Source organism: Rousettus aegyptiacus, unplaced genomic scaffold (genome assembly GCF_014176215.1).
Source record: "Rousettus aegyptiacus isolate mRouAeg1 unplaced genomic scaffold, mRouAeg1.p scaffold_m13_p_17, whole genome shotgun sequence".
Taxonomy (NCBI): domain Eukaryota; kingdom Metazoa; phylum Chordata; class Mammalia; order Chiroptera; family Pteropodidae; genus Rousettus; species Rousettus aegyptiacus.
In genome coordinates, this window is record NW_023416292.1 from 26,342,173 (window position 1) to 26,446,731 (window position 104,559).

The following is a 104,559-nucleotide window of genomic DNA, read 5'->3' on the forward strand; positions in this document are numbered from 1 at the left end:
GAGATCTTCCTCCCCGACAACTGACACCCACTTTTCACATTTTAAATCCCTCTATACAATCTATTTCTTCAGTTACCCGGTTGACAACAGTCTCAAGGTCTGGGGTTTACAGGTTGAAAGGTGCGTTCTCTGTCAGCCTGGGACCTGAGGCGGACGGGACGAGGACCCTGGTTTCCGGGAAGCAGAGGGAGCGAAGGGAAGTCCTGAGTGCGAGGATCTTGGGGTCCGGCCCCCATGTGCTCTTTCCTGCTGGACGTCGCCCTGGTCTGCGGGGTCAGGGGAAGTGGGACCCGATTCCGGCCTCAGGAAACAGGGAGGAGACGCTGTCACCTGAGGAAAGGTGAGTTTTCGGTCCTCTGACACTGCGGGTTGAAGGGCGCGTGAACACTTCCCGTGGCCGGACGTTCATCACGGTGCAGAGAACAACTGCTTGTGAGCCATTTAGTCCCTCGTGTGAGAGAAGATTCTGGAACCTGGGCTGCCCTTGGAGCGATTGCCGTGGTCATACCATAGAGAAGGGGGAGACGCTGAGATGTCTCCAAGACAAGAGTCAGAAACTCGGCTCTGCCACCTAGTTTTATCCAACACACGCACACACACACACACACACACACACACACACACACACACAATGTGCCCACACGTGAGCCTGTGCCGCGTCCCCTGATCGTCACGCAGGGGTTGGAAAATGCATCTGGAAAACGGGAAGAGACGTGCCATCTGAGGCAGGACACGGGGTAGGCGTCCCAGGCCCCTCCCGCCGCGGCCGGCCAGCCCACGGGCCGGACACGGCGCCGTCCCTGTGGCGCAGGCTGGGTAGTCTACTTTCCAAACTGAGCCCGAGTTTGTCATTTAAAACGACAGATCACTTTCTATTACTTAGAAGGAGCTGTCGAGGTACCAGGCCTTCCAAAGGCCTCATCTGGGGCTCTGTCCCACTGAGTAAAATTTTAAGGACAACGGCATGTAATGAGAAAGTTATATTTTATGTCATCCTACAAGCGAGGCTGTTCATGTGCGGGCTGCAGACAGATTACCGCACATCTGTGTCCTCGACGGGACACTCAGGCGAGTAGAGAAGGCTTCACAGAAGGATGGCGAGCCTTCGAGGAGGGACAGAATTGTCACGTGTCCGGGTGATGGAGAAGGAGTTGACGCCAAGCCAGGGAGAGGAGAGAGCGAGGGCCGCCGCTGGTCGGAGCAGGGGTGACCACGGTCGCGGCCGTGACGGCGCCTGCGAGTAAGAGTGGAGGACACCGCGCTGGACCCTGAGCGCGGGACGGTCAGCTCTTACCGCTTCCAGACAGCAGGACCACGAGAAGCAGCGTCTCCGTGAGAGCAGGGAAGCGTGAGCCACCGGCGTGGCGGGGACACGGGCGTCCCGGGGCGGGGTGAGCGGCGACCCCGAGACACTGAGAACCGGGGCGCAGCTTCTAGATGCGGTGCTGAGGACCATGTGCGCCGCTCCGCAGGGAGCCGCTGGCTCCGGGGCGGGGGGGAGGGGGGTCAAGGCCACGAGCGCGGCGTGTCTGAGCAGAAGGTGTGCAGGGCTCGCGGGAGCAGAAGCGAAGGAAAAGGGGGGCCGTGCCGGGAGGTCAGCGCGAGAGGGACCGCACACCCGACGGCGAGCCGGCGGGAATCGTGGTTCACGCTGCTTTTCCTCTTTCTTATTTGTCCCATTATTGATTCATTGTGTGTGTGTGTGTGTGTGTGGCGGGGGGGGGGGGGCGGGTGTCTGGCCGGGTAGGTCAGCAGCAGCAGGTGGACACCCAGAGGGAGCGGGACAGGGCAACCTCGTTAGGACCCAGAAGGTGACCAGAAGCCCCAGAATTTATTTTTACAAAACTCATTTGGAGACGTGGTCGCAGCAACGCTGGACCCGGATGACACAGGAGGAAACAGACCTGGGAACATTTGTCTCTGCCACGCGCTCACCCCACCCACCCCGACCGAGGCCACAGGGCCCCTCTGTCCCCGAGGCTGCAAGGCCGCCCCCTGCAGAGGACGGGGGAGAGGCTGACACGGCGGCCCAGGGGAAAAACGGTCCTTCCAGAACGAGATGCGGCAGATTGCTTTTTTATTGTTTCACATCCATCAGATAGCACCTTGGGAGAGGACAGGGCAGAGGCTGTGACAGGAGCCACGGAGACGGGGTCTGAGACCAGTGGCTGGGGCGCAGGAGACGGGGGAGTTCCTGGGGTGCGGGGAAGACGTCAGAGTCCCCTCTGGGCCCCTAGACTCCCAGGTTGGCTGGCAGAAGAGACGATGGTGGCCGTTTGCTGCCCAGGTCAGCTCCTCCTGGCCCAGGGTCCATGTCAGCAGCAGCCGCCAGACGACTGGCCGCTGCCCCCGCCGCAGCAGCTGGAGCCCCCGCCGCAGCAGCCGGAGCCCCCCGAGGGCTGGCTGCAGCACTCGGAGCTCTGGTGGCGGCGGCGGTGGAACCGGCGGGGCCTGTGGTGGCTCAGGCAGCAGCCGCCACCGCCACCCCCAGAGCTGCAGCAGCCGCCACCCCCGGAGCTGCAGCAGCCGCCACCTCCGGAGCTGAGGCCACAGCAGCCCCCAGAGCCAAGGCCACAGCAGCCTCCAGAGGTGACATTACAGCACGAAGAGACTGGAGGGCACTTTGGGGGGCACTTCGGGGGACACTTCGGGGGGCACTTCGGAGGGCACTTGGGGGCGCACTGGGGGACGCACTTTGGAGGGGGCTGGCACTGCTGCTGGTTCTGCTGGCAGGACATCTCGGCGGGAGGGTGAGCAGGCGGGCGTCAGGAGCTGCGGAGAGTCAGACGCACAGTCAGCCGCAGGCACAGGCCGCCCCGCCCTCCCGGTCTCTCCAGTGCCCATGCGTATGACAATTCCCCAACCACCTCTGATCTGCACCTCATTTCGAAAACTGCTGTCCCCGAGTCGAGCCTTGTAAAGGCTGCAGTGGCAACTGATCAGCCTCCTCCCTGAGACCGCCCTGGGGCGTCTGTGCGGCCAGTGGCCTCCCCACCCCACCCTGGGAGTCCCGGGCAGCCGCACGCACACCTGCTGCCCCCCCAGGGCGCAGGAGCCCTCGTCACGTCTGTCACTCCACAGCCTTCCCGCCTGCTCCCCGCTCCATCCTCTGGGCCTGTCTCTCTCTGATAACATGGACCCCAGCCGCTGAGGGCTGAGGTCCCACTGCCTGCACTCCTGCCCCGTCTGGGTCTGGGCGTCCCTCTGCGGGAGGAAGGCCCTGCCCCGGTCCCAGGGGACACTTACCAGGTGCACGAGCAGCACAGGGTCTGTCACCACCTCGGGAGGGAGTGGATGGAGGTGCCCTGGCCCCGGGGCCCTTTTATCCTGGCCGTGGGCTCTGCCCAGCAGGTGAGACAGGCCCTGGGCATGAGAGGACCGCCCCCTGCCGCCCACCTGGGTCCTGTGACAGGCGATGACTGGCAGCTCCTCCCGCCTCCCTCTAGGGGCCGGTGGCAGCTGCCCCTGGACTGGGAATAGAGCTGCTTAGAAATGGGGGTGGGGCGGGAAATTCCCACCAAGATTCTGCCTGGTCCCCCCTGGGGCGAGCCTGCCTCGAGGGCGCCTACCTCTCCTCTCGGAAGCCCCCCTCAGCACTCCCTTTCTTGCCTCCCTGCTGGTAATTCAGTGACCACACACAATGTGTCATTTTCACACCGTTCCTTGTTTTTATTGCTGTTCCCGCGGCCCTGGCCCAGCGCGCACTGCACCGCGAGCGCGTGCGCGTCTGCGAAACGGCATCGTTCTAGAGGTTCTCGTCTGTGCTTTATTCTCTCCTTTACCTGTTCTTCTCGTGAGTGACTCAGGATCTACGTAGCTAAAGCTCGTCCGGCTTTACGCCTGCGGGGTGTGCATCCCGCCAGTGCGGCCACGTTTCGCTTTGCTCGCCCGTGTCCTTTCGGGTGAGCGCGCTGAGGATGCTGGCGCTTCGCGCTGCATCCGGCGCTTGCGCATATGTAGGCGAGTCTCTAGGTCCAAAGCTCATGCGTGGAGCTGTTGGATTTTAGATTAGACCCGATTTTCCGCGTTGGCGCTGCCCCTTTCTGTTTCCGCCAGCCCGTGGTATATAATGATCTCACTCTCTCCCTCACCTTGTCGCTAAGCTAAACCATTGCCATTTGATGCGTGTGAATCGCCGTCGTTTTCATCTGTGGTCGTGGACATCTTCACGTACGCTTGTTGGTCATTTGGATTTTGCCTTCCATGAATCGTCTGTTCTTACTTAAAAACGACTTTTCTGTTTGTCTCTTTTTGTTGAGGTCTGTAAGTGTTCTTTGCAGATCCTGGTTACTAGCTCACTACTAGTCAATGAGTCGTGTATGTCTTTTCTCCATAATTATTTTCTTGTTTGCTTTTCGAGGGTGTCATCTGATGGAAAGGCATTTTATTTTTAATAGAGCCTCAATTTTGCAACGTTATGCTGTTCTCCCTGTACATGATTTTAAGAAATTTTGAACATTCATTCATAAGCTCAGCAACCTCTTCTCTGTTTTTGTTAAGTTGTAAGAATGTGTTTTCTTTTAAAAATTAAGTCATTATCAACCTAGAAAGGAATTTTTGTCCATTTTAATTTCCTGTAATAATTATTTTTATGCATGTAATTTTCTGTGTCAAATCTTTTTTTTTTTTTAGGTCATCTTAGGAGTTCAATTGCTGTATTAAAGAGTATGCAAATTTTAAATTTTAACTATTATGCATTACAATAATTATTTGTTGAAAAATGAATCAATAAATTTCCATTAAAATGCTTATGCCAATTTATATTTCCCGTATTAAAAGACCTATTTCTGATCACCTTTATCAAAATTGAGTTTTATTATTCATTTTAAGCCTTTTTTAGTTCAATATAAAGGAATAAATCTGATAGACCTCATCCCTGGAAAGTTATCCTCATTTTTTATCTGTAATTCTTTGGTTATTTATATATGCACAAACATGAAACGGTACATTTCTAATATTATTGGTCATTTGTATTCCCTTCTAAGCTATTCATTCGTGTGCTTTGCCCATTAGTTTGTAGATATGTTTGTTTGTTTTCTGTAAAGTTGTAAGGACTTACCGTTTATTATGAATTTTATTCTATTTCTGACTTGTGTATTTCATTTTTCCTCAGGCCATTATTTTTTCTCCATCTTTTTTATGATGCTTTCTACTAGGAAGAGTATTTTCTATGTGACAAAATTTGTCGATATTTTTTGCCATGCTTAAAATATTTCATCCAACTATTCATAAAGAAAGAATTAGGTACATATCCTCATAATTTTGGAGTATTAACTTATTGTTGCTACTATAAATAGAGACTTGTAGGGCTGGCTCCGGGACACAGAGTAAAATCCACTGAATCTGAATTAATTCTCACCGGGTCTCAGCATTTTCCTCTCCTGGGTCCTGAGATTCTGAGATTCTGATGACATAATTAATATCCTCGGAAAATCAGTCCTTTGCTACCGCATATTGTTTCTATTAAAAATGGTACCCAGGGGTGGCCACTGAGCTCCAATGCCCGTCCTCAGACTGTTGCATCATGCCATACTGTTATCACCTGAACTCATGTCAGATTAATGATGGCAGAGGCATGTGCTGGAATAGCTCCCAAGTCTGATCATCTTTGGAATGGGTGAGCTGGGCTCCTGAATCAGAACTTCCTATGTGAGCCAGGGAATCAATACCTGACTCCACTCTCATGAGACACGCTCTGAAACAGCACGAGCCGTACCCGGGCAGCTCAGGGGCAGATTTCTGCAGGGTGATAAGGCTAGCGCATTGCAATGTCAATATCTCAGAGTGAGAATTCTGATGATAGTGGCTTAAGTCAGAATCAAAGTAAAGCTAAGGCTAATGTTAATGAATAGATTTTTAGATGGATTACCCATTGAATGCACAGCCCTCTCTTTGGAGCGGCTGATGGATATAGATATACAAGACCCAAGCTAGGGTTTCAGCAAGAGTTTAGGATAAGTGTATATGAAAGCGAAGACTCGTAAAGGAGTCGTATCACAAGTTGTATTTCAACAGCACTGATTTAGAGGTGTGTCAATCATAGGATAAAGCATGGAAGTTTGACAGGAGGGAGCAACTTCAAAGTAGTAGAAACTGACCATTTAAGCTCAAGAAGAATTCTAAAGGGAGGTAGCAAGGCCCAGACTGGAGATGCAACACGGAGTCGTGCTACACCAGTCCCAAACGTCACCCAGTAGAGGCTGAAGCTCATCGAGTCCCAGTGGGGGCCCCAGGATCCTCCTTCGTGATCTGGGGCAGTTACTCCCGGGGTGCGGAAGGGAGCCTCATGAGGACCAGGATGAAGGAGAGGAAAGGCAGGTGAGAGGCAGGCAATCTAAGGGTTACCAGATGCCCAGAGGACCAGTAAGATGTGCGTGCATGTGTATGCGTGTATGTGTGCGTGCGTGTGCGTGTGTGTGCGTGTGCTTGGTCTCTCCCATAGTCTCTGCAATATCTCTAAGTGGAAGTACACACAAGTGCGCACACCTCGACCACCTTCTGGGAGGGTTCCTTCTGCGTAAAGTGACCCACGTACTGTGAAACCGGCATTAGTCCAGGTCCGGGGAGCTCCATGGCTCTCCCCATCCACCGTTTGGTTCTCTGTATCTATAAGTTTGTTTCGGTTTTGCTTTAGATTCCACATATAAATGAAGTTATATGGTATTTGTCTTTTTCTGTCTGACTTAATTTCACTCAGCATAATACCCTCCACACCCATCCATGTTATTGCAGATGGCCAGATTTCATTCTTTTTTATGGATAAGTAATATTCTATTGTATATAGAATATATACAATATTCTTCTTCTTTATCCAGTTGTCTTTTGATGGACACTTAAAATGCTCTTATATCTTGTCTGTTGTAAATAATGATGCAGTAAACATAGGGGTTCATATACCTTTTCGATTAGTGTTTTCAATTTATTTGGATAAATACCCCAAAGTGGAATTGCTGGGTCATATAGTTCTTAGTCCAGAAGTAGATGCCCTGGGCCCCTAGAGGGAGGCAGGAGGAGCTGCCCTCGAGGCAGGCTCGCCCCAGGGGGGACCAGGCAGAATCTTGGTGGGAATTTCCCGCCCCACCCCCATTTCTAAGCAGCTCTATTCCCAGTCCAGGGGCAGCTGCCACCGGCCCCTAGAGGGAGGCGGGAGGAGCTGCCAGTCATCGCCCGTCACAGGACCCAGGTGGGCGGCAGGGGGCGGTCCTCTCATGCCCGGGGCCTGTCTCACCTGCTGGGCAGAGCCCACGGCCAGGATAAAAGGGCCCCGGGGCCAAGGCACCTCCATCCACTCCCTCCCAAGGTGGTGACAGACCCTGTGCTGCTCGTGCACCTGGTAAGTGTCCCCTGGGACCGGGGCAGGGCCTTCCTCCCGCAGAGGGACGCCCAGACCCAGACGGGGCAGGAGTGCAGGCAGTGGGACCTCAGCCCTCAGCGGCTGGGGTCCATGTTATGGAGAGAGACAGGCCCAGAGGATGGAGCGGGGAGCAGGCGGGAAGGCTGTGGAGTGACAGGCGTGACGAGGGCTCCTGCGCCCTGGGGGGAGCAGCAGGTGCCCGGGACTCCCAGGGTGGGGCGGGGAGGCCACTGGCCGCACAGACGCCCCAGGGCGGTCTCAGGGAGGAGGCTGATCAGTTGCCACTGCAGCCTTTACAAGGCTCGACTCGGGGACAGCAGTTCTCGAAATGAGGTGCAGATCAGAGGTGGTTGGGGAATTGTCATACACATGGGCACTGGAGAGACCGGGAGGGCGGGGCGGCCTGTGCCTGCGGCTGACTGTGCGTCTGACTCTCCGCAGCTCCTGACGCCCGCCTGCTCACCCTCCCGCCGAGATGTCCTGCCAGCAGAACCAGCAGCAGTGCCAGCCCCCTCCAAAGTGCGTCCCCCAGTGCGCCCCCAAGTGCCCCCCGAAGTGCCCCCCGAAGTGTCCCCCGAAGTGCCCCCCAAAGTGCCCTCCAGTCTCTTCGTGCTGTAATGTCACCTCTGGAGGCTGCTGTGGCCTTGGCTCTGGGGGCTGCTGTGGCCTCAGCTCCGGGGGTGGCGGCTGCTGCAGCTCCGGGGGTGGCGGCTGCTGCAGCTCTGGGGGTGGTGGTGGCGGCTGCTGCCTGAGCCACCACAGGCCCCGCCGGTTCCACCGCCGCCGCCACCAGAGCTCTGAGTGCTGCAGCCAGCCCTCGGGGGGCTCCGGCTGCTGCGGCGGGGGCTCCAGCTGCTGCGGCGGGGGCAGCGGCCAGTCGTCTGGCGGCTGCTGCTGACGTGGACCCCGGCCAGGAGGAGCTGACCTGGGCGGCAGACGGCCCACTCCTTTCCCCCACCACGCTCTGCTGCCCCGTGTGTCCTGTCCTGCTGCTTTGAGGCCTGGGTGTGCCTTCCAGATCTGGTCCTGAGCCTCCCTGGGCCCTGGTGACCAGGAGCCCAAACTCGCTCCGAAGCCCATTCCCTGACCGCATTTCCCGGCTGCCCAGACGTGTAGCCGCCCCTGGGCGGCCACGGGCACAGACCTGGGGCCCACGCCCGCCGCATGAGAACCAATAAAACGAAGATTCTGCCTTTACGCTCTCTCGTCTGATGCTCATTGCTGCGTAGTCTTCCTCCCGCTGCGCCCTCGAGCCCCGGTTCCCCTGAGGTCCCGGTCCCCGCACACCTGGTTCAGATTTGCCACCTGTGCCATTAACGAGTGTCCTTTATAGCAGAGCGTGTTTCACTGATTCCGAATCCCAGCCGGGAGCCAGGGGCGCACTCCGCGGCCACGTTCGTTAGTCTCCTCCCGCCTGTGACAGTCCTGTGGGCTTTTTGTCTCTCTTGACCTTAAAACTCTTTCTAAGAGTCCGTGTCCGTAGAATATCCTGCATTCGGGTGTGTCTGACGTTTCTTCTTGACTGGATTCGGTGCTGCGTTTGTGCAGGGAGCCCCCAGAAGCCATGCCATGTCCCTGTCGGAACTGATGTCAAGCTTTGCACGGTGTCTAGTTGTCCTATTACTGGCGATGTCACTTTGGCACTTGGCTTAGGTGAAATCTGCATAGTTACTATTTTTCCTTTTAACTAATAACTTAAGGCAGTGACTTTGCTAGTATTTAGATACTTATATCTTATCAATTATTTACCCAAAACTTTTTTTGGCATCTGTTGATTCTCATATGAAACAATTATAATAAATATGTCATTGCCGGTATCATTAAGTATAATTTTAGTTTTACATATCATTTCCTATTGGACTCACATCTAATTTTCTGCAATGAACATTGTTATGCATTTATTTCTCCTATGCCATATCTTTATTTTTTTTAGGCTAAATTCCTTGAAAAATTATCGTGTACAAGAATATCTTCATTTAAAATTTAAATTGATTACACACCAGTAAGTGCCAAAATGTCACCCAGAATAATTTTGCCAATTTATATTGCCGCCCCAAATATGAATACGTGTTACCATAAATTCTCACATCCTGAGCTTTGTTGTTAGCCATTACAATCATCGTTATTTTGAAATAAATAAACATATCCAAAAACTACATCTCACAAAGAGGATGATTCTTCTTTGATTTGTTTGACATTTTTAAAAATATTGATAACGTTGAGTATTCTTATTTGCCTTTGTGTGTGTGTGTGTGTAAATACGTGTGCGAGAGAAAATGGGCTACCTCTGTCTTTTGTCCATTAGATTTTTTTGTATTCTTCTTTACTTTTTAATTCGTAAGACATATTTTTATACTAGGGACATTCACTCCTTACCTGGCACGTGTGTTACCTGTGTGTTCCCCAGCTGATTATTTCTGTTTTTGCCTTATATGGGGTAAAGTTTACCATATGAAATTAAATTTCAGCATAATTTATCAAACTTTTACTCTCTATATTATAGAATTTGTGCCATTTTAAAAATTGCGCCAAGTTAAAATTCCCTACTTAATAATTAGGCAACAATATTTCCTATTTCTTTTAGAGTATAGTTTCATATTTTATAATTATAAGAAAGATCTACGGAGAGAAGGAAGACACCTTAAAATTTGTGAAAGTGCTTGGACATAGCCCAGAAGGAAGGGCCGTGGGAGGACATAGAGGAGAATTGATTCAGTCTGAATTATTTTCCATGAGATCTCAGCAGTGCCCAACCCCCCCCCCCCACAGACACACCAGTTTCCTGAGAAGACTAGAGAAAAACGAGCTAGAGATAGTCACCTTAGATGAATAGGTGACCTCAGAAAGCTTTTCCTAGTCAAAAGTGTTTCTTCGATGGTCCCAAAGTCATTGATAACCAATATCCAAGGCCAAAGGGTCAGGTCCAAGTGTTGTGGTTATAACCACACTGCTGATTCATTACCTAAGTCCAAGCAGATTGATAGTCCGGGTTCTGCCCGGCCTCGAGGCAGAGGTGTGGACCATGCGACCTCCTCACCCCATCATTCGAGGAATTGGGAGCTGGGCTCCTGTGCCATCCAAGGTGTGAGGATCCTGGCCACGCCCCATAATTAAGCCCATCCGAACGACCAGTAGATGGCTTCCCCAGGTGAGATGGTGGCAGTTCTCTGCGGCGGGTGTGGCCACCACACTTCACTGTGCCTGTCTCCGTGGGTCATAAAGGACAGCCATTTGTAAACTGTAAAGTCGGTGCTAATGCAGTGACGAGATTTTAATTGTTTGTTCACTTATTTATTTGTTTGTTTAACATGGTTGGAGTGATGTTAATTGACAAAAATCAAATAAGTTTCGAGTGTATCAACGGAGTGTTACTCAGTCATAAGAAAAGATGAAATATCACCATTCGCGACAACGTGGATGGATCTTGAGACAATCGTGCTAAGTGAAAGAAGTCAGACAGAAAAAGTTGAAAACCACATGCAATCACTCGTATGCAGGATATAAAACTGAAAGGATCCTTAAAAATCTATTAACCACCCATACGCGCCTAACACTGTCTTAGTTGCTGATGGGGAATAAGAATAAAGCGCAAATTGTGCCGTCACGAGGTCTGTTAACATCTCATCTGTAAGACATGTCACATAAAGAATCATAGAGCAAGCAGGACTTAAACTGAACTGTCTCCAGCAGTATCCTGGGAAAACGTGTAAAGAGTAAGGCTGGGAGAGACGCGTTTACAGCTAATAAGCCAGTTCTTCTTGGGAAGCGAAATAGACATCGAAGTAGCTTTACAGAGTTGCACATTTGCACATTTGTCGTTGTACCAATATTTTGCAGAGGCTTGGTTGCCAGTCAACATGCCGACCTTGATCCTGGAAGCACCGTGGAACCCGACTGGGGCTCCCTAAATGCCAACAGGTATGTAAAGGCTCCGTGAGCCTTAGGTCTAAGTAATCATCGCTACCTTAAATGTCAAGGGTTCTGCAGTGGGAGATGATGACCAGAGAATTCTTTTGGATGCCAGCGAAGACTAGAACCAAGGAGGAAACACACAGATGGAAGGTAGTGGGGCTTTAGGGAAGCCATGCGGGTCGCGATGTCGGATGCCGAGCGTAATAGAAAATGTTGGATTCTATATAGACATCTATCTAAGTCCATATACCATATATATATTATGTGTGTGTGTGTATTAATCAGTTAAACAATCTAAGAGACCCCCAATCGCATGCCCACAGATGTTGCTTCTCCTTATCAATTATGACCTGTGTATACATATTATTGTGTCATGTCTACCTCATCTCGGGACCCGATGACCTGTGTATACATATTATTGTGTCGTGTCTACCTCATCTCGGGACCCGGGGAATTATTTTGGACACTGATGGAGGGAGGACTTTCTTCTCATAAGTACTCCTAGGTCTAATTCGCCTTCATCTAATTAATTGCGTGTGATGTCGTTTTTCCAGCACCATTTGTTGAAAAGACTATCTTTCTTCCACTGTATTACTTTTGCTCCTTTGTCAAGATCAGTTGGCTATACTCGTGGGGTGTATTTCTGTCCCACAGGCCTATTATCTATTATTTGCCAATAGCAAACTGTCTTCATTACGTAGATTTACAATAAATCTTAAAGTTGGTAGTGACCATCCTGTAATTTTGTTTTTCACCTTCAACATTGTGTTGGTTGTTCTGGGTCCTTGCCTCTCCATATAAATTTTAGAATCTGTTTTTTTTTTTTATATCCACAAACTAACTTGCTGTGATTTTGATTAGGATCGCACTGAACATATAGATCGAGTTGGGCAGACCCGACGTCTCGACGATCCTGTGAACATGTGTTATCTCTTCATTTTCTTAGTTACAACTTAATTTCATTTATCAGAGTTTCGTAGCTTTCCTCATGAATACCTTCTACATATTTTGTTAGATATGTACGTAGGTATTTCATTTTGGTAGGTGCTATTTTAAATGGTATCGTCCTTTTAATTTTAAATCCCGCTTGCTTGCTGCGGGCGTACAGAAAGGTGATTGGCTCTCGCGTATTAACCTCGTATCCTGCACTTTGCTCTGTAACTCCTTATTAGTACCAGTTGGGTTTTTTGTCAAGTCAGATTTTCTACACAGATGACCGTGTCGCCAGCGAATGGCAGTTTATTTCTTCTTGCCCCATCTGTATGCCTTTCGTTCACTTTTCTTGTCTTAGCGTAGTAGCTAGAACTTCCGGTACCACGTCGAAAGCAAGCAGTGACAGAGGACATCCTTGCCTCGCACCTGATCTTAGGACGGCTTTGAGCTTCTCACCCGGTTAATTTTGTATCCTTCCATTTTTTAATGGTGATTTCTACTACTTAGAATTTATTTTTTTCCCACATGTAACACATACATTACATGAGTCCACACATTCCTTTATATATTATAGATTTTTGTGTTATTCTGAAAAATGTCTCCTGGTACAATTAACTAGCAAGCACATTTTTAGGGTGTTGATTGCATTAGTAGTTTTAGGACTGCATGTATTTCACAAAACTCATTGAATTGTAGGTTGAATATTAGTGAATTTTATGGTGCATAAATTTCACAGCAATAAAATTGATTTTAAAATTTAAAAAATAAGGACGTATTCATGTAATGTAAGGGTGTGTGTGTGTGTGTGTGTGTGTGTGTGCGCGCGCGCGTGTGTGTGTGTGTGCGCGCGCGCGCAGGCGCACGTCTGTTTAAACCGAAGGAGGAGTCAAGAGGAGACTGAAGAGGAGAAGGGTGGGAACGGGGAACACAGGTGAGGGGGGACGGCGGTGGGAAAGGACCCTCCTGTCTCCTGGCCACGCCCGGGGGCGGGGTCAGACGGCTGGAGGGAGCCTGGAGGTGAAGCAGCGATGTGCACAATCGATTCTGCTTCAGGACCGTGGTTAAGAGAGAAAACAAAGACTTAGAGGGAAACGAAGACTTACAAAAACACAAATTTATCTCTCCTGACCCTCGGCTCTGCCCTCTCTCCACTGAGGCCTCTGCAGCCGCCAGCAGAGGAGAGGAGGGAACGGAAGAGTGGTCGCAGGCGGGAAACGAAGTCGATCTATTCCAAGTTAGTGAGCAGATTTCGTATTTATTGTTTCAATTCAAGCAGCAGGGCGCAGCAGGTGCCCGTGGCAGCCACAGATGGAGGGAAGAGGGTCGGTGACCGAATTTTAGAGAGAGGTTTCAGGCTTCCGGACACCAGGGTAGAGGGGTCTTCTGGGGCGCGCTCCAGTTCTGCTGGGACCCCTCTGCTGTTCAGGGAGCTCCAGGGGACGAGGAGGGCGGGGTCCATGTCAGCAGCAGCCGCCAGAGGACTGGCCGCTGCCCCCGCCGCAGCAGCCAGAGCCCCCGCCGCAGCAGCCGGAGCCCCCCGAGGGCTGGCTGCAGCACTCAGAGCTCTGGTGGCGGCGGCGGTGGAACCGGCGGGGCCTGTGGTGGCTCAGGCAGCAGCCGCCACCGCCACCCCCAGAGCTGCAGCAGCCACCACCCCCAGAGCTGAGGCCACAGCAGCCCCCAGAGCCGAGGTCACAGCAGCCCCCAGAGCTGACATTGCAGCAGGAAGAGACTGGAGGGCACTTTGGGGGGCACTTCGGGGGACACTTCGGGGGGCACTTGGGGGCGCACTGGGGGACGCACTTTGGAGGGGGCTGGCACTGCTGCTGGTTCTGCTGGCAGGACATCTCGGCGGGAGGGTGAGCAGGCGGGCGTCAGGAGCTGCGGAGAGTCAGACACACAGTCAGCCCCACACACAGGCCGCCCCCCCTCTCCTGCTCTCCTTGCACCCCTTACACTCTCCAGTGGCTCCCCACTTCGATAGACTCCCCGTACCCCTGCTTCGCCTGTCTGGGCTTCAGCACAGCCTTGTGAGTCAGACGAGAACCTTCTTCTATTGTGCAAAAGGCAGCTAAGAGCAAAGGACGCTGCAAAACACGTCCAAGAGTCCAGGGTCTCGTGAGTGGAGATGGAACTGATCCCAGCCATGCCCTCCGAACCGGCACTGTGCCATCGACAGGCCGTTTTAAGGGGATGTAATTTCTTCCAGGGAAGGTGCAGTCATCATTCTCTCTTGTAACTTCCGCGATGACTTTACTCTGGGAGGCCAGCCAAGGACCTTGGAGAGCGCCCCTCAGCATGCTCCCGTGATCGTGGGGAGGGACGTGAAGAAGCTCTCGGGGACTGCAGACCTGAGACCTTAACCCCAGCCCCCTGACCTCCGTCGGGAGCTCAGGTCTCCTCCCACCTCCTCCACCTGCTCGAGCTGATGGGACACCCTGTCATCCTCAGGCTTGGCATGTCCCAATCAACATGGGAGGGTCATAGAACATTCCCAGAGCCCTGGTATGGGGTTCGATGAGCCCGAAGGAGTGCGAGGTCCCTGTCGATGGTCTCTGCTCCCACCCCGGGAGGAAGGGGCAGGGCTGTGGTCTCTCCTGACACCTGTCCAAGGGGAGCACGGTGCCCTGTGCTCCCGCGCCCCCATCCTGAGAAGTCCACTCCACTGTGGATCAGCTCATTTTCTCCAGTGCCCAAGGCTCAGCCATCTGGCTCTTCTCCCTACGTCCCCACCTGCTGCCAGACGCCTCCCCGCACCCTCCCCCAGCCTTCCTGAGCCCTCCTCTGGCCAAGTGGCCTCCCTCTGACCAAAGAACACCCCCCTCCCCCAGATGCACACACGACCACCTGCCTGCACTCCTGCCCCGTCTGGGTCTGGGCGTCCCTCTGCGGGAGGAAGGCCCTGCCCCGGTCCCAGGGGACACTTACCAGGTGCACGAGCAGCACAGGGTCTGTCACCACCTCGGGAGGGAGTGGATGGAGGTGCCCTGGCCCCGGGGCCCTTTTATCCTGGCCTGGGCTCTGCCCAGCAGGTGAGACAGGCCCCGGGCATGAGAGGACCGCCCCCTGCCTCCCACCTGGGTCCTGTGACAGGCCATGACTGGCCGCTCCTCCCGCCTCTCTCTAGGGGCCCAGGGCTTCCTAGGAATGAGGAGTGGGAGGTTGGGGAACTCACCTGCCCCTCCCGCCTCCTCTCCGCAGGAAGTCCCTGCCCCAAGGCCTTTTGGCTCCTGGTTTTGGGCCTTGGGCCCAAACCCCTTTCTTCCCTTCCTCTGGCTGATGTAAACTCAGCGGCCTTGGCAGCCTGTTCTGGGCTATAACTGAGAAATGTGTTCACATTTCTCCACTACTTTCAAGGCACCCAGCCAGGCTAGCAGAGGCCAGCAAAGCTCGCCCACTCTGTCCAGCCTGCAGGCCAAGAAGGCTGCTTCATGCTTCAACATTTGCTAGGGAAAATCAGACAGACCCAGAAAACAGTGCTGAGCCTGCCACCTGGGAGCTGTGTGTCTTCGTGAAAGTTCCCTAACTCGACTCAGTTTTAGTTTGGTTGGTTTGCTTGTTTTCTCTAGTATAAAGTATGAATAGCGGTAAGACTATCTCACAGGAATTTGTGCCAGGCAGTAAGAAGAAACCAAGACTGAGCCCGATGGACGACCCGCAACGTGGGAGACCCTCGAATAATGAGACGCCTATAGTGATTCAAAAAGGAAAAATAGATATCATTTTGAAGTCATAGTTTCTTTCAAAGGAAAATAAATCTGTATTTTTTCCCAAATTATTTACTTAAAAAAATCAGGGGGGCTCTTTTGTTCTGTTAAACATCTCTATGCATTTGACCATGAAAGTGCCACCAGGAAAGGGGTTTGGGGGGCGGGGTGGTAGGGAGCTGCCTGCGCTGTCGTCGGCTAAGCCAGGGGCCATGTGGCAGCAGAGTCTACACACGGGTCCCAGACACGTGACCGGTGGGGGGAGGCGGGGCTGGCGGCGGAGCGATCCCTCCGGCTCCCTACACCAGGCACGAAGTCGCGTCCCAAGCTTTTCAGTGCCGTTTCCTCTGCTCGACCAGTTTGTCCGCCCCCGTATTTTCAGGGGATGAAGGTCACGTCCAGGTGTCCCCGTCTGGTTCAGGCTGGTGCACAACGCCATGGTGACGGTTTCCCATAGCGAACTAATTAATTAATAAGGAGAAGGCACATTGAAGCCCGAAGAAGCCTATGAAAAAAGAGCCCCTCCTTGTCCATGGTAGAAATGTTGGGGGCGGGTGGAGAGTCTAAATCCTCCAGAATCTGGAAATCATCGATGATGTAAAAAGTCATTGGAGGAAGAATGAAGCCAGTTAACGTGTAGGTGCAAGAGACAAATATGCGTTTGTGCGTGTGTTTTTGGGTGTAATGAAGAGAGACTAAATGCGTGCGTGTTTACATAAACGTTACATACACTTTATAGTGTGTGTGTGTGTGTGTGTGTGTGTGTGTGTGTGTGTGTGTAGGTGCTTTGGTGGCTGATTTGTGCTCTCACCATCCTGGTTTTTCCCTCTATCTCTTCTTCATTTGGATTCTTCTAGAAATAATTGCCTATGTCTATTTAATAGGGCGACCGTACATCCCAGTTTGCCACGGACAGTTTTGGATTAGGCTTTTTATCCCAACACAAATAGATGATCATGAACATTTTTTTTCGACTGTGTTCCAGTTTGGATAATTCATACAGCCTCACTACCGTTAAGTGAAATCTTCCCAAGGGCCTTCACCGAACCAGGATAAAACCCAGACTCCTCGCCCTGGCATTCAAATGTCTACGCAGTATGACACTCTTCCGTTTCTGCAGGGTTTTCTTCTCCTAAATCCTTCCCTTAAGCCCGACTGGCCCGTTCGCTCTGCCTTGATCGGCTCCGCTCCTCGCCTGTTTCCTTCGAGTGACCGATCTCTGGTATGAGATCGAATGCTGCTCGAGGGCAGAGTCCGAGTGCGATGTGTTCGCATCCCTCGTCAGCATCTCGAACGCAGACACGCACGTGGTCACATCGCCAGCATTTCAGCGCGCCTGAGAGTTGGCGAGTGGCTTCTTCCGTGTGAGTTAGGCGTTTGGATGAGTCTGACGTGAGGACATGCGCGGTGCTAAGCGTTGGCTGTATCATCCTTCCGGGATCTCCTCTGTATCACTCATGTTGGTCCAAGGGCTTAGGTACGGGAGGAGAGGTCAGGATATTGATGCTCTGGCTCACTCAGGTAGAACTACTCAGAAACCCAGCTTGCGGATTCCTGGGATGACCGGGCTGAGAGGCCACTGGGTCACGCATCTGCCTCCAGGCAGGGCGGCACCTGACCATCAACGATCTGACTTCAGGGTAGGTGATGCGTTAGCAATGAGGTTGCAATATCTTCCGGACTGCTTTCTAAGCCTTGGTAGTAGATGGCAATGGCAATTGATAATGTCTCGATAGAAAAAATGTTTCATGACAAGGGGTTGGTCGTCTGAGGTTACTTGTCAAGAGCTTCTGTCCTCCCCCACCCTCAAGAGAAAAAGCTGCTGTGTTTCGTGGGAAGTCATTAAAACGGTGCGAATCTCACTGTCCCCTACACCCTGCAGCCCCTTCCAGAGACGGAGCCTTGGCAAAAGAAATATCATAATACAAAAAAAAAAATTATATCGCATTACAAATTTTTTCAAAAACACACTTGAAAATTATTAGGAAAAACTTTTATGATTCCTAATACATCGAGAAAGAAATTATTTTGAGTGAAAAAAATAAAAGGAAGTATAAAAGAAAGAAATGATACATGCGTATATTAAAAGTTAAATATTTATATTAGCAAATAGCACTGTAAATAAGACAGGAAGAAAAGCGATCAGTTGGGGGAAATTATAACATTTACTGGGAATACAGAAAAACAGCTCTCACACGTCAGTAGGAAGCACTCACGCATACTAATAAAAAGGACGAGCAAAGGACGTGAGCAGGGAACCCACATCCCGGAAAAGAAATACAGTGGCCAGAAAAAAAAAAATTGAAAATACGTTCAATTTTACTATTCATCAAAGAATGAAAAATCAAAAAGAAATGTGCTGTCTTCTCATGGTGCGGTGTTTATTCACTTTATACATCAGAGTAGATGGGCACAGACTGAGCGCTTCACAAAAACTCAGTGTGGAGGGTGTACGTGGATCCGGGCACTCATGCTGCATCGGTTTGAAAATAAATTTGCATGATTATTACATATGGTAATGCGATGATTCATTCATTCAATGCATACTTTATGATGTGTAAATGAATCGAAATGTAACACGAGCATTTTCCAGCATTCGAAGATCTAGGAATTTAGCCTAAGGAGGAAAGGGAAAGACAAGAAGAGAATATACGGGTAAGAACATTCCCTGTGGTTAATTACGACAATAAGGATACAGCAAGTTTTCAGACCCGAGATCGATAGTCTCATACTTTGAAAATAACAGTTGGAAGATAAAAGAAATTTAAAGATGCTTTTTTTTTAAAAAAAAAAGCACAATATATATTATGTAATAACGCATATTTTTAAATGAACAAGACGTTTATATGTATAAAGCGTTAAAACTTTATTGAAAGATACCAAAGAAGATCTATATAACTAGAGAGCTACGCCACATTGATGGTGTATGGGAAGAGATGGTAAATATCAGTAAGACGGAAATCCCAGCTGCCCCCTGCCCCCACCTCAGCGTCCTCTACACTTAATACCACGCCCGTCCAAACTCCAACGTCGCATCTTACGTTACTTCGTTTTCTCTTGGCTCGGTGGAACGTGACAAGCTCATACGAAGAGTTGCATGGCGAAACACACGCTTGGGGTAGCATGACAGATGATATAGCTGGAGTAATGAGAGATAGTGGACGACTGCACAGGGCTCCAGACCCTGGGCAATGGAGCAGAATCGCGGGCCTAGTTTTAGATGTGTGCAAATACCCAAACAGGAAATGATGACTGTTTCGTGATGGCCAGATCATTACCTATATGGTGGAAATAACATTTACATAAATATATAAAAATATAAGTTTCTGTAAACTAGAAAGAAAATATAGGAAAATGCTTTTCATAAATAGCGATGAAGATTTCTTAAACGAAGCACCAAAACCACAAATTATAAAGCAAAAATTTCACAAATCGGGCTATATTCATTAATAAGAAACTGCTTAAGTAAATAGCAGTGTAGTCATAAGGTAGAGTACGATACAGAGATCAAAAATGAACCAAGCTACGCTGATCCACACGAATATCTCACAGATGATCCTGTGATAGGAAAAGGAATTTGCTTAAGAGTGCAAGTATGTAGTGTTTAAGTTGAAAATACGTAAACAGTTTTAAGGAGACTTACAATGTCATAGACATTTAAAGAGATACATAGGAATACTTAACCTCGATGTCAGGATATTCATTAGCTCTGGAGTAGAGGAAAAAGATATTTTCTATGTCCTAGTCTGGGTCATAGGCAAGAAATTATTCACTTGACTAACACTTATACTCTTTAAATATCAATTTTTCAAAAGAAATTAAAAATATGTAATTTAAAATTATTTAAATTTTAAATGTTTTAAAATTAAATGATTTAAATTAATAACCTAAAACGTCTCGATTAAATCATTTAATGTCAAATTAATTTGATTTAAGCTGTAATTTAAAATTTTGATTAAAAATTGTAATATAAGAATTTTATACATGAAGATATCATGTATTTTATTACATGAAACTTATGAAGTAGTGATCATTGAAAATCTGCCAATACAATCAAGTCCGTGAGGGCAGGGATCTTTTTTCTATTTGTCCACTGATATATCTTAACTGCCTAAACAAATGCCTGCTTTAAGTTAAGAATTCATAAATACTTATTGAATATTTTACATGTGGTTCATTGACTTTTTATTTTGCTTTGTGTATTTGGAGGTGCAGAAAATTTTATTTTGATGGAATCTGTAGCCAGTGTCTTGAAAAATACACCTTACTTCTTTCAGCTTCAACCTTGGACTTTTGGAAAATCAGATTAAAAATGGACCTGCCTCTTAGAACGTTTAAGGGTTAAGTCACAGGATGTGTACGGTGTGCTCACACAGCACCTGAGACCTCGGGGTCATTGACTCTTATGCCGCCCAGTCATCAGAATACAGATCAAGGACAGACAGAGGATGAGGCTGAGCCCAAATCCACGGGACCCCCAACCCGCGAGGCTCTGGTTTTTAATAATTCCAGCATTTCTCCCACTTGCAAGGTGGTTAAGCCGCTGAAGTTTCTACCTTCGTGAACATTTATCTGCCTTCTTGGCCTTTTCAGTCCTCCGATACCAAGCTAGAGATTCTTTAGATAAAGTTCCCGTTATAGGAGGTACCATGATTTCTGTTTCCTGACCTGGGCTCACAGGGGGACCGGCATCAGCTCTAATGACGACCAGAAATGGAATCATCCTCATGAGGACTCTGGGAGTCTCGAGAGCAAGCAATGCTGGTCATGGGCCCCGTGACAGGGACAGAGCCGAGACCGGCCATGCTCAACTTCCCGGCGCATTCACACTGAGAGAGAGAACATTCTAGAAGCAGATGTGGCTTGGATTGCTTTATTGTTTCGCTCCGGGTGGGGAATAAGAATTACTCTCTGCGGTTCCAGCGGCAGGCTGCAGAGTTGGGTCAGAGGTCAGAAGATGACTTTTTAAGAGAGGACACAGATTTCTGCATTACAGGTCAGAAGAATCTTCTAGAACAGAATTTGGAGTCTTCACTAAAATGTCTCAGCAACACAGGCAGGCCCGAGGAGGACGGATGCATCCCTTTAGCGCTTCTAATGCTGCTCCTCCTGGCCCAGGGTCCACGTCAGCAGCAGCCGCCAGAGGACTGGCTGCTGCCCCCGCCGCAGCAGCTGGAGCCCCCGCCGCAGCAGCCGGAGCCCCCCGAGGGCTGGCTGCAGCACTCAGAGCTCTGGTGGCGGCGGCGGTGGAACCGGCGAGGCCTGTGGTGGCTCAGGCAGCAGCCACCACCGCCACCCCCGGAGCTGCAGCAGCCGCCACCCCCGGAGCTGAGGCCACAGCAGCCCCCAGAGCCGAGGTCACAGCAGCCCCCAGAGCTGACATTGCAGCAGGAAGAGACTGGAGGGCACTTTGGGGGACACTTTGGGGGGCACTTGGGGACGCACTGGGGGACACACTTTGGGGCGCACTTGGGCGGGGGCTGGCACTGCTGCTGGTTCTGCTGGCAGGACATCTCGGCGGGAGGGTGAGCAGGCGGGCGTCAGGAGCTGCGGAGAGTCAGACACACAGTCAGCCCCACGCAGAGGCCGCCCCGCCCTCCCGGGCCCCACCCGGCTTCGTTTCCAGCCCTTAGTTTGAAGTCGTGAGATCAGACACGGGACGGGCATCTCCGGTGTTCCCATCGCTCTGACCAGCTTCCCAGGTGCTTTATGTCTCAGTTCCCTTTCAAACCTCACTCGGAAGGTCATAGAGCAACATCACCTCCAAACACATAAGGCAGTCGATGACCGTTTACGTCCCCAGTGTCAGAGGACAGGCCAGGCAATAAATCGGCCGCAGGTCAGCGGTCATTCTAGCCTATCACCAAGAACTTTGAAAATGTCCAGTGTAGGACCGTTGTAGAGCCGCATGCCTCTTGAAGGAAAAAGCAAACCCATTCTCTCTTGGAAGGATTTCCGATATGCTTTGGTTTTGCAGAATGCAGAGCACTGTGACTGCACAGTGCCTTGGGCTCAATTTATCCCAACCAATTCAATTTATAAAAGAAGAAACTCAAACCCAAAGAGGTGCATTCGCTCAGGGCTGTTCACTAGCATATGCAGGTTCCATGCCCAGCCTGCCCCACACCCTGCCCTTCACGGCCCTGCCCCCCGGGCGTGCCACAGGGCTCCTGCACTCCAGCGAGCCCCCGCTCCCCGCTCGGATCTTGCTGGGGTTCAGGCAGATCCCCAGACGTCTGTGGTTCTCTCTTCTGTCAAGGCCCCTGGTCCTCAGCACACTGTTTCTGCAGCTGGGTATGGCCGTGTTTAAGCCACTCCAGCATAACCTAGTGGTCAGTGTGCTTATTCCCTGAAACCAGAGAAACACACCCAGCAACTGGAAGCAAGTTGGTTTCCCTAAAACTCTAACACCAGCCACACAAATTGCTCCGGTTACTTGCAGCCTCTCTCACCCACCGCCCCCGAGTCCGCCTCCTTCAGAGCTCCTGGGCCCTCGTCCTTGCTGACCACAACTCCAGCCCCCCCAGGTGTCTGCCTCGCCTGCCTGCCTGCCCGGGTCTGGGCGTCCCTCTGCGGGAGGAAGGCCCTGCCCCGGTCCCAGGGGACACTTACCAGGTGCACGAGCAGCACAGGGTCTGTCACCACCTTGGGAGGGAGTGGATGGAGGTGCCCTGGCCCCGGGGCCCTTTTATCCTGGCCTGGGCTCTGCCCAGCAGGTGAGACAGGCCCCGGGCATGAGAGGACCGCCCCCTGCCGCCCACCTGGGTCCTGTGACGGGCGATGACTGGCAGCTCCTCCCGCCTCCCTCTAGGGGCCGGGGCAGCTGCTCCCGGACTAGAACAGGACCTGCCTAACACAGGGACGCGGTAGGGGCAGCAGATCTCACTGTTCCCTGAGTCCTCTGTTGCTTTATTTTCCATGAAAGACAGTGAACTTGAACTTGAAGAAATCATTCGAACTGAGGAGGAGAGGGGGTAACTATAGAATAAAATAAAGAGATGATTGATTATCATCTGCTGAGTAACAGCCAACAGTCTAACGTACATGTATTTGGAGTCCCGGAAGGAGAGGAACGGAGGAGGAAATATATTTTAAAATGTTGTTTAAAATTTTTCCCAATTTCATGAAAACCATCAACCCATAAGACCAAATAAATAAATAAACAAACAAGACCAAAAAAAAAAAAAATACAGTAATTGGTATAACATGTCCAGAGCGAAGGTCCAAGTGAGAGAGAAGAATTCTGACGAAGGCTATCCAGGCAAGGTTTGTCAAAGAGGTCTCCAGGGCACGGGCTGTCAAAGGTGGGGACGCTTGGCCCCGTGGGGACGGCGGGTGGAGGGCGGAGGCGGTGTGGGAATGTGACCGGTGCGGGGTCCGCAGGCGGTCTTTCCTGAGTGGTGAGCGGCCCCACCTTGTGAGACGGAGTGCTGGGGAGAGTGAGGCCCAGGATAGGGCCGGAAAGGAGACTGGGTCCATATTGTGGGGAGACCATCGCCGGGGCCGGTCGCTCGGGTTTTATTGCGTGTCCACTTGTCTGTTTGTCGCTTCAGCGGGGTCGGGATAGTCACATTAGTGTGGGAGCCTAACACGGAAGGAAACTATGGGAAACCCCGGGACAGAGGCCGAGGGCCGCAGGGCATGAGATGGGAAAACGCCATGACCGCTAACACCCCGAATGTCACTACAGACTCACAGCCCATTATTCACAGCCTCCAAATCCAGTGACCTCCGAACACTGAGATGCTTGGTGACAATACTCATTTGGTGACAGAGTGATCTGACCTGAACTGACAGCGAGGTCTCTCTGCTTTACTACGGATATTCACTTGTTCTGTTGTGGAAATATCGACAGCCTCCCCAAGGGGCTGCGGGGACCCTGGACTGCCCAGACCCCTCGCCGTGACATCCTTGGCGTTGGGGTGGGACGTGGCCGACTCGTGGGTGTACCTGCAGCATCGCGAATGAATTCCATGCGCTCTACCCTCCCTTAAAAGCAAAGCGAACTTCCCCAGGCGCCGAGGGTTTCCGATACGGGACGATGGTCTCTGGGACGCGTATATCCTCGGGTCCCTCGAGGAACACAGAGCGCTAACGCTTCTAAGGAGCATCGACTCCCCGCTGACAATTCCTGCCGTGGCTGAGAGCACCTCGCTGCCCCAGCTTCTCCCTAAATCTCCGCGGGGAGCAGGGTTCCCCCCGTGTTTAACCGACGGCTGGAGGTCTCCCCACCTCGATCACGCCATCCGCCTTAACTCCTAACGTGTTCTCATGAGGTGCGTTTTCTTTACTCCTCAATCGTCTTATCATGTCCGGTGGGGGCCCCGGCAGAGCAGCGGGGCGGGCGTGATTATTGAAGACCCAGTCGGGGCCGAAGATAGTTTAGTCTGAGATCCCACAATGGCGCCTCGAGGACCTCGCATTGAAGTCACGAGGCCAGCAGCTGGTGCAGGAAAGACCCCCCGACCCTGCTCTGTCTCCTCGGGGCCGGGGTGCCCTGCCCCCTGGAACTCGCCCCCTTCCTGCCGAGTTAGCTCGGAGCCTGAGAGTCTCTGAAACCACATTTCGCTGCCCCTCCCCGGCCTTCTACCTCGCTCCAGTGCCCGCCACGGGCGCCCAGACCTGCGCAGATGGCTTTCTAGTGAGCACTAACTTTCTTTGTCCCGTCCATGCCTCACGGATGCGTTGCCGCTTCATCCAAAAAGGAGGAGCAGAGTCCCACCCCGGAGCCTCGTGCGAGGACCCGAGCATCATGTCGTGATCCTCCAACATGTCAACTTGGTTTTTCTCCCGTTAATCTAGGCTTGGGTCAGTGTCTTAGCCGCAGAACTAGAGAAGGGGACCGGGGAGCATCGCCCCCTCCCCAACACCCTCTTACCTGTAAACCGTGTTAACCGACCATCTATGCAATTTCCTTTCTTTCTGTTAAAATGTTTTTGTGATTTTTCAAGACAATAGAAATTCCCCGGTGCAGTATTTTCAGCTTGCCAATGGCATTCCTATGCTCGGCATTAGAAAGGAAGCATTCTGAGCCTTTGGCTAAATTATTATAGTAAAGAAAGTCACAGCTAACCCACTCACAATGCCATGAGAGGCAAGAATAATCTGCCCTTCTGTGATCAGCACACAATCCCCTGGCGGGGCGGGGAATACACTCCCTTAGATCCTTAGAGCTGGAATTCCTTGTCCGTGTGGACCCCTTTCCACCCTAGAGCCTTGCTCATGGATGAGTCTGTCGTGCTGGGAGGGACCTGAGCACAAGGCTTGACTTTCGTCCCCCTAACTCAGTGGCTCTCAGTAAGGGAGCGTGGGTGGATTTGGCACACTCCCAGTATGACCCTACCACCCCGGGGGGAACACAGAACAATCTGGAACCGTGTTTTAGTTGTCACCACTGAGGGGGAGGGGTCGTGTTTGACACCATCGCCTGGCAGGGGCTGCCGCTTAAATTAACACCCTCCGCTGCCCAGGACGACGCTTCTAGGACCAAGACTTCCCCAGCCCAGAGTGTCGCTCGTATTGAGGGCGGGAAGCTTTGCCACAGGAGGGTGAAGCCCGTGCTCGCTGGAGACAGCCCCCGGGTTGCTGACCGATCCGAACAGCCTTCTGAGGAATGCCCGTGACATGCCATGGAAACAGCCACCTCCCTAAACAGTTGCTCAATCCAGCCTTCGCATCTGGGCAGGGTCAAGTCGGAAGGCTCTGCCATGGTGACTAAGGGTCCGGTCCCAACCGAGGAGGTATTTCTGATGGGCCGAGCGCCTCCCCGCCCTGGCGCCTCCCCTCCCCCGGCCGACCCGAGGAGCCACGGCGGTGGCTAACCGCCTGGGCGGCACCCGCACCGGTGGCCGCCCTCGGCAGCTGCTCACCTCACCGCCCTTGAACCGCGTTCGCCCTGGCCCTGAGCTTCCCGTCCTCCAACACTCTTTTTGAGCCATCTGCCTAAGCCACGTCCCCCACCAAGCGCCCCGTCCGGCTCCTGTCTGCCCTTCCCGTCTCCTCTCTCCCCGGGCGCCCTCCCTCCTCCGAGCCTCGCTCACTGGCCCCAGCTGCCCACGCTTACCCCCACTCCCCTCCCCTGGGGCATGGACTTGACCTGTGTCTCCTGTCAAGCTCCCTCATTAAATGGGCAAAACCCCAGGGCCAGCAGTCACCTTTCCTCTGCTTCTCCCCTTACGTGTGAAGATCTCACTGCCACGAGCAAGTAGATTTGTAGTGTTTTATAGCATGCAAAGTGTTTTTAAATAACTTACCTGATTTAATCCTCAGCGGGACCCAGATGGTGTCTACAATTGACACTCGAAAGCATGGGGGTCAGAGGCACAGACGACACCCACCCCCGCGCAGTCAAAAATCTGGGTACAGCTTTTGACACCCTCAAACTTAACTACTAGTAGCCAAAGTCTTAACTACTGTTGACTGAAGTCTTTTCGATAAATGTTTTTTGTGTTACACGTTTTGTATACTGTATTCTTACGATAAAGTCAGCTAGAGAAAGGAAAATGGTATTAAGAAAACCGTAAGGAATAGACAACAAATTTAGAATATTCACTGAAAAGAAAAATCCACATATAAGTGGACCCGCACAGTTCAAACTCATGTTATTCAAGAGTCGGCATTTTGTTTGTTTGTTTGTGTTTTTTAGCCGTGTTTTATAGATAAAGGAACAGTGTTGGGGAAATTGCCTAGGCTGAGATCTCTCTTTCAGTCAGTGGGGGACCCGAGGTCAATCTCACGCCTCAGGCACCTCTGCCCCAGGCCTCCCTTTTCCCTCTGGTTCAAAATCCCCACCTGCCGCCCCCTCCCCCCACCGCACACCGAGCTGGATCCCCCCCTCTCTGGCCCCGGGGGCACCCGCCCAGACCCCTAGACCGTCCCGTGGCTGTGTTTGGGCTTACTTCCAAAGCACTTTGCGTATTTAAGTACGTTATCATTTTTAGAAGCACATCCATTGTGTATTATGGGTCTTCCTCTCCCAGAGCGTCAGCTCCTCAGAACGGGGGTCCATCTTCATCATGGATACATGGCGTGACGGGTGGCTTTGGCACACCTCGGGTTATTCCTGGACTTCTAGAGATTTCTAGTTTACTCGTCCAGATCAGGAAGCTTCATTTTTGGAGCTTCATCACGCATCACCTGACTTCCTGACTAGGTTCAGGCCAAGGCGTGTGGCTCCTCGGGGGTGTCTAACCACCCCGGAAGTCAGGGGCGCGCTCGTCTTGTCGGAAGTCTCGGTCACTGCTTGGCTCTTGTCCTGTATGTCAACAAAGTGTCTACATGCGCAGTGCCTACCTTCTGGTGACTGCTGCCTACCCGCCTGGCACCTACCTGGCACCTAACTAGCACCTACCTAGTACGTTATAGACAGCCGACCTACTCCCTTATGCGTGACGGTTCTCTTTTCCGGCTCATCCAGGACTACCCTGGTCTGTAGGGTGAACCGTGGCATGTTGACCTGCTCCCTATTAACGTTTGGGTAACGCCTGGACAAGGGAGCGATATCCCAAACCAGGCCTCCCGCCTCCTGGAAAAACACCTGTACCGTACGCCAGACCAGCCCTGTCCCTCAGTCACATGCCAGAGCCCGTGGGGCTGTGGGGCTGGGTTTAACCGAGAGGAAGGAGGAGCCTCCTGGGCCTTGAGGTGCCTGCAGACTGAGGAGAAGAAAATTCGACTCCGCACGCGGGTAGTTACATCAAACCTCCCACAAAAACAGTCAGCTGCATCTTGCCACCACGTCCTGCCGTGCTGTGGCCCTGGTGACAAGTAGAGACCGTGACCAAGCTCATGAGGCTGGGACTTCAGCATAGCAATGGTTTCTACCTCCAGCTGATCAGAATGAGGTTAGAGAGGAGGTTCCAGATCTCTCTCTCTCTCTCTCTCTCTCTCTCTCTCTCTCTCTCTCTCTCGGAAGTCACATTAAAGAGGTCTGGGCTGGACCCTGGGGTCCCGTGTCTTTAACTGGGCACCTAGGTAATTTCGCCCGAGCTTCATGCCTGCGACAAAAAGGAATCATGAATGGCCTTTGTGTTTTTTATCTGAAGTTTTGAGTCCTCAGCCCTGGTCCTGGGTCCCTTTAATTGTAATTGAAATGGCTGAATTGACGTAGAAGGAGAAGCCAGAGAACCGGAAGCCGGTCATAGGCGGAAGGGTGGAAGGCGGGTGAGGAAGGGGTGGCTGGGAAGGGTCCCCCGCAGCCAGTGTTGAGGGACTCCGGGGGGTCCCAAGCTGTGTTCCTGAGGTCATGGTCCTCGCTACCCAGCGCACTGTAACCCCTGAGCTGTCAAAGCACGCAGACGGAACACACGGGCACGGGACATGTGCGAAGCCTCGGACGACGGGCGGACACTCACGGCCCTGGCTGCCCCTCTCCTCCGAGCTGCTGCCGCCGGACGAGGTCGCACCGCGGGCCTGCCGGGAGGGGCAAGGCCGGCTCGCCCAGAGGCCCCGTACTCTCCCCGTCACGCCCCTCCCCTAGTTCTCCCGAGGGCCAGGGCCGATCCCGGATCCCCGGACAGGGCCGGCGCGGATCCACACGCTGAGCGGCCTGTGCGGTGACCCGCTCCCCGCCCCTAGGGCCGGGGCGGCTTCCTGGGTGCCAATGGCCGGGTCGCTGCTGCTGTGTTTCTTCCCACCTGGAGGGGGCGGCCTGCTCCCCACTCGCACTCCAGACGAGGGGGTCCTTGTCCAGGGGCGTGTTTGAGGGAAAAGAGGAGGGATCTAAGGAGGATCCCTTATCTGGGGTGTGCGTGCGTGCGCATGCGTGAGTGTGCATGCGTGTGTGTGTGTGTGTGTGTGTGTGCGTGTGTGCACATTTATTTATTTATGGAGTTGACCCTTGAAGAACATGGCTTTAAACTTTAAATTCACTTAAACTTGGATTTTTTTCAATAAATACTGTAAATATATTGTTTTTTGATTTTTTAATAATATTTTTCTCTAGCTGACTTCATCGTAAGAATACAGGATATAATACAAAAAAACATACAAAGTATGTGTCAATTGACTGCTTATGTTATCAGGAAGGCAGTAGGCTACTGGTTTTGGGGAAGTCCGAAGTCGTATGCAGATTTTGACAGCATGGGGCTCAGTACCCCTAACCTCCATGTGGGGTTCAGCACCCCCGACCTCCAGCCTGCTAGGCTGCCGGCTCTCTGAAAGCAAGCAAGGGCTCTGTCTGTCCCTTTTAGGGGGCCTTCCCAGCAAGTGAGCAGGGGTCACCTGTCGATAATGAATGAATGAGTGGATTTCGCATCAAGAGCCTCGGTTTTCCTTGGCACGTCGCAGGGTCTGTCGCGGGGCACACTGCTGTGGCGGCCGAGACCCGGGCGGCACAGGAGAGAAAAGTTCAGAGCCGGGCCCTGGGCGGCTGGTGCGGCTGGCGCCGCTAGCTCTGGTGCTGGAGTTGTGGGGCCCTCCGGGGCCTCAGACCGAACCCCCAGGGCCCAGCCCAGAGCCGCCCCTGCTGTCCTCCGAAGAGGCGCCCCTTCAGCCCCCAGAGACCATGGGGAGGGGCTCTCCTCAGGGACACGCGGTCCCCAGCCAGCACCCCCGTCACCTCCGAGCCCCACCTTCGTGCTGCTGAGACCACTCGTGCCTAACAGGGTCTGGGAGCAACCGGGGTGCAGAGTCAGAACTCAGTTATCCCCTTTTCTATTTTGTCAAGAAGAAGGAGGACAGGCACACGAATAGTTTATTCTGAAAGCAAGACCAGCACATCCCGGGCAGAGTAGCTCGCCGCCTGCTGGGGCTCCCTCCTCCGCACCCCCACCCCGCAGAGGCTGCAGGGCTGTGACCGCCGCCCCAGAGCTGGGCGCCCTGCCCGGCCCAGCCCAAGCCCCCAGACCTTGACCTCGCGTCCCTGCTCCCTCATCCTTGCGCCCTTTAAGCTTTTCTCAGCAGGCACAGAGGACGTGCGGGGAGACCGTACACCCGCCGGGCAGCCCGCCGCGGCCCAGCCTGGCGCAGGATCGGCCCGGGGTACAGCAAACCCAGGAAGAAAATGGCGAATGAGAAAAGCAAAAGCCCGTCCCCGAGAGTCAGGAAGGAGTCACAAACAGGCAGTAGGCAGGACTCAAGCTCTGAGTGTGGTCCGTCTTTATTGTCACATGGCTTCCTCTTGTCCTTGGTGGGGACAGATTGTGGCCGAAGCCGCGAAGGCACAGGTCTTGTGGGGCAGCTGCCCGCCCCAGGAGAAGCACGGAACCTGAGGGATATTCTGACTCCACTCAAATGGGAGTTTACAACCTAGTCGGTCAGGTAAGACAGACACACCTGAAAGCAAAATAATTCAAGAGACGTTGCTAGGCAGTTGCAGATGGGTGGTGTGGACGATGCGTGAGGTCGAGGACCTCAGTGCAGGCTTCTGGGGGTAGGAGTGAGCAGAAGAGGCTCTGAGGGGGAGGTCTGGGAGGACGGGTTGGGGTTCAGAAGCCGGGAGTAGCAGCCAAGTGGTCCAGGAGCAGCGCGGGGATGGGGGGTGCCGGACGAACAGAGGCTTGGGGGCAGGGGCATCTGAGGTATGTCCCGGGGAACACCCGACATGCCCTGGTGGCCAGACTGGTCTGGCTAGAACTGGGGGTGTGGGCAGGGGAGGAGTCGGGAGCGAGGCTGGAGCGGTGTCTGAGACCCAGGCGTGGGTCCTGTGATGACCTGCGAAGGAGTGTGGGCATCATCTCCGCGACAGGGGGCCTCGGAGTGTCTCCGGAGAGACGCACACAAGAACCCAGAAAGCATGGCTGCTGGGAAAGGGGGAGCAACAGTCTCAGGGCGGGACGCAGGGGTGTTTCAGCCTCGCTTCCTTTAAAAGTAGGCGCCCTTAGCTCCGGCCCCGGCCCCGCCTTTCACTCCGACACCGGCGCCTGCGCAGTCCGCATAGCCGCCCAGACCCCGCGGCTCTGGGAACACGTCCGCGAGTCTATAGCTGGCGCCACTCTCTCCACACAGGTTATAACCGACTGCGCCACAGCCGGGGGCCTCGCCGTCCAGGTGGTACGGGCGGGACTCTTGGCAGCCGAGGTCCCCTACGTACTGCGCCGGCCCGGGGCCCGGGCTAGGGCAGCGCCGGGGCGGCGCGCGCGGCTCGGGGCTGGGGCAGGGCGCGGGCAGCGCGATGGGCTCGGGCGGCGGGCAGGGCTCCGGGTACGCGCGGGGCTCCGGGCGCTCGCGGGGCACCGGGCGAGGGCGCGGGGCCTGGCTGGGTTCGGGACACAGACAGGGTTCCGAGAGCTGCCGAAGCGGAGGGTACGGGCGGGGCTCGGGACTGGCGCACCGGTCTGGGCGCGCACGCGCACGAGGCGCAGGGAGCGGGCATCGCGGCGGCGACAGCTCGCGACAGCGCTCAAACGGCGGGCGCAGGCGGACGCTGGGGAGCGGCCGCGGCTCCGCGCTGGGTCTCAGCTCCGGGCAGGAGGCGCCCCAGGAGGGCCTCGGGGCGCAGCGTCGGATGGGCGGGATCTGCACGGGGCACCTCTGTGGCGGCACCTGCCTGGGGCAGCAGGGCGAGGAGATCTCTATCCGGCGCCGGGGGCCGCAGCGCTGAGCGCTTGGGGCGGGACCCCGAGAGTAGTCGCTGCTGTGGATGGGCTCGGAGCGGCGGGGCGGGGTGCAGTAGCCGTAGGAGCCGGCGTCGCACCTCGCAGGCAGGTCACCATAGCAGAGCCCGCGCCGTGGCGGGGAGCAGCTGCGGTAGAGCGGCTGTCTCCCGCGCCGTGGAGGGGAGCAGCTGCGGTAGAGCGGCTGCCCCCCGCGCCCTGGCGGGGAGCAGCTGCGGTAGAGAGGCTGCGGGGGGCTGGCGGGCAGCCAGCGGCCCGCGCTGTGCGCGCGGCGCGGCGCCTGGCTCTGCGGCGCGCACGTGCGGAAGGAAGGCCGCGCCTGGCGCTGGGGCGCGCAGCTGCCGTAGGCGCCCTGGTACTGGTACTGGGTGGAGAATCTCCCCTGAGTCTGGAACGCCGGGGGACACGCCATGTAAGTCCGGACGGGCTGGGCAGCTGGCTGGGGCGCGTAGGTCTGGACTGGGTATTGCAGGTAGCACGTTTCTGTGTAGCAAACTGGAGCACGGTCTACGTAGTAGGTCTGAACAGGGCCCGGGGCTTCGTACTGCACGTAACACACCTCAGGCTGGCACGTCACCTGCGCGGTCTGGGCCTGGCACGGAGCCTGGCACGTCACCTGCGCGGTCTGGGCCTGGCACGGAGCCTGGCTCTTCACCTCCGTGGTCTTAGGCTGGCACGGAGCCTGGCTCTTCACCTCCGTGGTCTTAGGCTGGCACGGGGCCTGGCACTTCACCTCGGAAACTTGAACTGGGCATGGCGCAGGGCACTCCACGACTTGCATCTCACAAGGGGCTTGCACCACCACCTGGCTGTTGGCATAGGGAGCCGGGGCGAGGCGGAAGGCGGGGCCCTTCACACAGCACTGGGGGAGGGGCAGGCAGCACTGAATGGGCTGCTGGTCGCACATGGTTCCGGTTCCGATGCAGACAGACGGGGGAGCAGGGCCTGAGGGTAGAGAGACAGAGTTAGGACTGGGGAGTGCGGGGGTCAGGACCAAGGCCAACACACCCCGCTTCTTCCCTGCCCTTTCCTCCACCAGCTTGGTCTTCACCCCAGAATCCTTGCCGAGTCAGCTGCACTTACTACGATTAGTCACCACCGCCCCAGAGACCTGCCTTGGATCTGCCAAACGACTTGGCAGGTGCCAATCTGAGGTCTCTTCGAAGGCTCTGCCAGGGTTGTAGGTGTCCAGGCTCTCTCCCTGGTGGGCGTCCAGCACAGGACGGAGCTGACAAGGGGATTCTCATCACTTCCTGGGAGCCCACGTGGTGGGAGGGAGTTCTACAGAAGGTGGGGTCACCTCTGCTCCCCAGGCTGTAGCCCAAAGTGGGGTCTCCGCAGCCATGGGAGCTTGGGCTTCCTCACACACACTACCCGGCAGCACACACGCGTGCAAACATGTCAAAACGCACACGCGGAACCAGCACTCAAAGCGTCCACGGGAGAGTAGCGGACCCGGTCAGCCCCTGGGCAGCTCGAACCCCGCGCGAAATGGTCGCTTCCCTGTGGTCAGTCTTCTTAGGTGAATTCGTTTAAACGCGGCATATGCAAAACATGCACACGCAAAACACCAGCCTCGGGGAGGCTCAGGAGCAGCCCGGCAGCGTGCCCAGGCGGGTGCCGTCCTTAGTCACCTGCCGGCTTCAGGAAGGGTTTCCCTCCAGCCCCTGGGAGAGGCACCGCAGAGCCACCTCGGAGGGGACAACCCGCCAGGCGCCAGGTTCTTAATTACGAGACCGACACTCAGACACACTGGAAGCCTACACACAGGATGCATGCACACTATCCGACACTGTCCCGGCCAGGGAGAAACAGAAGGCAGCCCCCGACCCCCCGTGGGCCCTCCCCAAGTCCACTCGTTCATGTCTAGGATGCCCGGTGACCAGCACGGCAGGGTGGCTGATCTGACAATCAGCTCATCCATCAAAACGCTTCTCAATAAAGCTCCCGAAATACCTTAAAGGGTCAATTTTTCCGCTCTCCATTTATGGAAAACATCTAAATTCGTGTGCCCTTGGGGACTGTAAGCCCCCTACACCCAGCTCTGTTCGCACGGCATAAATTACGTCTGCGTCTGTTCCAGGGGGACAGGCCCTGGTGAGCGATCGTGGCCGCCGAGGCGGAGGCCGGGGTCACCGAAGGCAGGTTCCCTGAGCCCAGTGCTCACTCCTTCCCGAACAGTCTGCCAGACTTCTCGCTCCAGGGCCCCAGCTTTCCGGCTTCTGTTCCCGGCTTCGTCCCCATAATGCCTTACCTGCGTCGTCTCCACCCCAGCCCCAGCCCCCGGGCCCTGGACGCACCTTCCTTGAGGTGAGCGGTCATTCAGGCTGAGGCATCGGGCCGGACAGCTGTCCTTATATGAAGGGCCCTGGGCCTGCCTTCGACCGTGAGACAACCAGTTGGCATCTGCCTGGCACATCACCCAGGTCGGCATTCCAGCAGCCGGTCCCCTCCCTGTGCGCCTGTCCTTGCAGTCACCTGCCGAGCGTGGGAGTGTCTGGCCTCAGCGCCCAAGCTTCTGGGCTATGAGGAGCAGATTCCTGTTCTCCTTTCGCACCCTGCCAGTTTCTTCTGCACGCTTAGAAGATCTGGGCTTGACGAGGGGCCACGAAGGTATCTCTTGTCCTGAAAGAGGATTCCAGGCCCTCACCTTCCTCCTCGGCCCCGATTCTCACCAGGCAGACACATGGGGAGGAAAGGGTCCCTAACTGGAAGCAACTGAAATCACCCCCAAAGACCCCAGAAAACTGGGGTGAGGGGCAGAAAGAGAAGGGTGGAGCGGAGCCGAGCCTCGCACCTCAGGTTGGCCACTTACAGCTCTGCGACCTTTATAACCGACCTCAGCATCGATTTACTCATCCGCAAAGTGGAGGTGATTACATCTTTGCGGAGTTACTGCGAGGATTAAGGTAACTATTTTACACAAAAGCACCCAGTCGAGAATGACGTTCAGAACGCCCGACATCCACTGGGAGTAGCGGCTGCCCGAGCCCCGGGCACGGCGGGAGCGGTGGCCGCGGGCTGCGCCCCTGGCCTGTGACGGGCACCCCGAGGGCTTCGGAGCAGGTGCACGGCTCACACCCCGGACACCGCGGGGCACAGGTCATAAACCGGCATCCCGTGAGCCTGACAGTCACGATGGGACACCTTCTTATCTTCTGCCCACCTCGTTTTTGCCCACTCAGTTTTGTAAGGAATCATTAATATTTAGAAATGGAGAGATTTTTCTTAAGATTATAGATATCTGGTTGTCCTCTAAGAGCCAAAGATCTGGCACGGGTGAGTCTGCCTGACCTTGACCCGCCTCGCGCCTGCCCCTAGCAGAGAGGGCTTACATCTTTATGCTCTATGGTTCTCGAGCATCCGTGACTGTATCCACCATGCGATGTGTCAGTAAGCTTCCTTTTCCTGTCTTACTCGTGTTCTTCTTTTTCTTTGGTGAAATGAAATAATCCTCCCCTCTCGATAGATCCGTTCCCTTGTTTATGTCACCGTCCAGCCCCTGGGGGCATTTGAGATCCTGACTGAGCTAGCGAACAGAGACTTTAGATTTAGACAGATCTGGGTCAAATCTGAGCTCTGGTACTTGCCAGTGGAGTGACAGTGACTTAACCTCCGTGAGCCTCAGATTTCTCACCTATAAAACAGAAACAAGGAACAGAAGGAGGAAGAAGAAGTGGAAGGGAAGGAGGAAGAAAAAGGAGAAAACAAAGAAAGAAAAATCAGAAGAGTCAGGATTATTGCGGGAATCAAGTAAAATAACTAATCTGAAGTTGTTAGCATTTAATTAACCGCTTAACACTCTGGGTTTTCATTTCCTCCTAGGAAGATGGGAGTGAAAATGCTGTGTTTTATTATGAAGATAAAAATCAGATAATAGCTATAGAAGTGCTTTAACTCCTGGGGTGCGCATGCCAATCATAGCTGTGAAATGCCTCCCGTCGGGGAGTCTCCGTCGGGACCACCCTGAGTCCAGAGTCTGAGCTCTGGACCCCATCGCTCATTCCCATTAGTACTGAGATTGTCTAAGGGCAGGGAAAAAAATACATATATATTTTTTGTTTCTTCGGTAGGGTTTAAACTCTTACGAAGGGCATTCCTTGTTTGGATGTGTCTTCAAACGAAACGGTTGCTGTAAATAAGGTTCAGTGTGGCCTTCTCATCTCTGAGCTTGTACGTGTTTTTCGGCTTTTTTGACTTTTGGCTTAACCAACTCGATGTGGACAAAACTCACTCGCTACCTCCCTTTCCAAATCGCCCTCCCAAGGTTTTATGTCGGAGACTGGCTCGTCCAAAGCATCTTTAAATCTAGAAACCTGGGAGTCGCCCTCGATCCCCCCGCCGCCTTCTTCCAACGCAGAATCCCACGCGCCGAGCATCCGGCTTCATAATCGCTCTGCGACGCACCCCCTCCCGTCACGCGCTCGCCCCCCGTGTGGGTCTCAAGCCTTCACGATCCGCTCTACGTGCTGGTGCAATAGTCTCCTCCCTGTTTTCTCTGCCTCTCGTCTTTTTCTCTTCGATGTAACGTCCACAATGGCCACAAGAGTGCCCTTCGACACACACACACACCCTCGCACACATGCGCACACACGCACACACACACGCACACTGGCCGCACACAGCGCCGGATGGAGCCACGCGGGGAGCTCTCCGTTCTCCACGCACGCCTCGACGTTCGCGGTGGCACACCCGCGCGTGGGGCATCCCTTCCTCCCCTCTCCACGTGTGGAACTGTTGCTCACTCTCTGAGACGATGCCGAGGTCACTCCTTTCGTCATGCTCCCCGACTTCCCCGGGCCGTGACTCGCTCGATGCTCTGGCAGCACGACAGACACACCCGTCGCCGGAGCGGCCACGTGTCCTCTGGTTATTTACATTCCTGTCCTCCTCGGGTCCTCGGGGAAGAGAAGTGGCGGCGATCAGCCCTCGTGTCTCAGAAACGGGCACCGTGCCCGAGCCCGTTTTCACTTCGCCTCGTTGGTTACAGAGTTTCATTTTCACACAGGCACACAGTCTGGCGTCTGCCTGTACTACACTGCATTTCATGAATTGGTTTGTTTCATTAATTACTGAAATATAATAGATAGATGTATGCTAACATAAAGGCTGTATTAAATGTCCCAATAAGTAGCAAAGAAATACAGGGTTATAGATAGATGATAGATAGATGATAGATAATTGATGATAGATAGATAGATGATAGATGATTGATGATAAATAGATGATAGATAGGTAGATAGATAGATAATAGATGATTGATAGGGATGGATAGATAGATGATAGCTATAGATAGATGACAGATAGATATAAATGATAAGTAGATGATAGATAGATGTTAGATAGATAGATAGATAGATAGATAAATAGATGAAAGAAAGAAAGAAAGAAAGAAAGAAAGAAAGAAAGAAAGAAAGTCCTAAAGACAGAGATTATCTCCAGAGAGAGGTCATTAATTTTAGGGACAGTTATGGAGACTATTTGCATAGATGGGGCTATGAGAAATAACCATGTAGGGTGATATATAAATGGCTAGAAATGTAATTATATAAATCTCGGAGTAAGCGATAAGAATATAGTGATTCACAAAAGCGATATAAAGATACCAAAAGAGATCTGACACACGCAGCAACGTAAGTGAACCCTGAAAACCTCATGACAAAGGAAAGGAGCCCGTCACAGAGGACCCCATGAGCACGAGTCTGTCTCCAGGGGGTGCCCAGACTTAGCAAATCCGTAGAGACAGAACATGGGACTCGGGGCGTGAGATCTGGCTGCTGGCGGACACAGGATTTTGTCCCAGGGTGCCGAGAATATTCTAAAATTAGATTTTTCACGGCTCTGTGAATACACTAAAAACATTGAGTCGTAACACTTTAAATGGATAAAGTGTATGGTATGTGAACTCAGCAAAGATGACACACATGTATTTGCATGTATATTTTATATATTTGCATACACACACACACACACACGCACGCACATGCACGTAAGGACAGATCCCTAAATCTCAGTAAAACCTAAATCACATTTACGAAGCAGGGAATCACGGCTCACTGAGACCCCAGCCCCCAGCCACACATGACGCCTCATACTATATCCCTGGGGCTCAGCGTCTGCTTCAACCTCGGTCAGGCACCTGCCCCCAGAATCCTGGGCATATGAGTGACCCAGAAGACCATGCTCGCCGGAAGCCGACCTGTAATGCAGGTTGTCTTCCTCTTGGGGATGACTTCGTTTATGTCCCCTACTAATAGTCATCCTCTCAAATGCTCTACGCTAAGTGGAGAAGATCTTAGTCCATGAAATGGAGTTTATTACATCTTACTCACTCCACAAATATTTACAGATCACCGGTCAGATTCCTAGAAGTGGATTCGGGATCGTCATCATCCGTTCACTCAGCAGATGCTCTCGGAGCACCTGCGCACAGCCTCCCCCTCAGGAGGCTTGCAGTCAAACAAGGAAAAACACACAGATGGACAGACCTGAGATGCAGGTGATGCGGATTTAAAAGGCGTCCTCGTGGAGCAGGTGCCTACGAAGGAGGCACTGGCTTCCAAAGATTTACCTTCTCACCCCTGAGAAAAGGGCACACGCAAAACCTGTGGGGGAACGGGACCGTGAGCCTCCAGACGTGACACTCGGTGGTCCGTCGCACAAAAAAAAAGCAAGTGTCCAGGGCACAGTTGCCAGATTTAGCATAAGAATACGGGATGCCCAGCTGAATTTCAATTTCGGGTAGACTGCAGGTGCATTTCAGCACACGCATATCCCATGGGGACGGAGTAATTAAGAAAGGGACTCAGGACTAACCCAGGGGGAGGGAATGGCGGCGATGCCTCGCGATGCCGACTTGCTCACCCTCTGGCGCCTGCCTCGGTCCTTCGGCTACCGGGTGTTCACCGTGTATAAAGCTACGTCTCGGGAATACGAGGGTAAGATAAACAAACAAGCAGACGTCATCGCCTCTGCTCTCGAGAGCCTTCGGTTAACTGGAGAAGACAGACATGCATCCAAGGGCCACACAGATAAATAGCCCGTGACACCCTGATTCCCGTTTGGCAGGAGACCAACAAGGGCGGCCCCGGGCTGGGACCCCCCAGCCGGGGTGCTGGCCCGGCCGGGGAGACCGGGAGAGGCGTCCCCGAGTAAGGTGGGCGTGGGCTGAGACGGAAAGGACAAGCAGGAGCAAAGGAGTGTGAAGAGCGGGCGGGGAGGCGGGGGCAGCGTGCGGGGAGGGACGGCGCGGGACGGGCGGGGGGAGGCTGCGTCCCGGCGGCCCGCGGAGCCGGAGGAAGCGCGCCTGGTCTGCGTCCGCAGGTCACTGGCCAGCGCGTTGAGCAGAGGCGCGACAGGCTCCGACTCTGGGTGCCCTGCGAGGGACAGTGTAGGGGCAGCCGGAGCGGAGCGTGGACACGGCGCGGACGCCGTCCTAACCCGGGGAATGGACCGGGGACGCCACACGAGCGCGCGCCCCGCCAGGCCCAGTCGCCGCTGCGTCTCATTCAACCTCGAGAAGCAGGAGGCGAGCGCCCCGGGGGCGTGGCCGGGTCGTGGGGGGCAGAGGGCCTGGGCCAAGCCTGTGGCTCCTCCTCCGGCCCCTGCCGCTGGGCAGAGTGAGCACCCTACCGAGAGTCACACACAAACCGCGAACGGGATCAGCCTCGCAAAGTTGTTCCAAAGGCTAAAAACAATGGCGTGTGAAGAGTCAGTCCACCGACAGGTCCTCCGCGGAGACAATTATCATTATTATCATTATGCTATTATGACTATTACTTAACATTACAGCTGTTCCGATTACAACACGATGCTCACCTAATGGAAAAGTAATCATTTTGGGGACAGGTTGCAATGAGTCAGATTACTAGGAGTATATTAGTCTGATCATGTGACTTTATTTTTTTTTTATTTTTAAATTAAATTTATAAGGGCGACGTTGGTTAATAAAAATTGTTTAAGTTTCAAGTGTATAATTTAGTAATATTTCATGTATATGGCATTGTGTGTTCACCACCCAAAGTCGAACCTCCTTCTGACATTTATATTTGGCCCCTTCACCCTTGTGTGACCCTCCGGGCGGCCTCTTCGCCCCTCTGTATCCTCAGGCATCGGTGCTATTGGTTGTGTTTTTCTCTCTCACTCATCAAAAATGTCGTAAAGATAAAATGTCGTAAAGATAAAATGTGGCCACTAGTGGGAGCATTCCTTCAATGAACACAAATCGTAGTAAGATCGGCGTTTCCAGCCCCAGCCCCCGGCCTGACGGGAGGGGAGGAGGTCCAGGGGCCAGGCTGGGGGCACGACGTCAGCCCTGGCTCCGGCTCTCCGTGCTGGGGGCTGACTTTCTTAGCCTTAATCTCGAGGATGTCAGGTGGACAGGACAGGCCTGAGGACAGGTGGTTCCTAAAGAACGAATCAGAGGATGACAATACCGAGGACCAAGACTCCTAGTGCTGGGGGGGGGGGGGGTGCAGGGGGCAGGAGCCCCCACTGCCCGTGTAGGAGGCAGGAGCTGTCACCGCCGGGGCCGGGGCCGAGCAGCCCAGCACTGAGCTGTCTTTTCCCGGGCCTGGTTTCTTCCCAGGGGGGAGGCACGGCTGTGCATGCATAGCGGCCACCTTCACGGCCTGGGAGAGGTGACCGTCCTCACACTCGCAGCCCGGGGGTGCCCGGATATCCCTGCACGGGGCCACAAGGGATCCTAACAGACTTTTCGTTTCAAGGTTGAGCGCTCGTGAGTTAGAGTAGCTGTACTATTGAGCTGTTGCATTTTGTAGGTAGCTACTTATAGAGAAGAGAAATCAAATAAGACGTAGGTGGATTCCTTTAAGTCAACCTTATTTAAACATCTACTAATTAGCAAGCACAGGATTCAACTGTTGTGAATAAGGAATTATCGCTGACTTTAATGAGCTCACATTGTGGTTGGGGCATCCTTGTTAGAAAACAGAGAAATCCTGTTAGGGGTTTGACAGGGTTTACCAGTCACACATGGAAGGGCACTGCCTAACGCCAACCGGACTGGTTCCTTAGTAACAGTAACCCTGACGACGGGCGAGTGGATAGAGCTGCCCCAGGAGAGGGCACGCCAAGAAATAGAGATGCAGGGCGAGAGAGAGAGAGAGAAAGAGAGAGAGAGAGAGAGAGAGAGAACTGGGCGCAGAACCTTGGGGGAGCTCCAACTTGTAATGGGCAGGCCAAGGGGATGTAAAAATGCGGGAGTCTAAGAAAGAAAGGTAAGATACCTAGCCTGGGAAATCAGGAGAAAACTATGGCAATCTGGAAAAAATGAGAACTGTAATTTTAAAGAACAGAATGCCACGCTGTCAGGAGGCGGAGATGGCACCCATCAGATCTGGCGGGTTTAAGACCGTTGGCGACTTGGAAACGATCATTTTAATAGCGAGGGCTGAAATGACTTGTCATAACTTCGGGATTAGTGCAGGAAATCATAGATCGCTATTTCCAGAAGCGTAAGAAAGAGATAAGGAATGAAGTGGGAAAAAAAAAAAAACGGAACGAAGAAACCACTGTTCTAATACACAGCAGCAGTTGAAATCAGGTCACGATGCCGAATGAGCTAGGAGACGGGCCCGGAGATGTTTCGGAGGATTCGTTCGAAAGAACAGTTTTGAAATCAGAAACTTAAGTCGGCATCTCCAAAGGCAAGCCGTGCCTGCTTAAGCAAGTTGTATTTTCTAAGCTGCAGTTTTATTGTCTGCAAAAGAGTCAGCACAGTGCCGCTCGCCCACGAGCCAAACACCAGGTGCCGCCTACTAAGCGCTGCGCACAGTGCCCCGGCCGCGGCCGGCGCTCACAGAGTGGCGGTCACTGTGCCCACTCTTCTGATCAATATCACTGTTCCACGTGCTTCGGTATCATAATAGGCTTTCTTCTGCCTGGCGTGACTTTCTCGTCCCAGAGGAGACCTGATAAGACAGAAGTTTTGCTGTCCTATTTTCATTGTTGGACTCATCTGGGGCCATGGGTGGAGACTTCTGAAGATAAAGATGGAAGGAGAGTGGGAGTTAGATGTGTCTCATTCCACACGGTTTATTAAATCCATCCTATGTGCAGAGTATCGCGCTAGGTGATAGGGAGGATTCGGCAAGATCCTCCAAGACGTTCTTAGAAAAACGGATCGTGCAGAAGGCCCCGCAGGCAAGCGCTCCGCTAACTCCAGCACGGGGCAGACGAGACCCGCGCAGGCAAGGCCGCGGTCTGCGAGACGCAGGTGCGACTGTCCTGTCCCAAGGTGGAGTGTGAGGAATGCAAATGAACGGGGCGGAGACAGGAAAGGTGGGTGCAGATACTGCGGTGATAGCGACAGGGTGTGAGAGGGAGACAGAGAGACGTGCGGAGTGAGAGGTGTCTGGGAGTGAAAGACTTCTCTGGAATCAGATAACGATGGGGAAGGCGTGCGATACGGCTGGTGACGGGGAGGAGGCCTACGGCCCTCTGCGCTGAACACGAGGCCGAAGGACCACGCATCACTCTCTCACGGAGCGGACCATCCTGAGTGTCACGGGAGTTCAGGGAAGGACGTTTAGCGGACGCGTCGATACAGATGTGACACAGACGCACGCGGCGGCATTCGATTTAGCCACAGAGGGAATGAAATCTGGTCATTCGCCACAACGTGGATTATGCCGAGCCGAATAAGTCAGACAGAAAAACAAAAATCGCTTAAATGGAGATCTTTTTAAAAGAAAGGAAAGGAAAAACCAGCCTAAATACAGAGAATGTGCTGGTGGTCACCGGAGGTGGGGAGGGGGGCAGGGCGGTTGGGATGACCGAAGGGGGTCAAAGGGCACTGACTTCCAGTTATGAAATCAGCGAGCCGCGGGGCCGGGATGCACGGCGGGCTGGCCGCCGCGGAGGACGCCGCGCTGCGCTCCGGGCGCAGATCTTAAAATCTCTCATCGCAGAAACAAGATTTTTTGCTGACTCTGCATGGTGACAACGTTCTCTGGCCTCATTGTGGTGACCGTGTTGCGATTCCCACGTAGGATCATCGTGGTGTGTACCCGAAACTAACATGGTGTTGTACGTCACTTATACCACGATTCAACAACAAGAAAGAAAGGAAACGGTCTTTTTAGGCAGTGTTCGCCGGACTACCCGAAGATAAAGTTTTGCTCGTCATCTGACTCCGAAGCGTGTGCTTTCTCCACTCCGTCAGGTGGAGGCGTGGGAACGAGGGCGGGGGCTTGCGGTGTAGACTTTTTCTGAGACACTGCATGCCACAAAGGGACTGGTGTTTGGATTGTTGGAGTTGGGAGGCTCCCCGCTGCCCGCCTTTCGTAGGGAATTTTGCTGAATTATAGTTGATTTAAATCATGGGAAAACGAGGAGCCGATGCCCGGGACGCAGGAGACACGCGATGGTCTTTCCTGCGTCTGCGATAAACCTCGACAAAAATATTTTCATGGCCACATCACAAGATGGCGCTCTCAAACATCCAGTGGCCCAGGAACAGCCCACGTTTGTGAACCGGCATGATCATTTGAAGGACTCGAGCGAGCTTGGAAGTATGCGGGTCCTCTCTCCCGTCTCTGCTGAGACAGCAGCGGGCCTCGGGCCGGCCGTGGGGCTCGGCGGCGGGAAGGGCAGCGCCGCCGCCAACAGGGGTGCTCCGCGGGCAGCGCGCCACGGCCCGCGTGTTCGACGCAGCGTTTCTGTGAGCGCGCGTCACACCGTTCCACAGTGGTACACGTGCGCACGCGCGCACACACACGTGCATGCAATTAGGAATATCGATTATAAATTTCCAGGCAAATAAATAAATTTAAAAAAAAGAAAAAAAGGAACTAGAGAGATTCGCCGAGTAAGGAAGCCGTTTTTGCCCTAAGAGTAAAATCCACTGATCGACTCTTCCTTTTGGTGACTTCGTTTGGGGAGGAAGGCAGAGCTCGGAGCCCGGGCCCCCACGGGGTCGGCTGGGCCCGCCCAGGGTAGGGCTGGACAGGAGCTGGGTCTGGGGTCGGGGCAGCGTACGCAGGGAGCTCAGCAGTGAGGCGGGCTCCGCGCGCTCCCGGGAGCACTTGGCTGGACACGTGTCTCCCGGAGACGTCCACGGTGACGCGCGCCTTCTCCGTGCTCCCCAGGCCGTCCCGCCGGATTCCTACGATCCGGGAAATTCCCGCGGGATGACTGCGTCAAGAATGACGTTTCATGCCTTCGGTGACCAGACCGTATCGAGTCGCAGGCTCCGGGGACATCCAATCGAACGAGACCTCGTTCCTGGCTCCTCCAGAGGGCCCGGTCGGGCAGGTCGGGGTGGACGAGCGCCCCAGCACAACGCCCCTGCGAGTCGGGCGCGAGGGCCGGCCGCGAGGACCTCCGAGGACGGCGGCCGCCGGCGATGCGCCTCGCGTCCCTGGCGCTGCGCGCACTGTCCCTCGCCTGGCGCCGGGGGCCCCGCCCACTCCAGCACCCACCCGTCTCACACGCCGCCTTGCTAATCAAGCCATCGGCAGCCATCGGCTGGGTGGAGATGCTTACACCAATGACATGAATGACATCTGATTGTGACATTTTGCCTAGCCGACTTCTGCCCGGGGACCTGGCCCATTTTCTCTTCTCGTCAAGCACCGAGTCTGGGAGGACGGCCTGGGCGCCCCACTGCTTAGCCCGCTGGGGGGCCGTGACGAGCCATCCGTCCAATCACTACCCCCCTCCCATTTTCTTGGAAAGATACTTCCCTGAACTTTGAGGGAGAGCCCAAGACTTCTAAGTACAGGCTGTCGGTGACGGGAAAGGTCTTCAGAGACGGTTTTATAGTCAGTCTTCCTCTTATCGAGGACGAACGAGACTGAGGCCCAGTGAGGCTCTCTTCACTCTTACCCGCTGAGCTGACGTTCAGATTTACTGATAAAACCCCTCCGAACGGGAAAGTGGCTTAACGTATTGTGGACCTACTGTGTGCCGGGTACTATTTTAGGCAGTTTCATGAGACATGATCCCTCTGAGTGGAACGGTCGCATAACTTATCTGAGGTCATAGGGCCAGGACATGGACCTGTCTGCCTCGGCGACCTCAATCTTCCCCCGACCCCGCCACATGCACAATGCCCAGCACGTAGTAGGTCCTCAGTAAATAAAGGGCAGTTCCCTCTGTCCTTTCCTGCAGGTGTCAAGAACAGATACGAGTCATTTATCTTATGGATATTTAATAATATTAGCTATATATTCACATGAGACATATGTATAAGATATAAAAAATTTTGATGTATATGACTGTAAGTTTATTTACTAATTTGGGGAAATATTATGAAGCCTTTCTCTATGCATTAAGCTTACTTTGTCAGTATTTTTTGCATAGGCGTTTTCCTGAAAAAGGAAACGCCATCGAAAAACACCCCACGCTGAGACCTGGGCTTCAGGTTCTACTCAGTAGTTTTTCCTATTCTGGAAAAATCGTGCAGAAGCAGACTTGCACGAGATCCCAGAAGAGCAGACGCTCAGCCTCTCCAGGGGGCCTGTCTCCGTCCCCTAGGGGCTGGGTTACACGTCCCCAACTCGCTGTGCTCGCTACATCATCGGCGGTACATTCTTTATAAACATCGTTGAGGGACCAGGAGTCAGGAAATCTGGATTCTTTTATATGCGAAATGGCTTATTAATTTTTTAAGTTATAGAAAACGTTTATGGCTGTGAAAACCAGACCCAGAGACGGGAGTTTCGGATGTCGGGGCTCAGAGAGAAGCAGGCACGTGAATCTGCCACGCGGCTGTGTTAACTTAGCGCCCGTATGCTCCGAATTCCTTTCTGCAGAGAAAAACAGACTTTAACAGCGCATGTCACACGGTTTCCCCGGCCTGGCTTGGAATCGCGAAGGCGAGACAGAGCCGGCGAAGGAGGCCGAGAGCAGGGGGCTGCGCCTGCGCGGCCGGCCTGAGCCGGGTGCAGAGGGCAGAGGGCCGGCGGGGGAGGGGGGCGAGGAAGCCCCCCTGCCCGGACGTCAGCGCTGGCTTCTGAGCAGCTCCGGGATGGGGGAGCATTGAAGAGGAGGGAAAACGGGCCTTTTGGAAGAACGTTCTGGGTTGCGGGCTATGGACGGGACTCCCCACAGGATGTTTTGATGCATTAGTGCTGCGCTGGACTTCGGGACACCACTTTGCAGGGACTCGGCCACTTAAGGACTTTTTATTTTTTTAAAACTTCGTGTGGTTTGTGTATAAGCAGCTCTTAGACAGAGACCTGGGCGAATAGGGTCTAACTCGGAGTGACTGCCCCTGGAAATCGGACGTCGAGAGGTGACTCCCAATGTTTATCCATCCGCTTCTGCACTATCGACGTTTTCGTGTAGCTCGTGCTACTTATCTAATATTTAAAAAATAAATACAGAAAGTCGCATGCTCGTGTTCAGTGCCGAACGGGGAGCACCTGCCTCCCTGAGCCACAGGTGTTGCCTGATGGGACAAAAGGAAGTCGCGGCCCTGGGCAAGGCTGTTCCTGGTTCTGGGTGGGGGTCCAGGGACTGAGCGGCCGGGTTATGGGGGTGGACGGAGGGGCGGGGTCTGAGTTATGGGGCCGCAGGTGGCTGAGACGTTGGTTTGAAGGTGGCACTGCGGAGGAGGGACTCCCTGAGCGAGCGGGGAGAGGGGGGGAGTGGGGGTGGGGGCGGCGGCTCGGCCACAAGCACGAGATTCCGGCTCTGTTCGCCCGTTTGCTCACCGTGCATTTGCCAGACGCCTGTCTCCTGTGCTCATGCCCCGGCCTCGCGGTGGTCCCTCTATGTTTTTCATGCGCATGTTTACAGTTTCTAGTTATAAAAAAATCCACCCCGATCGTCCGGAGCCAGCCGAGCAACGGGGAAGGAAGCGGCGGCGGGCCTGGGGGCCTGAGGCTCGCCCCACGAGGCTCGCCTTGCTCTCGGGCACCTCATGCTCGCTTCCAGGGCCGACGTGGGCATCGTCTGCCCGTTTCCGGGGGGTCCTAGCCCCTTCCCTAAGGCCTCTACGCTATGGCCTCAGGAGGGCGAGCCTGTCAGAGCAGGAAGTGTAACCCATAAAGCCACCACGGGTTCAAGCCCCGCACACAGCAGCGGGGACCCTTCTGAGCGGATCTGACTGCACACTCCCCTCGACACGCAGGGAGATGGACCCCGAGTTCACACGCGGAGAGCATGCTGCTGTGAGGACTTGGTCAGGGGCGGCCCTCCGCCCAGACCCATCAGAGGGCAGGAGAGGCGTCCTCCGGCCTCAACCTCCAGCCTCACGTCCTGCCACCGCGCACGGGGATGTCTATCCACAGCGTTCTAGAACGCTCGGGGACGTCCGGCCGGTGCCGCGCCAGCCCGGTCTGCGTGGTCGTGTCCACACAGGCCCTTCCTCCAGCAGAGAAGCAAGAGGGAGAGAGGAAGGCAGAAGAGTTTCTGATGCACAAGCGTAAACACGGACCGAACACACACACAGGAAGTCATTGAATTGCATCCAAAGCTTTATTCTTGCCGAAGTCTGGGGGTTGCGCTAACTCTGGCAGGCTGCCTTAATGAAGAAGCGGCGGGGTTGGGGGGGGGGTGTGCGGGGCAGGGAGCAGTGAAGCCTGACGATCGGTGATCGGTTCGTCAGTCGGCATCACTGGGAGCCTCGGGGTGGGGGGCGCGAAGGCGGGGCTGGTCAAGCCCCCGAGCCACGTGGAGCAGGCGAGCGTCCGGGAGCAGAGCTGTTCGTCCGCGTTTAACAGCAGCAGTCGTCCTCATGATGACAGCAGCATGCGGGACCTCGGGACCTCATGGGAATAATTCCCAAACAGCCGCACCTAGAGCAGCAGCCGGAGCCGCAGCAGCCGGAGCTGCAGCAGCCGGAGCCGCAGCACCCTGAGCTGCAGCAGCCCGAATCCTCACAGCACCCAGATGACCCCAAGGTGCAGCTCTGGGGCCGCTGGACCCAGCGTCTCAGGGGACTCACCCCGAAGGTCCGGGGAGCCAGGCAGCAGTAGCTGGTGGACACAGGAGCAGAGCATGGGTTAGGGCCACCGACCTGGGCCGCTGAGCCACCAGCTGGCGCCTGCCCATAGTAGGTCTGGCAGGGAGAAGGGCACTGGACGTAGCACGTCTGGGTCTGGCAGGGAGGGGGGCACTTCACAAAGGTCTGGCAGGGAACGGCACACTGCACGTAGGTCTGAGTCGGGCACGGAGCTGGGCACTTCACCAGGGTCTGAGTGGGGCACGGAGCTGGGCACTTCACGTAGGTCTGAGTTACGCACGGAGCTGGGCACTTCACCAGGGTCTGAGTCGGGCACGGAGCTGGGCACTTCACCAGGGTCTGAGTCGGGCACGGAGCTGGGCACTTCACCAGGGTCTGAGTCGGGCATGGAGCTGGGCACTTCACCAGGGTCTGAGTCGGGCATGGAGCTGGGCACTTCACCAGGGTCTGAGTCGGGCATGGAGCTGGGCACTTCACCAGCGTCGGGCAGGGAGCAGCACACTGCACGTAGGTCTGAGTCGGGCACGGAGCCGGGCACTTCACGTAGGTCTGAGTTACGCACGGAGCGGGGCACTTCACAGACGTAACTTCGGCCCCCAGTCCCGAGCCTTTCACACAGGATGGAGGGAACTGTACCTGCTTCTGCTGCTCACACATCTTTCTGTGGCTTTGCAAAATCTGAAAAGAAAGGTGTCGTGAGAACGAGGACGGTTTCCAGGGGCGCCCGCGACACGCCCCATGGGTGGCATGGTCTGTAAGCAGGAGCCTTCCGAGAAGGTGCCAGGCGCCCGGAAGCTGTCGCCTGGCATCGGGACGGACTAAGCCACGGATGCTGGGCCCGGCTCTCGTGCCCTCCTTTACCTGGCTCTGTGGCCTTGGACAAGTCACTGCTCACCTCTGAGCCCCGGTTCCATGGTACAAAGTGAAGCTGGCGCCTGCGACTCCACTCAGCTCTGCGAGCCTCCTCTCTCCCCGCCCACTTCGATGTCTACACTGCAAGCCTCCTCTCTCCCTGCCCACTTCGATGTCTACACTGCGAGTTGTCCTTGGGAGGTCGTTGCTTCCCAGCTCATCTCGTCCAATTCGTTTGAGAGTGACTCTCCCTCCTCCTGCCCGGCCAGGGGTACCCAGGGAAGGCATGTTCACGTCAGCACACCGCAGCCCGCGGGAGCCTCAAGTCAAGCCCAACAGAGCCCAACATGGCCCCCATGGAGTGAGTTTCCACCCTTTGCTCTTTGGATCAGCTAAATGATCACTTTACCTCGTTAACGGACCCAAGAGAGGACTGCACACCTGCTCTCATAGAGAGAAGACGGCGGCCTCGTCTTCTGAAAAGCCCCTCTCCCCCAGCCCTGAGAGCTCAGCTCGCCCTTCTCCCTCTCCTCCAAAGCTCCGGGCTCAGGCTTCCTGCCAGCCACGGCCACTGGCCTCCCTCGGCGGCTGCTCCGGGTGTCTCGTCTTGACCACCTCCGTGGTTCTCCACGCCAGCTTCTCCGGGGCTCCCTTTCACACTACGTCGTCACCCCAGGAAGACAGACTTACCCGCTTTGCTGACGGGAGCAAGGCTGGAAGGAACCAGTGATCTGAGGAACCGGAGCTTGGGGACACCTTTTATAGGGCAATGGGGCACCAGTGAGGCAATTTAATGGCATCTGAATGAAGCCGCGGAGATCACGAGGGCGGGCTGGCCTCGCGTTGGCGGGATTCCTCCCCGGTGTGCCTGGCTCCTCGGTCACAGGCTGGGCAGGTCTGGGCTTGACGCTGAATTTTTCCAAACGTGAGAGAAACGATTTCTGCCACCTTCTTCATGAAACAAGTCAGGCTTCTTTTACTAGAAGCTGGGAGAGATGCCCATGAGATATGTCCCTGTGAAGCTGTTTCTAGGTCACTGGCGTCTTCAAGGACCTGGCCACGGTGTGGTGAGCATCTCAGTGTTTCACACGCTGTGCCCAGCGTAGACGAAGGCTTCCATGATGGCTCCTTCTGGTTGGGGTTGCCGGACACAGAAAGTTTGGCTCAGTGGTCTCTGCCTCAATATGGCGGCTGGGCCCTCAGGAAATGGTGTGTTCCGTGGGCTGGCAGGTTATGCTAAGCCCACTTAGAAACTGGACGAGTGTTTGATGATTCCGGACCCCAGGCTCTATACCCAGACTATTTAGTCTCAACTACTCATGCTTTATGACCTCTCACCCTTACCAACGTGCCCTATGACCTCCCACCCTCACCTTCTCATGCCCTGTGACCTCCCACCCTGACCTCGGATCTCACTGACACGTCTAGATCCCCAAGAACCCAGCACAGGAGAAATCCAGCCACATGGACACGGTGTGATAACAATAATAGTGGGATCTGACATTCAATCGAACACTTTCGACGTGCCAGACAGTTCATGAGGCACATACGCTCACAGATGGCCATGTCGCTGAGGCCCCAAAAGGTCAAGGAACATACCCACTGTCACAAAGCAAATAAGTCGGGAAGCTGGAAGCCCAATGCAGGGGGTCCGATGGCCACGGGAGCCCTGCTTTTACGGAAGAGGAAACTAAGAGCCAAGGGCCCAGCTAGCTCGCCGAGGCCACCCCACCGGTAGGCAGGGGATGCCGTCTGGGCCCGGGCTTGTCTAGTTTCAGAGGCCAGGCTCTTCCCGCCGAGCCGCGCTGGGCTGCCCGACTGGAAGGTCGTCTCCATTCCGAACCTAGCTCTGGCCCCGAGCAGCCACTCCCTCGGACCAGCCAGTCCAGGCCCCGCCGTGGCCCCTGCAGCCTCTCTGGTATAAGGGGCTCCTGCATTTGTCCATATGGACCCCACATTCCCCAAATTAAAAACACACACACACACACACACACAACACAAACTCCCACACTTCATAGGCACGTCCCACTCCACGCCGGGTTTGCGGGGCCTGCCCCTGAACAAACTGGAGGAGGCAAGAAGGGGAGATGCCGCCCCAGGACCGGAAGGCCTCCTGCCTCCTCCCGCCACGTGTGCCTCTGGTGGGCTTGTAACACTCCGTACCTTCCTCCAGGAAGCCCGCCAGTCTCTCTTCCCGAGGGAATGGAGTAAATAGGAGGGATGGGGTTTAGGCCAGTCCATGAGTAGTTGAGGCTAAGGCACTTAGGCTGCCCTGGCCTGGCATTGATACCCAGACCTGGCGTTTTATGGAGAAAAGGGTAGCAGGATGATCTATTATTGGAGTCAGAAACATCACATGGGATAGCCGATCAAATTTAGTCCCCACGACAGTGACCCAAACAAACACGCCCAAGCTCACACGGCTAAAGTGGTAGATTCAGAATGTGAACCCAAGTCTAAGAGATTTCATGTTTTACCGTCTTCCACCACGGCACGCTGCCTCTAGTGTTTAAATCCATCAGGCCTCAGGAACCATGCCTTTCAGCCCCCAGCAGACATACGGACACGGCCAAGAAGCCGGCCACCTTACACGCAGGACAGGCCAGCCCCACGCTATGGGGGAAAGAATCCCCCAGAAGGCCCGCCATATTAGGGCATGTCAGCAAAACGAGGTCGGGGCGAGAGGAAGGGAGAGGTCAAGACGCGAATGGAACTGAGTCCTCGTCCTGATTCCGCTGCTGCCTCTCGGACTGAGTCCACCCTGCCCTCGTGTCCCTCGGTCATTCTCTCTCCACTCTGAGGACCTTTTAACTGAATGTGTTGGGGTAACGTTGGTTACTGGCATTATATCATTTTCAGATTTATGAGATCAGAATTTGGCGTCCGTGGACTCCATGAGTGCTCCCATCCATCTGAAGTCTAGCCGCCCCCCATCACCAGGTCTGCGCCCCCCTTTACCATTTTTGCCCCCCGCCCCGCCCCCATCCCCTCTGGTCACCACCATTCTGTCATTTGTGTCTATGAGTTTGTCTTTGTTTTGCTAGATTATTTGTTACTTTTTGTTACATATCTCACATACGAGTGAAGTCACATGGTTTTTGTTCTTTTCCACTTGATTAATGTCACTTAGCATAATACTCTCGAGATCCATTGTATGGTCACAAATGGCAACAGGTGAACCTTTTTTTATAGCTGAGCAGTATCCCACTTTATATATACAACACACCCTCTCTACTCAATCATTCATAGATGGCTCTTCCTCTAAACAATAGACGCAGCCCCTCCTGGGGCAGTCCGGAGTGGTTGGGGCCTGTTCTGAAAGGAAATGTACATTTCCACATCCTAGCTGTCCGCGGAGTTATTCCCGGAGTTATTCCCGGAGTTATTCCCGGAGTTATTCCCGCTAGGCCGTAACTGCGCGTGCGTTGGTAGCTGCGGACGCGTTCCCTGCATGCCATGGGCTGCAGCACGGGCCCCGGCGCCCACTGACCAGACCAGCGCATGCGTGAAGGTTTGGGGGGCGCCGGCTGCGGGCGGTACAGCCTACGCGGGCCTTTTCCTCCGCGCCCTGAGAGCCCACGGCGTGCCATGCGCGAGCTCCGATTGGCTCGCCTCCCTCCCTCTCACTAATGGGTCTGCCATCTCCCCGCGGCACTAACATCGCTGGTGAGAGATGCCGCTTCCATGTGGCACAGAACCAGGTGGGCGGGTGGCGCCCCACCCATTTGATAGAGGCGGAGAAGCCAGATGACAGGTCCAAGTGTCAGGGTGAGTCACAGGGTTATCTTCCAAAGGCCCCATCTTCGGACACAAGCTCGCAGAATCAGAGACTTGTGGACTCACGCCATTGCAGCCCAGCAGACTCACGGGGTAACAGGTACAGAGAGTCATAAATGCACAGAATCACAGACTCAGGATCCTGGCATCTCAGAGGCGCAGGGGACTAACACATGTCATCCGTCTGGCCCCTGCCAGGGGAAGGAGGAGTTCTTAGGAAGATTTTCTGTGCAGTCCACGCAGTTGGCTCCTTTCAGGACCCACTGCCACCTGAGGGGCGGGGACCGTGTACTCGACTATCTCTGAGGTCGTTCACAGCACCAGCATCCACGCATCCTGGCATCGATCACATGTTTGAAGCTGGGCCCCTGAGGGTTTGAACTCAGTGGTCCCCCAGCCCCGACCAGGGCACCAGAGCGGGAGGTGACGTGTTGCCCCCTGAAGGCAAAAACTGGGTCCTTCTATGTGTGTGTGTGAAAAAGAAGTGGGAGGAAGTGAGATGCCACACACCTGGAGATGGAGGACTCAGGAAGCTTGCACCGGTGGGAAGTCTCACTTCCGTGTCTGAAACCGGAAGGGAATGTGGGGGCCCCTCCTTAGAGCCAGTCTGTGCACGTCTCGGTTCTAGCCCAGCTTTGAGATTTGCTCCGGAGCCCTGCACCTCGTCCCAGACACAATCGGGGCCCCTCCTGCGTTATGGGGACCTTGTATTGCAGAGCACAGAATGGACAGCTGTGCTTTACGGGCAGAGGGCTCAGCCCGCCGTCGTAACTGAGGCTCACAGAGTAGGGGGAGAAACTTGCCCAAGGCCACACGGCCAGCTAGGAGCAGAGTCGACACAGGAATTTCTGAATCCCATCCAGGGCATGGAGCACACAGTTGCAGGACCAGAGCGCCCTCTCCTGGCCTCCTCCTCGCCCCCACCCCCACCCTGCCAGGAGGAGACAAAAGCCCTCTAGGGGGCTCCATTTTCTGTGGGGTGGAGAGTGTTTTCACGTACGGGGCGGGGTGACACGGGACTCCCACGTGCACATGCGTGGGTTATTGAAACATGAGGACCCCAGCCCTACCTGGCTCAGAGTCCCGTGGGTTGTGTGTCTGACCCAACGACATAGAACATGACAGCCCCAGGGCCCTGTTGGTTGCAGAAGCCGGGGGACATTGTTACCCAAATATTCCTTTTTCTCCTGGAATGGCCCTACAAGGCCAGTTCCCCGGAACTTCGGCCAGCCCTTCCCTAACCCATTTTTTCTCTTGTGACACACACAAGGCATCCAGTCCCCTGGTCTACCCGCCACTTTGTAGAGCTGTTTCATCGCATTAAGTCTTCAAGCACCTCCTGCAGTGTTCAAAAGGGACTGCCTCGTCTTGCGTTTCAAGGTACAAAAGGATACAGGGAAACCCGTGTTCCCTTAATGTATTCCTCAGGTAGAACCCACCGGATCGCACCCCGTCTAGCATCCCTCCCTCCTGTCTCACCCATCCGCCAGTGCAAATAGTTCTGTCCTTTATCCCATCCCCCTAAGACCTCGGCAGGAAGGGACAACTACGGTCCTACGAACTCACGCCTCCTCCTGTCAGAGGACCAGTTCTCGGCACAGCTCTGCCAAGGCCCAGCTGTGTCACCACCGCAGGCAATTTGCCAAACTTCCTGGGCCTCAGTTTCCTCATCTGTAAAACGGAGACACCAATAGTCACACCATGTAATCTGAAAAGTTTCTAAAACCGCTCGTGCGTTCGCGATAAAAAGCCAGTCTTTTTTTTACATTAAATTTATTGGGGTAATACTGCTTAATAACATATAATTTTCAAGTGTACGAGATTATAATCCAAAATTTGTACCCTCTATTACCTGCTCAGCCCTCAAAGTCTAGTTTCCTTCTGTTGCCATATTTCCGACTCCTTCTACCCACCTCACCCTCTCCCATCCCCCCACCCCCTTTAGGACCCACCCTTCTGTTGTCTGTAGCTATGAGTTTGTTTTTATTTGTTTCCTTAGGTTGTTGGTTAATTTTTGTTTTCTATCCCACACATGAGTGAAATAATGCTTTTCAATCTTTTTCCATCTGACCTTCTCATACAGCATAATATTCTCAAAGATCCATCCAAGTTGTCACCAATGATGACATTTTATCAGTTTTACAGCTCTTTGATTCCTCCCGCGCTGATGCTCCATGGTCTTCCTAACACAGGATAACAGCAGCCCCCGGGGCAGTGGCAGCACCTGGGGCCTCCGGGACCCTCAAGAGGTGGCGGCGGTGGCGTCCGTGGGCCCCGTGGTGGCTCCCGTAGCAGCTCCCCGCAGAGAGTGCTTGCGGGTTGCGGGGTTGAGTCTTGCAGGCGGCTGGCACTGCCATAGGCGTTTTCTGGCAGAACCTCAGCTCAGCGATGCAAGGGGAAGCCCAGCGAGCCATCCCCGCCTCGGGAGATGCTCACAGGAGCCAGGAGGTCCCTGAAGTGCCCAGGTTCCTGGCCCTGATGCCCTGATCCTCAGGACATCGGAAGGCTGGCTGTTTATGGACTTCTCATCTCTTCATTCAAACCACGGGGACTGACCGACATCTCAGGAAGGTCCAAGGCGCGGTTTCCAGACTTGCGCAGTGCGGTGTTGTGGGCGTGGTGTTGTGGAAGGCGGTGCAGTCGTCACGTGAGGGAGTCGGGCTCCGGGAGGACAGGTGACCGAAGACCCTGGGCGGCAGAGTAACGTGCTGGCCCGAACTGGAACTCGGATGAGAGCAGGGCTCAGGGCTCGAAACCCCCACTGGGCTCGTTGTCTTATGTCCCCATAAAACACGTCCCCAAACTCTTCGAGTCTCCTCTCATTGAAGGATGAGATCTAAGCAGGCCGTGGCAGCTTGACCCACAGTATGGGAGAAGGTTGCTGCGTGACTTCTGAGGCTAGGTCACAGAGGCCACCTGGTCCTATGGGAGGCTGTCTCTAGGGGAAGCCGGGCACCATGTGAGTAGTCTCAGAACCACCCCGAGACCATCGTGCCAGAGAGGTCAGACGCAGGAACCGGGGGTGGAGGCCCAGCTGACGGCCAGCGCCAAGCGAGTGAGCCTTTACGGATGTCCAGCCCAGGTGACTGCAGCCCCGGACATCGGTCTGCAAACTCAGGAGAGAGCGGAACAGGAATCCTCCAGCTGAGCCCTTCTGGAATTCCTGACTCACAGCGCCCCCAGCTGGGACCCAGGGTAACTGTAACCCAGCTGAGTCTCTTTAATGTGGTCGAATTTGAAAAGTATCAAATGAGTTCCAGTGGCTCACGAGTCTCCTGAGAGAGATGTTCAGGACACCGTGGATGTCGCTCCCTCAGGTCTTTCTGTCTCCAAATCGACGACCTCTTTGGTCTCGTTGTTCCCAATTTGCCCTCTCTACCACCCTCAACGGGGACAGGGGACCCGACGTCCGATGGTCCCCGCACGGCGTGACACAGAAGTCAGCCCTTTGCTGAGAGTGTCCTCGGCGCCCTCCCGACCCACAGCCCCTCCGGCCGGTCCGTCCCCTCGTGTGGAGAAACCGGACAGTGTTCGTCCCCGCCCCGCCCCCCGCTGGGGGTGCTCCAGGGGCGGGGAGGCGGGACCTTTAGGGGTTGGCGAGGCCCCCTGATCGGCTTTGGGAGGCGCGTTCAACGGACAAGGGAGAAGCAAGTGAGGACAACGGGCTTTATTTTTCTCCCTGGTCAGACAGGGCTGATAACACGAGGAGGCAGAGAGGAGGGGAGCCCACAGGCTCCTGGAAAACGGATGCGGAGCATCCTCTGGGGAGGGGAGGGGGGAGGCGGGAGGCTCGGCCGCCGGGAACATTCCCGCAGCTCGGCAGCTGGGCTTGGGTGGGAGGGAACAGGGTGTAGGAACAGAGTAGTCCGGCTGGGGTCATCCTTCGGCCCTCTGGCTTCACGTCTCCTCTCAGTCGCTGGTCCCAGCGTCGGCGCCCAGGTCAGCAGCAGCCCCCGGAGCCGTGGCCGCAGCCGGAGCCCCCGGCCTGCTGGCCACGGCCGGCGTCACAGGAGTCGGAGCTCTGGCGACGGCACCAGTGGGACCTGCGGTGCCTGTGGTGGCCCAGGCAGCAGCCGCCCTCGGAGCTGGGGCCGCAGCCGGCCCCCGAGCTGGGGCCACAGGCGGCGGGGGCCGCAGGCAGACACTGCGCTGGGCTCTTCGGGGGGCACTTGGGGGAGGCGCACTTGGGCGGGGGCTGGCACTGCTGCTGGTTCTGCTGGCAGGACATCTCGGCGGGGAGCGGGCCTGGCACGCGGAGGGGAAACGCTCTGAGCACGGCAGCCTCGGCCGCTGCGCCTCGCCCCCGCCGCGGGTTCTGCCCCGCCCTGGTCCCCGGGACCTCGCCGCTGTCTACGCCCAGCTCTGCTCTGCGGGGAGAGCCGGGGGCACGGAGGGGCCACGTGCCTTTGGACGAAGCACCTCCCAGGATGTCGGCGGGGCCGTGTGCGTGCCCGACAGCGCCCTCGGAACGCAGCCGAGGGCCTGTACCCCGCTCCGCGGCTCGTCCCTCACCAGCGCCCGACCCGCACCGCTGCCCACGGCGGGCCCCTCCCCGCCGGTTCCACTCAGACCTGAGCCCGGGTTCCCAGCCCCGCGGCCCAGGCCCTGGCCCCTGCAGACACTCACCGGGTGCGGAGGAGGCGGAGGCGGCTGTGCTGAGCAGGCTGTGGATGTGGAGCCCGGGGCCGGAGGCCTTTTATCCCGAGCTGGGCTGGTGACACACGGCCCCAGCACGCTGCTGCTTTCTCAACGGGGGAGGGGACAGTGCCAACACTCCCACCCCAGCCCTGCGGCTTCCTCCTGCACACGTGCGGAGCTGTCTGGCAAGAGGGGACCAGGGAGGGAATCCTGCCGGCTGCCCCCAGGCGAGTCAGGGACCTGCCGAGTCTCCTTTTGCTCATTTAGCTCAGATGCTTTGACTTCAGCTCTGCCCCCGGGTTGCTCTGGGCAGTGAGGCTGCGGCGATGCGTATGACACACTTCCTGACCTTGAGCATTTCAAGTTTAACTGGACAGACCTCAGAGGAGTTAACATTTGTGTCGGATACTACGAAAGTCCTTCGACACTGCCGTCGTGGGCATCGCTTCCCTGGTTTCTGCATAGTCCTGAGGATTGTGATTCATTCGGGGATAGTCAGCTCATTTCTCAGGATGCCGGTGACCTGAGACCACTGGACTCTACGAGCGAGACGTGTCAGGAAACGGATGGGGGATGGGATTCGGCTGATCTGGTCAGGTGCAGATAGAAGTTAAGGTAGAATTATACGAGCAGGTGGACAAAACATCGGAAGGACCTACAGTATTTGAGATCGTGAAACTCAGTATAAAAAAAAAATTAGTTTATACATATTTAGTTTCCTGCAGAATGTACGATCGTGATTTTTTAAAAAATGAAATAATCTACGAATGTGCGATATTTAAGATAATTATTGGGAGTCATCAAGGCGATTCGCTCAACGTGCAGCTGATGATGAGGCTGACGATGGTGGCGATGTTACGTGCATTACGTGTAATAGAGCAGATCCGAGCGTTTCTAAGGTTTGCGTACGATGGTTTTTAAATAAAGTCTGGATCCTTTTTTCCCATTGGATTTTATTACAATACTAGAGACGAGTTTCTCGTTGGCTCATCTCTGCTATCGCAATGGCTGCTTTTCTCTCTTTGTTTCCAATAGATTATAGTCAGAACTACAGCAAACATCAATTATTTATATTCTAACTTCATGGCAATTTTAAAGGGAATATTTGAATGGACAACGTGTGTGATTCTTTTGTGTATTTCGGCTATGAAATTCCTTACATGGGCTTGCGGTTCGCAGCGTACCCACTATAAAGTGTAGGGGCTTCGAGACTCGTTTTGAGAATGAATTGCACCGGGGCACAAGGAAAGGTGCCTTGGGATGGAGGAGGGGGAAGGGTTAGCGCTGGCACCGACCCTGCTCTCCGACATTCTTGTCTCCAGGAGCGGTCTCTCGCTGGGGCGACCTTCGTAGGCTTAACGCCAGCCTCTGCTGGAGGGTCCCTTTGCTTCACGATGTTGGGGACCCCGCCAGTTGATAGCGCTTTGGAGGGAATTACCCAGCAAGGGGGGAATGGGCGCTTTCTCGAACGTCACGTGTTGAAAACCCCGTAGCCCTTTCTCGCGGCCGGCCGTGCGGGCCAGAGGAGGCCAGGGACACACGGGAAGGGGAGGGTTCGTGTTCACGGAAGTGTGCTGCGGGGTAACTCGGGCCTTCCGAAGGGTTCACTTTGTCCCCTGGTGTGTGACTCTGGGTTGTGACATGGCCTTCCGTCTTTTCTCTCCTGGGTCTAATGTTTGCCTCGAGCCCTCTCTGCTTCCAACAGCCACCGCCAGTCCCCCCACAACCCCCTTGAAGTTTCTTCTCCTTTAAGTCGTTCATTTAATAAATGTCTATCAAACATTGTCAATATTGCCCATTGAAGACCGCCGGGAACACACCGAGAGTAGAACAAAGTGCTGATTGCTGTCACCATGAGGGAGACTCATGCCATACAGAATTCAAGTGCCATGGGGCATGCGAGGAAAAAAAAGATGTCGGAGTTTAGACTTTCCTCAAAAATAAACACGTCTCCATATCTTGTGATTACCAGAAGCTAAGCAGACAGCAAGGACGGAAGCCATTTTTCCACCATGGGTGGCAACCCCGAGTCACTGGCGGTGGTGGGGGTGGGGGAGGAAGGTAGGGATGCGGTGGTTTTAAAGAGTAACACGGATCACACACTCTGGGGTCGTTTCAAAGGATCGACGCATCCTTGTCGATGGCCGTCAGTGGGCGGTTTACCCTGTGCCTCCTGAACCCCAGCGAGGGTCTTCCAAGCTTGGTCCCAGCCGCATCCCTGACTGCCGGTCTGGGGAGGCTCCACGCAAGACCTGCAGATGGAGCTCAGGAATCTCGCCTCCGCCTCGATGACTGTCCGCTGTCTCGCCCCCTCCCTTTCCTTGCGAGATTGGGTGCTCCACGGGCCCCACACGCAAAGCAGCCACCCTGTGATGACAGAGAGTTGCCATAAGATCACGGCCTGGTCACTTCCCCCAGAGCACCAGGCCACCTCCCCAAGAGTCACCGATCTCAGGAGTCCCCATCCGGAGAAGCCTCAGCTTCCTTCCTGATACATCAAGGAAATGGAGAGACTGGTCTGGCTGGATGAATCTTGGAAGAATTTCATAGCTTAGTCATTACAATTAGTGTTATTGGAGCGGGCGCTGCAGGCTCCCGGGTCCAGTTCCTTGGAGTACATTCTGGACATTCCATACTTGAAGTCAGGGATGAATCGACAAACACTAAATCCTCTGCCTTTCCTGGGAACTCACAATTTTTGGTCCTGTCTCCTCCCACCCCCATAACCACTGCATTCCGTGGCAAGCGGCTGAGTCACACTTAAGGAAAAAGGGAAGAGGTGGCCAGAAAGTGCCACATCCCCTCGATGCCGGTTTGAAGGTCCGTGTCTCTAAGGATCTTACACGGACCCCAATCCCCCCATCCCAACAGCCGAGGTTAGGCAGCCCCCAGAGCTGAGGCTCGGCAGGAAGAGACTGTGGGTGGGCGCTGAGCAAGATATTTGAGTGGCACTTGGGGGAACCCTTGGGGGTGCTTGATACTCCTACTTTTGCTTCCAGGACATCGCGAGGGAAGTTTAGAGACTGTAGAGGAAGGAAAAGGCAATAATTGCATGTAATTGCATCAGTTTAAAAATGATTCTTTTCCTATATATTTCAGGGCTTTTTGGGGCTGAACACGTGGCTTAGGGAGCATCTGGGCAAAGAGGGAAGTAGAAAGTAACCTGAGCTGCGGGATTCCGATTCCAGGGAGGAAGGACCGAATCTTGTCCTGTTTTGATTTGCGGGCGGGAAATGGGCGGTGGGTTTGGATGATGGTGGGGGTGGTGAGTCTTAATTAGAGGGCAGTTCGTTATATCTCCAGCCCCAGGCCCTTTGCCTCTCTGTGGAGGGCAGCTAGAGTTTTGAGGAGAGAAAGATTCCCAAGACTGCCCAGAGAATTGTCCCTCGGTCTTCCTGGAGGAGCTATTCTTGATTTTTCATTCATTTATTCCTAAAAATCATTCATTTTTTCAAACCACTTCTATTGAGATAGGACACGCTGTGCTGGACCAAGGAGACTCGACCGTGGAGAAGATGCTAGCCCACCCGCAGGCTGACGGTGTGGTGCGGCTGAGAGACAGGTTATAAAACACGCATGAGCCAGCAGAGGATGCTGGTCTCACCTGTGTGGAGGGAGTCCTCGGGCCTGAGGTCCGAGTTTTGGGGCGTCAGTCCCCTGTTGCCCTTCGGTGACCCTGAGTGAATGATGCATCCAGATGTCACTTGGGATGGCCCAATAGGTGAACACGGATGTGGAGCTGTAATCTGTCCAACCACGGAAAACCCAGGCGGGGCAAGTCAGAGGAGGCATCGGGCACCCACCACAGGGCGAGATAAGGTGGAGGGGAGAATGGGCTGAGGGGAGCACTAGAGGCTCCAACGTCCCCGGGGGCAAAGTAATATGCTCACTGAAAGCATTTACGTTGGAGGCAAACCACTAGGGTTGAATCCCTTCCTTCTTCTCTTAAAATCTGTGTTAAGGCAGAGGTTAGCCGAGGAGGACAGAAAAAGCTATTCATCCACAGGCACAATGAGCCACAGCTGCCACAGGCAAAACAGAGATGGACTAAGAAACCTACAAAGGCCGCGGCAACATGCTTTGGCAATTAACAAGCATTTAAGGACCATCGCGTCAGTATCTTGGTGATGGTAGTATTGGTTCTGAAAGCCAGGAGTAGAAACTCAGAGAGGAGAGTGATTCAGATGGGCTGGGATGCCGAGGACAGATTCGCCCAGAGGTGAATGGTAATCGATGGGCGTGATGATCGTGAACCTGACGGTGATGGTGACTGGGAACACCCGACCTGACGCGGACTGAGGCCGTGGGAAGCACACTGACATCAGCTGTGTACCATGCGCTCATTGCATCTGCTATGACAATAGATAGATAGATAGTGTCCCCTGAATCATGATGTGTTAGAAATCTCTAAGAACGGATCAAATCATTTTCGTTTCGTGTGTATCTTAAAATGACAAATTTTCATTAATAATGATAATAATTACTATTATTATTATTATTACACCAAGTGCGTCTGATTACCTCGCTACAGGGAGGGCTGCAGGTGCGGGCATCCTTTCCCACATTTCATGGCCAGGTAGAAAACTCGAGCGAGTGCCTTCGAGATGCCTGAGGGAATGCGTTTTTTTTTTTACCGAGACTTGGGGGTTGAGTGTAGAAGTCAGGAAAAGAGGCGAGGATGGGCCCGGTTTTAGACAAACGTGACACCGCGGGGACAGCAACCTCCGCTCCTGCCTTCCCGAGCTCTCAGCTCGGGTGTGCAAGCAACAGACACTGCTGGTCCCTTTTTTCACCGCCAAACCAACGGTATCCGTCCTCGAAACGGTGCCACGCTGGTGTCTTTGCTGGGTCTAGCAGCCTTTTACCAGTATCTACGCAGTGCCCAAGGATGAGAAGCCAACCTACCTTTGTCTAAATCTGCTGTCTTCCAAGGAAATCAGAGACTCCCCCCACCCCCGGAAAAAAGGGCCCACGGGGATAGCAGCTCTCCAAACGCGGGACGAGTTCCACACAAATCCTCGCTGAGCGGCGGAGCAGGTGGGTTTGGATTTACGGCCTGTCTGCCAGACCGTTGAAATACCAGTTTGATGTTTCCCAAGGACAAAAACACCACGTTTTTTGATTCAATGAAACTCCTGAAGCACTGCACGGGGTTGATCGAGTGGCTGATTATTTCTTTATTTCTTTGCTTGTTTCTTTGTTTGTGTATTGCGTTGTATATCCATCCCCACACTGATTTCTCCCGAGTTTTCCATTTGAATTTAGCTCGGGCTTCCTGACGGCCCTTCGGTGTGGCCCTAGAGCCACCTAGGTGGGCTGGGTGACCAACCACCTTTTCCTGCCAGTCCTTCGACAGGCTGGCAGAGAGAGCGAGGGTAATCGCTCAGCGGATGACTTCAAGCTAGGGGAGAGTCGAGACCCTCTTATGTTTTGGGTCTCAGATATGGGAGACTAAATTTTTAAAAAATAAAGTATTACTGAAATTAAAACTCCTATGGTAGGACTCTTGGCTCCGCAGATTTTTGTTAGATAGATAGATAGATAGACAGACAGACAGATAGATAGATAGACAGACTAAACACGATAAAGTTAAACAGGACAAGAAAAATGTTTAGTAGAAAAATCTTCGTTGTTTTGAAGATCTCAGAAGCGCATCAAGTGATAAGGTTGCCAATAGCATGGCCTCAGCAGCCCGACAGTCACACCATGTAGCTGGCCGTGCGGCCTCGGTCCTCGTATGACCAGATCCTCAGTTTCCCCATTTGTAAAACTGGGCTGTTGACGGCATCGTTCTTACAGGTTGCTTAGAAAATTAAATGAGTTCCTCTCAGCCCCTGAGGGGTGCCTAGCCCATGGTCTGACAGTTTTGCCAATCTGTAATCCAGGAAACACGTCTTATGTCCTTGTCCCTTTTGTCACCTAGCCCACACTCTTCACATGATGGCGTTTCTTAACCTCTCGGCCTCATCTCTCCTTCCAACCTGTAACTTCTTTGCTTTAACTGATTCTCCCTCCTCTGCCCGCGACCCCGGCTCGCTCAGCAGTTGGGGTTACCTGTCCTTCTGGATGCCACGTCTTCCTGCCCCCACCTCGTCACTCTCCTCTGAGGATTCCCAGCCTCGGTGCGTGGGGCCAGGTGACCGTGCAGTGGGGTCAGCGGCGTGCCGTGCTTAGCTGCACCTGGGCTTCTGCCCTCTCGATGCCAGCGCTATGCGACAGGGATGCCTCGATGCTACAAACAACCAAAATGTCTCCAGAGAGCGACGAATATCCTTCGGAAGGACAGATGGCCCCTGGTTGAGAGCTGCTTGTTTTCTGATAATTGCCTGCTTCACACTCTCACTGTCTTAACAGGGACGCCGAGCCGAGCAGGCAGCAGGTGGCCACAGTTCTGGGAGCCCGTGTGCGAGGAACGGCCCCGATTCCCAGGACACTCCTTCCTGCACGACGGGCACAGGCCTCGCCTGGTGCCCTCCCCCCCGCCCCCACCAGGCCCGCAGCCTCCCAGGCCAGCGGAGAAACTACCGCCTGGCTCTGTGTCTTCCAGCTGAGGCCCAGGAGTCTATGCCCGGTGCGGGGCAGTGCTGGGCCAGAGGGACAGGTGAATGCACCCACCTCCAGCCACCCGGGGAGGGACAGAGTGAGATGACACATGTGCCGCCTGTGGTGGTAAAGAAGAAAGCTTTATTTTTCATAGGGTCAGATACAGGCACTGCGAACCCCTGGCAGGTGTGGGGGCGGCAGTGGGGGGCTGTGAGGTCGTGGGCATCGGACAGAAGGCCGCGTGGGCAGCGTGGGGAAGCCTCCTGGGGACGTCTCAGCTCGGCCTGGGCTGGCGGGAACGGGGCGTCGGGATGGAATGCGTCCGGCCGGGGCTGTCCCTCTGCCCTCTGGCTTCACGTCTCCTCTCAGTCGCTGGTCCCAGCGTCGGCGCCCAGGTCAGCAGCAGCCCCCGGAGCCGTGGCCGCAGCCGGAGCCCCCGGCCTGCTGGCCACGGCCGGCGTCACAGGAGTCGGAGCTCTGGCGACGGCACCGGTGGGACCTGCGGTGCCTGTGGTGGCCCAGGCAGCAGCCGCCCTCGGAGCTGGGGCCGCAGCCGGCCCCCGAGCTGGGGCCACAGGCGGCGGGGGCCGCAGGCAGACACTGAGCTGGGCTCTTCGGGGGGCACTTGGGGGAGGCGCACTTGGGCGGGGGCTGGCACTGCTGCTGGTTCTGCTGGCAGGACATCTCGGCGGGGAGCGGGCCTGGCACGCGGAGGGGAAACGCTCTGAGCACGGCAGCCTCGGGCGCTGCGCCTCGCCCCCGCCGCGGGTTCTGCCCCGCCCTGGTCCCCGAGACCTCGCCGCTGTCTACGCCCAGCTCTGCGGGGAGAGCCGGGGGCACGGAGGGGCCACGTGCCTTTGGACGAAGCACCTCCCAGGATGTCGGCGGGGCCGTGTGCGTGCCCGACAGCGCCCTCGGAACGCAGCCGAGGGCCTGTACCCCGCTCCGCGGCTCGTCCCTCACCAGCGCCCACCCCGCACCGCTGCCCACGGCGGGCCCCTCCCCGCCGGTTCCACTCAGACCTGAGCCCGGGTTCCCAGCCCCGCGGCCCAGGCCCTGGCCCCTGCGGACACTCACCGGGTGCGGAGGAGGCGGAGGCGGCTGTGCTGAGCAGGCTGTGGATGTGGAGCCCGAGGCCGGAGGCCTTTTATCCCGAGCTGGGCTGGTGACACACGGCCCCAGCACGCTGCTGCTTTCTCAACGGGGGAGGGGACAGTGCCAACACTTCCTTGTTGCTCACCTCCAGTGTCTTCCTGGACACGAGCCTCAGGTTCTAACGAGGTGGAGCCGGGATGTCCCCGTGACTGCCGGGGACTTCCGTGCGGGTCTGCTCTGGGCCTCGGTTCATTCCTTCGCTTCCACGTTTTGACACAGGCTCTGCCCCTTTGACTTCGCTCAGCGTTAGTAATACAGAGACGCGCGTGACGTGGTTCTTCTCCTGAGCACCACGCGGCCTCAGGGGACCATCACATAGACTGGGAAATCCCCCGGGGCTGACGGGATCAGCGCTGTCTTAGATGTGTTTGCAAAGACCTCGAGCCTCCGAGTTGGCCCTGGGAGGTCCCCAGGTGATGGTGCCGCTGTCTCCTGGGAATTACAGCTGGCAAGGCCATGGTCCTGCGCGACGCTCGCTAGGGGATGGGGGTTTGAAGCCATTTTCTGTCCAAGACGGAAAGGTTCCTAAGGGCGCCTCACGGTCCCCACAGGGCAGCGCGGGGAGAAGCGGAGTCACAGTACGGAAGGGACTTACAACCCTGGACACGGCACGATTTGCAACGGATGTTCTGAGAAGGAGCAGGGAGGGGGGCCCGGGAGAAGTGCCACCCCCGCGTGGCTCCGCGTGTCCCACCGCCCTGGCTGGGACCGATGAGCCACCGAGTCTGACACTGCAGAAGGTGGTGGAAGGAAACGGTTCATGTGCTCGCAAGAGTTAAGAAAAAACGGTGCAGGCGATGATAATGGAGCATTTTGCAAAACTGCGAGGCCGGCGATGGTGGGGGCGGCACGTGAGCCTCGCTTCTCGGCGCGGACCTGCTGATGGCTGAGCTCTGCGGAAACCGAATGCTGTTTCCCCATTCGATTTAGCCGCGATATTACAGATGCATTCCACATTAAACTTTATCTCACGCGGGGTAAGAAAAGACCTTACTTGTTTACTAAAAAAATGAAATTATCATCGGGACTTCAGCACCTACATATTTAAATATAACTAAGTGAAATTCAACAAAACTTCATTACGGCTAACGATTCTGACTGGCTGCAAGCTGCAGGGACTGGCTATCTGTTATCAAACACTAAGTTAAGAGTAAAGACTAAAGTGCCCTTTTTCTTTCCAATCTACGACTGACTCATTTTGAATGAGCGATTCCAGATTCTTTCTGGGAACAGGCTCTGGGCGCGGGGAAGGGACGCCTGGCGGTGGCAGGGGGGAGCCGGGCAGGGTCGCCCGTCCTCTCTGCTCGATAACGAGACCCGGTCCCCTGTGGGTGTGGCTTCAGTTTCAACCTGACAGCTGCCCTGAGAGCTGAGCTGCCGCCCACGCGCCCCTGACTGTCTCAGGCCCGGCCGTGCTGAAGCGGACGGTGAGGCCTGAGGCCGGAGCGGAACCGGAAGTGGCGGGCGGAAGTCGCCTCTTCGCAGGCGGTGCTCCAGGCGGGGGCGGCGACCTGCCTGCTCCACGCGGACCCTGGGCTGAGAGGCAGCACTCCACGGCTTTCCTCCTCTGCCCAGAGTTGGCTCTGGGTCTCTCTCCTTCCTAAGTACCACCTGCCACCGCTATTCCTATCTCCTGGAACTTACTGTCGCTTAAGTCATTTGTCCCCCGATTCTTCTTCCATTCTTTATCTAAGAGGCACGAACTGGGCCTGGATTTCAGCAGTGACCCAGAGGCACCTCTCTGCCTGCAGGGGCCCTACCACCCAGCGGGACAGTGGGTGCTCATTGAGTGCTGAGCCCTCAGGCAAAAATGCAGGTGCGGCACTAACAGACGCCCCGGGGTTCAGGCTTAGTCGCAGAAGGAAATAATTGTTTTCCCAGGTCATGTGGTTTTCCAGAAATAGGTATCGAGGCCACTTTTAATCCAAGTGGCGTGCGATTTTGGGGTTACGCTGTGGGGCTGACTCATGCCCTGGCGAGTGTGGCTCAGACCGTAGGGAGCCTGCCGCCCACACCCAGCCCGAGGAGTCCCGTGTCCGCTCCCCCGTGTTCCCCTTCTCCTCCTCCTCACCCCACTGCGCGGACCCCCTCCCACCTTACGCTACCTCGTCCTTCCCAGACCAGAGCCCACGAGGAGCCTGTGATGACAGAAGAAGATACTTGAACCCAGGGCGTGAGGTCCCCCAGATGCAGGGCGCTCCGAGGATGTCTCGGTGCCCTGACATCCGGAGGGTTCTGGAATAACGCCTGAGGAAGACGCCTGCCTGCCAGGCTGGCCTAAAGCGAGGGCAGTACATCCTGACGATGCCCGCGCTAGCTCTGGGGCAGGAGGCGCTCCCCCTCGGGTTCGGCTTGGGGGTGAGCCTTCCGAGCAAGGTCCACCGGCAAGAAACAGCAGAGAGGCAAACAGGGACCAGCCCTCCTCCTCTGCGACGGACACCAGGGCTGGGGAAGGGGAAGACGAGATGAGCCCGCGAGGCAGTGTCCTGGGAAGGGCTGCACCCCTATTGTCGGGTATCAGGTGCACAGATGGGGAGTATCTATTCCTCGGTTTGTAGTATTTCCTCATCGTTGGTCCATGAAAGGCCCTCTCAATTACTTTATCCATCTGCTGATCTATCTATCATCTATCATCTATCTGCTTATCTGTTTATCCATCCATCCGTCATTCTATTATTTAAATAACCCGTGCAAAAACCCACCGCACGACTGAAACGAGAAGTGTAAGCCGTGTGCATCTGCGGACCCCGCCCCACGCCCCCGCCTGCCCCTGCCGAGGCGGCCACCATCCCGGATCTCGCATGTATCATCCTTTGCTCCCCTTTCAATGTGATGTCATCGCGTTTCCCATGTGTATTCCTAACAAGTATTATTTTATCCTGTTATTAAATTGGACTCCTTGAGGTCCATTTTACCAACAGAAAAAAAAATCGCGCAGTTAAAATATACACAGTTCGGGCTTCGACTAACAGACCACCGTGTAAACACCAGGACAATTAATATATAAAACAGTCGCATCCCCAACAGATTCCCTCGTGACTGTCTGTGGTCACCCCTCCCCCGCACCACACCTCGCCAGCCACTGATCTATTTTCGGTCCTCATAATTTTGCCTTTTCCAGAGTGTCACGTAATCGGAATCACACCCTACGTTGCATTTAAAGTCTGTCTTCTTTCAGGTAGAACGATCCGCTTGGCATTCCTCCTGCCGTTTCACGCGTGAGTCGTCCATTCCTTCTGGTTGCTAGGCAGCATTCCATCGTACAGATGGGTCACCTTTCTCATGCACTCAGCCGATGAAGGACACGGGGGCCACTTCCAGCTCAGGGCAATTATGAATAAAGCCACCGTAAGCGGTGACTTACAGGTGTATCCGCGAACATAAATTTTATTGCTCTTGCCAAAATGCGTAAGAATGGGGTTTCTGGGGGCCCGTCGTGTGTGTTTATTTGTTAGGAAACTGGCAAACGATTTTCCAAAGTGCTCGCACCATTCTTTGCATTCCCACCAGCAGCGACTGATGGGATCTGGACGCTCCACGACCTTAAGGGTCATTGGTGGTGTCAGCTTTCATTTATTTCTTTATTTGAGCCGTTCTCAGGTGTGTGGAGTCGGCTCTCAATTCGCGTTTCCTTGGTGACTAATGATGTCGAGTGTCTTTTCCTCAGCTGGTTTGCCGTCCATATACTCTCTTTGTTGAAATGTCTGTTTAAATATTTTGCTTATTTTTTTAATCGGGCTGTCTACTTTCTAATTGATCTTTGAACATTTTTCATATAACCTGGACCTATGTAATTCATCAGATACGTGTTTGGCAAATATTTTCACCAAGTCTGTGAACTTTCTTTGCATATTCTTAACAGTGTCTTTAGAAAAGCAGTTTGTAATTTCGATGTAGTCCAATTTCTCAAGGTTTTTTCTTTTGAATTGCCCCCTTTATTGTCACATCTTTAAAAATCGTGCATAATACAAACTCATGAAGATTTTCTCTTACTTTTACACTAGAAGTTTCATACTTCCATGTCTTACATTGTGACCCATTATCATTCAGTGGCGAGCATGCCGCCCAATCTACAGCTGATGCTCAAAGTTTGTTCAAAGGACGATATGGGGGATTAATGATGAAGTGAGAAGAAATTCGGGAGGAAGGCTAGCAATAGGAGGATCAGAGAAGATGGTGGGTGATGTCCCCATCCTGGTCCCCGCCCCCCAAAGTCAGGCTGGACTTTCAGAGGGGCCCAGGTGTGACACTAACATCACTTCCTTCTGGCCGGTCTCTTCTCTCTGCAAACCAGCACACCGCAGAGTGACCGCACTGGGACACGCGGTGTAAACTAGGACCCTCCAGGACACCGAGGGGACAGTAGCCCTACTCGGTGGCATCCTCTTAGCTTGCCCCTCCAGCAAAACTGGTGAAAACAGTAGTGAGTTTTCCACTGCTTCCTCCTTCTTCGCCCTCACCTCAGAGTCCACGTGAAAAATCTTTCTCTTTCTTGTCATTCATGTTGTCCCCTTTCCAGTCTAGCTGTGGGGTGGTCGGGAAATTGGCCACCAGCCGGAAGGAGGCTGAGGGAAAGCATGGCTGCGGAGGGACAAGAGCTTCTTGTGGAGACAGGCGACCGTCAGGGGGGGCACAGACTCCGTCCCCAACGGCATCCCTGAGCTAACGCTCCGAAGGCTCAATGTGAGCCCTTCCTCGGAAGGGTCTTGCAATGACTCCGGGACCACCGGGCTTCAGTGTGGTTGAATTTTAGACCGAAATGAGAAACACAAAAGTGTCTAAAGGCAGGAAACCAGTCCATAGGTTTTAAAAAGACACCGTTCAAAGTATCACTTAATTAACTGTGGATACTGTTCTATCACCTGCTTTTTATCAGTTAAAAAAAAAAGGCTGTGAACATTTCTCTCCGTAAGAAAATACAAATCCATGATGTAATATTATTGTCATATAAAAATTAATTAAATTGTATATGGATCTTTAAAGCTTGACATTCTGATTACTTTTTTTTTACTATAGCTAGACATTATAATAGATTCACGTGTGCAAATAGTTTTGAATTTAGATAAATTGACTAAAAAACCCATAGCCATTTTCGGCTCTGGTCAATTTACTTAGATGCTGACATTCATCGCTACCTGACGGGACCTGCTCCCTTCACGCCTGAAGCAACACACTGCGCCCTGGGAGCCACGAGGCCATGGTGGGGTGCGGGGGGCTCACTCCGCCAGGCAGGCCCCAGCACCCCTGGCCCCCCGTCATTGCCAGGAGCTCAGAAGGCAGCAGTGGGTTCAGTCTGAAGGTTGCAGTCACATTAAATTACAATCACACTTGCGTTTGTTTTATGATTTATTCACTCATCTGTTGGGGGGGGTCTGTCTCGGTAGATGTGTGAGTGCAGGAGCAGCGTTCTGTCGTGGTCACAACTGCTCCCAGGAAAGCACGGGAGGCAGGTCCTGAACCAGGAGTGTCAGCCGAGGAGGGAGGAAAAGGACAGGGGTGGGGGTCAGGCTCCCAGGAAGCCTCGGGGTCATGTCACCGCGTGTCCTGCTTGAACTTCACTAGTAGGACATTGTGCAATTAAGTACTCAGGAAAAAGGCTGGAAGTCTAGTCCTGGGGGTGTGACAGGCTGTCCCCTCCCCTGGTTGAGAAAGCAGCAGCGTGCTGGGGCCGTGTGTCACCAGCCCAGCTCGGGATAAAAGGCCTCCAGCCCCGGGCTCCACATCCACAGCCTGCTCAGCACAGCCGCCTCCCGCCTCCTCCGCACCCGGTGAGTGTCTGCAGGGGCCAGGGCCTGGGCCACGGGGCTGGGAACCCGGGCTCAGGTCTGAGTGGAACCGGCAGGGAGGGGCCCACCGTGGGCAGCGGTGCGGGTCGGGCGCTGGTGAGGGACGAGCCGCGGAGCGGGGTACAGGCCCTCGGCTGCGTCCCGAGGGTGCTGTCGGGCACGCACACGGCCCCGCCGACATCCTGGGAGGTGCTTCGTCCAAAGGCACGTGGCCCCTCCGTGCCCCCGGCTCTCCCCGCAGAGCTGGGAGTAGACAGCAGTGAGGTCAAGGGGACCAGGGCGGGGCAGAACCCGCGGCGGGGGGCGAGGCGCAGCGCCCGAGGCTGCCGTGCTCAGAGCGTTTCCCCTCCGCGTGCCAGGCCCGGTCCCCGCCGAGATGTCCTGCCAGCAGAACCAGCAGCAGTGCCAGCCCCCGCCCAAGTGCGCCTCCCCCAAGTGCCCCCCGAAGAGCCCAGCGCAGTGTCTGCCTGCGGCCCCCGCCGCCTGTGGCCCCAGCTCGGGGGCCGGCTGCGGCCCCAGCTCCGAGGGCGGCTGCTGCCTGGGCCACCACAGGCACCGCAGGTCCCACCGGTGCCGTCGCCAGAGCTCCGACTCCTGTGACGCCGGCCGCGGCCAGCAGGCCGGGGGCTCCGGCTGCGGCCACGGCTCCGGGGGCTGCTGCTGACCTGGGCGCCGACGCTGGGACCAGCGACTAAGAGGAAATCGAGTTCCAGGGAGCATCCTGCCAGCGCGTTCCCTCCCAGAGCCCCCTCCTCCGCGTGCTCGGCCAACACCCAGATGCTTTCAGAAAGGACCGAGCGCCCCTCGGGCCCTTCCCCCGCAGCCTCCCGCCCCGCAGACGCCCCCGGATCTGCCGGAGCCTGCAGCATGCGCCCCCTCAGCTCTCAGTGCCTGTGTCTGACCCTGTGAATAAATAAAGTGTCCGCGTCCCCAGCTTCACGTGCCTCATTGACTGTGCTCTGGGAGCCTCTCCTCCCCGGGGTGGCTCCGGCCACCACTGCCTTGCCAGGAGCCAGCTCCTGCCTCTCGCCAGGAAAACTGCCGGTCCGTTTGCCTCCAGGGGCCGTAGGAGGAGAGGAGGGGGGAGAGAGGAGGGGGAGAGAGGAGGGGGACCGAGGGGGGGACGGGTTTCGACCCCACGCCCACAGAAGGGAGAACGTCCCCGGGAGGTGGTGTGGCCATCCGTCTGGCTCACGGCCTGGACCCTGCAGAGCGGAGACTCCCAGCGTCAGAGGGGTGTTGAGGGTCCCTGGCTCAGAGACGGGACGGGCGGCAGGGCACCCCAAACAAGGACAAAGGCTATGGGGAGAGCAGGGGAGGAAAGGAAAACCTTGGGGTGACCAGCGACTCAGTTTCTTCTATGAGGATCTGGGGCCCCCGCGGCGCGGGTTAAAGCCTCGGTTTGTGGGTACAGAGGCGGCGGGGTGGGGGGGGAGGGCTCTGGGCGTGGGCGTCTGGCGGGAGGAAACTGGGCCGAAGAGAAAAGTGGATGTGAGAGACGGCGCGGGTTTTAAACGCGAGCGGAATCGTGGGGTCCAGCATGTGCCCGCGCCCCCTGCGAGCCCAGCCCGGCGCCCACCGCGCGGCAGCAGCGGCGGCTCGGAGCAACTCGCCCCCCTCGCCCGCCCCGGGTGCGGGCGCCCCCTCATGTGTTTAGTGTCGCTTTGTAGACTCTCTCCACCAAGGCTCCCAACCTCGTGGGTCATCGCTGTGATAGGACCCAGCCTGGGGAGGAGGATTGTCCCTCATTTCAGCCAGTGACGCCTCAACCGACACATGCCGCTGGACCATGTCAACTCCTCCACGAGCCCCCGTCTTCCTGGCCCCCCAAACTTCCCCGGCCCCATGTCCAGACTGAATGGGGGGCCCTTGTCACACGGGTGGCCATTTGCTCGTGTACCCCTCTCCCCCACGAGAAAGCGAGCCTCGCGGGCTCCGCCCCGCACCCCACCTGTTATTCCGGGCTGCGCGCCCCTGCCCTTGACCCTACGACCTGCACTTAGGGTCCTGCGCCGCCTGCTCTCAGGGGAGCCAGCAACCTCCACGGCCTCGGGGAGCCGCAGCCGCCTGGCTGGAGGCTTCTGTGCTTTGAGCAGGACGTGTCCCCACAGCCACCCAAAGGGCCCCGCACCTGCGACAAAGCACAAGCGGGGCGTTCTGTCTGCAGGCGCTGAGGCCACGGCAGGGCGCCCCTGGGTCGGACGCGCGCGAGGGGAGCGGCCGCGCGCAGCGAGAGGGACCCGCGGCTCCGCCCACGTCGCTGGCCGCCGGGGCGCGCGCCGGGGCCTCCAGGGCGACCGGAGACACCTGGCGGCCAGGTGCGCGGTGCCCAGGCGCTCCGCGGCACGGGCCCCGATCAGCCGCCGCGTGGCGCCCGCGCGGCGCGCGGCTCCGGGCGCAAAAGTGACCCTCGCGGAGCTTTCAACGGAACCGGCCAACCGCAGGGCGTCCTGGCCTGCGTCCAACAGCATCCACGGTCACGGGCGGTGAGAGCGCCGCGCTTCCCACACGACGCCCATGCCCACAGCCCCCCCATGTTAAAGGAAGAAAAACTATTTCCCAATTCTGAAAAAATGGAGGAAGGACGAGGGCGATTCCCAAAAGAACTGCAAACGGCCAGTGCATGTGAAGACAGGTCCGACTTCGTCAACGAACAACAATTTTTCCCACCGGCCTTTTTGTAATTATCAGATTCTGTGCGCTTGGGGCTGTGTGCGAGGAGCGGGGATGTACATGTCCGCGGCCATGGCCAATTTAGCCGTGTACCCCAAAAGCTTAGAAAGTCACTGGACTTGACAGAATAGTAACTATTTCTAGGAAAATCCCCCCAGTTAAATCAACGAAGATTTCTTTAAACGTGTGTGTCATCGTTTAGAGGCAGAGTGAGGAGAGAGGAGAGCCTGCCTCAAAGCCCCGTGAAATAGTTCACTAAAATGCTGCGTGTCCATAAAACGGATCAAACGCCGGTCAGCGGCCAAGCCCGCTTTTAAAGACGGACAGATTCTCCTGACAGAACGTGAAAATGCGGCACAGCTGGAGTCAATGTCATATTCACACACGATTCTATTCATCTTTGCATGGTTTTCAAGAATTTAGCAAATGCGCATTACTTTCATGATCAGAAAAGAACTTTCTAAAACGAAGTAGGCAGTGTAGATTCCTGAGTTAGGGATCTTAAGTCTTCCCGGCCCAGAGGTGGTGAAGAAAAGTCGGCCCTCTCCTTTTAGCAATAAGACACAGTGGGAGGAGTAATCGCTGCATCGAGCAGTCTGTTTAACCTAGGTGGCTGACATGAGTGACTCCTTGATGAAATTCTCTGGGATACCTGCAGAGGGCAGTATGGAACAGGGGAAGGAACTGAGAGGGTTTGGATCCCCAGGGCTCCCGGCTTAACTGGATTCTGCTTCCTCTATTCTGAAGATGATGATGATGGACCCATTCCTGCCTATGTGAAAGTGGTAAAAAAACAAGGTTAAGAATTAAAGAAACTGTGAACTAAACTAAAAGACGAATAAAAATTACTAGGTACAGGAGGGCGAGATGGGACAAGGAAGGAAGTCGGGCTTTGTTCAATGTACTTTGTGTTACAATTTTGACTTCAGAATAATGCAAAAGTTTAACACATGATTAAAAACAAAAGCAATAAATTCAAATATCTCTGAGCAGCAAAACAAACTGCAACGAATGTGTCTACCTGTATATGAAGTTGGTAGCACACCTACACTGAAAAAGAATTACTCGAAGTAACTGTAAAACACAATATTTTGACTCTACATTTTGATTGCCAAGACCGAAAGAGTCTCAAGGAAATTTCACATAGCACTGGATGTTTTTATCATTAGCAGTAATATTGCCATTATCATCTGGAAAAAATTATAGCTATATATTTTGTAGGATAAAACAAAAAATACCATAACTTTCTTATATAATATTAAAAAATAATATTAAAAAGCATATATCCTAAAAATGTTTATTTTAAGTTGAGATGTCATTATTCATTCACGATTTGTTTTCCTTAGAACAAAACATATTTCCTAGTGTTGGCCACTAAAAGTTCCTAGCAGCAACAAAAACTTAGTAGTGTTTTTCATCATACTGCCCATATTAAAATTTCTAAATGCTAAAAGAAAATGGGACTGTCCGAGGCTAGATCTGAGAGGCAGGTGACACACAAGGTGCCTCTGCGACATCTTGGTGCCCAGAAAGCAAGGAAGCCAAAGTGGATTCCTGGGGTTGTGTCAAATAACACAAGAAACAAACAAAAAAAAGTGGGGGGGAGACAGTTTGAGATTGAAAAAGAACACACATTGCAATTCATCAAGGCAAAAAATAGAGAATCCGTAAGTACCTAACGATACTTCCTTAAAAAAAAAAAATTATCTTAAGAAAGTGCTAGGCCACCAGCTCATTATTCTGAAAATTGGCAAGGGAAAGAATTTAGCATTTATTCTGTCTTTCCTGTCTAAATTGTATTTCGGGTTACCACATAGTTGATGAGGAAAGTTCTTTTTGATAAAAACAATTTCAGTTAATAAATGAAGAATGAATAATGATGTAAATAGAACATCATCATTAATTAGCCCTTAACGAAATAATGGCTGTGGCAACAACCATCAACATGTGCTTACAGCACTAGGTGAAAGATTTACAGGGGACTTTACATACTAGATGCCAAGTTTAACACCACTGAAGTAGAACATCCGGATAACGTGTGCCTCTCGTATGACACAACGAGGAGGTAACATCACATCAGATGTGTGTTTGCACCACACACACACACACACACACACACACACTGAACTTGAACGTAAGCTTCTGGATCTATTTACCAGTTTACAAGAAATACTGGGGAATATAGGGATCTCATCTCCCCCGGAAGTTAAATGGCACCAGAAAGAATCGATCAACTGAAATCAAAATACGAGAAATTCCTCGGGATGAATAATCTGTTTCTTTTTTAAAAGTACGTGATGTGAACCAGATTTCGTTAACCAGTGTCACCATAAAAAAATAAAATAAAATAAAGTAAAATAAAAAAGTAAACGACGTGAAACTGCTACAGATTCAAAGAAATTTAAGAGATGCATCAATCAAAAGTGTGGGCTTCGTTTGCATCCTGGTTCCAAAAACCAACTTTAAAGCCACGTGTTCCAGACATTTGTGGCACCGTGAGCATGGGCGAGGTGTTGTACGGTATGGAAGGAGCTGTGTTCATTCTGTTAGGCAGAGTTAAGCTGCCCACTAAATGTTTGTTGAATGAATACATGAACTGCACTACAGCATACTTAATTATAGTAACGAATAAGCGGTAAGACAATGCCCGGCAATAGGGAGTGGCGATTCGTAGACTGGAAAGGTCCTCTGGCATGAGAAGCCTCCCATGAATGAATGCTTGGTGTCAGGAAAAGAGACCATAATATTTTGAATGAAAAGTTAAGATTTTAAAAAAAAAAAAAGCATTCACAGCCTGAATACATTTTTGTTAAAAGAAAAAATAAAAGTTTGTGTAGAGAAATACATGACCAGGTGTAAAAATGATTACCTGTCAATAATAGAATTATGAGTTACTTTATCTTTTCTTTATTTATATTCGTCTTTTTCTACAATGAACACAATTATTCAATAATAAAGTTACATTAATCCTGAAAACGTACTACAGAGGTTTTCCAAAACTTCACAATTTGCAAAATGAAATAACCTGTCTCACGAGGCAGCGCACTAAGGTCCCACCTCCAGGTGTGACCAAGCATCAGGCAGGTTACCTCGAAAGGGACTTTTTCCTGCGCCCAGTGAGCGATCGTAGCTCATGGTCTCCAACGATCCCTTCAAACGTTGTAGATAGTGTGAACCTGGGGCTGTGTACCCTTCGAAGTGTTTTTCAAAAACATGTTTTTAACTGAACAAGTAACACCTGAATCATTTCTGCTTTGTTATTAGTTGCGGATGCGTTGTGTACAGAATGGCTACAACGCCAGAAATCCAGCCAGGCATCCTTGGGGCGTTTCTGGGCCGGGCGGGGCGCGGGGTGACCGTGCTGCTCTGCTCTGCGCCCCGCCCTGGTGTGATTTTCTGATGAGGACAAAGCACAAAGCGAGGATTCAATTGCAGAGTTTGCGCTGTCATCGATCAATCAACAGCTGTTTCTGAACAATTCTGTAATACGGATCGCATTGCGGAGCGGACGAGGACATGCCAGGACCTGTGGGACACTCCCATTGTCCCTACAAATCCCGGAGCCTCGTAGCTACAAAAGAAACCCGCCTTGCTTGGAGGGAGTGAGGGCCAAGCTGCGGTCCCTGGGCCCGGTTTCCCTTTGAGGTTCGCTTGCATCAAGTACCACCCATCGCGCTGGTCCCCCAGGCATGCTTGGCCCCCAAAAGAGCAGAAGTCCTTTCCTTGAATTCCCCTTAGGAAACAGTCTGCAACTTTCAAAGAACCTATTACGGGTTCTGGCAATATTGATTTTTGGACCGCTGTGACGTCTGTGTGCTATAACCATCTTGCGTGTTAGATAAAGCACACTCAATGTCCTTTTGACGCCTAGCTCCGCTTGCAAGAAAGTAAGAAAAGTCCCCAAGGTCCACAATTGAAGGAAGAAAGGAAAACTGAAACCGGACGAGGAAGCCACGCGTGGACCCGGCAGCTTCCTGAGACGGGGAGAGTCATTTCCTAGGGTTCAGGATCTAAGGCCGTGAGGTCGAACAGACGACCTTGGACGCCATAAAGGAGCCGTCCTCAGTGAAAAGGGGTGCTTGTCTGCCGCTGCCTGGGGCTCAAGGGGAGGGCGAGAGAATGAGCCCGTAAGATGAATAAACACAGTCTGCGCCTCTCATCCTTTGCTGTTTGACACGCGCGGTCTGGGAATCCCAAAGCTGAGTGATTCCAGCTGAAATCAGCATCCCACCTAAGACGCCCGCAAACACGGTTCCACCGAAGATGAATTCACATGGGACTGTTTTCCTGAGCGTTTCGCGATTTTAAATTAAGAGGTCATCTTCCGTGAAAGTCGATATGATCTATAAAAAGGACTGGACTGCCAAAACGCTTCAGACTGAGGAACTAGCTGGTAAATATCAGAAAAATAAGTACATTTCAAATTCTTAGAAACAATAACTACTAAATTTAAAATGCAAGAAAATACATAGACAACACTACAAAAAAATCTTAAAAAGAACTATAAAAAAATTTAAAATATAGTCCCTTCGGCAGGCATGGATTAGGACTTCCGGCCCCAGCTCCCTCTGGCCGGAGGCGGGCCATAGTTTCCTCGCCCGGATCCGGTACTTCCTACCCTCCCACCTGCTTTCTTGCTGAGGAATAAAAGGTGGTAGTAGAGATGAAAAGGCAGAAGGGAGAGCTAGCGGGAAGGAGAAAGCAATACAGCTCGATGACTGGTTAGAGACAAAGGCAAGAAAAGGAATCTAGGACGTCACTCCGGTTTCCTGGTGTGGGTGGTGACAGTGGCCCACCCTCCAAAGGAGAGAAATCTGGAAAAAAAGAAAAAAAAAAAAAACTTGTTCGCGAGTAGTTACGTTTAGTCTGGAATGTGCCTGAGATATCCAAATGAAACACTTTCGTGAGAATCAGAGACTTTTCACCTGTCGTTTTCGGGAAATACTGTGCCTGGAGATGGTGATTTCGGAGACACCCGAGAGCCTCGCACGTATCAGGCCCTCGACAGAAGTGAGTCCAGGAATGAGGTGTCTCTGTGAAGAAGAGGATGTCGGGGAGGCATGGGCTGGACCTAAGTTACGGGTAGATCTAGAAGTGGAGCTAAGAAAGAGGATAGCAGAGAAGAAATTAGCAGAGAAGAAAAAGTCCACAGGGTCAGAAGACGCCAAAGGAAGTACGGTGTCCCAAAACGAGGCGCAGGAACCGGTCAACAGCGGACGACGCCACACTGAGGGCTGGGGTCCCGGGGAGCGGAGAGAGACCGGAGGGCGGGGGGAGAGGTGACTCGGTGGCTCTGGAGAGAGGCCATCCAGCGTAATGTTGGCTGGGACAAGCATTACTCAGCGGTATCAAGGAAGGTTTAAATAAAAGCTAAAACGATGCACGGCAATCTTTGAAATTTGACAAAGACACTAAGGAAAGGAGATGGGTGGCTAAAGATAGTGGCTAAAGAGGAAGTCCACACCCCCGTTTTTTAAGCTAAGGTAACTTTAGTGCGATGGAAAATACGGGAGAGAGACCTGGCGAGCCCCACAATGCCCTGGCTCGTCCTGCCTCCAGAATCAAGTTCCAGGAGCCGTGGGCAGCTGGCCAGAGCCTGGCCTTATCTGCCCTGGACCAGCTGCGCAATCCCACCTGGCTCAGCTTCTATGAGCACCTGCCATACAAATCGTTTGCTAGGAAACACGCTCACCTCTCCCGCCTTTGCGCTGAAGGCTGTTTACTTTAACTTGGATATTTCTTCTTTTCATGTAGGCCAACTCCTTCATGGCTAAGTGCAAACAATCCCTTTTGCCTCAGCTGGGTGAGTTCTCCTCTCTCTGTGTGCTGACTGCCTGTGTTGACTTCAAGCGCACACCATGTCGCACTGTATTATAACGCTGTCTCTTATTCCTTGAAAGACACCTGACTTTCTCTCCAACTAAAATACTGGAGAAGAGTTGCTCGTATCGTCCAGCGCCTAGCATGTGAAACTCCCCCTCTCTACGGAGTCCCCAGGGCTCACGTCCAGCGCAGACGCCTCTCCTCCCCCCACGAAGTCGTGTGAACAATCCCGGTCCACAGTGACTTGCCCTTCTGTGAAGTCCTGTAACAAATCATCCAAATTCGGTTGAATCCCTACGCCGCATTCTGCTTGTGACGTTTCGTGTATTTGCGTATATTTGTAAGGATTGTACGTATTCATAAGTGATGGTATTATATGTAATGTTATCGGTCACACCTTGTTTGATTATTTGCCGTTTTTCTCGAAACAGACTATAAACTCCTTGAGGTCAAGAAATATTTTTGTGCCTCTTCTAGAATCGTTTAGGACAATACTTTACACATGATGCACTAATTTATTTATTGTTCGACCTCTAATATGCACCTGGCACAGATTTAGATGCTAGGGATGAAATGACGACTACAACACTATCCCTAAATAATTAACGGGTGACATTATTCAATTATCTCAGTGTATAGATAGAGAAGAGTTGGCTCTTGGCTCTCTTGGCATTAGAAGGCATTAGAAGGCCTGGTCCGACCGTGGCTCACTTATGCCCCCAGAGCCTCTTCCGATCGGTTAAACAGAGATGATAATACTTATCTTAAAGAACTGTGAAGGAGACATGGGCAAAGACACCTTATAAGCTGCTAAGTTCTATATAAATATCAGCTGTTACTATTACTGCTGTAATAATAACAATCTAAGCTAAAACTGCAGCCTTCGTGTATAAAATACATTCAACAAAACTGTCACCATCTTATTAATGATCCTGCCTTATTACTCAAAGATAAGAAGAAATCTGATCCTGCCTGTCACAAGGTACTAAGCAACAACCTCTGAGCAGGAATTCTTATCCCGGATTCCCCTCAGCCCCAGCATTCTGAGGGATGACTCCTGCCCCCTCAAAGGGAATGCCTGCGCCTTGCATACGGCATTACCTGCTGCAGGAAATGAGGAAAGGCTGTCGGGCCGTGAGTGGACGGCTCTTGCCCAACCCAAGTAGCTTTCTAGGTTTCCATAGTGAAACGATTCTTAGAACGCCCAAGTCTCTCTCGTCGGAGCCCCCCTGCGGAGGCCTGAGAGCTGTGCAGGGTCAGCGGTTGGATCCAATCGGCGGGCCTCACGTGTAAGGATGTGAGCTTCCATTCAGATCCACGTGCCTCTCGGTGAATCACTGTCCTTTCCCCAAACTCAGGCCTCAGCTTCCTGCTCAAGGGTCGTCCCCAGTCCTGGAGCTGGATTTCCAATCCGTCTCTTCTGAGTCAGGCGGTGCTCCCTTCCCGCCTCACCGGCCGCCAAGTCCCGGGGCTCATTGCTGCAACACACGTCATCTGTGGGAGCGGCAGGACCGCAGGTGATAGCATCTGTTTGTAAACAGTTTCTACAATCACCTCCCACTGAGAATCACAGGATCTCAGAGGCGCAAGGAAGGGCCACTCCCAGCCCGAGCGGGGCTGCCCTTCTGAGCCTCCCCGATGGCGGCCGGTCGCCTGTCTTCACCTTTAAACCCCCCGGGTGAGTGGACGGAGCATTCGCGATCTCATCTCTGAGCGCACACTTTTTGCCGGGCGGACGCCATGATGGGGCTTGCTAGTCACTGGCTCATTGATGAAACAGTAGCTAAGACGCCAAGCTTCGGTTTGCGAGGGGCCCAGCGCGTCCGCAGAGGCCCGGGTGTCCCTCCCCCTTGGGGGGTGGTGATATCCAAGCGGTAGACCATGAGGCTGAGTCTGAGAACATGAACTCTGGAGTCAGACAGACCCGGCTTCGAATCTCATCCCCTCGCTCGACATCCGGGGGCCTTGGACACGCACAAGCTGTGTGACTTCGGCCAAGTCTCTGAAATTCCCTGAAGCCGTTCCCTCACACGTGAAAAATAAAAAAAAAAATTAAAAACAACAACAACTCGTGTCTCTATTTTGAGGTGATCGTGAGAGTTAAATGAGGGACCGTGTGCAAAGTGCCTGGGCCGGCGCCTGGCACCAAGCAGGCGCTTGGTAAGCAGTGTCTGCTGCTCCCCTCATCTCGGCCGCTGCTCCTGCCTCTGGCCCTTCCAACAGGCAGGTGTCGCCGCTGGGGACATCGTCCCCCTCCTGCCTCGCTCCTGAAACGAGTGGGGCGGTCTGTGTCCTCTGACCCACTCGGGGGACCCCCCCACCATCACAGTCACAGCCTCCGGAGACTGACGCTCCTGTGGGTCTGAGGGAGGGACGTCACCCCGGCAGTGTTCCGGAGGTGGGGGCCCCTGGCCGGCCACCCACGCGGAGAAGCCTCCTGCTGCGTTTCCCCACCCAGCGGGCCCGGCGCTGGGTCCGTGACCCTCTGTGGCAATGTGGAAACAAATAACTAAGAGTCTAGGCGAACCTGATTCCAAAGCCGGGAGTTGCAAATCCAAGCCTTTTTTCGGAGGGGGAGGGGAGACTGAGCTAGGTTCCGGAAGGTTCTCCCGGGGCCCAGCAGAGCAGATAAGAGCGCGAGCTTGGTATCCCGCAACCAGCCTTCTCTATCACGCACTGGCTGAGTGACTGAGCACGGTACCTGTCCTCAGTTTTTCTTCTATAAAATGGGGACAATAGCACCTACCTCACTGAGTCACTGAGAGAACTAAACGAGTGTGCGACACCGAGTCCGTAGAACTCCGCTCGGCCCCACAGGCGACCTCTGCTACTCGACGAAGGGCCAGAACAGCCTCTCCTGTTTGGGCCTGAATCCTGGTTTTCTGCCTGTAACACCGGTCAGGCCAGGGCCCAGGATGTGCGAGTGGGGGGCGGGGGGGACAGGGAGAGGGTGGAGCTACAGCACAGGACAGCAAACACACAAACAAAGGAACAAAGAGCAAAAGAGGTGTTCTCAGGAGGTAGTTTTATTATGACATGTCTTTAAGGGTCCATCGGCGCCACGGGCATTTGCGGGGCGCCTGCTGCGTGCAGGCGCCCGGCGTCCCGCGCGGAGAGGAAGTGCTCGCGGGGGGCAGGGAGGTTCGCGGGGGCTGAGCACGCGGTGGGCTTCCGGACACCCGGGTGCAGTGTCACCTGGATGCGGGGCGCCCTCGGAGGCCCGGGCCCGCGCGCGAGCGCAGGGAGGCGGCGGGGCCGCGGGGCGGGGGCGGCGGGCCGGGCGGGGCGCTCTGGGGCGGGCGGGGGCTCCGCGGGCGGCGGCGGCCTCAGCAGCCGCCGCAGCAGCCCGGGCTCTGGCCCGAGCACTGCGACCTCTGGCTGCCGCCGCCGCAGCAGCCGCAGCCGCGCGCGCGCTGCCGGCGGCGCCTGCGCGGGAAGCAGCAGCAGCCGGTGGAGGCGGCGCCGCAGCAGCCGGAGTCGCCGCAGCAGCCGGAGTCGCCGCAGCAGCCGCAGCAGCCGGAGTCGCCGCAGCAGGAGGACGAGGGCGCGGGCGCGGGCGCGGGCGCGGGCGCGGGGCCGGGCGCGGAGCCCTTGGAAAAGCCCTTGGCGGAGGCGGCGCTCTGCTGGGAGGACATCGCGGGGTCGTCACCGTGAACCTGCAAGACAAGCAGCGTTTGGCACGCGCGCCGCGCACCGCGGGGCGCTGGGGACCCGGTGCTGGGAGCCCGGCCTGGTGCGAGCGAGAACGCACGGGGAGCCGAGAAACGACCCCGAACCGGCGCCCCGAGCGCGTGCGCCGCGGGCACCGGTCTGCGCGGACCCGCGACGGCTTCGCATCTCCCGGGACAAGGATCGGGGCCGCCCACGCTCCACGGTGGGAATGCAGAGGACGTGGAGGCCGTGTATCCGCGGGATCCCGTCTGAAATCGTCACCAGGCCCTTTCCCCCCACTTTTCGGGGTGGCTACAGACTTTCCAGCGATGTTCGCATCGTTATCGGCGTTGTATAAACACCTCGTCTGCTAGAAGACACCCAAATCGCGTTCTCATCATCCCCAGCGCCGGGGTCTACAGACTCCGCACGGGCCGGAGGCGGGTGCCGCCTGTCTTGCCTGCCCACCCTTGTCAGGCCCCCCGCAACCACAGGAAGAGGGGAGTGGTGTCGCCGGAAATGCACCCCAGACCAGGGACCTAAAGACCTGGCTCCGGTCACATCCTGCTCGCTACAAAGTTGCCACAGAACCTTGCTGAAGTCACCAGCCCACCCCACCCCACCCCACCTCCTGCCCGGCTGGCCTCCCCATCTTCATGGGTACCACCAGAGGCTGGCTCTCTTGAAGCTCAGGGTGCTTGCAGGCTCCCCTTCTGCCTCTGCCCGCCAGCTGCCGTCTACCTCCGGCTCTTCTCAACCACACCCCCAGGTCCCCTCTGAGACTTACCAGACCCTGGCTCCACCAGAAGACACTCGTTCTCCAGCTGGAGTGGGCCACCTGCTCGGCTGTGGACTGAGCCGTGTCCAGCCAAGGAACCTTTTATAAGATGCATTTCTGAACTACCTCTTGGGAGGGGCCCATTTCTGAGCATGTCAGTAGACATGCTCAGCTGACACTCGCATCCCAGAGACATTTGTCACTTAGGTAGCATTGTAGGTGGTGCACGTGGATATTCAAGTCACTGCACAGAGGTGTCAGGATTGCTGAGGCATGTTTTCTTTCCAAATAGCACACAGTTCGTAGCTTGGAGGGCTGTGTGGGTGAAGACGAGGCACCGGGCCCAAGAGAGGGACGTCTGGGGACCTTTCTCGGGCCTGATTCTCTTCACCCTTCTCTACAGTGCAGATGTACACGGACGCACGCACGCACGCACACCGTTTTCCTGTACACATCCACCCCTGTGTGGTCATCTACTTGGTAGTTCGTTCACGCGTTCCCTTGGTTTGTGGTCCTCGGCTCTTCAGGTCGAGCCACGACCTACGTGAAAACCCCGCGGGTCTTCGCCAGATGCCTCCAGAGGGGCTGAGTGAAGATGACAGTGGGCACGTGCCTACGGGAACCCCGGTGGCGAGTTCCTTCTGTTACCCGAGGCAGGAAGGAAAAGCCGGGCAGTTATGGGACCATTAGCACCGGAAAAGCTGCAGATGCTGTTGCAGGGCTGTTGCTGTGTCTCCAACAGCCCTGCTGGCCCGAAGAGAGAACCGTGTGCGGGACACTGTCCGATGGTGATGGCGATGCCGGCCGGCGGGACTGCGCCTCGCCCCCTCCCCAGACTCCCTTTGAAGATGGGTCCTCCCTGGGGCCACTGCCCAATGGAAGAGGAAGGAAGGAAGGAAGGAAGGAAGGAAGGAAGGAAGGAAGGAAGGAAGGAAGGAAGGAAGGAGGGAGGGAGGGAGGAAGGAAGGAAGGAAAGAAGGAGGGAGGGAGGGAGGGAGAGAGGAAGGTGGATCTTTCTCAAGGTCCAAAGTGTCCATGAAAAGTGAGGTTTAGAGTCACTCATTTTTAAGAACTGGGACTTCGGAGGTCAGCTGGCTTCAGACCTCTCCTTAATCAATGCAACTGCCCACAACCATTATGTGAGTTAAAGAAATCCAAGACTAAGGATTCGAGAGTTGATGGTGAGACATCGGTTTTGGGGTGAGGGAGCAGGGTGTGGCACAAGGGAACAGACGAGGAAAGGTAAGTCACAAAAGACACCAGTTTCCTTTACTCGGCTTTAGAGCCTGACTAACAGGTTGCAGGTACCTAGGGTCGCCTATTGGTGAGCACAGGTGAGACATTCCAGAAGGCGAGGTCAGTATTAGAGAAGAGAAGGAATTAATGAGACAACAAGATGGGGACAGGATCTCCCTGGGGAGGTGACCTGGGCCCGCACATGCTCATCGCCTGCTGTGGCCTCACGTCTAAGTCACTCTACCCAACACTGTTGACGTTTGTCAACAGAAGGGCTAGTTGTCTGTCTGATACGTAACAGGCTGACTTGGAGTTATCATTTCTGTCGCAGACACTCTAATCTGAGTATCTCCTGGAGGAATCAGCCTATTTTTACAGGAAATAGAAAACCCCGTACAGTCACCGAAACATCACACACATCCGCCCACGCAGAGGAGGGCGTCCTTCTTGGTTCTCTGCTCAGACCCAAACTCGGGCTTTCAGGGTGCAGAGAAAACGGGCTCAGACGTGTCAGACCAGCCTCGTAACCCGCTGGCCCGGAAACACCCCGTGGGGGCTCCCCTCCGCTCCCCCCACGAAGCCGGGGCTCAGGCCGGCAGGGAGCCCGCTCCTGCGCGCTTCGGTGGGCTTTTCCCCTACGATTCAGAGAGCCAGACTCTCGAATTCTCCCCATGCTTGAAGGAAAGCGGCCCGGGCTGTCTCCGCTCGCTGCGACCTGGGTGTCGCCACTCCCCGCCCCGAGCACGGCTTGGCTTGTGTCCGTGCGACATCTCGGACACGGCTCTTCCCGTCAAGCCGTCGGTCCCCTCCCCGTTCAGAGCCCAGGGGGCTGAGCAGCTTCAGCGCCGCCGCCGGGGGCTGTTTCCCGCTCTTGTGTTCTCAGTGTTCGCTTGTCCTTAAGGGGAGACGGCCTGATGAGGGGGCGGGGAGCGGGAGAGACAAACGAAACTGGCAGGAGGTGGTGACATCAGGAATCAAAAGCTTTATTGTGACAGAAAAACAGCGTCTGACAGGACTCCAAGGCCAGAGCCTCCAAAAAACTGTCGGAGATGAGAGTCAGGCCGGTGGGCGGGAAGGAGCGGGGAACGCAAAACATTTCTGAAGCACCCCCCTTGGGAACGAGGAGAGGACAGGGCTGGGGCTGGATGGGCATGGGCATGGTGGCCCCTCCAGTGCCACCCCTCTGGGCTCCTCACGGCCCAGGTCAGCAGCAGCCGGAGCCCCCAGAGCTGGGGCAGCAGCCAGAGCCCCCATCGCAGCAGCCGGAGCCCCCCGAGGGCTGGCTGCAGCACTCAGAGCTCTGGTGGCGGCGGCGGTGGAATCGGCGGGGCCTGTGGTGGCTCAGGCAGCAGCCGCCACCGCCAGAGCTGCAGCAGCCGCCACCCCCGGAGCTGCAGCAGCCGCCACCCCCGGAGCTGAGGCCACAGCAGCCCCCAGAGCTGACATTGCAGCAGGAGGAGACTGGAGGGCACTTCGGGGGGCACTTTGGGAGGCACTTCGGGGGGCACTTCGGGGGGCACTTGGGGACGCACTGGGGGACGCACTTGGGCGGGGGCTGGCACTGCTGCTGGTTCTGCTGGCAGGACATCTCGGCGGGAGCTGGGCGCAGCTGAAAGGCAGTACAGCAGCTTTAAGTTCGCTAACTCAAGATGACCTCCTTACATTTAAAACTGAAGTATGAGTTCACAAGGTTTCATCTCTATGGCAATCAGATTTTTAAGCCCCAAACTCCCCAAATGTGTTAAGAGATATATGCAAAAGGCTGCAACCCAGGAACCCCATAATTTCAAATGAGTCCCTTGCAGCTCCAAGGAGACAGCAGCCCTTCCTTCCCTTCCCCGACCTTCCCCCCCCCCAAAAAAAAAAGAAACCCCATCCCGGCTTCCTTTCTCCCTGTCTTCCTCCAGTGCTGTTCTCTACCCAGGGCTTCCCTCTGCCCCCAACGCCAGCACCAAGAGCATCTACTTTACCTGGTTCGGACACTGGAGCAGATGGCCCGGGAGGCAGGAGGACTGAGGTGCTGTCCGGAGCCTCTGCCTTTTATGCTGCCCCCGCTCTGCCCTGGCATCGGGAGGCGCTGACCACGTGCGGGATGCCGACGGCACCTTTCGCAAGGCATCCTGGGTGACTACCCTCCTCTCACATCCCAAGGACCCAAGTCTTCCCTCCAGAAGCATGCCACGCATTATTAAGCCCCAGGGACGGCGCCCGAGAACCGCGGGCCTTGGGGACAGTGACGGGGTGCTGTGGGCTGCACACAGACACCTGTCAAGCTCACGGGCAGCTCTGCTACGCTCTCCGCGTCCTGAGCTGGGTCAGTCTCTCTCCTCCTTGGTGCAGGACATGGAGGGGGAGAATTCCCAGTATGGAAACCAAATCACCCTTTTTAGAATAAGGATAGAGATCCATGATAAAATGCCAGGCCCAAGCCAATGATCTAATGTGGCTTTTTCATTCTTAGGTGATGCCATACTCAGGCTAAGAATGCTTGACATCTCAACGGTGTTATTTTAGGCAGGCCTAATGCAGATGGTGTGGGTGGCCGGGCTGCTGCGCTCTTTACCTGAACTTGAACTTGACCTATCTACAGAACTCACAAAGAGCCCTGATTCAGCACTGATGATCCCTCTGAGAGGGCAGAAGTCCAGGAATGGCTCCTCTTACCAAGTCTGGCACTAAAGGAGGGGCCTCTGGCCAGCCGAGGGCGAGGTGGCAGGCAGGGACCAGGTGTATGCCCGGGGTACAGAGCAGGAGAACCAGATTCAGATGGGGGTGGCCGGGTGAGGCATCAGCTCCGGTCATCCCTAAGAATAAAGCGTCCAAGCTGGGAAGTTTCGGTTTTTTCGTTTGTTTTTTTTTTGTTTTGTTTTTGTTTGTTTTTCGTATAAATGAACTTTTTTGTATAAATGACCTTCATGTGGGGGGAGGGTGTCCATAGTTTTGGCAAGCCCATGATGGAATTCAAAGCTTTCTTTCCCCCTACGAACAATATTCTGAGGGCAAGTTAGCTCTCCAGGAAAAGTCATCCAAAATCTATTTAGCTGTAACGGTAGCCCAAATACGGCGTGTTCATAATGAAAACTTCAGTGCGAGGAAATGAGCCTGCTTTGCAAACTCAGGCGAGTTACTAAATTATCATTATGAAAAGGGGCTAATAGTGGTCTCTACCCACTAAATTAGGAAATATACATACAGTTCTTAGAACCTTGTCTGGGACTCTCAATTCGGAGTGTTCATTTAAAAAGAGTCTAATCGTACGGATACTCTTACATCCCTGAGAAAATATCTTAACTTGCAGTTTACCGATCTGCCGAGTTTTGAAACCCAAGCTGTACTTCGCAGTCTCAGAGCTTAGCCCTCATGTTTTCTTCCAGCAAAATGTAAAGAAAGTATTACAAAAAAAGTATAATCATTCTGAAAAAATGCCAAAAATCAGAATTTAAAGTTCCCTTGTAATTCCATCGCCCTAGTAGTCTTAATATTTTTCTGGTTTCCTTTCACTCTTTTTTTTACTTTTTCCCAGCCTTTTCTACTCTGTATGGCTTGTTTTTGTTTTTTTTTTTTAGTAATTTGTGTTTTCTTGTGACTTTACCTAGACCTTACCACAGCGCTTATATGAGTTTACCTGACTAACCTTTAACATTGTGACATAGCCTTCCCCACGTTGTTGTCTGTTTTTTTTATTCGTTTCTTATTTTTCTAAGCACATTCTGGGCAGCCGCAGGGCAGTTCATGGAGGACACAGGAGCCATTTTTAAGTGGTCAGGAGCCTGAGTTTTAGAGTCGACCTCTGGGTTTGAATCCCAGCTCCCCCACTTACCAGCCCTGCGACTTTGGACAAGCAAGAGACGTGAGCCCTCTGTCTCCTGGTGCTCGTCAGCGATATGGGAAAGTGACCACGCTTAGCTCGCGGGATGGGCTGCAGAGGACCTGAGTCAGCGTCCATAAAGCTCCGGGAGCTGTGCGGGGCTCCTAGGAGGCGCTCGGTGAATGTTGAAAGTGGCACCTGATGACGTGCCATTCTAAAGGTCAGTGCGCAGGGGCGGGCGGTGAGGTGAGGCCCACCGGGAGTGGGGGCGGGGAGGCCGCTCAGGGGCGGGAGCCGCCGCCCTCCCCCTCTCCCTGCTGAGAAGTATGAGACAGTACGCACGGCGCGTGCGCGGAGCTTCTGGGAGAGGCAGCCCCATAGACGGGAAAGGAATTTCCCACTTAACACGTGGCTATGACGAGTTTTCAAAGGAACAACGTCTAGTCCCTTACACTTAACGATGGTTTGGGCACGCGGCCACCTCGCCGACTCACGCCAAGGTCTTGGAGCGCAGGAACCCCTAAGGGACCGACTTGAGCGCTCCGCAGGTGGTGGACACTCCATTTTCATTTTCTAGTTTAGGTGAATTTCCTCTTCGATGAGGAGGACGCGGTGCCTCCAACACGTCTGAGCCCAGATTGACGTTAAAAACTCCGGACAGGTCACGGACTGGCACAGGACACGTGAAGAGGGTCCTGGCCCCTGGTGACCCGGGGAACTGACGTGCTCCGAACGTTCTCACGTGCGGTCGAGGCTGAGAATCCCGGACTGAGTCTCACGCCCCTGATTTTGCAGACGAGGAGACCGGGGCGCGGAGGCGGAAAGGGGCCTGCCCGCGTCGCACGGGGAGTAAAACAGAGCCGGAATCCGACGCCTGCCGCCAGCCCTCTCTCCATCCCGGAGCCCGCCTCTCGAATGTTTTATTCCTTCTTGTGATTATTTTTTTTCCAGCAAGCTTTCTTTTATGAGAAATGTGGCTATCAAAGTGGAGGTGGAAATGGTAATAAACGTGTGAATTACTGTCTGAGTTGCATTTAGAAAAGTCGGAAGTAACTGTCACTGCTCTGCTCTCAGTGATCACAGGAACCGAGTCTCCGTGTCCGAAAGGCAGGGTCCTCTGTCACCAGGGTCGGGCCCACCGGCAGGCCCGCAGAGCCCGCCCCCGGGTGGAACGCCTCCATGAAAGTTCCGTGGCCCGGAAGCTCGGCTTTGTCCGTGCCTCTGAGCTCGGCAGTCCTGGGGGTGCTGAGTCACTGCAGCTAACTCACAGGACATGATGACAGCGATCCACGAAGAGGAACACGGCCCGATGGTGCATTCTTTTCCCATAAGAAAACTCCAAGAGGTCAAGTCATAATCCGGAGGTGCTGGGGAGGCGGGCCGCATAACGACCTCACGTTGGGGTGGCCGGCAAATCCAGACGTTCTCGTCGGGTCACCTGAACACCTCCAGCCCTGGTCCTGAAAACGTCTGCCCTCTGACTGCCCTTCCTGTGCTCCGGGGTAGGTCATGCCCCCTGTGGCTAGACCTGGCTGGGGGACCACGTCTGTGGGGGGCTTCGTCGAGTGCCTCTCCCATCCATTAAGTGCTGGTTTTGGAGTGTAACACTGGGAAGGCAATTTTGTTATTTCTTTGTCTTATTTTCACTACTCAGTATTGCGCTGATGTACTCTGTATTAGAGTGATGCCCCTCCCCACAAGATGACCACGTCCCAGGCCCCAGAGCCTGCGAATTTGTGACCTTACACAGCCAAAAGAATTGTGCAGACGCGATTAGCCTAAAATTTTTGAGATGGGGACATTATCTTCAATTGTCCAGGTGGGTCCGATATCATCACCAGGGTCTTTAATAAGAGGGAGGCAACAGTACAAGGTCAGAGAGAGAAAGTGTGACAATGGAAGGAGCTGGAGTGCTGCACTTGCAAAACAGCCATGAGCTAAGGAAGCCAGAGATAACAAGGAAATGGGCCCTCCCCTACAGGAAATGGGCGCTCCCCTACAGGAAATGGGCCCTCCTCTCCAGGAAATGGGCCCTCCTCTCCAGGAAATGGGCCCTCCTCTCCAGGAAATAGGCCCTCCCCTGCAGGAAATGCCCCCCCCCTCCACAGCCTGGAGAGGGACACAGCTCTGACAACAGATGTTGACCCAGGAGGTCCCACCCCGGACTTCCAGGCTATGGAACTGTGAGAGAGTCAATCTGTGTTGTTTTAAACCACATTTATGGCCATTTCTTATACAGCAGCAATGGGAAACCAACATGTAGGCCTAGATTTCTTTTTGAATAGCTTTAAGTTTCAGAATGTGAACTAATTGCTTAAAATGAGATTGAATTTACTGAAATCATTTCCACCGACGTCTGGAATTGATGGCTCACATCTCTGAGTCCGACAGGATGCCGTTGGCCCAGGGGAAGCTCCGTGAAAAGACGACAGGGAAAATTCTCAGAGAGAAACAATGATGCTGCCTGGGGTTACGCCGCATCCGGGCCGCGGGACCTCCCTGAACCTGCTTCTTCGCCCATGAAATGGGGATAATAACAGCGACAATTTCGTAGGGTTGTAGAAGGCCTCCTTGCGCTAATGCCCACGAAGCCCTTGGCCTTGGACCCGACACGTAGGAAGAAGCACTCAGTAAATCCAGTCCTTCTTATTCTCGTCATTATCACTATTGTCTTCTACAACGGTGACCAGCGGTCGCTGGAAAGTCAGCGGCGTCAGGGTCGCTGGGGCACTGCCGGGGCCCTCTTCCAGCCCACAGCTCCCAGACCCTGCATCAGGCCTCACAGATCTGTCACGTAGAATGGACAGACTGTCACCCCTTGGGGCGTCTCTGAATTATCAAGACACTACTTGTATCTCTTCTCAGGAAAGATGAGAAGGGGGAAGGTTCTCATTCTTTCCCCTATGGACAGTGCTTTACTATTTATAAGATGTTTTTGTTTTTATGTCTTTTTTGAATCTTTACAATAATCCTGCTAAGTAGAAAAGAAGGTTATTGCCCCTGTCATTCAAAGCGAAAAGCAATGCCCGGAGAGGCCAAGCAACCTGTGTGTGGTCATAGTTTAGAGAAGGCGCCAGGATCATACCCCAGCACTGCAGACAGTGGACCCCACGCTCGTCCCTCACACCGCGGGGCCCATCAGCCCCTTCTCTGTACATCCCGTCAAAGAAGAGGACAGGCCAGGAGTCCCAGATGGTTAGAATATGAACATAGTGTTGGGAGAACTAGGCGGCCACATGCAGAAAAGTGAAACGGGGCCCCTAACTCACGCCACTCACGAAAATTCTCAAAATGGATTAAAGACTTAAACCTAAGGCCCGAGGTCATAAAACCCCGTAGACATTGGTCCTGGTGATGATTTTTTTGGACCTAACACCAAAAGCGCAAGCAACGAAAGCAAAATTTAACAAGTGGGGCTACATCGAACTCAAAGATTCTGCACAGGAAAAGAAATAGTCGACAAAATGGAAAGACAATCTACGAAATGAGAGAAAGTACTTACAAAAAATACATCGGATAAGAGGTTAATATCTCTATATTTTTAAAAAAACTCATATCACTCAATAACAAAAAGAAATCTGATTTAAAAATGGGCGGAGGAACTGAATAGATATTTTTCCAAAGAAAATGTCCAAATGGCAAAAAAAGATACATGAAAAGATGCTCAGTATCACTAATTGTCAGAGAAACGCAAATCAAAACCACCATGAGATACCACCTCACACCTGTCGGAATTGTTACCATCAAGAAGACAAGAGATAATGAGTGCCGGAGAGGATGCGGAGCGATGGGGACCCTCCGCAGTGCTGGTGGGACCATAAATGGGTGCAGCCACCACGGAAAACACAAGTTTCTCAAAAGAAATGTAAAATAGAGCTACCATATGGCCCGACAATACCTGGGATTCGAAAGCGACATGTCCATTGCGGCGTTCTTCACAATAGCCAAGGTATGCAAACAACCAGTGTCCGTCACCAGGAGGACATGGCACATGTGTACAAAGAAATAATTCAGCCTGGAGGGAGAAGGAAACCTTGCCATTTGTGACCACGTGGGTGAAGCTTGAGAGCATCGTGCTGACATGTCAGACAGAGAAAGACCAAGTCTGCATGCTGTCGCTTATACCTAGGATCTAAAAAAGCTAGGCTCATGGCAATAGTAGAACGGTGCTTGACAGAAGACAGGGTGCGGGGAGTTGGGGAGACACCGTTCAAGGTAACGAACTTGCAACAAGAAGACAAATACGTTCCGGGGATCTAACACACAGCATGGCGACGACGGTTGACGGAGACTAGATCTCAAATGTTCTCGCCGCAAAAAATGACCGATAATTATGCGAGGCAGAGGTGTAGCTGAGCTGCAGTGGCAATCAGATCACACACACACAGACACACACACACACACGTCAAAGCAACAGTTGCACATCTGAAACTTACACAATGTTATTGCCAGTTACATGTTAATTTTAAAAATGCACATGCGCAGACCATAACCCTATCTTCTAGATAGACAGTGCAGTGTGGCCTTAAACTGGGCTTTCTCCTTGTCCCCTGTGATTGGGGTGATTCCAGCAGTTCAGGCCTCAAGCCACAGAGCAATTTTTTTTTTGTACCTGGGCACCACCACCTCCAAGAGATGGTGCCAGGGACAGGGATGACTTCTGCAGCAGACGCCACCGCTCGCCTGCCTGGCCCCCAGGGTTTTGGAGTGCTTACAGGAAGAGCTTGGCCTCCAGCACCGCAGCCAGCCTGCAGGGCCCTGGTGCGTGGGCTGCTCACACCTCCCGGGACTCCTGGCCAGCTGCAGTGTCATCTCCTCAAGGGGCAGCATTTCTGTAGCTGGAGCTTGGAGGCGAAATGCTGAGGGAGCCTCCCCGAGTGAGCAACCAGAGAAAGTGGGGTGCCTCCTCCTTAGGAGTAAGTGGGCTGCCTCTTCCTAAGTAGTAAGTCAATTTCCAGGTGGAACCTCAGGACTAAAAATAGCTGAGGAGGCTCCTGGCAGCAAATGAATGGAAGCAGCTTGTTTTCCCAGCTGGAGGCTGAGGGCACACCTGCCACGGGCAGTTGCAGGGCGAGGCTGTGGAAAGCCGTTCCCTCGGCAACGGCTTTGTTACAAGCCGCAGACGCCAGGGGTGCAGCAGCAGCTTCCAGGGCCATAAAGGGAGCTCTGTACCAGGAACGGGAGTGGGGGTGGGGGGCCTGAAAGGCCCACGTGGTGCATGTGCTCAGTTCTGGGCATTTTCCCCCTAGGTCTGGGGCATCCCCCCAATAGCCTGGGTGTCCCCCCAATAGCCTGGGGAGATCGCAGAAGCTGGAACGTAATAAATGGTTGGTGGGACCCGCTTGCCCTGGCGTCTGGGCGGAAGGTTTGCTGGGGTAAAACCCTCCAATACTTATTTCTCTGTGCGCCCAGGACTAGTGCAGAGCTCAGTGCATGCCGCATGTGTTTGCCGAGTTACGAAGGATGGAATGAAGGAATGAAGGAATGAAGGAATGGAGGCAGGCTGGTCATCGTCAGCAGGGAGGAGGCCCACAGGGGAGGGTGTCATGTCCTGACCTTGACTCAGCCTGATTCAGCTGGAAACTGTGACTGCAGACACTTCTCGGCTTGTCCTCTGGACTCCCTGCAGTGCCAGACAAACAGGAGACTTGACAGGAAATTCCGGATGACACGAGGGACTCAGGTTCTGCTGAAATTATTCTTAGACTCTCGGGGTCACCTGGAGGGCGTCAGGGACCTGGCCCACCCCTCGTCACCCAGGGGGTGTCCCTGGCTCCAGAAGTCGGGATTCGTGCCCAGGCTCCAGCCACTGACCCACGTCCCTTCCACTTCCATTGTCTGACCTGCCCGAGTCGCTGGCCACCCAGCACGGTTCCACTCGGGGGCACACCTGGCTTAGAGGGGCTTCGCTCTCACCCTGCACCAAGGGCGTCGCGTACTGGGAGCCGCTATTGGGAGGTTCACCCATCAGTCACTCGCTCAAAGACCGATTGTGTATCTGTCATGCACTGGACCCCAACGACCCAGGCGAGAAGAAGGCCAGGCCACTGTCCTCAGCAGTTCCCACAGGGGTCTGGGCAGAGCTGGGGCAGACAGACACACAGACATACATACAGACAGTATGATACCTGCTGACCGACACCCCCACCCCGCCCCGCCCCGAACCGTCTCAGTAGTGGGGAGCGGGGTGGGGAGCGACAGGAAGGTAACACTCAGCGTCCTCTCCTGGGGGCCGCAGTGCTACTTACTTGGCTACGCCTGGCGGGAGGCAAACGACCCCCACCCCCAAGGCCCTCACCGGCTCCTTCCACCTCCTCAGATGGGAGCCGGAAGGAACCCCAGTCTCGCCCTCGGTGGGCGTGGGAAAGTCACTCCGCTTCCTGGGGCCTCGGTGTCCTCATCCATGAAGTGGGAAGGACGATGGCTCGTCGTCCGTCCTCTCAGTCCAACCAGGAACACCTTCCGAGCGCTCGCTGCGTGGCGGGCCGTGCAGACCCAGCGCAGACCACGCTCCCCTGTCTCAGGAAGGTCAAGGTCACTGGAGGAGACGGAGGTGGACCCAGGACCTCACGCGCCTGCTGAGAGCTCAGAAAGGAGGGACACGGGGATGTGCGGACGTGGGGGACACGGGGACCTGCGGACGTGGGGGCCACCCAGGGGGTGAGCGGCAGGGCCAGGCCCACCGCCTGGGTTTTCTGAATTCCAGCCCCGTTCAGCAAATCACGGAGGGCGCAGACCCGGTGCAGCGGAAAAGCTTCCTCGGGGACAGCAATGCAGCCCCTGCGAGACGGGGCGCCTATGGATGAAGGGTGGAAGCCGGGTGGGGGAGGGGGGTTCCGGTCTCTCGCGGGAACTTCCGGAGTCGTTGCCCCAGGCCACCTGCCTGACCGCCCAGGTGCAAGCACAAGTCCCAGCATCCCCTGGAGCCGCTGCCGGGTCCTCCGTGCGCGGCGCCCTGTTGTTGAGACGCCCCCTGGTGGTGCGGTAGGGAACCCAAACCTTGCAGTTTAAGTCTCAGGTCTGGGACTTGGGTCTGAAAAATGGGGATGCTGATAAGGTCAATTATGTATTATATATAATTTATATGAATGATAGTATTTATTATGTGAATATAACGTAATACATTACAATATTACTATAACCTGCAATATAAATTAGCCATCCCTTCCGCAGCAAAGCACGCGGCTGCGGTCCGCCTTCCGCGCCCGCATCCGACGTGGCAGCGAAGGCTCAGACGCTGCCCGCTCTGCGCCAGACACTGCTCAAAGCGCTGTGATGAACGGCCGTGCAGCATGTAACGGGTTATATTATTAGGGTCTATTTATTTATCATATTTTACATACGTTATTTAAAATATATATTAATAGAGATAACACAATTTATATCACATACCATATTGTATTTTATTATGTGATATGCATTATGTTAATGTTATATGCATTAGATGATACTGAAATTATAGTATACATTATCTTCATTATATTCTATGTAATATATGTTATATAGTAATGTTATATTGTCCATTATATGAGATGATATATTCTAGTGTAACATTTATGTAATATATATTTACGTATATGTTCAATATATTATATGTAATTTATATAAAATATAACAAAAATAAACATGAAACGGGAGCACGCTCCAGCGCGGTAACCTGTCACATCGCTTCCGGCGGGGTCCCGCCCCGTGCCCACGCGGGAGGCAGGCCAGGGGGCCGCGGCGACTCCGACGAGGGTGGTAGCAGGACATCGGGCCTCCAGGGAGGAGGAGGTTTGCAGCGACGAGTGCGGCAGCTTCGCGCCCTTACGTGCCACCCCCGGGACCGGCACAGTCGCCGCGCCCCCGTGACCGCGGTGCGCAGAGCGAACCCGATGCTCGGTCCGGGAGGGAGAAGGGTCGACGCGCTGCCCCGGGGGCGTGGGGGGGGGGTAAGTGACGCGTGACGTGGCTGTGGAAGGAGCAGGAACAGTGGAGAGGGGCGGAGCGGAGCTGGGGGGCAGGCTGGACGGAGAGACCCTCGGACACGCCGTACGGCTTCCGGGGCGCCCATAACACTGCCACAGACGGGGGGGACTCGGCTACCACGTGCCTTTTCGCGGGTCTGGAGTCTGGAGTCCGCGTCTCGGTCTCCGAGCGCTGGCTTCCTCTTCGGCCTCTCTCCTTAGCTGCCGATGGCCCTTCTGTCCCCGGTAACCGCACGGTCTCCCCTCTGCGTGCGTCCACAAGCTCCCTAACCTCCTCCGACCCGACACCGGGTGCAGTGTCCAGGGCCACCTTAATGGGGGTCAAATATAGAGGGGTGGGGGGAGGGCAAAGGGGGTCAAGGGGATCAAATATATGGCAGCTGAAGGAAACTGGACTTTGGGTGGTAAACACAATAGAATATACAGATGTCAAATTATAATGTACACCTGAAAATTATATAATTGTATTAACCAATGTTACCCCAATAAACTTAATTTAAAAAAACCAATAATAATAAATTTGAATTTCAGAAGAAAATGACCTCCTCTTGAGCTGACACAGGGTGCAGTGTTCGGGGTCACCTTAATGCAGTTCGGGACCCTTTAAGGGGAGCGACCCTGTGAGGGGCTGGGAGTCGGGGTTCAGCATGTGACTCTGCTTGGGGTAGAAAAACGCTGGCTCATGCGTGTGGTCTAAGCAGAGAGGTGGCACGGGGCCGGGGTCTGGGGACCCGCAGGGACACCCCTGAGCGTCCCCGTCGCCACCTATGACGCGGGTGTGACACCCACTCTGCCCGCGTGGTCTGTTGTAAGGTTTAGAGAGACGGAAGCACCGGTTGTCGACATGAAGGCAGAATGATTTCCAAATACTCCAGCAAGTCGGGGAGTCCGGGCTGCAGTCCCCCCAAGTCTCCACCGTCATGGGGGCGGGGGTGGGGGTGGGCGGGGGGAGAGGCAGGAGGGACGTGCAGGGCAAGCAGCCCGGTGGCCGCCTGGCTCAGAGCTGGCCACTGGCCCCGGGCCTGGGGGAGGGGCACGTTCTTAGGCACCAAGGGAGCCAGATCAACGGCTCGGCTGAGGAGAGGGGAGAGTTCTCGTTTCTGTATTTCCACCTAAGGCGGGACCACAGTGTCCCGAGAAACCAGATTCTTGGCCCAGAGGCCAGGATCCTCGTGCTGCTTGGAGGCCAAGGAAGGAATGCGATTGGGCAAGGGCTGAGCCTCCAGCTTCGGGGGAGTAAGTCACAGGAGGAAGGAAGCGTTGGAGCGTGAGGGCCCAGTGAGTGTGTCAGGAGTTTTACTCCTCAGATGCTCCCACTGGGGGCGGAGCCACCTCCTGCGGCCTCTTCAGGCCGGAGCCCATAAAGCAAGTCTCAGTCTGCGCTCCTCACCTGCCCTGAGCCTCTGGGACACCCCGTCCACACCCAGGTCTGACCCCGTGAGTGGCTCTTTCAGAAGCTGTCAGGTGAGAAGCGTTGGAGAACACGGGCACAGGGCGGGAGGAGGGACAAAGAGGAGGGGCCTTGCCTCCGCCCAGGATGACCCGCCTGGAACCGCAGCCCCTAGAAGCGGGTGCTGAGTGGTCAGCAGGCCTGGATTCTCTCCAGTGTCTGGCCTCTGGCAGCTGAGGTAGCTGGGGGGACATGTCCTAGGCCACTTACCTCCGACAGACGCATTCTCCGACGCTGGCGGAGGATGCAGAGGCACACGGAGAAAATGGTGACACCCAGAGCAGCCACGGAACACCGTCTGGCGGCTTTCCTCTATCCCGAATGTGACTAACTTCCCGCCTGCCCTCTGCCTGCCTCTTTCCTTTCTCGTTCGTTTATTCCGCCATGCATTCCTCGCATACTCGGCAGTCACTTACCGCGCCCCTACTCATCATGGGGCGCTCTCGCAGACGGCAGGACACAGAAGTGTGCACACGTGGGTGGCGGGGGGTGGCGGGGATCCCTGTTCTCATAGAGCTTCCGTTTCATTGGGGGGGGATCTATATTTACTGGACATCTTAGGTGGAACAGCGCTGTGCCATATCTCAGAGATGCAAAAATGAGCAAGATGGAGGCTTCGGCTTGAGTGAGTGTGTGTGTGTATCTGTGTGTGTGTGTACGTGTGCATGTGTACATGTGCGTGTGCACTTATGACTAGTTCCAGATACCAGCTGCCTCAGGGTAGATTCCAGAGGACGTTCAATTACCAAGATATCACGAGACCATGAAACGTCTGTATTAAGCCTTAGGTTGACTGAACCCCCACCTAGATGTCCTGCCAGCACACCCAGCAGCCATGCCAGCCTCCTCTTAAAGGGCCCACGACCAAGTGCCCCCCGAAGTGCCCCCCGAAGGCCCCCCCGAAGGTGCCATGCTCTGCTCCCTTCCTGCTATGGCCCTAGCCCCAGGGCTGCTGCGGCCTCAGCTGACCATGGTCTCCAAGCCGGGCTGTCACCCCGCATAGCGACCTCTTCCCACCTGGACTCTAGACATCGGCGGAGGAACCCGAAGCCCAGGGACCGGCACCAGCCATGGGCTTCTCGTCCCTCGGCGCCTTTCCATCCTTTGACGAGTGTCACCTGCAGAACGTGACCACGCGGGGGCAGTGCCCGCGAAGGTTTAGGGCTGGGCGCACACTTGCTTTCCTGTCGCTGCGATGGGATTGCTCTGAATGAGCCGCTTTGCGAAAATAAATATTTTTAAATCCCCTTGGGCCCTGCGCTTCTCAGATTGGTGTTTCCGCTCTACTGACCACGTCCACCTCCGTCTCTCTGAATAGATGGCTACGTTCTTAACTTTGCCCGAACAGGAGAAAAATCAATCTTCTGAACAGAAAGGACTTCGTTTTCCATCAGACATGTATGCTTTGCTTTGATAAACCTAAAATATGGACACTTGACCCAAACAAATAAATTATGACGATGCTGGTGTATCGGGAAGCCTCTTACTACTAAAACATGTTCAAAACGTCTCTTTAAATAATCGTCTCTTGAGTGGCTATGACAGAAAGTGTCCTTTTATGTAAAAAGGCATGAATTTGGACATTATTTCGTAAATGCCCTTTCGATTAAATATGACATTAATCTACAGGTTTGTGCTCAGTTCTTGCTGCTGAGTTCGCTGTTATTTAAAGAGGGTCTGTGGGCAGGACGCACTGGCCTCCTGGGGTCCAGACGAAGGAGGGGCCCACCCATCTCTTCCTCCTTCTTACACAGAGAAAGGGCTCAGTGAGCTAAGCGCCCCCTGACACCCACACGTTAAAATAGAAGACTAGTGTCAGGTGGGCAGCGTCAGGGGAGGACGCCCATGTCCTTCCACTGTCCTTCCTGCTCGTGATCTCAGGGTGGGGGCGTCTCCCAGACCCAGACCCACTGGCCGATACGTCCCCCCGCTGGGATGGGATGAGCTGTGATACAGTAGCTCACAGGGACAGGTTTTAGTCTTGCTGGGAATTCCTAGCACCATTCGGAGATTTCTAAGGCCCCCATCCACCTAAATGCCTAGAATTACTAACTATGGTGGTTCGTTTTCTTGGTCAAACTTCTGTCTCCCCATGGGAGTACAGGCAAGGCGGGCCAAGACTACAGTTCCTTAGATCATGCCATGTCTCCAGAGTCGGCCACGTCGTCAGTAAACACTTGCCGAGTGTGTGCAGGGCTGAGGCAATGAAGTGTGATTCCTACCTGATTAGTGCAGACAGTCCAAGAAAACCTTCACGTTTGCCCACTCGGCCACACTCTGCCGTCTTAATTCGGCCTAGCACGTCCCTCACTCTTCACTGTCGTAAGACCCGCTTGACCTTTATCTGATTCGCTCGGTGGCAGAACCCTTGGGAACCCTTCCTCAGTCAAGGACACTCCAAGGCACAGACAAGCAGCGGGCGGAAAATGTTTCCTTAAGGCTGAACTATCTGTCTGAAACATCATGTAATTCCAGGAGTTAAAAAGACACCAAAACCAGACATGAAGGGTCATAGACCGCTGGGGTGTGTGTGTGTGTGTGTGTGTGTGTGTGTGTGTGTGTGTGTCTGTTCTATTTTCAATAGTCTCGCTGAGGCCCGTGGGGGAGGGGCACCATGGTGCTGTGAGGCCACCAGGGAGCTGGCCCATGCCGCTGTCCCAGCGAGTGGGCTTGGGGACCTCTTACAGGGGCAACGGGACAGGGGACAAGGCCTGGGGGCATGGGAGGGGACCTGGGGAGTCGCTCACAGTCTAGCCGCCCAAGCACATGAGTGGGGGGAGACACTGGGGAGCCCTCCGTAGGAGGAAATATTATAAACTCGGCAGCGTCGGTGAATCTCACAGATATAATGTTGACTGAAAAAAAAGTGAGATACGAAACAGTATATGCTGTATGATTTTTTTTTCTATTTAGATGAAGTTCGAGCACGGGCAAAAGAAATCCGGGGCGACGGCTTTCATAAAGCAGTCGCTCTTTGGACTGAAGGAGGAGGAGCGTGACGCAGCTTTCGAGGGGCTGGCGACGTTCTGCACCCTGACCCGGGGGTGACCGCACGGCTGTCAGACACGGGTAGCAGTGGCCGCTGCTGGAGGGTACTCCGAGCGCCGAGCACACGCCGACCGCCCCTCCGCGCCAGCTCGAAGCTCGGTCATCAGGCTCTGTGCGGTCCCTTGTGCAGACACAGAGCCCTGCACTCCACGACTGTCCCTGCAGATGGCGCCAGAGCACCGAGGGACCCCAGGTCACCCGGTGACACCCGGGAAGGTCAGCCAAGGCCGCGCCTCCGCTCTCCCGGTGCCCGGGACCAGACCCGGACCCCGACCCCCGCCTGGCACCGCCCCCTCCCCAGGCGCCATCCAATCAAAACGCCAGTGCTCTTTTCAGTCACTTCATGTGCCCCTTGTCCTGGGTGGGTGACAAAAAGGCTTGATAAACCCCACTGCGCCAGGATGTGGCTGGGTCACAGTCGCTCCCCCCGGGGACACGCGGATTTCCCCGGGGGCTCGCTAAGAGACGTATGCGGGGACAGACGGGCGTGCCACACGCTAACGTCGGGGTCTGCGCATTTAGACTGCCCTTAGCGCTCGTCCGTGCCATCCCACGCTGAACCTGCGAAACCGCTCACAGCCCACCGCTTCCCCCCGCACGACGACGACAGCTCCCTGCGGCCCGGATTAACGTCCGCCCCTTCGCCTTCGGACCCTTAGCTTCTCATTTTTAAGTTCACTTTTCCCATCACATTTCTGCTTTCGTTCTCTTACGGCCCCTGCCCGCCCTGCGGTCCCAGGTCCGAGCGCTCGCCTTGGCCCCGCCTCACCCTTGCGGGCACCTCCCCCGCCCCGCGCCGCGGTCCTGGATTGGCCCAGCTGGCACCACCAGGGCGCGCACACCTGGGCTCAGGGACCCGTGCGTCTCCCACACCCCACGTCCCAGGGGCGCTCTCTCGGGCTCCCAGCAGACTTCCTTGGTCTCCCAGACTCCGAGGGGGAGGTCGCACAGAAGACCTATCTGAACCGCTTTGAATCGAACTGTCTTCAACTGTGAAATTGAAAAGGAAAATGGCCACCGCGTAAGGTGGTCACAGGAATGGAGCAATGATTGTAAAAGCCCTAACTCTACGGTCGCGCCACCTGAACGTGGCCCATTCCGTCTGATCTCCGAAGCTGAGCAGGGTCGGGCCGGTTAGTACTTGGATGGGAGGCCGCCTAAGAAGCCCAGGTGCTGTAGGCTTAAAAAATAAGGGATTGTCAGCTGACAAGGTCCTTGCAATCTGTGAGGTCAACCAAGGGTTGCCTTGCCTAAAAAAAAAAAAAAAAAAAAATCCTAGCGCCGGGCCTGGCAAATGTCACTCTGCCAGTGACAGTTGCCCTGTCGGGACCCCAGCACACAGTCTACAAAAGCAACACCCCGAAAGCAACCTAGCTGTCCCATCCACCCCAACTAAAATGTAGGTCGATATAAAAACACCGTCTTGTTATTGAAATCTCTTTTAAAATGGTACAGCGACCCGGAATGCTGAGAACCTGAAGACGTGTGCCCACAGCGGGGCGGGGACAAGAGCGGCTCGGGGTCGTGGCCCTCAGCTCCTGCCAGCAGGGGGCGCCGGTGGACTTCGGGGAGACGCGCCACGCCCCTGGCCCGCCTGGTGACAAACTCCGGGCAGGGTAGGGCAGGGCTCTGCAACAGCGACGCAGGTGGAGTCCTCAAGGGTAAGCGATCGAGCCTGCACCCGAAAGGATGGCCTGTTAGGCCACCTGGGCCCTTGTCCAGGCTTTTCCGCTGATGCGCATGACGCTTCGTCCGGCACCTGCCGCCCTGGTCTGGGTTCCCTCGTTTGTAAAATGAAGGGCGAAACTGGCTGTCTGAAGCCCTCCCTGTCCCGCGCTCTGAATTTCCCGGGTCCCGCCCTGTTTTGAGCCAGCTGGGCCCTCCGCTCTGGCGGCGCCTCCGGGCCGAGGGAGGCGGAATCTGGCCCTCTGCGGAAGGGTTGGAGAGAGAAGTCAGAACCTGAAAATCCAGCTCACGCGGTGCCTGTGGCCACCGCAGCCGCCTCCCACAGCGCAACCACCGCGAACGCCTTTAAATCGTTCTCTCGTGTTGATCTCCATTCCCACCCCCAAAGCAAGGGAGACAGAAGTAACTACCCCAATCCACAGATGAGGAAACTGAGACCCAAGATGTTAAATTTGCCTAAAGCCAAACAACTAATAAGGGGCTGGCATTTGAGCCAAAGGCCACAGTGCCCTGACACCTGCCGCCTGGCTCAGGGGCTCCCAGGCCCCGCGGGGCCGCCGAGAGCTTCGTCCTGACTTTCTCGAGAAATGCCAGCCTCCTGCCCACCCCTCAGAGTCACACTGCCCTGCAGAAGCCCGGTAGTCCTGGGTCCAACTCGCTCATCCTGCATAGGAAGAAGCTCACTCAAAAGGGTTTTTTAATGTCGAGGACCTCTGCCAGCCGGCCAGCTCTGTCCCCGTGGGAATCCACTGTGTCAGGGACGTGGCCTCATGGTGGCTCCACACATGACACCAGAGGGGAACCCCGGGCTCCCGCGTGACTGCTGAGTATGGTCTCAACCCTTCACAGCAGCTGTGAATGTTCGTGATGAAAAGGAAGTTTTAAAAACACCCATTTTGGAGATCCGCACATTTCGGCATGGTTTAAGTAACTTGGTCGGAATCGCACAACCGAGAATCGGCTACTCAGAACTGCAACCTGAATCCCCCAATTCCCACCGCGTACTTTCCTATCACGCCTCCCTCCTGCTAAGTCACTTTCGACCTCCAGCACCTGTGACGAGCCCCGTGCAAACGAGGGCGTGTGTGCGTCATGTTCGTGGTCAGAGAACAATGGCAAGAGAGAATGCTCAGGATGAGGGCAGCTGGAGGGAGCAGTGGCGAGTGGCACCATGGCAGGGAAGACCCTTCCTCCCCTGCTGGGACCAGCTCCCAGGGTCCGGGCTGTGGGGGTCCCTGCCACCCGCCTCCCCTCCGGGTCTGCGTCGAGCCACCCCCCTGTGCCCGCCTGGCAGGGCAGGGCTCTGCTGCGTGCACCAGGTTTCCCACTCGAACTCCCCAGAGGGGGCCCGGCCCCAATCCCCCACCTTCTCAGGAAGTTGGGGAGGAGCCAGGGCGGGGAGCAGGGGGGCCCCTCATTAGGCTCGTCCTTAGTGATGGAAGGACAGCGTCACCTCTGGGCTGCAGGACCTAATAAACACCTGCTGGGAGTTTCGGTGGCTGGTGGAGGGTGCCCCTCCCTGGCCACGGCTCCCGTAGGGACATCTGGAGGCGGGAGGACAGGTGTAAGGTCGGACAGGTGTAAGGTCGAACAGGTGTAAGGTCGGACAGGTGTAAGGTCGGGCCAGTGGCCGGGGTCCCTCCCGTTAAACTCTCCCAGCATCTGAGCACCAGTTGGAATGAGCTGCTGTTAACTAAACAACAGCCCGGCGTGAACCCCCGCCCTCCCGCACCCCTGCCCAGACCCGGACGGAGCGAGGCCCACCCAGCTCCCCCAGGCCTCGGTCTCCAACCCGAGTTGCTTCTCCAAACCCCTCTCCCGTGAGTGTCCTCCCTGCTCCCCACGAGCCAAGTGTAGAACCTTCCTGGCTTGAACTCGGCAAGCGCCTCGGGCCGCGGTTTGGCTTTCGCAGTCCCAATGCCACTTCCATCTCCCCCCAAGCTTGGTGCCATTTGGAACCGCGCCAAAATTCATCCGCAGGACTAAGCAAACAAATAAACGAGATCACTACGGACTGCGATAACCACGAGGAAGCAAACGAACAGGATGGTGACGACTGACCGCAGCTGGGGCGGGGGCGCAGCGGAGGGGGGGGAGGGGGCGGCGCAGCGGGGCGGGGGGAGGGGGCGGTGCAGGGAGGTGGGGCGCAGTAGGGTGGGGGCGCACGGCGGGGGGCGCTGCCACCTTAACCACGCAGACCCAGGAGGACCAGAGCCTCGAGCAGTCCCCGGCACTCTGCTCCCCGCCACCCCGCGCACGCGTACTGCAGTCCGTTCTCACCCACCCGCCCCTCC

The 104,559-nt window shown here is 54.8% G+C and overlaps 6 protein-coding genes and 1 long non-coding RNA gene across 7 annotated transcripts; 1 reads left to right on the forward strand and 6 right to left on the reverse strand.

The window, feature by feature from the left end:
- Positions 1-30,708: 30,708 nt before the first annotated feature.
- Positions 30,709-32,585, reverse strand: LOC107500616 (keratinocyte proline rich protein). Its single transcript, XM_036235184.1, has 2 exons — positions 31,616-32,585; positions 30,709-31,540 (listed from the first exon to the last, which is right to left on the reverse strand). The coding sequence occupies exons 1-2, from the start codon at positions 32,365-32,367 to the stop codon at positions 30,709-30,711; spliced, it is 1,584 nt and encodes a 527-aa protein (XP_036091077.1). The 5' UTR covers positions 32,368-32,585.
- Positions 32,586-47,145: 14,560 nt separating this feature from the next.
- On the reverse strand, positions 47,146-48,051 carry CUNH1orf68 (chromosome unknown C1orf68 homolog). The gene is made up of 2 exons (XM_036235244.1): positions 47,938-48,051; positions 47,146-47,793 (listed from the first exon to the last, which is right to left on the reverse strand). The coding sequence occupies exons 1-2, from the start codon at positions 48,049-48,051 to the stop codon at positions 47,146-47,148; spliced, it is 762 nt and encodes a 253-aa protein (XP_036091137.1).
- Positions 48,052-53,780: 5,729 nt separating this feature from the next.
- On the reverse strand, positions 53,781-57,130 carry LOC107500635 (late cornified envelope protein 3D-like). The gene is made up of 2 exons (XM_036235245.1): positions 56,650-57,130; positions 53,781-56,268 (listed from the first exon to the last, which is right to left on the reverse strand). Exon 2 carries the CDS (start codon positions 56,249-56,251, stop codon positions 55,964-55,966), a length of 288 nt encoding a protein of 95 aa, XP_036091138.1. The 5' UTR covers positions 56,252-56,268; positions 56,650-57,130; the 3' UTR covers positions 53,781-55,963.
- A 6,251-nt stretch (positions 57,131-63,381) lies between these two features.
- On the reverse strand, positions 63,382-64,379 carry LOC107500633 (late cornified envelope protein 3D-like). The gene is made up of 2 exons (XM_016126066.2): positions 64,282-64,379; positions 63,382-63,905 (listed from the first exon to the last, which is right to left on the reverse strand). Exon 2 carries the CDS (start codon positions 63,886-63,888, stop codon positions 63,601-63,603), a length of 288 nt encoding a protein of 95 aa, XP_015981552.1. The 5' UTR covers positions 63,889-63,905; positions 64,282-64,379; the 3' UTR covers positions 63,382-63,600.
- Positions 64,380-70,517: 6,138 nt separating this feature from the next.
- LOC107500637 (late cornified envelope protein 3D-like) lies at positions 70,518-71,079 on the forward strand. Its single transcript, XM_016126071.2, has one exon. It carries the CDS (start codon positions 70,522-70,524, stop codon positions 70,807-70,809), a length of 288 nt encoding a protein of 95 aa, XP_015981557.2. The 5' UTR covers positions 70,518-70,521; the 3' UTR covers positions 70,810-71,079.
- Positions 71,080-76,795: 5,716 nt separating this feature from the next.
- On the reverse strand, positions 76,796-80,218 carry LOC118612951. The gene is made up of 3 exons (XR_004955306.1): positions 79,743-80,218; positions 78,511-78,903; positions 76,796-77,208 (listed from the first exon to the last, which is right to left on the reverse strand). It is a non-coding gene; the product is annotated as an uncharacterized LOC118612951 (long non-coding RNA).
- Positions 80,219-81,967: 1,749 nt separating this feature from the next.
- On the reverse strand, positions 81,968-83,121 carry CRCT1 (cysteine rich C-terminal 1). Its single transcript, XM_016126072.2, has 2 exons — positions 83,080-83,121; positions 81,968-82,297 (listed from the first exon to the last, which is right to left on the reverse strand). The coding sequence occupies exon 2, from the start codon at positions 82,274-82,276 to the stop codon at positions 81,968-81,970; it is 309 nt and encodes a 102-aa protein (XP_015981558.2). The 5' UTR covers positions 82,277-82,297; positions 83,080-83,121.
- Between the last annotated feature and the right edge of the window lie 21,438 nt (positions 83,122-104,559).

Bases quoted from the DNA above. Each gene is read 5' to 3' on its own strand.
- LOC107500616 (XM_036235184.1), bottom strand. From the start codon at position 32,367: ATGTGCGACCAGCAGCCCATTCAGTGCTGCCTGCCCCTCCCCCAGTGC. The intron at 31,541-31,615 runs GCGCGGGAGACA...CCTGCCTGCGAG, and splicing joins CGCAGCTGCTCCCCTCCACG to GTGCGACGCCGGCTCCTACG.
- CUNH1orf68 (XM_036235244.1), bottom strand. From the start codon at position 48,051: ATGTGTGAGCAGCAGAAGCAGGTACAGTTCCCTCCATCCTGTGTGAAA. The intron at 47,794-47,937 runs GTGAAGTGCCCG...ACCCTGGTGAAG, and splicing joins CGTGCGTAACTCAGACCTAC to TGCCCAGCTCCATGCCCGAC.
- LOC107500635 (XM_036235245.1), bottom strand. From the start codon at position 56,251: ATGTCCTGCCAGCAGAACCAGCAGCAGTGCCAGCCCCCGCCCAAGTGC.
- LOC107500633 (XM_016126066.2), bottom strand. From the start codon at position 63,888: ATGTCCTGCCAGCAGAACCAGCAGCAGTGCCAGCCCCCGCCCAAGTGC.
- LOC107500637 (XM_016126071.2), top strand. From the start codon at position 70,522: ATGTCCTGCCAGCAGAACCAGCAGCAGTGCCAGCCCCCGCCCAAGTGC.
- CRCT1 (XM_016126072.2), bottom strand. From the start codon at position 82,276: ATGTCCTCCCAGCAGAGCGCCGCCTCCGCCAAGGGCTTTTCCAAGGGC.